Genomic DNA, 141240 nt, shown 5'->3' on the forward strand with positions numbered 1-141240 from the left:
TACCCAATGGGTGTTAGTGTTCAGCTTGTTGTTAATGCACAGGGTGGTCATACTCTGGTGTTCCAGCTCTTTTTTATTTGCCAAAGAATGCTGCTAAGTAAAAAGAAGTCTTTGCTTAGACTGAGCTGAATGTTAATCAGGGTTAAATAAAGACTTTGGCTGAGTGATTCCAACAAATGCTTGAAAGTGAAATCCCCCAAAATCCCTCTGTGTTTGATTTGAAGATTATTTTCCACCGACATTATTATTTATAGGCTATCATTTTCAAATAATTTGTAATTTAAAAATATAAAATCACAAAACACAAAATCACGAACAGTTAAGCAGAGAAATTGTCTCTACTTTGGCTCAAAAATATGTCTTACTACTGGAAATAAATGATCTTGTTTTCTAGATATGAAAGGGGTTTCCCAGTACATGTCACTGTCTGGAACAATAGTATTAAAGTTGTTGAGAGATAGAGTACACCTGAAATGAACTTCAAACAATGACACATATCTTAAAAATGTCCCACCTCTAACCTCTCTGTCCCTTTCTGCAGAAACTGATGACTGAAAAATGAAACATGATAAGCTCATAACATTTGTCGATGTCAGTTGCCAAGGTCATTGTAGATGGTTTAATATAAGAGCAAATAATTTATGATCTGGAAGATCCCATAATTTAAACAAAACATCGACCACATTTTGTACAGTGTTTTCCTATGTTTTCCAAGTAATTAAAACACTGAGTATGCTTGAATGTCCACGTGTGTTTTGGAGCTAATAGGTCATACAGACTGAGATTAACTACTGTTGGTGGTTTACATGTGATATGCAAAATGATACAGTAGTAGAGCATTATAAGAGAGCACCATCCTTAGCATGCACATAGAAACAAACACATTTAACAACAAATTAGTGTTTCATTGTCCTGGTCAGTAATGGAAAGAGTGCAGTTACATTTTTGGAAAAAGAAAGTTGACTGCAAGATACTGTCTAAAATTACGTAATAATAACCTAATAATAATAATTATAATAATATTTTATTTATTACATGCACAGTATCATTCTTCTATTGTCTGTCTTCTGTCAAATTCTTTGAGGCTTTTACCCGTTGATTGATTGATTGATTGAATACTTTTTAGCAGTTTGCATAGGAAAAGCACAGGATAGTACAGTTCAGATACAAGGTCTACTATATAGGATTTAAACCCAAGAAATGGCTTGTTTACATTGTGGGGTCCTTTGTACTCAATTCATTGAGTAGCTCTTTGTGTAATTATCATTGTTATTATATAACAGTCATAGTTGAAAACGGGTACAAATGTCTCTCTTTAAATGCATATTATCAGAGAACTTTTAAGGTGTTTTGTAGTTGGACAGACAGAATGTTAACTTTTAGGCGGTTGGGTCAGAGCTAGGGGATTGCATCCATCAGGTTTAAACTCCAGTCCCAGGCTGTCATATTTGATACAGAAGAATGAAAACAACTTACTTGCCCACTATTCCACTCGTTATAGCTAATTAAACAGATTTACCAGCAGACTGTCTCAATAGGCAGTGTGCTCTGTGTCTGATTGTGGCCTGATAACGTCCCAAGCAGCAGACATGGCCCATTTCCAGCCATGGGCAAACTCACCCTGATGTTTGATCTCTAGGGTCGGCTCCAGGCAGACCAAGCATTGTGTCCCAAACAATGAACCCCAGACCCACTGAACTATAAACATGTCCCTTTGGGGGCGTTTTCCTAGAATTCTGTGTAGGAGACACCCAGAGTCAGGAAACCTGGACCTGGCGTTTCCAAATTTAGAAACACAAATGCCTCCTGCTGCTGACTGGGCATTCAAGACTGTCTGTGTCCTTCTGTAATAGGGAAATAATGCTAATGGAATGTTGATAAAACAACGGACTGCCACTCAAAATCAGGGTGGAGGTCCATGTCTCTCGAGTTCAGGAAGTGTAAAATCCACTGCAGTTTTATCCGAATTGATTGATAGGAGAAAGATTACCCCCTATTCATTATATTCACACAGCTGCTACATACAAATGTTAGTATATTATTCAATGTCTTGTCCATTGAATATAAATATTTTTCTGTCAAAAGTGCCCCATGGCAGTCAGAGCAGTGCTGAGCAGACTGCAGACCAGGCAACTGTGCTTATGTGTGCTGCAATCCCCACCCCCACCAGAGATTGTCGCTATGTGAGATTTTTCCAGTGAGCAAAGCTACAGGCCTTCCTGTCAGTAGTGGGAAAAAAAGCGTGAAAAAAAGTACTCACATTTCTTTCTTACCTAAGTAAAAATATCAACACCGCTAGGTAGAAATACTCTCACAAGTAAAAGTCCAGTAATCAAAATAACTTGAGGGGAAAAAAAGAAGGGGGGAGAGAGAGAGAGAGAGAGAGAGAGAGAGAGAGAGAGAGAGAGAGAGAGAGAGAGAGAGAGAGAGAGAGACACACACACACACACACACACACACACACACACACACACATGTACTTATTGTGTCAAAAGTAAACGTACTTTATATTATGCAGAAATGTCAAGTTTTCAAATTGTATAAATCTTTTGAAAATAGCAGATCTACAAGCTCACGATGCGTCGCATGTATTTCGGCTATTTACCAAAGTAAATTAGGCTACATTTACTATACAATGTTTAGGTACAAATACCTAAACATTGTAAATGTAGCCTAATTTACTTTACACCACTGCTTCCTGTTACTGGCAGATCAGCTGACTGATGATGCTGCTGTCAGTCAGGAGACCTCACTGTACTGAATGGCAACTATGAAAACGATCACACCATAACAAACGGCATAATAATATAATTCCGTGCAGAATTGTCGCAGCAGTGTTTATATCCTGGTAAGTACAAGGTTGTTAAACAACAGTAACCACCCCATGTTAATATTTCTAGCGAAGCTAACAAGCTAACGTCAGCTAATCCTTGATGGCTGTTGTGTTACAATACTGTTTTGCCAGTTCTAGTTGTATTGAGCGCATAAGTGCCGCGTATATCTACCTATGATAGCCTATATAATATCATAACATTACACACGGAGGTATTAGCCAAACCTCATAATGATTTAATGTTACACAGAATGGGTATTGTTATCGATACTGTTGCCAGAAGCATCATGACATATTGTCTCGGGTTCATGCATGATTAACACTATATGAATATTAATCTGCGACCACCACAAGATGGTTAATGGCTTCGCTGATTTTATGGTTACTTCATTTGAACTTTTGAGAGCTCAGCAGTTAGTTAGTTGTACTTGTTTCAAATCCTGCTTTTCTTGTGCCAGTATTTCAATTCGTAGTTGAGAGCTACTGTAACCATGACAGAGTTCTGGTTGATCTCAGCGCCTGGAGAGAAGACCTGCCAGCAGACATGGGACAACATGATGGTGGCCACCACGCGCACCAACAACTTGTCCACCAACAACAAGTTCAACATCCCAGACCTCAAGGTTAACACAAATTTATGTAGCTTATTAGAAAATAGTTTTTTTTCTCACCTAAGATATAGATACTTTCTACTGCTATTACTATGTAATATGAATGATGTAAATGTAATAAACCAAATAGTCCTCATAAAGGTTTTTGAATTAGGGTCCAAATGCTTTATCCAGTTAACCACTCACCTTCACGATTCCACCGTCAAGAGTAGGCTGACTGTGTGAATGGGAAGTCGTTTTTAAAGAAATGTGACGCTTGCATCCTGATATGGTGGTTATGGCGATGCTTTCATCTGTTTAGTTGCTCAGCTAGGCTGTATTGGCCTTTCCCCCTGTGCTGCAAGGTGAAGCAACCCCACTGACCTGTCTGCCACATGGGGCTGTAATGTTCCCCTGGAACTGTTAGCAACGCATGAGGGGCTCCCAACAAAAGAGGCGCCATCCTAAGCACATATGGCCCCTGGATGTCACTGCGGGAGGATTTAAACCCCAGATGTCACTGTTTAAACACCGCCTGAATGAATTCAAAAAGAGCCCAATCTCTGGATTTGTGATCCAAAAGTGCTGATGTGTATGAATTTTGTGCTCAAAACAGGTGGGGACACTAGATGTCTTGGTGGGACTGTCAGATGAGCTGGCCAAGCTAGACTCCTTTGTTGAAAGGTATGCCACAGTTTTAACTAGTTTTATAGTTACCAACGAATGCTAGATTTTAGGGTCTAATGTTGTCCTTGTCCTAGAGACATTCAATATTTTATATTAAAAAGCCCCTCGAAATCAATTGGAAAAACTTAGATTTGATTTAAGTTTCTATTTGAGAACATACATTTTTAATAGATATATAAAAAAATGTATTGGTCTAACAAAAAGATGCCTACTATAATCTGTGTAGCCGTACTGTTCCCTAATCGTTTCCCCTCTACCTTATTACAATGAGGAATTTCACACAGGACTGGGCCTCTTGGCCTTTCTGCAATTTTAGCAATTTACAGTTGGGTGAGACACTAGCATCTCTTTCTTTAGTCATAAGTAAGCCTGATGACTTACGTGCCGCTGGTGTGTTTGAAGAAGTTATTTATAATCTTTTGGAAAAAGCTAACGTCCAAAACTCACACATAGTCACTGACTGGCTATACCCGGCTTTGCTTCCTCTGTGGGCATTTCAGAGACTGTGAGAAAGGCCAATATTACAACATGGTTTCACTTCACAGTTAGCCAAGTTGTTTTTGAAAGTGCCTTGTTCAGAATCTGTGGATGGGCTACAGTAAGTGTCCTAAATTAGATCCACACTTTTTTATTGCCCTTCGTTTGTACACTATTCTGGACTTATTTAATTCCTTCTCGTAAATTAAACACAATCATGTTTAAACTGTGCCAGACTCATGCCTAATATTCACCTAGTCATACTGTTTGCATAAATTGTGGCATGCGGAAAACATCAAATACATATTTCCCTTGCTTTGTCAGTGTAGGTACAGTTCTGCTTTGCTGCGCTGAACAGTGTGCTGTCCTGAAAATGTGGAACTATGAAAGTATGATATATAAATGAATTCCCTCGGCAGCAATGTGCGAGTCCTTTTGATGAGTGCGTGTGAGGGTTCATGTGAGTTGTGCATGTTTGCGAGCCTTTGAGTGTGTGTTTGCTTTGTACTGAGAACGACTGTGTGGCTGCTCAGTGTATGTGTTTGTATTCTTGTGTGTGTGTGTGTGTGTGTGTGTGTGTGTGTGTGTGTGTGTGTGTGTGTGTGTGTGTGTGTGCGTGCGTGTGCGTGTGCGTGTGCGTGTGCGGGGGGGGGGGGGGGTCTTGCAATGATTGGCTACCTTCCTGGCTGTTCAGTGTGTGTGCGTGTGCGTGTGTGTGAGTGCTCGTTTGTGTACTCTTGTATGGTTTGTGCTATGTTGGAGTGTTTTGATGTGCCCTGGCTGTTCACAGTGTGGTGAAGAAGGTTGCTCAGTACATGGCCGACGTGTTGGAGGACAGCCGAGACAAAGTACAGGAGAACCTGCTGGCCAATGGAGGTAGAATGATAGTTAAAAATGTCTTTCCCTTATTCAGTAAAAAAAAAACTATTCAAGATTATCATCAAATATCTTTAAATTAAGTATTGTACTTAAGCAATTTCAACCTGGTGTTCCTATTTTTGGAATGACAGGTGAAAAAAAAAATTAAATCTAAAAACTCAAACTTGTGAGCTTGTGGATCGGCTATTTTCATCATACAACACCTTCATATGGCAATGTTTCATTCTAGTGGATATGACTTTGTCTTTGGTTGTGTATGAATTATAATATGTAATACATGCTTACTATTACAATTATAATATTCAAACACAATATGCAGATTAAAGTGATGTTATTTTGAGGGGGCCAGATAGCAATGTGATATTTTAGTTGTAGATGCAAGCATTGTAGTATGGTATACAGTTTTAACAGTTTGCATGTTTTGTTGTCTTTTCCAGTTGATCTTGTAACCTATATCACAAGGTTCCAGTGGGACATGGCAAAATATCCCATCAAACAGTCACTCAAAAACATCTCTGAAATCATCTCAAAGGTATGCGTGTCATTTAATTGGACCAATATTTAGTACTTTGAAATCTGGGGCCCATCTCAAAATGCAGAATTAAGACATCCAGGACTTAAGTCAGTGCATCCTGCCTTATATGGTTGTACACTTAGGCCAAACCAGGTAGAGGAGGTAGAACGAGGATTCTGAAAAGGAGATGTGCTAAAGGAACTAAAGAAAATATATAACAATAACAAATAATTAGAGTTAGACTGAATGTGTAAAGATAGACTGAATGTTAGATAGCCCAAAACTATACCTTTGGTTGTGTATGGTGAATTATACGCTGGGGCGGCAGTGGCTCCACCCTGGGTTAGTGTATTGCTCCTAGGTGACCAGGTTGGTTTCCTCTGCCATCTGTGTGTGAATGGGTAAATGTACTTCACATTGTAAAGTTGTTTGGAGCTCTTATAGTTTCATAAAAATCTATTTCAATAGATCACACGATGCAGCTACACAGACTATTGGTATCTCCGCACAATCAATTTTGCACCAACAAAATGTAATTCCTCAGGATAGATTTATGGCCTAAAGAATCAACATTGTCTAGTCAATAATTCAACAAAAATATATAGCCACAGTTTAAATAATAACAGTAACCACATTAACATGATAACTGGCTAAGTTAAGCTGGCTGCTAGATCACTTTGATTTCATGAAATCGAGTAATGTATAAACGTAGCCAGGATAAGTGGTAAATCACAGCTTAATCTGCTATCTAGGTTTTGTGAAATGGGGCCCCAGGCCTTGGATAGTTTTGTAAAAGGTTTTAAGTTATGTCAATGTGTTCCTTTAATCAAGTCACCTTATTTTTGGCAGCAAGTAACCCAGATTGACAATGACCTGAAGGCCAGAGCATCAGCTTATAACAACCTTAAAGGAAACCTTCAAAACCTGGAAAGGAAGAATGCGTGAGTACTTTGTATTTTGTCCTGCATCTGTCTGTAGTATGACAAATTAATACAAGCTTGGGACTAGACTAGAGGGCCATGGTCATTTAAAATCTATGGACCAATTGGTAAAATCTATTTGGGAAAGTGAACAGGGGCTTGAATAATTACTGTCTTTTATGCATGGTATGAATTATGAAACCTTGAAAGGCTGGATGTTTCAGGACACTTTCTGTGTGTGTGTGTGTGTGTGTGTGTGTGTGTGTGCGTGTGCGTGTGCGTGTGCGTGTGTGTGTGTGTGTGTGTGTGTGTGTGTGTGTGTGTGTGTGTGTGTGTGTGTGTGTGTCTGCGGCTTGTGTAAAACTAACTACAAAGGATTACAGACAAAACTGGTGTTTCTTAATTTTGATTCAATTTGCCACTCATCTTGAGGCACAGTGACATTTCCTAATCATATTACACTACAGCTTCATGTGCAACATTTGTGATGGAGGACAAACTTTTATTATTTTCCTCAGTCCCTGCTGCAGCTGTTCCATCTATCTGTTGCTCTGAGTGAAACTATAAGGTTGATAAATCTGAACTATTTCTCCCCTTAAAGTGCTAAAGCTTTCGCTCCCTTGCTTTGTTGATGACTAATAAGCGCTACAATAAGAGCATTGATTGATTGTTGGTTGTTAGAATAACAAACTAGTTTAGTAATGAACAACATACTCCAAAATGTTAAGCTGGCCAGTGATGCTGACATGTATTCTTACAATATTGTTTTCTACCGCTAGGGGGAGCCTGTTAACAAGGAGTCTGGCTGACATTGTCAAGAAGGAAGACTTTATACTTGACTCTGAGTACCTCATCACCATGCTGGTTGTTGTTCCAAAGTGAGTGTTGTTGTCAGTGGTGCATGCAAAGGACCGCCAATTGCAACACCTCGAAGCATGTAAATGCTGAGTAGTAAAATCTTCTGCAATCTTCCTTTGTGTTTTTAAGGCCAGGATATGGGGACTGGCAGAAAACATATGAAACACTTGCAGAGATGGTGGTGCCCAGATCCACAAAGTAAGTTCCACAAGGGATTCAATGAATAAACAATCTGGAAAATGGTTTTGGCAAATATTTCACATCAGTCTATTCATTCAGTGATGCCTCGTTCATACTGTACAGGTTGATACTTACTTTTATTTGCGTTGTGTAAGTTGTGTAAGGCAGTGGTTCTCAACCTGTGGGTCGGTCCCCAAATTATTTTGGGGGGTCCCCAGGTGTTTAGCTAAATGTTAACATTGTTTTCTCACTCAACAGTAAACAGACCAACATACAGTATAAGTGTATACAGGGTATCTAAAGTGACCTTTTTGGTACCTCTGGTCAAACATGAGTCAAATTGTCAAATATTAGAGGCAGAAATTGTGAAAATAGCAGATCTACATGCTCACAACGCCTCGCAACGCGAGGCGTTGTGAGCATGTAGATCGGCTATTTTCACAATGGTATAGATCGAGTCAAACTAAATGTAATTCCAACTCCTACAATTCCAAGTGCTTGTGCAGGGTGGGGGTCCCCAGTTCAAATATGATTATTTTGGGGGTCACAGCCAGAAAAGGTTGAGAACCTCTGGTGTAAGGAGTCACCTGTGACCTTTATTGAGAAAATGAAATACACAATTGTCTTTCAAAATGAAAAGCTAATCAAATCTATCAGTTAAATCTCTACCAAATGTTATCATTTGCACCAAATTATATTAATTTGATTTACTTTTTAGTCGTTTATTTATCTGGAATGTTTTTTTTTCTACCCTATAGTATACTATACTCACAATTATTTTAATTCTCAAAACATTTTTTAAGTTCTATTACTGTGTACTAGGGTTCCAGTTAATATATTCCTGGTACTAATGGTACAATTAAGACCCACTACTTGAGACCCCAGAAAGAGTAGCTGCTGTGACTGTACAGTAAGCTAATGGGGATCTAATAAATACATCAAAAAAACATATTAAAAAAACGTTTATAGATGTTTTATTTTCAATATTTTCTTTGTCATCTAACCTCATCTCTGTTGGCCTGGCTGCAACTAATCATTTGAGAGAGATTACCCTTCATTTGTTTGGATCTGTTAGGAGGATACTGAAATATAGGCAACTTTTTGAATGACTAATCAAAGGTGAATGTTACCAGTAACTACTGGTTATTATCTAGTAATTACCTGGTAATTACTGTACTGTAAAGTAAAGCGTTACCCATAAGGGTAATTGGCTATGCCTATGAATTTGACTGTTATGTTTTATCAATAATGCAACTATATTTATGACTATTTTCATCCAGTCTCCTATTTGAGGACAATGATAGTGGACTGTTCAGTGTGACACTCTTCAGAAAGGCCATTGATGACTTCAGACACAAGGCCAGAGAAAACAAGTAAGAGACACCATGCTCCTTGTTGACCTAATGGAAAACTTAACAACACAACATTGTAGAATGTCAATACAATATATCAGAGTTTACATGCATATATAGTATAGTATACTTTACATTATTTTAAAATAATCTATAATAATCCAGCTCCATGGATTTCAGTTTTATATTGCACATTAGATTATTGTAATATGCACTGGGGCCAAAAAACTAATCAGTGTCTAGTAATGGTGTTTAAAACAGAGGGTGCGTTTGGAAATGTTAGTTTACACGTTGATGCGTGTGTAACAATAAACCCCAAAAGATCTATCAAGCCGCAAATGGTTTTGCGATCATTTCCTCCATTGTTCTGAAGCTGAGAAGCGCTCGAGACATGGCCATGAAAACCAACCAATAAAAACACTGCACTGACACACCACACCGCCAAAACCCATCATCTGAGTAGGGTCGTTGAGTGTATGCACTCAGCACACCCGGTGCGCAGTGCACTGGATTTCCAAACGACACCGCACTGAGTGCACCGAATAAACGAACGACAACATGGTACACCAGTGCGTTGAGTGCGCATTTCCGAACGCACCCAGAATAGATGTATTTTCAGATTCTAATAGAAGCTGAACTTTGCTATCTCCATATTATTCCCATTCTCATTTACAGATTCACGGTGAGAGACTTTCAGTACAATGAAGAGGAGATGAAGGCAGACAAGGAGGAGATGACACGGCTTTCTACAGACAAAAAGAAACAGTTTGTAAGTGTGACAGGGTTACATTGTGTGAGGGGTATTTAGTTAATCTTTTTATACAGTTTTAGAGGACAGTTAAAGGATTTTTGGCCAGGCATGTTAAGGCTAAGCTAATTGACTATGACTCATCATGGTATAGTACTTGACATTGTATTAAAATCAGCTTGTAGAGACTTGGGTATTGCTACGTTATGGTTGCATTTTAAAGTGAGGATTGGTTTGAAAAGTCTACCTGAAAATATGCACTGGAGATAATGGCTATGTCTTAACCCTGTAAAGATGTTTAGCCGACTTATTTATTCAGGGATGTTCTGCAACATTTGACTGAAGAAAATGTAAATTAGTAGAATCTTAAAATAAATTAATGAAAAATAACAGATCTATGAAGATACAGTAGGCCTATATGGCAAAAGCTGTGAATAGATAGTGACATGGCCGTAGTTTGGAATGTTGGAATAAAGAGAGGTTCTTTCTAAATAAATCCTAAATGCATTTCCCATCTTTAGGGACCACTTGTCCGATGGCTTAAAGTGAACTTCAGTGAGGCCTTCATCGCATGGATCCACATCAAGGCACTAAGGGTCTTTGTGGAGTCTGTTTTAAGGTAATAACATCTTACTTTACTTTTCATTGCCCATTCATAGCCTTTATATGATTAATGATGAATCATTTACAGTTAAGGCATTTAGCAGACGCTCTTATCCAGTGACTTAGAAATGCAAGATCAGATTATACATAAACCCTAGTCAACAACAAGGTAAAAGGTAAAAGAACAACATAGTGCCCCGAGACACTGGGATACCAGGTAAGCATCAAACCTAGCATCTGTTTAGATGACATGCTAGCTAACAATATTCCTAACATTTGTGGTCATGAAGAAAATACTCAAAACATATCTGCATAGAAAAGGCTAGCATTGGTGGAAAAAAAAGGCTGACAATATATAATTATACATTTGGCATCTAATGAAGAAATGTGATAAGAAGAGATACAAGGATAGAGGAGTACTAAGGGGTGAGGTGGAGTCTTCGACGGTTTAAAGGCAGTTCTCCACTGCACCGACTTCAGCCCGACGCAGCGGTGGAAGAAGTCGGAAAGCGTCTGCTGCCGACTGCTGCCAAAAGACCAAAAGAAGCGACCAGTTTAACCATTTGAGCCTTATTACGGTACATCAGTTATTTTCAATCAATAATCTTGAAAGCAAGCCTAAAAAAGCAACTACACTTCAGAAACAAGCCCAAACAAAAGCAACCCACAACTATAAATATTTACAAGCGACTATACAGGAAAACAAGCCCAAAGTCGCTTATAATTATAAGTAGACCTGGCAACACACTGGCACACAGAGATCAGCGCACACAACAATGTTCTTTTGGCCAACTAGTTTGTGCTTAGTCTGTGCCAACTAAATGCCACAGACTGCCAGACTATTTTCTCAGACGACAAGGCGCGGCGTGCGTGCGTGTGGATTGTGCACAATCGTTTTGGATTTACTTACGATGGATATGCTGTGACGAAAAACAACAAAGCAAGGCAGGGAATGACCAAAGTCAAAAAACAATGTTAGTAGTCATTGAGTTAAACACATACTTAGTTGCCTCTAATAAGAGCAATTGAAATGATTGTGTTGGTAGGGATGCATCAGTGCTTTGTGTAGGTTGTTCCTGTAGATAAGGCTGTGACAAGTGGATTGATGTTTTATGCTGTTCCATCAGGTATGGTTTACCAGTGAACTTCCAGGCCATGCTCCTGCAACCCACAAAGAAGACCATGAAGAAGCTAAGGGAGGTCTTGAATGACCTGTACAAGCATCTGGACAGCAGTGCGGCAGCCATCATTGATGTGAGTGTAGCCTAAATACTACAGTATGTGCAATTTGGAAACCGGTGATAACCTATTCCATCCACCACGGCTTGTCAACTCAGACGATGTACAGCGGCTGCTCTGTGCAAGCCCTTGTTCACAGGACCTCTACGCTCCTCACGAGCATCAACACATCGTTGTTGGCACACCTGCCTTGTCACAGCAATGAGGGCGTTGTTTGCATAGTTTGTTATAGGAATTGTAGTCTTGTGTAGCCGGATGATCAGAGCTGTCCGCTTACTGATACGTCTGGCGACATCTACATTATTGATTGGGCTAAAACTAATGTTTAGGCCCATACATTGAATTTAGAATTCCCCAGATTCCCCATCAGCAGGATGTCTCTGATCATCTGGCTTCACAAGACTAAATGCCCGGATTGTAGAATTTAAATTAGATTCAGAGGAGTATTGTAGAGCTGCAATAAGTGATTTCTGACCAGCAGATAGCAGCAAGATTGAAACATAGTCAAATTGAACTTCTCCAAACAAGACTTAAAGAGGTGGTGCCTTAGTTATGTACTTTTTTGCATGTGTCTATGGAGTTAACATTACTCTAATAGACCACCGGGTGGGGTTATAATGTCATATTTGCCTTCCCTGTGTATCTTTGGTTTCTTCCTGAAAGCTGAAAGCCTCGTCTCGAGTCAAAAGGCCAGATCGAAAAACATTGATTTAACGACATCACAAAATCATCCCCTCCCCTTTTACCATACACCCAACACTGTGGGTGTGGCTAACTTCAGCTGGGTCACCCACAGATATAAAAAGCTAGATGCCGCTGCAGTTGATTGGAGCGACCCGTCCAACTTGATAAGCAGAAAAGCGGAAGTGTCGAGGGCAGGCTGCCACCAGCTGCCACTCAAAAAAAACTACTGGTCAATCACAACGCGTCTTTTCCGGGACTTTTCCATTCAAACCTGCCTCTGATTTGCCTTCCGACCTTCCGTGTCTGTTACGCACACAGAAGAAGTGTGAGGCCTAAATAGATGTGTGGTCACTGGTCAACATAGAAGCAACTTAAATCAAAGAACATATACAAAACACCACAACATTATGAGTTACAGTACAACACTACAATATCAACAGGACTTTCACAATCTTCATGAGTTCCACTTGAGCATTAGCCTGCTTCCAGACCATAGACCCCGCCCACTCTCAGAGTGGACTCTTTCTCTGGTCTGGAGCTGAGTACATGAATCGGGATTATTTTCGGCCCGTCCAACTGGGGGGTGGGGGTGGGTCTAACGAATATCCAATCCGCGCAGCAGTTGAAACGATTCAAACGAAGTTCACACACAGGCAGGCTGAGAAAGGCACACACACACATGCGTGCGCTCACCAAGCTGTTAATGTTGATTACATGTTTCTGGTCGCAGTTCTGTGTGGAAGCAGTCACTGGCACAGACAGAGACACACACACAATCACACACACACTCCGCGACCATGCATCGTGTCCACCATGCGTCTCAATCACCGTGCATCGCGATCACTCGCGCGCGGACGTGCGGCTGCAGCTGCACGCTCGCAAAAAAGTCCCTCCTCCGTAAATCGCTCAGAATAGGGCACAGTTTCAGACTACTGCGTGAGCTGAGTCTGAGATCAGGCTACTTGAGCATTTCTTGGTTATAAACTAGGAGACTCCAAAGTGGCACAGAGGGGTGGCAGTCTTTGATATACAGCAAAACTAGTCTGGGATCACTTCACTTTACGGGGTTTGATCCGGTCGGGAGCGGAAACCACTTTACGTCATGTTGTAGTCTTAGACGGACTACATTTTGGCCGGAACTATCAACCGGATTCAGTTTTAACCCAAAATATTCCCCTGCACCCAAGGATATACTTTTAGGGCCGACCTAATAAACACCTTGATGAGGCGTAGTTTTGCTTTCGAAAAATTCGTTTGGTATGTGCATCTTTTAATCCAACTCGTAGCGACTGGCAAGACTACGTAGGCTACTCCAGCATTTTAAAAGGGATTGGGGAAACAAACGGGGGGAACTAAATCAAAGCGACGCCGCTTCTTCTAGTGGTTTCCGCGCTTTAGGCGGAAACCAAACGGTCTGTTGTGAACGAACACCAGGCTCTCTCCTGGGAGAAAGCCTGGTAGGCGAGGTTACAGCAAAACAATGAGCAGGTGGGTGTACTGTACCTGTATACTGCTGTCACCTGTGTTGCTGATCCTCACTAGAATGGAATAACTTTTCAATACATTATAATGAAATTAATTATTATTAATAAATGTCTTTTCTTTTCTGTTTTCTTTCTTTTCTAGTCGGCGATGGACATCCCAGGCTTAAACCTGAGCCAGCAGGAGTATTATCCTTACGTCTACTACAAGATTGATTGCAACCTGTTGGATTTCAAAGTTTAATACCTTCACAATTTTGTGATTATGTTGAGTGTCGATTAACTTGTGTTTTCCCTGTGAAATGTTCTCTCTCCTCATTTGTGGTGTTCCCCCCCACTCCACTTGTCAGGTCTGGCTCCTCAGATCTGCATGCTCATTCCTTCTGGTGCACATAAACAATAATCTGCCACTTTGACAAACAGGACACAGGACAAGGCACAGCAATTACATTCATGATGTTAATTACTTTGATGTTATTTTTTGTTTACAGTTATTGAAAAATAATAACATCTCCAAAAAGTATTAACTTTTACTATGACCTGAATTGAATTCTGAAACCTTATCAATTTGGATTTACTTTGTTTTGAAAATTGTATTTATAGTCATTCTGCGTATGTGATTGTGCACATTGATAGCTACATCTTCCATAATGGTTTAACGGTACATCTGGTTGTTTTGCCCACACCAACCACATCTGGTATGTGTTTTCTGGGGTAGTGTTTTGCCATGGGAGACATTGTGTAACAAAGATACAAAATGTTTGTGTGAATGTGTTGTTACTTGTTTCATGTTGTGAATATTTTATGTCAAAAAGAGAGATCTATCTGTATGAGTATTGTATAAATGTCATTGATTGACCAAAATAAATAGATGATTATCATGTTTCCCTCTCCAATTCCATGTAAATGTCATCTTTATTTTCATGTCATTAAGTGTTATCTTCTGTGTTGCCTAATTTTGTGTTTGTATACATGACACACTACTACATGTGATATTCTCGTGATAGCGGGAAATGGAGAAAAAATAGGGCAGGGGGCTGTGTTTGTAACAGAGAAAATGATCCACAATCAGGCCTCATGATGAGTCATGGCCACTTGAAAAGCCGGGGGGGTTTCAAAGAAAGTTCCTTTGCATGGAATCCACATTGCTCCAAGGAAAATACTTCCATTTCAACACCCTGTTGACTACATCACAACAGCAGAGGGCATAACACAACCAGAGTTCAAATCGTACAACTCTGGGCTTCAGCCAATAGGTTCAAATGGGTAGTAAATGAATGCTGCAAATGGTTCAGCGCACCTCAGCACAAACTATTTGTCATTAGGTGAATAATGTAATGACCAATAGTTTGTCCAATTTGAAATCCATGACCAATTCAATACCAATCTATTTTAGATTGGTCATGGATTCCCAGGGATAATAATGTACTTGCCTTAATTGGCACTTAATTAAAACGCCACTGAAACTTGGTAACCCTTCTTTACTGCCCCTGTCCATTGTCCGAATATATATTCTCTCAATCTGGGGGCGTTCCTTTGAATTTGCTCTGAATGTGTCTTGAGAGATTAGCATTTTTCTTTAATTATTATTATTATTATTATTATATATCCCGTATTACCAATTTAACAATCATTGACAACATCTGCTAGGGCCATTATCTTTAATCTATGCCTTAACACCTGTGACCGTCATACAATGGTAAAAATCAAGACTGTAAAATATTATTGGAATGCTAAAGAGAGAGAAGGGGCGGGGGGGGGGTCATGTGATGACGAGTGTGGTTGCTCGGCTGGAAGCTGACAGGCTTTCAGACCATGAAAATAGAGTCATATGACGGGGGTACCAAAGGAAAACACTGCAAGGCATCGGACGGGGGAAATGAAATAATCATTGGTCGTTGTGTGGTGGTGCTGTGGCAGCTGCTTGCTGCTGCTGCTGAGCGAGAGCGAGAGAGAGGGAAGAGGAGAGGAGGACAGAGCATCAATGTGCCCAGGTTGCCATAACGGCCTGGAGTTCCTCTCGTCGTCGCCGGGCCTCCTCTGTTGATATAATGAAAGGATGGCGAAACAGCGAGACGCGGCCGACGGAGAGCTGATAGAGGCTGCGGTCCATGAAGACGACGAGGAGCAGCATCATAGCGGGTTGGCAAAAATGGGTGGAACGGAGGCGGAGGACCTCTCGTTGGAGGAGATACTGAAGCTTTACAGCCAGCCGATCAACGAGGAGCAGGCTTGGGCTGTGTGCTACCAGTGCTGCAGGGCGCTCGCAAAGGAGCACCGGAGAAGGAATTCCAGCGCCGCAGCATCAGCGGCGGATCATGCGAGGAGGATAGAAGGACCAGGGGACGTGCGGATCCACAAAGACGGTTCTGTTAGTGTACAATATCAGGGCTTTGCAGGTAAAAACTATTATGTAATACATTTCTACACACATCTAGGTCAGATGTGTGCTGGATTTCAAAGTGATTGTAGGCTATTTGATATTGATCAAGTGTTTGTCTATTTGGGACATTTGATGTTAAACGACAGCACACGTGGAGGCTTGCTGTATTATTAGGCAGTCAATTGCCATTGTCTATTATCTTAATTAACACCTCATATTTTGCAACATGAATAGCCTATGATGATTGTCAGTGGTAGGCTACTGTAAATGCGTTTATAATGTATAGGGGCAGGCTACTCCAAGTCATATTTATAGCCTCGCCATGTGTGGATAATTAATTGCTTGATTGATTGATTGATTGATTGATTGAAGGCTTTATTAGAAGTTTGCATAGGAAAAGGTACAGTTTCATGACGGTACAGTTCACTGGTACAAGGTCTACTAAAAGGAGATCCTGAAAAGACTAAGCTTATTTCAACAGGAAACCATTAAAGTATCTCATATAACATTGAATGACAGACGAATAGAACACAGTACTATGCAGTAGATATGTAAATAAAAGAAAATGAGAGAGGAAAAAAAAAGAGAAAACAGTAAGTCTAAACAAACAGTAAGTAGGCCTATATACAAAGAAGGGGCAGGGGAAATTTAGTCACCCAGAGGCGGCACAGCAGTTAAGGTTACAGGACAGTAAGAAAAAAGAAAAAGGACTGTTGTGTACAGCCGAGCGACAAAAACAAACAAGAAAGAAGAAACAACAATACAGGAGAATCAACCATACAGAGCAATTAACAATTAGTTAATTATATATATATATATATATATAGTGTCGAGAACAGTTTGAAAAAGAAAAAGACACAACACAACAAAAGAATAGTAGTGCTTAACGTTTCTATAATGGATTGCAATTTTAAGTGACTTTTCTAAGCATATTGCAAACTCAAAGAACTTACAATGGTCCATTCATCCAAACATTAGGAACTACTTATCAACACGGTGCCAAAAATATATATACACACAAATATACAGTAGGTCTATACATAGGCGTCTGCACCAAGACATTTGACATTTAGCTGACCAGCCCACTTCCACTGGCCAAGGCTTTGCTACCTAAACAAAGGAATGATTTATCTTCTACCCAGACCCCCATGAAACTCTCACCATGCACGGCCTGAGAGGCATCAACTACTAGCCTAATTTATATCCCAGTGACTGTTAGCTGTTACCTACAGTAGGCCTGGCCTATAGCTATATCTCACATTATTTCAGATTAGAGCATTCATTACATTATTTTTATTTGTTTTAATTCAAGACTTGAAGTCTGATTCAAGCCTGAATTTCAAGCTCTGGTGATCAGACTATCAGACGTGTGTGTGTGTGTGTGTGTGTGTGTGTGTGTGTGTGTGTGTGTGTGTGTGTGTGTGTGTGTGTGTGTGTGTGTGTGTGTGTGTGTGTGTGTGAGTGAGAGAGAGAGACTGTGTGTGTGTGTGTGTGTGTGTGTGTGTGTGTGTGTGTGTGTGTGTGTGTGTGTGTGTGTGTGTGTGTGTGTGTGTGTGTGTGTGAGACAAATAGAGGCACATGGTATCTCAAGACTGACACTGAGGCCCACAGGGCCTAAATGGTATTATCAAGCTCTGGTGCATCACAGTGCATGGTGTAAAAGGAAACAATTGATAACTTGAGCCACACTCTTCTTCAGTTGTAAATGAGCCAGCTAGGTTTTAAACCTATGTAGAGTAGACTACTTCCATAAACAAAGTAGGCTACACTACTAATCATTGTTGTTATCAAGGTATCGGAGCTCACCCTTGCTGCCCAATTGTTCACATCATCTGTGTCAGTGAATGAAAACAAAAACTTAAGTGACTGGTCAAACAGACTATACCTGTTCCTCTCACACAGTGCTACATACTGATAAATAGCCCATTCCATTCTGTAATAGACTATCTAAGAGCTCAAGGGATCCTCTCTTACCTCCTACTACATGATGCACTCATTAAGGAGCACTGCTGAGTCAATATTATGGCTTTTGAATCAATAATGTACTGAACTTGGTGGGTCACAGAGTAAGAGCAAGTGCATAGTCTACCACATAAATATGGCAATAGTCCTCGCAGCTGTGACCAGCTCAAATCCAATCCAAACCAAGCCTCTTTACTGCATGTCATGCCCTCTCTCCCGCCTTTCCTCTCCTTCACTGTCCTAGCAAAAATAAAGGAGAAATGCAACAAAAAAGGGGGAAAAAATAAATAGCTCTATGCTCAGTCACCTTTTGGGAGAAGATATGACAATGTGACAGTAGGGCGTTATCAGTATATGGTTTGAATGAATGGCATATTTTTAGAGGCAAAGAAAGTCAGTGGGGGAGGGGAAGACGTGCAGTGTTGTCCGGAGCTTGGTATAACCTTCTGTGTGATGTTATAGCCATATATAGCACATACTTATACTGTCAGACACAAAATTTTGCAAAGTGACATAAAGAGAAGGAGCATTCTAATCTGACCATTTGTGTAGTTTATTCCAAGTGCCCATCACTCATTTTGTATTTTGACAGGGAGAGACATCACTCTCCATCACATGTTGGCAAGGCCCAAATATTTCAGTGCAAAGATTAAACAGTGTGCAAAGGCAATAATAAATTAATAATAATAATACATCAGAATGATTGTTTAGCAGATTCACCAATATTACAGTGCTATAATGTAAACAAATTAATAAGATATAGATTATCCTCAACTGATTGTGTTTTACTCCTTATATTGTAGCATCACGTTATGATTTGTTCTTGCAAATTAATATGAAGATATTGCACAAGGCTGTTTTGATACCCCATGAGGGTTTGTTGAGAAGATCATCTGTTAAGAGTTTGATTGGTCATATTATTGAAGTAAAAGTTGTTTGTGAAGTTGAAGGAAAGACTGCAGTGAGTCTGGTTTTGAATGAAACGTATTGATACACCACGGCTCCTCTCTGCTTATACCCAAGAGGAGTATAATCACATGTTACATCTTACAATTTTTATACATGTTTTAATTAAACCGTTATTAGCCAGGGAGGCCTCGTTATAGAATCTCTTTTACGAGAGGGACCTGGCCAAGAGGGCAGCACAATAAAAAACAAATGGTCATAGGCCGACAGAATAATTTAATAAATTATACAAACTATATTTACCTGACACTTTCCAACAATTTCATGCTCTAGCCCTTAAAAGAGGAGACAAAAGCATCATAAGTGATAGGTTCTTTCAACTTCTTTCAAAGTCTTTCTGCAAGGTATTCCATGCAGAAGGGGAAGCCTATATTTGAAAGCCTTTTACCCAGCTCAGTATTATGAGCATAATCTGGGCTGGCAGAAAATAGAGTGGTCATTAACACTGACCTAGGTTTTATGATGGAGATCAGTCTCTGGAGGGCAATACAGTTTCTTTAAAGGTTATTTAAGATTGAAGGTCTTAAAGAAAACAGAGTAAGGAACTGATATATGATTAAAACATATAAACCATTCCTAATGGCCAATAAGTGTTGTTGTGTTCCCTTTACAAATGAATTTGAGATGATAACTTTAGGGGGGGGGTCTGTGTTTGTAAATGCATTTGTTGCCATGGAGATGATTATGGTAACATCTCATTCACTGAGAAAGTAATGATTAATTGAACCAAGAGACACAGTTGGCAATCAAAGGAAATCATCGCCCCTATAGCTACAGTAGGTTTATGATATAGTCAGATCAGTTGGTAGAGCACTCGCCTTTGAACCTGGGCACCACCAACTCAGCATATGAGTAGCTTGGCATATACAGTAAGTCTTGAAGTAGGTACTGGGAGCTGGTGGTAGGTCTTGCATTCCACCACAGAAATCCATCGCCCAGGGGTCTAGCGCATTGAAAGGGGATAGACACCCTCATTTGCGGCCGATACCAACAATTAGCCACTCCGACCTACTTATTTGCTTACGTATAACAACATCAGTGACACAGAATGTGATGATACAGTATTATGCTAAAGCTCTAGTCACAGATATCTGTGCTTCCACAACTGAAATGATGGAACTGTATGTTTGTAAGCGGCTTCATATTCAGACATACTGTAGCCTTACTGTTATTCATAACATTGCTCTCTTGTTTCTTTGCAGATAAATACAGTCCATGCACATCAACAGAGGTGAGTGAAGCTACTGTAAAGCCTGAGTTATATTTAGTTCCACACCAGTTTTGTTCATATTAAATAACCAATTTATGCTTTGTAGATAGATAGGGGATTTGGGTGCTGGGTGCTGCTAGGTATAAAAAAAATCAGGCTTAACACTACTACGTTTCATCATCCCTTGCATACTAGTTCTGTACAGTATTTACTATTTACAGCTTACACTGTGACACATGGCTAGGAAATGCATTGTGGTGTGTATGTAGGGGATATTATTGCCTTTTACCTTTTTGCTGAATTTGCTATGGACACCATGCTTTTAGCCTATATGAGGTTCAAGTGGACACAGAGGGTTGTGTCACAAGAACCTGTGCTAGAGTGTAATATATTGTACAATATACACAGTAAAATTAACTGAGTTAAACACGCAAATAGTAATGTGTACCACCCCACCAATGATGCTGTGTAAGTGTGTATAAACTGTAGTATGTATGCACCTAAGCTATTTAACCAAAAAGTATTGCATTTATCCGCAAGAATAACGTTATCCAACTAGAAATACTGTTCCTTCGAAACAGTGTGGGCTCGATTCCAACCCAACAAATAGGATACTTTAAGGTACTGTAAGGTACAGTACCTTACAGTATTGTACTGTACCTTACTATACTGTACTGCACCTTACTGTACTGTACTGTACTGTACTGTACTGTACTGTACTGTACTGTAACTTACTGTACTTTACTGTACTCTACTGTACTGTACTTTACTGTATTCTACTGTAACTTACTGTACTTTACTGTACTCTACTGTACCTTACTGTACTGTACTCTACTGTACCTTACTGTACTGTACTGTACCTTACTGTACTATACTATACTGTACTCTACTGTACCGTACTGTACCTTACTGTACTGTACTCTACTGTACCTTACTGTACTCTACTGTACTTTACTGTACTCCACTGTACCTTACTGTACTTTATTCTACTTTACTGTACTTTATTGTACTTTACTGTACTCTACTGTACCTTACTGTACTGTATTGTACTTTACTGTACCTTACTGTACTGTACTCTACTGTACCTTTCTGTACTGTACCTTTCTGTACCTTACTGTACTTTACTGTACTCTACTGAACCTTACTGTACTTTTACTGTACTCTACTGAACCTTACTGTACTGTACATATTCTATGTGTTCTAGATCTACATTTTTGATTATGTGTTTGGGAACCAGCAACTGTCAAATGGACTCCAACTGTAGTGGAGTATATTGAGTGCATATACTGTAGGCTAACAATCCCAGATCACATATGTCCTCCACTATGTCTATAACCAAGGCGTTCTTCTATGTGGCCACTCCAGACTGAAGAGTGGAGCATGGCTTTTATTGTGTTTGTGGATCTGACTTGGAAATGCATTGGTTTTGATATCTCCCTGACAACCAACAACAACCACTAATATGGCTGACTGTCCCTGCGGGCTCTAGGATATATGGCTATGGGATTTACATCCCATCGCCCGGACTTGATTCTTGATCACAGCTGTGTAATCAGTAGAGTGGAGAGGGACATTTATTTATAGTTTTAACTATAACTATAGTTTTATACATCACACAGCTTAGACATTTGGATCAAATCAGAGAGCAGACCTGTGTGAACGCAATGATATAGATAGCATATCTGAAGTGTGAACACTGCAGCCACAGCGCCTTAACATAAACATGGGTCTATTATCCTTCTCTCCACTCTGTCCCCACTCACTAAACCCATTGGAAATGCATTGGGTGCTTAAAGTTAAACATTTTTATTTTTTTATATTTATACTACAAAACATTTCAAAACCAAAAATACAAGCACACTTGTCCTCAGTAAGCTGAACACATAAAAATTTGAATGGTGTTGAAAGGTGTAAGCGTTTAAGAGATGAAGCGCGCCAAAATATTGAGGAGATACTGACTAGTATATAAACTAGAAATACTGTTCCTTCGAAACAGTGTGGGCTCGATTCCAACCCAACAAATAGGATACTTTAAGGTACTGTAAGGTACAGTACCCTACAGTATTGTACTGTACCTTACTATACTGTACTGCACCTTACTGTACTGTACTGTACTGTACTGTACTGTACTGTACTGTACTGTAACTTACTGTACTTTACTGTACTCTACTGTACTTTACCTTACTGTACTTTACTGTACTCTACTGTAACTTACTGTACTTTACTGTACTCTACTGTACCTTACTGTACTGTACTTTACTGTACTCTACTGTACCTTACTGTACTGTACTGTACCTTACTGTACTGTACCTTACTGTACTGTACTTAACTGTACTCTACTGTACCTTACTGTACTATACTGTACTGTACTCTACTATGCCGTACTGTAACTTACTGTACTGTACTCTACTGTACCTTACTATACTGTACTTTACTGTACTCTACTGTACCTTACTGTACTCTACTGTACTTTACTGTACTCTACTGTACCTTACTGTACTGTATTGTACTTTACTGTACTGTACTTTACTGTACACTACTGTATCTTGCTGTACCTTACTGTGCTGTACGTTACTGTACTTTACTGTACTTTACTGTACACTACTGTACTGTACTGTACCTTACAGTACTGTACTTTACTGTACTCTGCTGTACCTTACTGTACTTTACTGTACTCTACTGTAACTTACTGTACCTTACTGTACTGTACTTTACTCTACTCTACTGTACTGTACCTTACTGTACTTTACTGTACTCTACTGTACCTTACTGTACTGTACCTTACTGTACTGTACTTTACTGTACTCTACTGTGCCGTACTGTACCTTACTGTACTGTACTCTACTGTACCTTACTATACTGTACTTTACTGTACTCTACTGTACCTTACTGTACTCTACTGTACTTTACTGTACTCTACTGTACCTTACTGTACTGTATTGTACTTTACTGTACCTTACTGTACTGTACTCTACTGTACCTTTCTGTACTGTACCTTTCTGTACCTTACTGTACTTTACTGTACTCTACTGAACCTTACTGTACTTTTACTGTACTCTACTGAACCTTACTGTACTGTACATATTCTATGTGTTCTAGATCTACATTTTTGATTCTGTGTTTGGGAACCAGCAACTGTCAAATGGACTCCAACTGTAGTGGAGTATATTGAGTGCATATACTGTAGGCTAACAATCCCAGATCACATCTGTCCTCCACTATGTCTATAACCAAGGCGTTCTTCTATGTGGCCACTCCAGACTGAGGAGTGGAGCATGGCTTTTATTGTGTTTGTGGATCTGACTTGGAAATGCATTGGTTTTGATATCTCCCTGACAACCAACAACAACCACTAATATGGCTGACTGTCCCTGCGGGCTCTAGGATATATGGCTATGGGATTTACATCCCATCGCCCGGACTTGATTCTTGATCACAGCTGTGTAATCAGTAGAGTGGAGAGGGACATTTATTTATAGTTTTAACTATAACTATAGTTTTATACATCACACAGCTTAGATATTTGGATCAAATCAGAGAGCAGACCTGTGTGAACGCATTGATATAAATAGCATATCTGAAGTGTGAATATTGCAGCCACAGCGCCTTAATATAAACATGGGTCCCTTTCCTCACTAAACCCATTGGAAATGCATTGGGTGCTTAAAGTTAAACATTTTTATTTTTTTATAATTATACTACAAAACATTTCAAAAAGAAAAATACACGCACACTTGTCCTCAGTAAGCTGAACACATAAAAATTTGAATGGTGTTGAAAGGTGTAAGCGTTTAAGAGATGAAGCGCGCCAAAGTTTTGAGGATACTGACTAGTATAGTATAGAAATAAATAATGAAGATAACATACGTGTGCTCGCCTTCCAGGCGAGCCCACAATAATGAAGATAACATACGTGTGCTCGCCTTCCAGGCGAGCCCACAACTAGTCCATCACAGTTAACGGAACACAATAAGCTTGAAAAAAATAAAGCATAATAGTGTGTGTGTGTGTGTGTGTGTGTATGTGTGTGTGTGTGTGTGTGTGTGTGTGTGTGTGAGTGTGTGAGTGTGAGTGTGTGTGCGTACGTACGCGTGTGTGCGTGTGTGCGTGTGTGTGTGTGTGTGTGATCTCCAATGTCATAGGGTGGGGTACAATTAGTTGACGCCTAAACCCTAGGTGGTATGAAAACAACAAATAAGCAAAGCTTTAATGCTGTGGTGTGATTAAAAGATTCACAATCAAAGCTCAGGCAAGAGCTGCTTTTCATGTTTCCCTAGCAACTAAAAACATGGCTACTATGTTTTTACTGTGTCTCGCCTCACTCACAGAAGTTGGATCAAACTGTCAAATGACATGTAGGCATTGCGGCAACAAATATGAATCAAATTCATCTGTGTTGCATTTGCATATTCCATCTGGGTGGGGGCCAACAGTCTCAGTACCACTATCTACCTACAGTACAATGCCTTATAGTGACTGCATAGGAAGGAAAATAACAGCTGATTTAAAAGGAGGAGACTGAGGACATAGAGGGATTATGCTACTGTAGGTGTGACCAGTATCGTATTTAGCAACAATGTTTTTGATGATTACTATAACTGTGTATACCTCATAAACATTATCCACTGTAAACAAACACCATGTTGCTGGTTGGCAACCAGTCGGATCAGTATAATAACCAGTAAGACGCTGAGGTCGCGCAGAGGGTGAGGTTGTGCGTCTGACATCATACATACGATCCCTTTTATGCCCATATATGGAGATCCCTGTCTGTAGAACCAACCGTATGCTGTGAGACCCCAGACATGCGTCCGTGCGTGTCAGTGTCTGTCTCTCAGTCCTTGTCCCCTTTTATGGGCATAAAAGGGATTCTATTTGTGTGGTTTCCCTGGGTATCATCTGGGAATCAGATGTAGAGGTCAGCTCCATATATGGAGATCTAGGTGATTAGCCCTATTCACGGCCCGCCCACCTACTTCCGTTTCTCAGCATCCCCCAGGTGCTGACTTCAATTTAGAAGGGGAAACTATACTGGACTTAAAGCCAACAAATCGTTATTTCTAACGGTAAAGTAAATTATAATGCTTTGTGCCGTTTACTATCTTGTGTTCTTGATCATGCTAGCCGTATTTTATACTTTACTATTCAGAAATTGCATAACATTTGTGATTTCTGTGCTAACTCTATAGGCTTATAGTAGGATTTTCCCCTTCAAAACGGGACTTCAGCACCCGGGGGATGCTGAGTGGGCGGGTCGTGAATAGGGCTAATTATCCAGTCGTCTCCACCATGTATGGATATCCAGGGTTTGATCTTTGATGAGGTGATATATCACAACAACGTGATGTCACAATGTCAACAATGTGACAACAGCTATAGACTACCTACCACCATCTTGTTAACACCATGGAACCAGACATAACAAAGATAACTAGAAAAATATTGTTCCTTCGAAACAATTGTGGGCTCGCTTCAAGCCAGAAAACAATGGCTATAAAAGCACAAAATGTCAAGATCGCAGGCATTGCTCTCTTTGACGTTACTGACGTCAAAGATTGGTCCATTTTGTTCCAAAAATGTGTTGTGCAAAGGTTGACCCGCTGGTGGCGCTATAACAGGCCAATGTGAGAAGGTTGGTATCTGTTCCTTGACCTATTGGGAATGTGCTTGCAAGATTTCACGCACATCCCAGGCTGTGTTCATGATTTGAGGTGTTTTTGGCTTTGGACACTTTATCGCTGCTTGCAGCTATATTTATTATTATTATTTTATAATTTTTTTGTGTGCACTTCATAGGCATGTTAGATAAAGGTCCTTAGATTGCGTGTAGAATGTTTCATGCAAATTGCAAAAAAAATCCTAGAATAAAAACGGGTTTAAGCGTTTTACAAACTGCTCAAAATTATATAGCGCCCCCCTTTGGCCATTTGGGGTAAGATTGGTTTCAGTGATATTTGAACTAACCCTCTACACTATTTTGTCATGAAAATGTGACTTTGCATGTATGTTTTAGAGGCAGAAGAATAATTTGCATAAAAATGCAATATTGTTTGAATTATTTAAAAAAGCATGTTTCAATGTTAAAGAAATCCGATCTGACAGATCTTTAGATATCGGTCCAAAGTTCACGTAAAAAAAGTTTTGTGCACGTGACGCGAAAATTCCAGAATAAAAGCGGGTTTACGCGTTTTACAAACTGCTCAAAATGGCGGAAAATTAAAGGGCGGAGCTTACTTAACAACAACACAGATGTCTTCCGCTTGAGTCAAAGCACGCGTGTAACAAGTTGCATGTCTTCAAACGAAACGAGTCAAGACTTATGTCCGTTTGAAGTTTGAATTTTCAAACGCTTCGTATAGCGCCCCCCTTTGGCCAATTGGAATATTTGGACTAACCCTCTACATGTTTGCCAAATGCCATGAAAGTAACACTTTGCATGTTTGATTTAGAGGCAGAATAATAATTTGCATAAAACCGCAATATGAATTGAATTATTAAAAATTAATGGTTTAACGTACAAACTTCTCACCACATAGACTGTATAGGTATTGGTCCAAAGTCCATGTGAAAAAAGTTTTGTGCGCTTAACTCAAAAATCCCAGGAGGAGATAGATTTTTACTGTATTTCATATAATTCAAAATTGTGGGAGACCTAAAGGTCAGAGGTCAAAAGTCAGAGGGTAAAAGTTGTTCGGCATGAGGAGACGCATACGTGTATACAGGTTTCATGGCTGTATGTATAACACAGCATGAGCTATACCTGTTCAAAGATCGTACTTTCGAAGGCTTCCTACAGCGCCACTGTGCACTGTCACACAGTATATGAGGGATGGAAAGTAACTTTAACTGGTGCTTGCATTATAATATGTAAGAGCATCAATGTAAGAAATACCCATTTCGTTTAATGGCTACAGACATACTGTGTACCGATCTGCATGATTTTTGGACAACATCTGTAACAGGGCCAGACAACACCCCCCCTGCCCGCCCGCCCGCCCGCCCGCCCGCCTACACACACACACACACACACACACACACACACACACACACACACACACACACACACACACACACACACACAGAGCTGGTTAAACATGTTGCCTCATGCTAGATGCAGAATAGATCTGCCTCATGCTAGATGCAGAATAGATAGTAGATACACCATAAAAATGCTAATATACAGCATATGATTTGTGAAAGTGACAAACAGGCTTCACAGTTATGTCAGGTGTGTTCATATGCTAATGGTGATGCGATTTCAGATCAATTGCTCCAGCCACTGAGGAGAAACGCTGTGACAGACAGACATTCGGAAAATGATATGTTTGATATAAGAGGAATATCTGTGCTATGGTTCAGGCTATCAGAGGCTATATTGTAGTAGGTTAGTAACCTGACTGCGCCAGATGGTGGCAGTAGTGCGTACCGCCCTACTTTACCATCTGAGATCTCTCGGGGAGAGTTGATAACACTCGTAAAGTCCCGGGGCCGGACGAATCAGGGGCAGCTACGGGCGGGCTCTGAGCGGCTCTGAGCCAATAGAGTCTGATTGCAGACCACGTGGAAACCCAGGAGGCGGATTCTGGGTGTAACGTCATGCAGACAGGCCAATATGAGTGGTTGGAGTTGGCACTCCCAGACTGTGATAGAGAGACGGCCCCATCCAATCACCTGCTAAAGAATTTGAAAAAACTAGTCCTTACCCGTTCAAAGATATGAGCTCCGAAATGATGTGCAGTGTGTGGGTTATGGGGTGTGCACTGTGCACACAGTATATGAGGGATGGAAAGTAACTTTCTGGTGCTTGCATGATAATATGTAGGAGCATCAATGTAAGAAATACCCGTTTCGTTTAAAGGCTACAGAGATACTGTGTACCGATCTACATGACAACATCTGTAACAGGGCCAGCCAACACCCCCCCCCCCCCCCCCCCCCCCCAAACACACACACACACACACACACACACACACACACACATACACACACACACACATGTTGCCCCATGCTAGATGCAGAATAGCTATGCCTCATGCTAGATGCAGAATAGATAGTAGATACACCATAAAAATGCTAATATACAGCATATGATTTGTGAAAGTGACAAACGGGCTTCACAGTTATGTCAGGTGTGTTCATATGCTAATGGTGATGCGATTTCAGATCAATTGCTCCAGCCACTGAGGAGAAACGCTGTGACAGACAGACAGACAGACAGACAGACAGACAGACAGACAGACAGACAGACAGACACTCACTCACTCAGACAGACATTCGCAAAATTATAGTATAGATGGCCCGCCCCTTACATCGGGTCTGCCCGAGCGATCCCAGATGATGGTAAGCAGAGCGGTATGCAGCCAGGCATACGCACTGCTGCCATCATCTGGCGCAGTCAGGTTAGTAGGTTAGATGTCACAGCTGACATGCTGCATCTGCAGGCGATTTTCCTATTGTTTATTGCGACCGTCAGGTCGCAGTTACTATCAAAACCTCCACAGCCTGTCTGTCCGTCAGTCAGTCTGTCTGTCACGTCACACTTTTGCCCTACTCATATCTCCGCCATTGTTGCCCCTATCCATGTGACATTTTCCACACACACTCCTTGTCTGCCAATCCACAACCTCCACCCTTCCAGGGACCCCCGCAGCTCCAGGGACCCCCAGGGACCCCCGCCAAAAAGCTAAAAAACAACCAAATGACGCCCCATAATCGGCTGCTCACCACTTTGCTCTGCCACAGACAAAGAGATGTCGGTAACACTTTCTATGAAGCCCACACTTATAATGCATTATGACGGCATTCATAATGCATTATAATGCACTCATAATGCTTCATAACTACCCTCATAAACACTCATAATGCTTCCTGATGCATTATATCAACAGACATAAGACATTATAATGTAACTTATAATTAATTATAATGACTCAAGTTATGGATGCTCTTGAATACTTATGAAGATCACATCTATAATGTATTATGAGGACACTCATAGTGCATCATAATGCTCTCTAGACTTACTGCTTATACTACATTATGATTACTTATACACACAACTCAAGTCAACTGTAGTAGCGACTCATAGTATGCTATAATAACCCATGCAGTATCATGAGTCTCCATGAGGCGTCATTGTATGTGTTAAGTAAAGTGAAACACATATGGATGCAGCTATAATAAGGCATAAGTCATCATAGCGCGTCATTGTCGGGGCTAAGTAAAGTGTGATGCATTTGGATGCATTTAAAGGTGATACACCATGCATTTAAAAAGTATTTATGTCATATTGTTTGTCCCAAAAACGTTTTTCAAAAGGTTTGAAGCTAAATTACCACTCCTGAATAGAGAGCCTCTCTCATTTTTGAATGGCTCTCAGAGCATTTTCAGCTGCAGTACCACCTTTGGCCTAAACCGGCCGTCGTTGACGTCAGCGACGGCAGCAAATCTGGACAGCCTGTTTTGAGAACCCGTGGGATGCTTTTAACCTCCGTCTTCCCAAAAAGACACAACGGTCAGAAATGGGACTTTGTGAGGATAGAAGGTGCTAGTGGGACCCCAAAAAAAGGTTTTAAAATAGGAAAAGTGAGATTTCATGGTGTATCACCTTTAAAAGAATCTATGCTGCATCCTAAGTTATTGCTTTATAATAACTTAGGATGCAGCATAGATTCTTTTAAATGCATCCAAATGCATCACACTTTACTTAGCCCGACAATGACGCGCTATGATGACTTATGCCTTATTATAGATGCATCCATATGTGTTTCACTTTACTTAACACATACAATGACGCCTCATGGAGACTCATGATACTGCATGGGTTATTATAGCATACTATGAGTCGCTACTACAGTTGACTTGAGTTGTGTGTATAAGTAATCATAAGGTAGTATAAGCAGTCAGTCTAGAGAGCATTATGATGCACTATGAGTGTCCTCATAATGCATTATAGATGTGATCTTCATAAGTATTCAAGAGAATCCATAACTTGAGTCATTATTATTAATTATAAGTTACATTATAATGTCTTATGTCTGTTGATATAATGCATCAGGAAGCATTATGAGTGTTTATGAGGGTAGTTATGAAGCATTATGAGTGCATTATAATGCATTATGAATGCTGTCATAATGCATTATAAGTGTGGGCTTCATAGAAAGTGTTACCGAGATGTCTACACACATCTCATCAACATGGATCTCCTCTTTTCTCACATGCCCCTCTTCTAGCACCACCATGAGGCCGGATCTTGCAAAACACATTTACGGACACAGCTCCTACAGTTTTTGCCCTAAAATCACACAAATCGCTACACAGTATGTCTACACGTGTTAACACATTTTTGGACCTAAAATCACGCTGCGACCGACGGTCGCTTATCTCCCGATTAGGGAGTCTTACTGTTTTTTTATGTTAATCACATCAGCATTATGTTTATCATTGAGGTACCTACACACTATTGATTATTTCATCACACTAATCAAACACCTTTCAGTGTGACTGCTAAGTCTGCTATGTTATCCATCTGTCAACCTGAGCCTCCCTTTACTCCCACCACCACCCTAGAACCACAGTTGCTCTCCCTGACTGACCGAGAGAAAATGTCACCAATCAAAGGAACCTCTTTGACGGTAGTTCTGGATGAAATTTTAGAGCTAATTAAAGGAGGGTGTAAATGTGTTGATTCATCCTGTCAACAGATCTATCAACTAACTTTCATTTGCTGGTTACTCTGTGTGGTAGGCTATTTATTGTAATGAGTCCTGTCTGTTTGTGGGTTTATAAGTTTTGAGACTTGAGATCAGATACAGTTGGTGGATTTTCATGAAACTTGGAGCTGAGGCAATGTTGTTCCAAAGAAGTGATTAACCTTTGGGTCGAAAATAACAAAGGTGAGATGACAGGATTTGTAAAGACAGGTTTAATTGTTTAATCAATTACAATTTACAAATGAATGCGTGTGATTGTAGCTGTCAACCAAACAAGATGAAGACGTTCTACATTCCTTTGTGGTTTATCAATACTGTATTTGTCTGCAGTGGCTATATTAGCATACGTCTTTCTTATGATACTAGTAAGCAAATTATTTAAAATAATATATGTAGATGTGTTCATGTTTTTAAGATTGAACAGGCAGAATTTTGTGTTGGCTGTTTCTTGGTGGGATGTACAGAGACTGGTGAGTGATGATCAGTGCTGAGCTCACTGTTGTTAGGTGGGAGTTTTGGACCTGGATTGCCTCTTGATATTGCAGTGATAACAGATGGAGAGAGGCAATGAAGAGATCAAACACACATCCATGTGCATGCTTTCACGCTCACACACACGCAAACTGTAAAAAATCGTGAATGTGAAAGTTTATAGCTTCTAAGCGGCTTTGCACCAGAGATGATTTCTTACAATTCTTACAGTCTGTTACAGAGTTAAAGGCTGGCTGAAAAATACTGTCTTTCTGTTGTGTTGCCAACATAACACACTGTTCCATGAACAGTACCCTCGCATTGACACAAGTGTCTTGTGTACATGTTGACATACACAACATCCTATACATAATGAGGGGATATAGCCTATAAAACTGCATGAACTCTACCAAATGATCCTCTCGCTAGGCTGTTAGATCATGGACATCACTTGTGATTGTTAGATGAAGCTCTTCTTTAACAGCCACATAGACTATTTTATGGCTTTTGCCGATTTGTTTTTAGTATTTCAACTATTATAGAACCTAACTGAATAATTGAGTCTGTGTTGGCTAAACATCATTGCGCAGTTAATAATTCATAGATGTTTGACTTTCATTCGCAGATCAATCTTTTACTCCAGGGAGTATTTCCGGCTAAATCCATCCATCCATTAAAATGCATTAAAATCACATAACTTTGGCAAAAGAAATGTTACTGATATTGAATGACATTTATTGTTGGATTACCTTTTTCAAGCATGTTTCAAGTCTCTGCATCTTGACTTTCATACTACAGTTGCCATACTGCCAGCATGGTTCTTTAAGCCAAATTCCAGGCTATTGATGGCATGCAGATTCGAATATAGCAGATGGCTCTGTGTCTGTCTACAGAAAACTGGTGATATTTTCAGTCACAGAATACATCTCTGTGCTTCAATAAGAATGTGCTTTAAGGGAAATTAAGTTATCTAAAATATTTCACCCCTAGTGGCCTAGTTCCTGGTAGTCTCCTCTCCTGAGTGTTTGTCCTGCTGTGCTGCTAGATGCTTCTGGTCCCATGATATGACCAAACAGAGGTTATGGATTATGCCTCATTATATTCCTCCCTGTCAAAGTTTAACCCATTCCAGCCCATTTTTCTGTTAATGTCTGTATTTGGAGCTTTGAAGTCTGGAAAGGGATTATACTTTAACATCTAATGGCCAAATTCACTGTTAAATGTAAACAGAACTTTCAGTTAGTAATTAAGGTTTCCTTTAAATTGGGAGCAGAGGTGATCCATTCTGATATTTCTTGGTTTAGATTGTTTAGTTTGTTTTTAACTGAGGTTTGCCTAAATGTGCATGCCATGGGAGAGAGAAAAAGAAACAGAGATATCCCGGAGAAAGAGCTAAAAGCAGAATAAATAGTGTAGATAAAAGGTTATGTGATTTGATTGTAGTGCATTTCTCTGCTCTTTGTTCCACTGTGTGCTATTTGTTGTGATTTCTTTTAACAATAGAGTTAATCTGCTGGACAGTGAAGCACCATATCCCAGTCATATGACAGCATTGTGAGATGAAATCTAAGAATTATCTTCCTTATCTATCTCAGTTCACAGTTTGTTGAGCAGAACATGTTCCAGTTAATATTCAATGAACACATTAGTGACAGCCCAAACTAAAATCAAAGGAATTTCCAACCTAAAATATTTTTCCTTGACTTCTAGTCTCTCTGCTGTGTGAAATAGACTCAGTGATCTTCTAGTGAGTCCAAGCTGAAAATAATCTTGTCAGCACTCAGGAGATAATGTGGGTGATGGGTGCTTGACTTGTCATGACCTGTGATTGTGACATGAATCATGATGTTGGCAAGTTACTTGAACATGAACGGATTTTGAGAGAGTGGGACACTGGGGTAGGGAGACCTAAAAGCCTGTATCTCAACTGTATTTGCAGTACAGGCCAGGTCCTGCTATTCCTTCACTTTTTCTTCTGGACCTTTGTGGCTCTATTGTTGACATGAATGACTTTGTGGTGATAAATGTAAAGAAGCTCTGTTTTAGGGCATTCTAGGGCCCAGGATGGCCTGCTCAGCAATCCATCCATGATTGCGGAATAGCCAATGACAATGATATGACTAGTGAAGTGAAGTAAATTTCCAAATGCCCTGAATCTTTCATATTATGACAATGAGGAATGTAGTATCATACAGTATACACTGTGAGAGCATGGTCACTGACACATGGCTATTTAGTTCAGACTAGGGATTATTATTACATTTGGTAGTAGAAAGTATTATTACACAATCCCTTTTTCAACCCCAAGGCTCTGTTGTTATATCATATCGGTTTAGTGTCCCATCCTTTAGTACCCGAGGTTTCATTCATATAGAGTTACTGTACTTTAGACAGAAATAGCAAAGCTTTACCTTAAGTGGCCTACAATTGATGGCACCTTAACATAACATTGAAGTGTCATAATATGTACATAACATAAGGTTTTTACATAACTTGTTATGTAAAAACCTACATTGATTGTAATTTGTTCCACATAAATAACTGCAAAGTAAAAACCTACATTGATTGTTCCACAGAAATAACTGCAAAGTATACAGATATGTTGGCAGGTGTTAGGTATGTATATGTTGGTTGTCATGGTCGTGGGTGTTGATGAGCTAGGGAAGCAATGGATGACATATTGCCTATGGAGAGAGAAACCTCATGAATGGATATATAGTGCTGTCTTTGTATGCAACCGAACAAGAATCCACTGCCCACAGGCTTCTGACGAGGAAAAGTAGACCTACATTTGTGGAGGCACAAAGGGGGTATCGCGATGACATACTTTTCTGCTGCCCTTACACTTACAGCGTTGCCTGACTGGCTATGGGATTCCTTTGTGGTGAAGTGAAAAACTGTGGAGAAAAATAATATTGGCAAGGCAAATTAAGAGCCATTCATGTAAATCTTTGTAGCAAGCCATTCAAGACAGGTATATTTTGAATTCAACCATTTGATCAATGGTTTTCATAATGATTTATTTACTCTCTTTAGTTTGCCTTTATTTAACCAGGAGTAAAATCCCATAAAGATTACAAATCTATTTTCCAAGGAAGCCCTGGGACACAACAGGCAGCAGTGCACACAAGACAGAAGCCACACAATAAAACTAAGAACATTTAAATTAATACAGTTAAAAGCAGATTTAATTAAAAAATATTACTAAGAACATTGACATTGACAGTTCCTAGAATCTGCCTGATTCAAAAACATCCAACGTGATCAATTTATCTAGTTTCAAGATACTTTGTAGATCATTCTATGCCGAGGGGGCTGAAAATGCCAAAGCCAATTGCAAGAAAACATTCTTATGTGTGTCAGAACAGCTTTCTACCCTGTGGTTAACTGTCTTAAAGGAGTAGTTCACCCCCAAAATGACTTTTTTTCTATTGATTAGTCATGCCATGGAGACTTGAGTTCAATAATATCTTTGGGTTTTTGTCGCATTCCTAAGACAAAAAATTGATTAGAGTAAATTTACCCACATTGCTTCCGGATGGGGACCCGAATGGATTTGGGTCCCCATCCGGAACGAATGGGGGTACATTTATTGTTATCACATGTTTGTCTTAGGAATGCAACAAAAAACTAAAAATATTATTGAACTCAAGTCTCCATGGCATGACTAATCAATAGGGAAAAAAAGTCATTTTGGGGGTGAACTACTCCTTTAATTGCAATATTGAAATGTGACTGAGGGTGTTTACTGATCTTGTTTTTTTTTTTCATCTTGTGTTTACCTGCGCCTCTTCTCTTTCTCCACCCAAGGAAGGAATTAGGAGGCTTCAGTAGAACGGAGACATGCTCGCGTTAGCTCCATTTCATGGTTGAGAGCAGCAGATTACAGAGCCTCTGCTCTGCTCCTTTTTTCCCATTCCCTCCCCCCTCCTTTTTACACTTTGCAGTTATTTATTTCTCAAAAAAATCTACAGTTAACAAATGCCTCCATCTTTGCAACTGTTGATTATCATACGTGACTGACTATGCGGAAACACGTGAAACCTACTGTGCACTGAATTGCTAGCTCACATCATGGGCTGGAGCCTTCATATTGGATTTAATCCCCCTTGACAGTAGCTCTCTTAGCTCTCTGTTCTGTTGAAACCCCTTGACTGAACTCGCATGACCAGCAAAGAGTAACCCAGATGAAAGTAGCGCTTTGATATGAGAGAAAATAAATTCTTCATAACTCACACCTCAAAGCATGATCTGCCTACAGCCTGTCTGCCAATGTACAGTATCTTATATCAGTCGTTCTACTGAGTATCTTATTGGCTGTCAATAAGACAGCATCATTACATATTAATTAGCATGAGATTGTATCGTGTATATCTCTGTGCAAATAGAGAGTGTGTGTGTGTGTGTGTGTGTGTGTGTGTGTGTGTGTGTGTGTGTGTGTGCGTGCGTGCGCGCTGTACGCATGCGCGTGTGTATGTTACAGTCAGTTTGGGTAACTCAGTGAGATTGTGGTAAGAGCGCTGGTTTTGTAGTTCACCACACACCAATCACCACCAGATGGCGACAACAGCCAGTCAGCCATTCACTAGTGCAGGCGCTGACGTCACTCGTTTGCGACTCTCTTTCGTTTATTTACTAGCCCAGCTCGGCTGTGTTTAGCCATTAGCTTACTATGCCTTACTCTAACCCTAACCCTAACCTTAACCTCAGTAAAACTATGCCTAACCCTAACCCTAACCATAACCTCCGTGGGGTGAGGCTATCATTCCTGCCGACGCCACGTTGTTGTTGCTCAAAGCGACCGCTTGTTCCACCCCGCGCCGCACGACGAGCGCTCCGTTTCTCGATCTAACAGTTTCTCTATCTAACCGTGACATGTACATGTGTGTGCCTGCATGTGTGCGTGCACATGTGTGTACTATATGTGTACAGTGATGTCATTACGTGCGCATCCCACATCAAAAACTCATTCAAGTCACCCAGCCAGGGACTCATTCATGGTCCTGGGGTCCCGGGGGATGCGCCTCCATTGGAGTCCATGTTAAAATAATTTACCGCGTCACGGTAAAAGAAAAGAAAATGTCCACAGACACCACCATTGTTCATGGGTGAAAGCATCCTACTTTACCCTACGTTAACACAAATAAAATCCACGTAGAAAGTCTTAAACAGGCGATAGAAACGTCAATGTTTTGATTCCACCGACGTCCGACGCCATTTTGCGCACGTAAACTTTATATTGAGGACTCATAAAACCTTTCTGGGACCCATTTCAATGACCACCTGTGGGTCCCGGGACCCATTACATTGAAAACCTAGTAACATCACTGTGTGTATGTGTTTGCTTTTTAGGAGTGCCAGTGTCTCGTTATCTATGTCTGCCTATTTCTGTGTGTCTGTGTGCAAACTGTGCATGCCTACCTGTGGCATTTGTGCATGTTAAATGTGTTCACGACGTGCACATCCATGCGCCGGCTTGTCCCTCTGCGTGGTGTAGTATATCAGTGGGTGTGGAGTGGACCAAGGTGGTGCTCTGCTGAGATACAAAGACCTCTCATTCACCTCGGCTACAGTGGTCCCCTCAGGTGCCCCCATCAGGGGTGTCACAAGGGGGGGGGGGGGGGGGGGGGAGTAGGACTGAGTTACTAGGGCCCAAGGTGGAGGGGGCCTTAATTATTTTATACTTTAGCTAAGTGCTGCGCTGTGAGCTTGTAGATCTGCTATTTTTGAAAAGTCATGAAAATGCGTGCAAATCATTGAATATATATATTTTTTAAGCGAACATTTGTAACTCAAATTTTGCTTCTGGGGGGTCCCTGGAACTAAATATTTTGAGATGGGGTCTGTGGCCAAATACATATCATTTTGGGGGTCCTTGACATGAAAAGGTTTAAGCACCACTGACATAGAAACATAGGTTTGTAAAAAAAAACTTAGAAGGATTTGAAATATTCAGAGATTTTCACGATTTAAAAAAAATAGTAGATCTACAAGCTCGCAGCACGGCACTTGGTGTCGCGCTGTGAGCTTGTGGCGAAAAAGAGAAAAACTTCTGGGAACCCAGATTATGAGCTTGTATATCTGCTATTTTTCAGTTACATCACAAAATGTGAGTGAATCCTTGTACCCAGGGCCCAGAATTTGGTGTGACACCCCTGGCTCCCATTCTCATGCCCACTGCTGGACAGAGGACTCCTCCTACCATGGACCCTATTGATTCCAGGGGCCATGTAACCTTGCCCTTGATCTGCTGTCTATAATAACATTCCTGATTACCCTAGTCTTAATTACGTCCTTTCTCTTCATATCTTACCCTACTCCTCGCTTCTTGAACTTTCTCTTCCTCTACACAAACAACTGTCTCTACTCTCTTTCTCTTCACCTTCTATCTTCACTCCACCCTTCTCTGTTCTAATTCTCTATCTCTTCTCTCTCTCATCCCTCCAGTCATTCTCTGTCTCGCCGTTTCCTTCCATTACGTTTCTTTTCCTCTCTTCCCTTTCTTGCTTTTCCCCCTTGGTGTTCAGGGCAGCAGAACCCACCCTCCTCCCTCCCGCCCTCATGTGATGTCCCTGTCTTTATCTTTTGTCTTGGCCTTGGCATCCTTCATTTGGCCGTCCCTGCCTTTATACAGTGTTGTCTGGCTGTCTGTCCTGTTTCCAGGACAGACTGGTTTATGTAACAAAGTACCGGTATAGCAACTCCTCATCTGTAAGAAAGGATCTCTGCACCACAATAGAAAAGTCTACAGATAAAATATCACTCGGACACAGTTTAAACACTTGAGCTGTGAGAGAATATCCCATATGATGGCATATGATGATGACATCATCAGGATACTCCATATACATGGGTATTTGGGATTTACAGTTTACATTTATTTTGTATCTCTCCCTCTGGCCCTCCTCTACATGCACGCCGAGTCTCGTGGGCAGCAGAATTACCTTCCCAATGCTAGTGGGGGAGACGCAGGAGGCACCTGGCCTGGAGCCACTGGTGACTGGTGACACATCCACACATACTGTACATACTGTACATACTAGGGATGGGTATCGTTCACCTTTTAATCGATACGATACCGTATATACTGTAGGCAGAGATTTTTGTCATCACTGTGATGTCAGGGGAACAACACTAACAGAATTCCTTTTATGCCCATATATGGAGATGGCATCAATATTAAACCCATCTAACAGGACTTCATATGGGAATGCCCATATATGGAGGCCACATCGGCCACATACCACACTAACATAATCCATATACTGTATGGCCAAGACAGCCCATATCTGTGTGTGGCTGGTTCTACAGACAGGGATCTCCATATATGGGCATGAAAGGGATTGTATGTATGATGTCATAGACGTCATAGGACCTTCACAAGAATAACTGAGTAAGTGTGTTTGGGGTCTCACTCACAGCATTTCTCCATATACAGTACATGGATCTCCATATATGGGTACCAGGGGTCTCCATATATGGTTAACTGGATGCATTATTATTTCCCCTCATGATCTTCCCTTTGTAATCTCCCAGGGTCAGGCTGCTATTTGTGTGTGTGTGTGTGTGTGTGTGTGTGTGTGTGTGTGTGTGTGTGTGTGTGTGTGTGTGTGTGTGTGTGTGTGCGCGTGTGCGCGCGTGCGCGCGTGCGTGCGTGCGTGCGTGCGTGCGTGCGTGCGTGCGTGCGCGTGTGTGAATACTGAATAGCCAACAGGTCTTTCTGTTTCTTAATAGTGTCATGTGGTCAGCATATTACAGCTGTTTTTGCCAGATGTTTCAGCTGGATTGGTACATGAAAGTGGTGGATCATAGGCTATTGCATAACAAAGACACATTTGTTTTTGCTATGGTAGATTAACATAGTAACATATACAGTACATGATACAAATTATTTAATAATCCTTCATGCAACATGAATGCTTTTTTGAGGTGAATGACAGACCATAGAAGCCATTCATTGTAGTATGATCTACACAAACCCAGTAATGCCTTTTAGGGAATGAGGATGAAAACAGGTCATTCTTGTTCATGATCATTCAGGATACTGAATAATCTCAGCTTGCTTCATCTTCCTAATAGTTATACAATTATCCATAAAATCTCTACACAGATGTTTTCCATGGCAGGGTGGAAATGGAAACCCCCTTGAAACAGAAGAAACAATGTGTAAAACAGCACTGTCTGAGACCAATACAAATATTTCTGAAATTCTTTATGATGGGGTGGCAGTACTTCCTGATAGAGCAAACCATCCTGCATATTCAGTGATACAAATAATATTGGCTCAGACTGAGAGGGTATCTCTGTAGTATACCTCAATCCTGTTGTTTCTGGCGGTTTATTACTAATTGATTTTTTTTTCTAATTCTTGTGCATTACTACTTGTGTACTCGTTTGTATTATTATTTTAGATTTTGTCTTTTACTCCTAGCTGTGTCTTTTGTCCTGTGGTTTCCATTCAATTCAATTCAAACTAGCTGTCAAAATATAATACAAATTGTTGAGAAAGGGGAACATATATACAGTATATTACATTGTGTCTTTATATACATGTTATATATACAGGGTATAAAGCATTTTTGTTTCATACATAACTACAGTACTGCCATGTCAAATGAATTTCTGCCATGTCAAATGAATTTCTCTATCTATTTATCTATCTATCTATGGTTTAACAGGTGGTCGAGTCCTTGGGCATCATGATCTACAAGGCTCTGGACTACGGACTGAAGGAGAACGAGGAGAGGGAGCTCAGCCCTCCTCTGGAGCAACTCATCGACCTCATGACCAACATGGCTGAGGATGAGGTGGACGCCTGTCCTGATGAAGGCTATGAGGCCACGGAGGAGGAAGAGGAGGCAGAAGATGACCATGTGAATATCTGTAATGTTCGTGGCTACAGGGACATACTAAAGGTAACTGCAGAAGTGAGCTAATGGTGTGGTCCCATGCACTAAGATTTCATAACTACTGTACTTGCTGCTGTTCTACGAGCGCTTGTACACCCAATGTTATTTATCTATTCTCCCTTCACTGTATGGGTGTTAAAATGTTGACACAAACACAGGGGTTAGCAGTACAGTACAGCACAGTGACCAGACCAGTTCTTATGACTGCTCAGAGCTGTGTTTCCGTTCGTCCTCCAAATAGACACTCTGTCAACCATCAGGAGTAATGTTTACATAATCACAAGCATGCATAGACACACATATACATGCATGCACATACAGTATGCACTCACGCACACACGCACGCAGCCACACACCCACCCACACATAAACGCACGCACGCACGCACGCACGCACGCACGCACGCACGCACGCACGCACACACACACACACACACACACACACACACACACACACACACACACACACACACACACACACAGTTAGTGCCAGAGGCAAAGAATCAGATCTCCACAGAGACACATCTGAGCAGTGTGGCAATGGCTTGCCCAGGAGCTAAGTTTCTGTCTGTCTCTCTTTCTTTTTTTCTCACTAACCCAATGAATACTAATTTCCTCACAGATTCCTTTTTCGTCCTTGGCACACAATATTTTAGACATTTAACATCTAGTTAATCCTGGGATTTCTTAAGTGGCTAAGGCAAATGTTAACGGCAGAGAAATATGTCTGCCATTTACTGTATTTAGTGGAATTCGTCCTCAATAGCTTCATCTGAATTAGGACTGCAGATTGTGCAGAGTCTGGGGGGGTGGATGCCAGGAGCATGCCAACAGGGCCTAGGGCACCGTCTGTTCATCTGAAATAGCCAAGGACGTAGTATTTTGTCATCACTACTGGGGAGTGTCTGTGCCTATATCTGTGCCTGTGTGTGCATGGGGAGCGTGTCGCTGTTACTACATGTCATCTTTTCGACACCTGACTCTAACCCTCACCCTAACCCTAACCTCCGTGGAGTGAGTCGCTAACCCTCCTGTCGAAATCATGGTTGTTCGAAAGAGGGCAATTTTCCCGTGTGCATGCATTATCAGCAGAGCTGTGCAGACAGACAATTGTCTTAAAGCAAGCGTCAACAATTGTTTACACGTTGTCTCATTCCTCTGCCAAGAAATGTATATGAAGTGTCTTTCTCTGGTTAGAACATCAAAGCAACATTTCTATTTACAACCGCTCAAATTGCTCATCATAATCAATCACCCATTTTGCATGAAAGGTTATCAAGTCTTATGAACATCCCAGTGCTAGTGTGCTTATGGCAAGCCATAACCTCTTTATGGCAGCTCATTGTCTGCTTCAAATAAAGTGTGTAAATAACCAGTTCATGTAGTATATTTATTTAATTTGATGTATTTCTTTTTGAGTGGTTGCCTATAGGCAACACACTATAGTTCTCTCCTAACTTTATTAGTGTGGTTGCCTGTAGGGCAATACACTATTGTTCTGTTCTGAGTTAATGGAGTAACATTTAACCAATGAGGAACCAGCATTCTCGGTGACGTCACCTCTACGCAGCCTCCTCATTGGCTAAAAGCAGCTTTTGTTGCTTCCTCAATGGCATACTTTATAAAGTCGGTGACGTATGCCCACGTCACCTTTATGGTGATTCCTCTTCAATAGTAGCCCATTTGACTCGAATGGGATAATGAAAAAAATTAAATGCAACTACACTCACAATTTCCCAGAATTGCATATCTTTCTAGTTTTATTTTATTCTCAAAAATGAACCTATAAAAACATTGTAGAGATAAATTCAGTATTAATGCACACTTACTTTACTTGATTACAGACAATGAAATGTCATAACGTAATGATGTTCATTAGAATACCTTTCATGCTACAGTAAATTGGTAGTGCAATTATGAGCAATTACCAAACCTTATAAACTATTGTGATATATTCCGTTATGGCCTGCCCTAGGCAGCTGGCGTAGCAGTCCAGGCACCTACTGTAGGCTGCCGATCCCGATGTCCTTTGCTGCCAGCATTGCTTGTCACTGCCCTTATCCCCTCTCCCCATATCCTGTAAGCCTACTGTGATCTATTAATAAAGGCAGAAAAAGCCCCCCAAAAATGTAATCTATTATCATCTGTGATAAAGAAGGCTTATGATACATTATGGCTTCTTTATAATGTGTTATGAAGATGTATAATGCATTATACAGTAGATATTGTCTTTGTAGAAATTGTTAACCGTATTATCTTTCTATTGTCTAGCTCTGTATCTCCCACCTACCAAGCCCCAGTGATGCCCCCACTCACTACCAGGCAGTGTGTCGAGCCCTCTACGCAGAGACCAGGGAGCTTAGAACCTTCCTGCAGAAGATCAGAAGTGCCAAAGAGGTTGGTGTCATCTGTGAATTGGTTATAGTGACGTTATAGTATAGGTACAGGAAAATAATGAGCTCACTTCACCCAGTTTAGTATCTGGGTATAAAGTTATTAGGGTAGCCTCAAGCCTGGCATGGCCAGACTAATATCACTGTGTAGATATTAGTCTGGAATCTCTATGTGGAACCTGCATTTCCAAGGGGCGAACTCAAAAAATGCCTCTGGTGATATTTGCAAACTGTGCCCTGATTGGTGCCCCACAACTTCGGGGGCAGTGAAATCCAATCACAACCCGAGCGGGGCCAGACCAAATCCAAGGGAATTATTTATTTTTCCACTGGCAGATTCATCTGATTTCCAGGCTACTTAGGGAACTTTCCTTTAGTGTGAGGCTGTGCAGAATGATTCCTGACATTCACTGGTTATAAACTGAATTACAGAAGCACATACTTGACTGAGTGTAAACTCGTGGATCATAGAGGCCACAGTTGGACATCAACTTTCAAGATCTTATCACCGTGACCTTAAATGTTCCACACGCTTCAGTACTCAACATAACGCTCAACTAGAAGGAAGTGTGTGGTCCGCTGTGATGTTTGCCAGAAGGAACAGCAGAGGTCTTACTGCCTCTGAGGAAAGCAAACTATTTATGTATGAATGTAGAAGACTCATGGCAGCTCAACCTATTCTTTATTTTATATTTACTATACTAAGCAGAATACTATTTCCCTTGATGTTTAGTGCTAACCTGTGAGTCATTGCAAAGAGAACATGAACTTGCGAAGACATCGCTCTGTAAACTCAGTCAATCTGTGTGAATACCGAACCTTTGGGTGTATATTGTTGGTCTGCTCTGTGCCTTTATACTGTACATTTAGAGGATGATAACACTTGAACAATTTTCCTCAGCTCGTATCTCAGTACTCCATCTCCCTTATTTTAGACATAGGTCATTATGTGAGGATGGATTATGGGTAGCATGAAATAGGCATGGACATCTGAGTGGGCCTCTGTGACACTGAGAGATAAAAGTAGTGTGTGCTGTGACCAAACATTGACACGCCATAATCACAAAGAAATACTTTACTTCGTATCTGTTGGGTGGAAAACCTGTTATGTCCAAAACTGTTACTTTTCACTTTCAGTTAGAAAAAATGAAAAGATCTAGGACTATGGTTTGCTTCCTGCCTAGGGTCCTTCTACGTCTCACCAGACTGTTCGTCTGTGGGGTGTGCATGCTTCTGTCTGTGTCCACAATTGGCCTTACTCTGGTGTATTACAAGCACATACTGTAGTGTAGTATATGACAAACTATGGTTACGAGAAAAAACAAACATACACACTACAAAGTTTAAATATAGAGATAGAAGGTTTCTGCCCGACAGCACCGATAAACATACTGAGGAACAGCATGATAATCCAAATGCAATAAAAATAAATAAATCAAAGTAACCTACGTCATTGCTGGGTAGAGGAACAGACACCCACCATCCCGTCGAAGACAATCGTAATGCAGCATTATCTGTTATTGCGTGTGACTGTATAAGACAGACAGACGCCAGAGAGAGTTCTGACTGTCAATGTATTTGTCGAAAAGGCCTATAATAATGTTTTTAGTTAGACTCACAGGTTTAAATCAGTCAGCGTTAAGGACTGGGAAATACATAGATATTGTTATACGAGACTAGATATGGGATGGGATTTTGAATGTTGTAATATATATAAGTGTTGTTTTTTCTTGGTTTTGGTTTTTCGTTGAATACTCTCAACATTTAAAAACAATAGCACATCTATGCAATTGTCTTAATCTTTGTTTGGGAAAAATAAACAAACCATTATGTTATCAATATTTGATTTTGTCGACACTGCGCAGACGTATTTTAATTGCAATGTTATGCCCTGAAAAAATAAATCCAATCTGGATTGAGTATTTCCATAAATATAATTTTGGGGTGGTTGTATTTTGTATCCCTGCTCTTATACTGAGACATTTAGATTGTGTCAAAGGTCATGTCTCACCTAGACACAGGATCTGGGAAATTGTTTTACCTGATGGCCAAGAAATCAATTTATACCCTATGCAGCTCAGCTGTAAAAATGTCACCACTTGAAACCAGTGTTGATTTCGTCGACTAAAACTATGACAAAAAATGTTTGTCGACTGCGTTTTTTTCACTGACGAAAACTAAATAAAAACTAAGATGTGATGACTAAAACTAAGACTAAATATATTGACAATTTCGTCAACAAAATAAAAACTAGACTAAAACGTTAGGGGGGGACTAGTGGAGAAGAGAGTTATTTTATGTTTGGTTGCTCTCAGGTGTTGCATGCTGAAAATAGCCGATCTACAAGCCCACAACGCGTCGCGCTGCGACGCGTTGTGAGCTTGTAGATCTGCTATTTTCAGCACACAACCAAGTGTAAAATCGGTCATTACGACGCCATCAGGGCATGCCAAAATACATTTTAGTTGACTAAATCAACCGTAGATTTAGTCGCCTAAAATCTTATGTTATTTAGTCGACTAAAATCAGACTAAAACTAAAACTTTTCAGGTGACTAAATAATGACTAAAACTAAATGACATTTTATTCAAAAGACTATGACTAAAACTAAATCAAAATTTGCTGTCAAAAACAACACTGCTTGAAACCGGATTCAATGTGAAGGTAGAAGAGGAACGTTACATAGTGCAGCTTGCTTGTGTTAATGCTCAACCATGCAGTCCGTAGATGAAGGTGAAATTGAATTTTACGGTGATTTTGCACGGTAGCCCGGCAGTCGGAGCCGGCGACGGTAAATGGCAGACGGCATGCCGTTCAAAGTAAAAATATGTTATTTTTTTTACCGCAAAACCCGACGGAATCTAGTACCGGAAGTTATGTAGCTCCATCTTGTGAGATAAATCCCAGCAGCACACATGCAAAGTTCCGTCAGATTTGTTTTTCTTTCTACCGTGCCGTGCCGTCCAGGAGGTCGTGCCGTTTGCCGTCTCCCCCTACGCTTGCTTGAGCCCATGTGAATGCCACATTATTAATTTCATAGTTGGTGGGTCTGAATTACTGTTTTCGGTCTGTCTTCATACCATAAAGGATTAATGTTCCTATCAGTCTCTGTTATGGTGTGTAATCCTGGGTCACATGCTGCTCACATTCAACTAGGGAGATTATGGCTAGTTAAACAGACAATTTCCCTTACTCCCCCTTATGTCCGATAACCTGTAGTTAACAAGGGGCACGATGTCTTCGTTTGTGTTAGCGGGAGGTGGGTGGGGGGTGCTTACCATTTCTGATCACCCCCTCCTGCACGCCAAATGCTTGTCAGGAGAAATCATGTTCGATTAATCACTTGGTGCGATGCGTACGCTTTAAAACAAAGTGTCTAAATTGAAGTGCCCAAAATAGGGGCATTTAGTGGTTAATGCATTGTGGTGGTTGGTGGGTAATACAACAAAAAACAAAAAGAATGTACAGAAAGAGTTATAAATGATGTATTTATGTTGTACACCCAGCATTTCCTTAAAGCTTAGTTCATAGTTGTGGTGTGAACAGCCCATAATAACCACTTAAGCTCTATATATTTATAATTGCGACCGAAGGTCGCATATACTCTGAAGAACCGTGTCACTTGAGTGTCCTTCCTTCCTTCCGTAACCTCGTGACCGTCCTTCCGTATCCTCTGTGATGTCAGTGTGATGTCAGCGAGTTGTGACATCACTTCCTGTACAGGGCGGTTGCACGAAATGTGGATAACACTATATATGGAGATCATGTCATATGGGACTACCGTCATATAAGGTAGCCATTGTTAGGCCGGAGTCAATGGCTGTCTAAACATGGAGATGTGGATAACACTATATATGGAGATAGTCTAGTCCAATATGTCATATGGGACTACCGTCACAGACAGTAGCCATTGTTAATCCGGAGTCAATGGCTGACTGTCTGTACAGGAAGTGATGTCACATGACATACTTTTTATGCCCATATATGAGTCCTAACATGGAGATGTGGATAACACTATATATGGAGATAGTCTAGTCCAATACAGTATGTCATATGGAACTACCGTCATAGACAGTAGCCATTGTTAGGTCGGAGTCAATGGCTGTCTGTCTGTCTGACTGTCTGTACAGGAAGTGATGTCACATGACATACTTTTTATGCCCATATATGAGTCCTTCTGTACCACATCTCCATGTTTAGGCAAACTCCACACAGAAAGGCCCTATCGCCAACTCAACCTAGGGTGTGAGCGATAGGGCCTTTCTGTGTGGAGTTTGCATGTTCTCCCCGTGTCTCCTAGGGTTGATACCCTCACAAAAACATGAACAAACTTCCCCCAGAATGACAACAACTAGAATCGTCAGAGAAACGCTGTGGTTGGCCAGATGGTCAAGAATTGGCCGCGACCTCGCCCTTTAGGGCGAGGTCGCATGTCACCCTGAGGTCGCATTCCACCCTCAGGTGTCTTACTAGTACTACATTGTATGATGAATAGCATTAATGGCACAGTGTAAATGGTAAATGGTGCATTTATATAGCGCTTTTAATCCAAAGCGCTTTACATAGATTGTGCATTACATTCACCCATTCACACACACATTCATACACCGGTGGCGGAGGAAGCCATGCAAGGCACCAACCTACTCACCGGAGGCAATTAGGGGTTCAGAGTCATGCCCAAGGACCCTTCGACATTAACTCAGGGGGAGCCCGGATTCGAACTGGGAACCCTTCGGGATTTATACCCTTCGTGCTCTAATACCAGTTTCTCTACCCCTGAGCTATGCTGCCCCCTTACAGTGTGTGCATGTATGCATGTAGAAACGTAAGTGTGCCTGGCTGTGTCTTTGATGTGCGACTGTATGAGAGAGCGATGCCCAGCAGGTGTGAATTCTTGGCATCCTATCTATCAGGGACGTGCTGGGCCCCTGATTCAGCCCGGGAAAAAGAGTTTTAGAGGCCCTCATTGCGCGCTATAGAGAGAGATCTCTCTCTATAACAAGCCAGTGGGCCAATTACTTGAGTTATATTTTGTTGTTGTCGGGTGGAAACCTTGTATGTCCAAAACCGTTTGTTTTGTATTTATCATTTTGAAAATGATTTAAACTAGTGAAAACAGCCGATCTACCGCGAGGCGTTGTGTGCTTGTAGATCTTCTGTTTTCACTACTTTTGTGCGACAGCCTTGTATGATGAAGCAGGGCTTTGCTTTGCAAAAAAAATTACAAATTTGAAACTTGGAGATACAAGGTTTCTGCCCGACAGCGACGATTTACTTTGTTGGCCGCCCAGCCCCCAATCCGAGCATCTCCTTCCGAACAGCCCCTTCCTCTGATCAATAAGGCCTCTCTCTCTCTTGAAAAGCAGCTGAGTTTGTGGTGATTCACAGAAACAGCCTTGCTTGCTACACGCCTAGGGAAGAGTGCCTGGACAGTCAAAAACACAATAAAACACAAGCTTAGCTAACCTGCATCCGTGCATCGCTAAACAGAGAAAGCCTTGTGCAATAAAGCTTTTGAAATGGAAATGTTTGGCTTTGGATGTGGGTTGAAGTCGTGATGGCAATACTAATGAGATAATGGGTGTTAAGCAAATGAACTAAACCTCTCCCTGAAACCCTCTCGGAATAGATTACTAAGGTTGTGATTGTAATAAATAAGTATGTGTTTTTATGATCTATATAAAACTGCTTTGTGTGAGCATGATACTGTGTACTTGGAAATGGACAGGTATTTCATGTTTGTCAAGGTACCGTAATTATAACGCAGCAAAACAAACTGATGTTTATGTTGAGTGATTTATAAAACTTGTGATCTGCTCATGATGTTTTGGGGATTTTTTTGAAGGATGACTGAACTGTTAATTTACTGTCCAGTGAGCGCCTGATCAAGCTCTTATCTGTTACTTAGACAGCTCACCTTAAATATGAGCTGTCTTGGTTTGTCTGTCCCTGTGTGTTTCTCCATCTCCCTCCCTCTCTCACACGCACGCACGCACGCACGCACGCACGCACGCACGCACGCACGCACGCACGCACACACACACACACACACACACACACACACACACACACACACAAACAAACACACACAGATTGTCTGTGTTTGTCTGCTCTCTGTTGAACTTTGAAACCAGAGGCAGAGGAATGCAGTATAGTTCACTGCCTTTCTCTTCCCCACAGAGCAGGGCGATGTGCCAGAGAGTCTGACAATATTTTACCTCAATCTAAAGGCTGGATTATGCACATTCTCTCCTTCAGCAGTACTGTGCAGGATGAAGGAGCGGGCTCTGCGACACGGCACGCACAACCAAAAACGAACTAATCTGATCAAAACTGGCTTCCAATTCCTTTTGAAACATTTCCTCAAAAAATGTGTTTTATTTCTTCTCTCTTGTTTGTGTTGGTCTCTGGCTTTGCTTTTGTCTCTGTCTGTCTGTCTGTCTGTCTGTCTGTCTGTCTGTCTGTCTCTCTACCTCTCTCTATGTCTCTCACTCACAGAACCTTCGGAAGATGGAGGGGGAGCCATCAGAGGACACAGGCAGAGACCTCAACGAGCTCCAGAATGCTGACTGGGTAGGGTGACCTGACAGTTACACACATATTTCACCGGGCTACCCCCTTAATAAGGTTACCATCACCTCCGTTTTAAACCCCCAACTATGAAGAATTAAGAATTAAGTAGAATTCATTTGTGCCCTCACAGATCTGCGCACACAACCCTCCACATGTGTTTTTGGGTTCCATGTTGTGAGTGACGGGTCATGGTGCTGTGTTTCCTTTAGGCCCGGTTCTGGGTTCAGGTGATGCGGGATCTTCGGGATGGAGTCAAACTGAAGAAGGTACAGGAGCGCCAGTACAACCCTCTGCCCATCGAGTACCAGCTCACCCCCTATGAAATGCTTATGGACGACATCCGCTCCAAACGCTACAAGCTACGCAAGGTCATGGTAAGTGTCCAGTTTGACTGAAGCTGTTGATTCATGGCAGGAAACAACATTTTCAGCATCACCGTGCTTCACCTTAGACTTAGAGCATGAACACTAGCATCCCTATTCAGGGCAAGTCATACTAGGTGAACATTCTGTGAAAATAGGCATCTTTTCAAATAGGGGTTGACAGGCAAATGTACATCAATGTAGGGGTCCTTGATTCGAAAATGTTTGAGAACCATCCTTTTGTTTCCTCTGTAGGTGAATGGAGACATCCCTCCCAAGTTAAAGAAGAGTGCCCATGAGGTCATCTTGGACTTCATCAGGTCCAGACCCCCACTTAACCCTGTGAGTTGGACACATCCTCACATGCATATATACGGGGCATGTCATTTTATCTAGGGGAAGCAGGGGATCATTTAACTACCTACCGGTACAACCTGGTGTCCCTAGTTTGGAAATGTCATTATAGGCCAACATTCACAAAAAGCCTTGGCCAATAACCAAGTACTGTTTCATTCAGGCTTAATACTGTATATAGAACTTCATTTCATGTACTCTCCTTTTTGCATCCTTGTTGGTTTTGAATTGCACTGTCAACCCATCTCCTTCCCTGAGTGGAATGGCTTCAGCAAAACAGCTAGACTAACACAACATTCATTTGGGGTGACATCTACTGTAAAATAATTATCGCTGTTTTTAAATTCAGCCCCAGCGTCAAACACCAAGTAAAGGTGTGCATGCTCCTCCATAGCATACAGCAGTGATTCCTAACCAGGGGTGAACAGCTTGCAGAGGGTACATGGAATGATATTAAAATATTCCAATTAATTTCATAACCCCATTGCTAAACTGTTAGGCTATGTGTACGCTGTAACTAGTTTTCGGTGCACCAGGTTTCACCTATGACATGATGTTGAAATCCGCACCCAAAACAATTTATTGCAACAAGGAACGGATAAATGGTGAAAACGTCCAGTTGCTGTCACTCTCATTTTCCCTGCAGCCATAGGTTTAGATGAAACTATGATTGACAAGAAAGCAGTTCCATTATCAAACAACACAGTCAGATCGATGTCCATTAATATTGTTGGATACTATATGGATAGTAATATTATACTACTGTGACCCGTTGTTAGCTTGTAGATCTGGTATTTTCAAAATTGAACATTTCTGGGGATTTAAGAATAGATTTGCACACTGTCTTAATGCTCTCCAAATAATTGTATTAACCAACCGTATAAAAACATAACATTTTGGCCTCTCCGGCCTTCGTCAGGTGTATACAATACACACATTAAAAGAAATTCTATGTTGTAATTTCTTCTTTTTGAATACTTGAGTATTTACTTGAGTATACTTTATCCACCACTGGTTGTAACCAAGGGGCTAGCTTCTTCAGCTGAAGCCTACTTCCGGGTTCTTGTTGAGCCTGTTGTTCCTCTTAAAGGAGTAGTTCACCCCCAAAATGACTTTTTTTTCTATTGATTACTCATGCCATGGAGACTAGAGTTCAATAATATTTTTTGTTTTTTGTCGCATTCCTAAGACAAAAATGTGATAACAATAAAGTTACCCCCATTCGTTCTGGATGGGCACCCGTTTTTCACTTTCGGTGGTGTCAATACATTATAATCTAATTCAGGTTTTGGGTGAACTACACTTGATTTTATTACCTTAGTAAATCTTTTCATGAATACTTTATGTTTTCAATCGCTAGTTTAAAGTATTTTTTAAATCACCATGATATAGGTTTAGTAAATTATGGTTTAGTAATTAACCCATTTAGGCCTAACCTATAGTTAGGCCCAAATCAGAAATTAGCCTACAAAAAAATAATATATATATATATATATATATATATATATATATATATATGTTGATACATACTGTACATGTACTATAAGCCTAAAATGTGTACCCGGCCTGAATGGGTTGATAACGTTTTTATTTTAAGGAGTGAAGACCCGCCCTCGCTGGGTTTGCAGCCAATAGCATTCATTTCCATTTGGACCTGACGCAGACCGGATATAGAAAGAAGGCTGATTTGAAATCGCTGAGAAAATAGGTTTAATTTATGGTCCGTATAGAAACCAGTGTTGTGACACTGTCCATTCATTTTGCAGTCTAAGGTTGTAACCCTGCTGTTGTTACTGTAGGTAGCAGCACGTAAGCTGAAGCCCCAGACTCAGCCTCCTCCCACCCTCCATGAGAGGATCCTGGAGGGGATTAAAGCCGAGCGAAAACTAAGACCAGTGTCTCCTGACGAGATACGCAGGGGCAGGCTGGGTAAGAGAACTCACTGTGACCCTGTCTCTGTCCATCTCTTGCTGTGTCTCTCTCTCACACACACACACACACACACACACACACACACACACACACACACACACACACACACACACACACACACACACACACACACACACACACACACACTTACGCACATACAGTGTGCACACAAACATACTTAACAGAAAGTATGATGTGTGATGACATGCTTGTTGAGTGCTACTGGGAATCATGTGCAAAGAAAAACAACAAAGAGGAACATAGTGTCATTGCTTTGAACTATGCTTATTTGATCAGCTTGGTCATACTCTGATGAGCCACTGCTGTTTGCTGTTATGACTAAGCTTTCAATGGCGACAGTATGTCTTCATATTTTGCTGAAGCTAATGTCGTTATTGTATTGCTAACTATATTGTTTGCAATCTGCATTAAAGAGCCCTGATGCTATGTGTCCACCATTTCATTTAGATTACCAATAATGAACCAATGTTATCATGAATGTTAATGATGTATTACCTTTGGCTGTGACTCCTTTGCTATCAAACATAAATTTAAAGCTGTTATACTTTGTGATTTGAAAGAAAACTATAAGCATGCTATAGACCCATTTTAGCATTATACTAGTTTAATAAAGGCATGCTGCATCCTCTTGTATTTATTAACTATTTTGTCAGTTTGCATCCTAAACCCAGCCAATAACTATCAAATGCCATAACTGTTTCTCTTTGCAGTAATTCGACCACTTAGCATGTCTTTCAGTTTTGATTCGTCAGGTAAAGACTCCCTTCACTTACCTGGCTTGTTAACTCTTTATTTTAACTTTTTTTGTGGTTCATCTGTTCCTCAACATGCATATGTTCAAACAAACACACACACACACACACACACACACACACACACACACACACACGCACACACGCACACACGCACACACGCACACACAAGCACGCGCACACACGCGCACACACACGCGCGCACACGCGCGCACACACGCGCACACACGCACACACACGCACACCCGCACACACACACACACACACACACACACACACACACACACACACACACACACACACACACACACACACACACACACACACACACACACACACACACACACACACAGATAAACACATTCCATGCTTAAATGCTTGTTGGTGGTTTTGTCTATGTGAGTGGTATATCACAACATTGGTCACTGGTCAGTTTAGAATGAGGGTTGTCACACACCATGCACAGCTGTCTGCTGTAAGACTACACCTTAAACTATCAACTTAAACTCAAAGTGCATTACTGCAAAATGTCACAACAGGATTATGTGGGTGCAGAAATTCTTAGGTCCATGTTTTTTTGTCATCAGAGTGAACCCAAACCTCCTGTTATTACAAGATCTCAGTGTTCTACAGGGGCCAAGGTCTTAACGTACATACAGTACAGTAGGACAATACTGCCACCACGTCCAGAAGTCACACTCACTGATGATGTCACAAGTCGTTGACAGGTCCTACAGCTGGTGTTTATTTAATACTGAGAGAACATTATCATCACCTGAATGTGCTTAAAATGTGTCATTTTGAAATCCCTCATTAGAATACTTAAAGGATGATTGTTGAGGAATCCAATGGATTCCATTCATTTCTTCCGTATGGTATGAAAATCTACTTTCAGAGACCTTGGTGTCATTATTCTTTTTTGTTTATTTAGTTTATTATTCTTTGTCAAAATTAAGTTGTCGATTGTTTTATACAGTATATCTATATATTGGAAAGTTTAGTTGAAAGTAGTCCTTGGAGAAATATTACATTTTAAAGGAGCTATAGTCAACCTTTTCTTGAAAAACGGATGCTAAAATAAAAAGAATGTTTCGAAAATATTTTATAAAAAAATAAGCTGCATATATGTGTTTTTATTCAAAAATTATCACAAAAAGCGTAAAATAATGATAAAACAATCATTTTGGCCACTGTCAGACCGACACTTTGTTTACATTCTAGTCTATAGACTAGGATGTAAACAAAGTGTCGGCCCTACAATGAAAAGGTTGACTATAGCTCCTTTAACATTAATTGACTTATTAACCGCACAATGTTGTTTAGCATCAGTTATTCAGGTTATTGGTAATGTTTTAATTAAAGCTAATAATGGAAACATAGTATTTCTTCATGTATGATACTGCATATGGCCAACGCTGTGAATAGACAATGACATGCATTGATAGTCCTTTAATTTGGTGATGAAAGGCCCTGGATGATATAACTGTAACAGAGCGTTCTGCGTTTATAGAGCAGCATTTGCACGCTTTTTACAAGCATTGAACACAGTTCCCTCCCATCAAGTTCCGAGCTTATGTAACTCCTGGAAAACATTCTGTCGTGGCTGCTGCTCTTTAAGCAATCTCAGGAAAAGTGTCACCTTTACTCGATACATCATCTCTCAAACATACTGCTGTAATTGGACTCTCAAGGAAACTCTGAGCGGGAGCATGTGTAGCCAACCACCTAATCAAGGACTGAAAAGGAACAGCCGAGAGCCTAGCACAACCTCAGTTTCTTTGAAAATCACAAACCTTATCCACGATTTTCCTACGCCCCATAGTGCATTGCGCAGACGTTTGCACCGATCTTCCGCCGCCGATTTACAAGCTCACAACGGGTTGCATCTGCGACGCGACGTGAGCTTGTATGTCTGCTGTTAAACCCGGAAGTTTGGTCCTGATAGTCTCCAGTAAACCCCCGGGGAAAATTGTGGATACAAAGGGATCTTTTCATGTGCCAGAATGACTTTGCAGAATTTAATCAGAGGTGCAAATGGATCAGTGTGCGGACAGGATCTGTCATCCCCATGCTCTGTGCAACACTGAACATGGTGCCAAGAGCTGCATTTCCAGCAATGGCTTGTTCTGAGCATTTGAATATAGTAATTCTCACTAATGTGTAGAGGTGTGTGACATCCCTTCCGACTGAGGCCAGTATCCCTCATTACACCGCAGGCTGCAACACTTCACACAAAAGCCTAATTTATACTTTGTTTTACAACTGTGTTGCTCGTATTAAATAAACCGATTTTTCCACTTTGGTTGAGAACTTTTTCTTTTCCTTGAGCAACATGGTCGTGACATGGTTGGGCTTTTCTCATTCATTCTGTCAGATCATTTATGTGTGAGTGTGTGTGTTTGCGTGTGACTCCACTTTTACAATGGATCGTTCTCCGAACTCAAACCGAGTGGGTGGTTCAATTCCCATGTTTTACTCGCACAGGCTAATGTTCCTGTAAACACAAATAATTGTGGGCTCGCCTAAAGGCGAGCACACGTATGTTATCTTCATTATTTATTTCTATACTAGTCAGTATCCTAAAACTTTGGCGCGCTTCATCTCCTAAACGCTTACACCTTTCAACACCATTCAAATTTTTATGTGTTCAGCTTACTGAGGACAAGTGTGCGTGTATTTTTCTTTTTGAAATGTTTTGTAGTTTAATTATAAAAAAATAAAAATGTTTAACTTTAAGCACCCAATGCATTTCCAATGGGTCCCCAGAGTGGAGAGAAGGATAATAGACCCATGTTTATGTTAAGGCGCTGTGGCTGCAGTGTTCACACTTCAGATATGCTATCTATATCATTGCGTTCACACAGGTCTGCTCTCTGATTTGATCCAAATGTCTAAGCTGTGTGATGTATAAAACTATAGTTATAGTTAAAACTATAAATAAATGTCCCTCTCCACTCTACTGATTACACAGCTGTGATCAAGAATCAAGTCCGGGCGATGGGATGTAAATCCCATAGCCATATATCCTAGAGCCCGCAGGGACAGTCAGCCATATTAGTGGTTGTTGTTGGTTGTCAGGGAGATATCAAAACCAATGCATTTCCAAGTCAGATCCACAAACACAATAAAAGCCATGCTCCACTCCTCAGTCTGGAGTGGCCACATAGAAGAACGCCTTGGTTATAGACATAGTGGAGGACAGATGTGATCTGGGATTGTTAGCCTACAGTATATGCACTCAATATACTCCACTACAGTTGGAGTCCATTTGACAGTTGCTGGTTCCCAAACACAGAATCAAAAATGTAGATCTAGAACACATATAATATGTACAGTACAGTAAGGTTCAGTAGAGTACAGTAAAAGTACAGTAAGGTTCAGTAGAGTACAGTAAAGTACAGTAAGGTACAGAAAGGTACAGTACAGAAAGGTACAGTAGAGTACAGTACAGTAAGGTACAGTAAAGTACAATACAGTACAGTAAGGTACAGTAGAGTACAGTAAAGTACAATAAAGTACAGTAAAGTAGAATAAAGTACAGTAAGGTACAGTGGAGTACAGTAAAGTACAGTAGAGTACAGTAAAGTACAGTATAGTAAGGTACAGTAGAGTACAGTACAGTAAGGTACAGTACGGTACAGTAGAGTACAGTATAGTATAGTACAGTAAGGTACAGTACAGTACAGTAAGGTACAGTAGAGTACAGTACAGTAAGGTACAGTAGAGTACAGTAAAGTACAGTAAGTTACAGTAGAATACAGTAAAGTACAGTACAGTAGAGTACAGTAAAGTACAGTAAGTTACAGTACAGTACAGTACAGTACAGTACAGTAAGGTGCAGTACAGTATAGTAAGGTACAGTACAATACTGTAAGGTACTGTACCTTACAGTACCTTAAAGTATCCTATTTGTTGGGTTGGAACCGAGCCCACACTGTTTCGAAGGAACAGTATTTCTAGTTGGTTGAAGTTATCTCTGTCCAATGACAGCCATGGTGATCAAGGCTGTGATCGTAAGATCGATGTTCCCTTTTAGGTTTTGGCAAAACACGCAGCATGCCACAGGACTTGTTCCGTACGGGTGCAGGTAAAGTATATGAGTGCTGCTGGTTTTGAAAAGGCCTTGTTCACCCTAACCCACAACGGCCTTGTCTGTCTGTTTACCCGGCTTTACACTAATATTGCTGGTAATGAGGGAATTGGATTTGGTTAGGAGCAAATTGACTCTAGGGTGCAATGGCTAGAATACGCTATTTACTCTGACTTATAAACCCTTTGGGCTGGTTGTTATGTACTAATTTAGCAGCAGAGCGGTTTCATTGCAATCTCTGAAGTGATAGAAAGACTCTTAGTTCCAGCCCCGCCGAAGCCTTGGAGATCTTTTAGAGCCTGCGAGCTCCTGTGGATCCTTCTGTCTTTTCTCAGAAACAGGGAGAGAAAGAGAGAGAAAGGGCGAAAGAAGAGAAATGAGGGAATCTGGCAAGGTTACAGGTGTCCCACAGATCTTATGTGCCTATGCAGCTCTTTAGTAGCTGCCATTTCCAGAACTAGTATTTTTATTTCCTCTTCTCATGCTGCCTCGCTCCCTCTCCCTTGCAGTATTTCAATCCCCCCCCCCCCCCCCACACACACAAACACGCGCACCCCTCTCTTCTCAATGTATCCCTTGCTGTTGTGCATGTTTAACCACTTCTATCAATTGTAAAAGCCAGGTGGAATTAGACAAGGAGATTGTCAGGTAGCCCAAGCTGGCTTGTATTAGTCTTATGTTTTCAGGTTCAGTGAGCTGCGGTCTTTAAATGGCTTTGTGATTGCTTCACTCTCCGTGGCGTGCTGTTTTGCACAGAGGCCTCGTTAGACGTAGTGGATGCAGGGATTTGCTTGCCAGAGTTACGCTCCTACTGTACAAAGCCGATGTACGTGAAGAGCCAGTTGTCTGCCTCAAGAGCTCAGAGTCTTAATCTTACATGGTTCCATGCTCTGTGTGTAACATCAGCTCCTTCCTTTGTTTCCCCACACATCCCTATTGCTTTGCTTTGGGATGGATCTCTAGCTTTTTCCTTCAATCTTTCATAGCATCCTCTCACCTTACCGTCATTCAAACATACAGCTAATGGGTTAGTGGGTTATTTCTGTCAAAGTGCATAATTGTAGGTTGATGAAACAAATTCGAGATCTATTCAAGATCCATTCTTGTAGTTCGTGGACGCATTTTGAAAAAGGAAAAGAGGATGCGAGAAATTGAGGGCTAAGGACTTTTGAGATTCGTCTCTTTGTGTTTTCCGCTCCTTGATTGTCCCTCATTTGTCTGGTTCTATGCAGATGACTTCAGTCCTAACATGGCCAGGAGGGTGTCCAGCACCCTGTCTCTGCACGGTGGATCTCCATCCCTCGCCTACGGGGCCCCTACTGGATCCCAGTCCGCCCCCCAGAGGAAACGACTCCTGAAGGCTCCCAGCCTGGCTGAACTGGACTCCTCGGACTCTGACGTGAGTGTGTGTGAGTCCGTGCTTGTTTGCAGTGGCGTCACAAGGGGTAGGAAAGTTGGACTGAGTTACCAGGGCCCAAGGTGGAGGGGCCCTATAGTAACTTTAGCTATTGAAAAATAGCAGTTATACAAGCTCACAGCGCGGCACCGAGTGCCGCGCTGCAAGCTTGTAGATCTGCTATTTTTGAAAAGTCGTGAAAATGTGCGCAAATCTTTGAATGTATGTATTTTTTAAGTGAACATTTCTAACACAAAATTTGCTTCAGGGGGGTCCCTGGAACTAAATATTTTGAGATCGGGGTCCGTGGCCAAATATATATCATCTTGGGGGTCCTTGACATAGGTTTCTTGCACACATTTTCACGATTTTTCAAAAATAGCAGATCTACAAGAGTGCCGCGCTGTGAGCTTGTACTGTATATCTGCTATTTTTCAATAGTTAACATTCATGGGGGGCCCGCAGTGAATTCTTGTACCCAGGGCCCAGAATTTGGTCTGACGCCCATGCTTGTTTGTATGTGTTTGTGTGTTTCTTGAATTGGTGTGGGTGTGGGTGTGTGTGTTGTTGGGAAGATTGTGTTTGGTATTGAACAAATAATGATCGATGCGCTCACATCTTTGCTATATTCAGGATGATGAGACTGTGGGGCGCAGGTCGGCCAGCAGCTCCAGTGTCGCAACATCAGTGATGGATGACACGTCTCCAGAGACGGCCCTTGGAAAGAAAAGTGAGTCTCCATCCATCCACTTTCCACCAGCATCATCATCTTTTCCCTTGACTCTCCTTCACAGAGAGACTGCTGATAGCCATTAAGACAGCTATTACTCTAATTACCATTATTAGCATTAGCATCCATCCATCAATCCATCTGCTTATCCGCAGTCAGTCGCAGAGATAACAGTTCCTGCAAAACAAAAAAAAAAATTCCCTTTCCAACACCACATTATATAGCTAACTCTAACTGGGGGTTCCCGAGGCATTCCCAGGCCAGTGTGGAGATTGAACAACCCCATCTGGTCCCTGGTCTTCCCCGTGGTCTCCTCCCAGCTGGGTGTACCTGGAAAACCACCCTGGGGCATCCGTATTAGATGCCAGAATCACCTCAACTGGCTCCTTGGAGCACCATTATTATTATGTATATTATGATGTCATTATTACATATTTATGGCCTCTTTAAGAGAAATATGATCATTGATTTAAACCAAACAAACTCTTCCCTGCCAACTCCAGCTCCACCCATGTTCCTGCCCATCTCCTCCACGCCCCAGCCAGAGCGCCGCCAGCCCCAACAGCACAGGAGACACTCCATCGAGAAGGAAACTCCCACCAATGTCCGACAGTTCCAGCCTCCTTGCAGACAGAGCTCCAAGTCTCTGGTGAGTCAGACACTACCAGCAATACAATAAAACACAAATACAAAAACAATATAACTTGGTTGTGTCCGCAATAATGATAATTATTCATGTCTGAAGAGAATCGGAAGAGAGGTTTTCTAAGGTCATTATGGCCCGGGGAAATTTCTCATGGTGGCCATTTATTAGGAGAGCCGATAAGGAGAGCATAAGGATGGGTACACTGAGTTGAGACAAGGGAGGGATTGAAACCAGACATCCAGTCACTCCCGTCTCAACCTTCTCTTGCCACATTCAGCAGATTGAAAGATCTTCCTCTTTAGCTGCGTACGTCTAAATCATGCGGCCCCAACATGCTCACCTTGTCATTTCCGTGAATAATCGAGACCCTTATTACAGTACCTCCCACCCACACACAACACACTGTAACCTTCTCTCACTCAGGTTGGAATGTTAGCCACACTGCTTGGCTGGAGCCCTCTCCTCTGCTCCTCTCCCTCTACACTCCATCACATACGGAGTTCCCACCCTATTGAGGCATGTGTGTTGGGGTTGGTGTGGGCGGTTTTTGCACTGTGCAGGGGCATCCACATCAGTGGAAGAGAGTCTGCCAAGGTTTGCCAGTCTCCTCCCAGTCCATGCTGGCATAATAATAACAACTGTAGTCAAGCATACTGTACATCTTCTCCTAATACTGCTTTCTGCTTGTTTAGAGATACTTTGCAAAGTGCAGATCTACTGCCATAGTAGTAAATGCATTAAATAACAAGTTATTTCCTTAATGGACAGGTGAGTTTGTGTTATACTGTTTCATACTGTACATTTTAACCAGCAACTCGATCATACTGCAAAGTATAAATTAGCCTAGCCCCTTCCGGCTGATACATCCTTTAAATGCCCTTCATTTCCTTTTATAAGGCTCTGCCTTGGCTAACATCCATGTTAGTGCTCTCAATAACAAAAACAATTAACTAGCCATCACCTAATTTCAGTTGAAACTATAATAGACATAATGTGCTCTTGTTATGCAATAGACATGTGCCATTGCACTTTGACTTTGGCTAAATGTGTAGTTTATGTTCTAGCACATTTATCTAGCAGGATCTGCACAGATTTGTGAGAGTTATGAAAATATATATGAACTACTAATGCTTCTCCATTTCCTTGCCTGTGTTTTAGTTACGGCTCAGCAGGGTGTATCTTACAGTGCATTAATTAGCACCATGGGAATTTTTTACTCATGTTTTCTCACTTTTTCGATCCTCCAAGTAGAAGGTAACATTAATAGAAAGCGTGACACGATGAAAAGTACAATAGCACCAGTATTCTCAGCCAAGTGAAAACCTATTTAGGCATACAGAACATGTTCAGCTCCAATGCAATTTTCACAAGCTGGCATTCCATAGTTTTACACAGACACAGTGCCAGTGCAGTGAGAATTCAGAAGACGCACACTGTTTGCCATTGACATTGATATGCGCAGTGATAGTAGGCCTTAGCTCATTTGCCATTTTCTGAGTGGAAAAGATTTAAATTTAATTTTAAATCTCCTTTGTCCCTTTATCATCCCCAGGATGGTGTTAGTCGCAAACAAAGTTGTCTCATGTCATGACGTACTGTATCTGTAACCATACATAATGTAGAAACAGGCACCAAGTGGAACTCCTCCATAAATGTGGAGATGTGTGAATTACAGTACTGTCCAGTGTCCTATGCCTATGCCTATGCCACCTATTTGTTTCCACAGCAGAGGTGGGCTGTAACTAAGTAAATGTACTTGTGTATGTTATTTTAGTATCTATACATTACTTGAGTATTCATATTTTTGGATACTTTCACTCCACTGCAAAAAAACGTACATTATTATTTCACTATTATTTCTGGAAAGTTCACATTTGGATGGTAAATGTAGATTAAAAAAAAAAAGTTAAATACAGCAATACATTGTTATTTTTTAAGCAAATACTTTAGTACTCTAATCTAATTACACATTTGTCTGAGCAACTTTCACTTGTAGTTGAGTAATATTTGACCAGGAGTATCTATACTTTGACTCAAGTACTTTGATTGGTTGATTGATTTATTGGTCGATTGATTGATTGATTGGTCGATTGATTGGATACTTTATTAACACTATAGAAGCATTACGGCAGTACAGTAACTAAACAATGCGAAAGGGATAACACAAAGTCATGGGGGGGGGGGGGGGGGGGTGTTTCCATTGTGGTACATTGTACTCAATTTATCATGACATACAATACATACAATACTTTCCATAGAGTACTTTATCCACCACTTTTTGTCCAGCAATATTATGGATTCTGTGTAAAATGGTAAATGGTGCATTTATATAGCGCTTTTATCCAAAGCGCTTTACAGAGATTGTGCATTACATTCACCCATTCACGCACACATTCATACACCGGTGGCAGAGGAAACCATGCAAGGCACCAACCTGCTCACCGGGAGCAATGTGGGGTTCAGAGTCTTGCCCAAGGACCCTTCAACATTAACTCAGGGGGAGCCGGGATTCGAACTGGGAACCCTTCGTGCTCTAATAACCGTTTCTCTACCCCTGAGCTATGCCGCCCCATTTCCCGTGGGAAAGGGGCTTAAGTGAGGCAGTTGTTTCTCCTGTACCATTAAATAAAGCACTATGGTGCTGAAGTGGGATAGACTATGGTTTGAATCGGCTCTGCCTATCAATCCAGTCCGTTATACAACCCAGGCCAACTCGGTGTGAACTGTTTTCTTGTCCAGTCAACAATGGGGATGTTTTTAGAGCCCAAATGTACCCTGGCGTGAGACAGAGCGCCAGTATCGGTGTGTGTGTGTGTGTGTGTGTGTGTGTGTGTGTGTGTGTGTGTGTGTGTGTGTGTGAGTGCGTGCGTGTGCGTGTGTGTGTGTAAATGGAATGAGAAATGTGTTAATGTGGTGTTTGGTGTTGCCATGGCAACTAACTGTTTGTGTGTGTGTGTGTGTGTGTGTGTGTGTGTGTGTGTGTGTGTGTGTGTGTGTGTGTGTGTATGTGCGCACACGTTTGTATGCGTGTGTGCAGGAGGAGTTCTGTTTCCCTGTGGAGTGCTTGTCTCTAACAGTGGAAGAAGTTATGCACATCAGACAGGTGCTGGTCAAGGCAGAGCTGGAGAAATTCCAGCAGTACAAAGAAGTCTACAATGCCATGAAGAAGGGAAAGGTACGCCTAAGCACTTATTGTATATCAGTACCAGTACAGTATTTGTTTTCTGATGTGCCTGTTTGAGGGGAAATAATGCAATTTAAAATCTTCAGGTTTCCTGTGGAAGCCAAGTGCTTTTCTATGATCGAGTGAACTGTACCGTCATGAAACTGTACCTTTTCCTATGCAAACTTCTTATAAAGTCTTCAATCAATCAAATCAATCATCATCTGCTTGTGCTTTGGATTGCAGCTTTGCTTCTGCTGTCGAACCAAAAGGTTTTCCTTTTTCACTTGGTCCTACACCTGTCAGTTTTGCAAAAGGTAAGATATTACACTGTTGGATTTCTCCCTGTTAATCCAACCTATTTGAAAGTTTAGTACATGAATCTTTCTCATTAAATGTTCCCTGGTTTCTCCTTTTAGGCCTGTGTGTTCCCAGTGCTGTAAAAAGGTACGTCATCAAACACATCTTACATATAATCTTAAATGTAGTATGTAAAATACAATAATTGTTAAATAACAGGGGTCTCTCCGATTAGTAAACAGAAAATACATTTTCAGGTAGGCATACCAATTTTATCCAATCATGAGAGAGAACTCATACAAGATACAAGATAAACAATTTACATTTGAAGCGATGAAACAAATATATGTGCAGTACAATTTTGAACTGATAAATGATCTTTGTGGGGTTGTCTCTCCTTTGGATAACATATCCTGACCTGGATGTATTTTCTGTTTGTACTTTCTGTTTACTAAAGAGCTGGGCAGATGGGGAGACCCCTGTTACTGAATAAACAATCTGTAGCAATGATTACTATTGGAATATAGAGCTTTAACATTTTAACAATAACCTTTTATAACAAAAACACATCACTTTACACCCCTTTTAAGCCTGATTAGTTCATTGCACACTGCACAAAGTATAGGTCAAGCCTTGTATCCAGAGTGAACAAGACAAGAACCAAAAGAAAGAAAGAAAAACGTCATGTGCATACAGCTTGTACAGCATAATCAATCAACGAGATTCCCATTTGTGCTCTCCCACTCTACCAGATGCGGCTGCCATCCAAACCCTACTCCAGCTTGCCAATCTACTCCATAGGCTCCACTAACACCCTCCCCAGGGAAAGGTTGGCTGCCATGTCTGCTGTAGGAAAGGGATTGTCGGTGGCCAGTGGTGAAGGCTCACCAGGAGTGCCGCGGGCCTCAGGAGCTTCTTTTGTGAGAGGAGCAACTGCAGGGCCATCTAGGGGAGGTGGGGAGCTATCAGGAGATGGAGTAGGTGTTAAACCCTCCACTAGCAAAGAGCGCCCCAGCTTTCAGAAGACCATGTCCAAGTAAGATCTTTAACAACAATACGTACATGCTGTAGGTTGCTGTTCTTCATCTGTATTTGTTCTTAGCAGCGGCTGCATTGTGTGTTTTCTATGTTAATATAGAGAGGATTGCATTTTATTTATTTGTTGTACAAAGCAAATAATGATGTAAGCTGTACTGTACACATACTGTCGTATGTCCATGTGGGTTTGACTTTAAGACCGAAAATAAGCATTTTGTTATTGTCAGATAATTGCAAAGCAAGCAACCATTTTGATACTTAAATAATGGTAGCTAAACAAAATACAACCACCCTTGTGTTATAGTACTCCTTTCACCTCTATCAGGTTGTCGAAGCATGGCTCGCTGAAATCTCATGAGGAAATAGAGCTTCCCTCAGAACTGACAGAGGACTGGGCCACCATGGAGGTGTGTGTGGACTGCAAGAAGTTCATCCACGACATTATCTCTTCCAGCAAGCACAGCCTGTCACTGGCCACCAAGAGAGCACGCTTAAAACGCAAGACACAGTCCTTCTACATGTCCTCTCCTAAAGGGAGAGAGGAGTATCGACCATCAGAGAGAACAATCAAGGAGATCTAGAGCTATCCTAGTCTTCTGTCTTCCTCCATCTTCCTCCATCTTTCTTTTCTATCTCCCAACATTTCTTTCTTTCTTTCTTTCTTTCTTTCTTTCTTTCTTTCTTTCTTTCTTTCTTTCTTTCTTTCATTCATTCATTCTTTGGTCTCTCTCTGTCTCTCTTCCAACTGCCTGCTGCATCTACATTATATGGCACAATTATGAAGACTCAACACTGGAAATTATTTTCCACTATGATCAGGTCTCTGTACCATACTGTACATGTCTAGCTCTTTTAGGATAGACTTATGTGTGGACCGTGGTTGCCAATGGCAAAGTGTGTGGACTGTGTGGTCTTGTTTGTGCGTCCTGATCGCAGTACAGTTCCTCTATTCTAGAAAAATGTATGAATATGGCAATCTTTTTCTACCACATTTTGTTTCCTCTGTAAGATAGATGGTCCCGTAAAGAAAAAAAAAAAAAAGCATATACTTTTCTCAAAAGAGACTGAAATGGCTGTTGAGACAAACAAGGTAGTGTGGCGGCCTCAAAGAGTGGCTTCTCTCCTTTCACAATGTGGCACAATGGAACGGTTCTTCATGAGTATTCATCACACATGGAAAAACAGAAAGAAAAAAAGTAAGGCTGGGACTTTAACTGATTAATTGCGATTAATTAATTACAGAAAATTAACGCGATTAAAAAAATTAACGCATTTTAATCGCACTTCGTTTTTGCACCACAGAACCTTCAGTTTCGGGCATACCGATCATAGCGATGCACCAACCAAGAAGAGACAGCAAACGCAAAGGGAGAAGTAGCCGATCAGAGCGCTTTGCTTGGCCCAGTGGATGCGAAATTTAGATTTAAAAAACTCACTCGTTGACTCACTCGTACAACAAAATGAGTTTTACTTGAAAAAAAATGCTTCTCAGGTCAAATATCGATGTGCGATTAAAATGCGATTAATTGCGATTAATTAATCACAGAGCCTGTAATTAATTAGATTAAAAATGTTAATCGCATCCCAGCCCTAAAAAAAAGAAAAAAAATCAACGAGCACAAAAGAAAAGACTGATGTGTACTTGAATTCCTCAGGCAATGGCACTCTAGCTAAGGGTACAAGGTTTAGATCTTGGAGTCTCCTTAAACACCAGGGGCTGACCATGACAAGGAACTAAGCGATGGCTTAATGAACATACAGTACTGTATATAGAACAACTTATTTTCAAAGCATTTTGGTTTTGTATGATGTATATACAGTTCACGATGCATACATTTTTGGTTGTCCTCTAATTAATTTGTCCTCTAATTACTTTACTTTTTCATTGGTCATATTATTGAGAGGAGTTGTACACACATTTCAGTTTGTCTTTGTGTGTGTGTGTGTGTGTGTGTGTGTGTGTGTGTGTGTGTGTGTGTGTGTGTGTGTGTGTGTGTGTGTGTGTGTGTGCGTGCGTGCGTGCGTGCAGATTTAGTGCCAAAATTACTCATTACTCATTTGTGTGTAACCCAAAGAAGCCTTGTTTTTATTCCTGTAAGTGTTGTACATGCACTGCTCTTGCAATAGAAGAGGCATGCTGCATTGTGTACAATCTTCTGTTATTTGGCTTGTGTAACACTATGCTCCCAGTGGCCAAACAATGATGGGGAAAGCTTAGTCAGTGGAACACTGTATATTGGTGTTGAGGTACAAAGTGAAATGGAAACTTATACTTTCAACTAGAAGCACAACTTGATTTTCATTTCTACTTCAAAATGCCACTCTCATTTTTGTTTCCTTTGCAAATGTTCAAAATAAAATTCAGTCTGCTTGTATAGAAATAGAAGTAGGGATGGATTGTTGTTTGCCTAATAGGCTACAGCATTATTTTGCAGGGTATGAAAAGTAGCCAGGATTTGACTGGGGACTAGTGGAAAATGTAGAGCCAATTAGACCCTCCAGGTCCACGATGAATCATATTATATTTAAGGTTAATTTACCAAATTGCCAAACATATCCATATCCTTCACCTGTTCTAGTTAGTACAGACTCGCTGGTCATTTTAAAGGCATCAAATAATGTTAACTCACTCCCCTGGCTGTTAAAAACATAAAGCTTTGCTCACAATAATGCCTTTTATGATTTTCAGTAAGCTGTGATCACATCTAATTTTCCTCATCTCCCTCGATATTTCTGCCTTAAAAACTGTCTTTTGTAATCACAGTCATAACATGAACACAGTCATCTAACTACTGTAAATACTTTTGTTTACTACCATTTGTATGTAGGTCAGGTCTGTATTGGCTTGATTCAGAGTGAAACTACTGTGGTTTTTGTTCTTTGAGGGAATCTGGCTAATGTACAATGCGTAAACCCTGGACTTCACCCCAAAGAGAGAGAGAGGGGTGGTGGGCTGAGAAATGCATATGAAACCGTGAGATGTAACAGCATCATGCATGTACAGTACTATGATGTAATTGTACCTTCAATCTCTTATCTTCTGGCTGTAACTCCCTACTGAGAATACAACAAATGATAACTAAAACAATAAAATATAATGCAATACCCTACACCTGCAAGCATTTGATTTTTCCCCCCTTTGTTTTAATTGTTTTAAAAATAAAACACTTATTGTCACTTCATACAAAAGAATCTTCTTTTCCTTTTCGTCTTTTCACTTCAGGGGCCGCCACAGTTCCTCTCTCGGAACCCTATCATATGCTTTCTCTAGATAAGGCACAATGCATGCAGCTCCCTCTGAACTTCTCTGTCAACATCCTCAAATATTCCATCTGTAGTACTCTTCCTTGGCACGTGTTCATAAAAATCAGCACTTCTCCAGTCGTCAGGCATCCTCTCACTCAAGATCGTGTTCAACAATCTGGTCAAGATTCTAGACACATATCCTAGAGTCTAGACACTTCCATACTTCTACGGGTATATCTTCAGGACCAACCATCCGCTTCAATGCCTTCCTCACTTCGTCTTCACTAATATTTTTAACTACACTACACCACTACAACTCATCATATGCTGTTTGGCCTATGCCACCTCTCTGTACTCTTGTCACTCCCAAGTCTCCTTATCTACTTTCCTTTCACTCCCTTTCAGCTTCCACCACTTGGTCCTCTGCTCTGCCTTTGCCCTCTTTGTCTTCCTTGCCGCCAGGGCCATCCTACACACCACTATTCTATGTTGTTTGGCAACACTCTCATCTACTTTGCAGTCCTTCACATTACATCGTCGATAAAATATGTAGTCCACTTTTGTGCTCCTATACCAACCCGGTCTCCAGGCAAAAATGTCAGAACCTCTGCTCTTATATGTCACCCTGTGTTCCTGCTTCTTCTGGAAAAAGTATTCAATACAGCAAATTCCTTCCTCTTTGCAAAGTCTACCACCATCTGTCCTTGAGTTCCTATCCTGAATACCAAACTGGCCAATCACTTCCTCATCACTTCTGTTGCCTGCACCAACATGTCCATTGAAGTCTGCGGATACTCTGTATCACTTTTTCATCTAACTAATTCCAGAATTTCTCCTTCTCTTCTAACTCTCATCTTACCCGTGGGGCATATCCACTGACAACATTGAACATCAAACCTTCATTTTCTAACTTCAAGCTCATCCCTCACATTCTTTTCACCTCCAGGACATTCCTAGCAAACTCCTCCTTCAGGATAACTCCTACTCCCTTTCTCTTCCCATCTACACTATGGAAGTTATTGAGTTGATTCGCATTATTGATTTGGCATACCGTAGGTTTTATACGGATGCTCTTCCTGACAAAAGTGTCTGCATTTGCCCGGTCTTGGGACCGGCACAAGTAGGACACTGGCTTGTGCCCCGTTGAGGCTGCATTACCAAATAATATACTTTATTGTAACAATATTCTGCAATAAAATGTAAAATACATAATATACTCCACAATAAAAAACAGAATCTCAACAAAAAACAGAGAAACTGGGTACTAAACAGTTCTGAGGTGAGTTTACATACATTTTTCACAATATCAAAGCTTAGACTTTTTAGTTTTTGTTTATGATTCTTTCCATTGCGAACAGAAGCTCCTCTTATTTTACCCTGAATATCAAGACCATGAAACGTCATTTGAAATAACTTAAGTTGTGTGAAATTAAGAAAATACTCAAGACCTCTTCTAAGTAGGCTATAAATAAATCAAGATTTTGAATCAACACTACAAAGATTACAGTCATTTTTGTACAAACTTAAACAATTTCAAAATGTCTACACATGTATGAAAACACTGTAGATATTTGTATAAAACCATATTATGCATTTCTCTGAGATATGGTTCTGCCAAAGAGCAGCAGAGTAATAACAACAAGAAATAAAACACTGCAACAGTCTTCTATGGAGAAAAGGATGCAATTGCATTGAAATGTCAGTGTTTGCTTGCCCCTAATAAAGTCTATTTTAAGAAGGTCTGTTTGCTGCAGTACTGTTCTCTTTGATTCCATTATTCTGAGAACATCATGCTTTCATCATCATTACAACACTATAGCAAATTCCCTTTAAAGGCATATTGTTTATATTCAAATATTTTATTTGGGGTGCAACTGTGGGGTATATCAATTCATTTAATTATAAATTATCGATTTGAATAATAACAAGATATTTTAATATTTTTTCTCTTTTAACAATAGGAAAATAGCTTAAATAGGTTCTTCAAACTCACAGCACACTATTGTGATAAATCAGAATATTTTTTGGTGTCAATTTCATGATGTATACAAAATATTATATTTAAAAAATGTGATGGTTCAGTTAATCGAATAATAGCTAAGAAAATAATCGATAGTTGCAGCCCTACTTTTTTAACTGATTAGGCCAGCTGCATCACTCAATGAAAGTACATAAAATTCAAGTATGACCAGGAATTTGTCTATTTACTGTACATGATCCTTAATATGAACATTAAATTATGATTAACTTTTTGTAAAAGGGTTAACTATGCAACACCTCCTAGGCTGCTTACGCAATGTCATCAGCAACTGTACTCAAAGTTTGCTCATTCTAAAATGCATATATTATGTCAACTTGAGGAGCAACATTGCAGGGATGTGTATGTGAAAACACATGTCAGTCCAGTGTACTTTGGTCTTCTGATGTAGTTTCTGTCTCCATTTCATATGGCTGATTTACCTCCATGGAGTTGTTGTCTCCTATGATGACACAGTTGAGGTGAGAGCCATAGATGTGAATGCTCTGAGGGTCTGATGGTGGAGCTGGAACAGAGGTCTGGGGTGCCATCTGCTGCCCACAGCTGCACCTCATGGACTCTAGAAAATAAATGAACAAATTAAAAAACTAGTGGGATTTTCCTTTTCTCTATGAGTTCTGAGGTAGTTTTTAATCCTAATCTAAAATAAAATAAAAAACAATGGCATAAATTCATAAACTGAACCCAACTCAGTTATCTGAAGGGAGGAAATTCACTGTGACAGTGTAATAATATACTGTTGTACAGTTGTTGTAGAATGAGTGTATGTGCCCTTTAAGAGGAATGCTGGGAGACGCGGGAGGTGTGGATAGTGGAGGGAGGAAGTAGTTGATCTCTGACCTGTGTAGTGTTTGATGTGGGAAGAGAAGCAGTGTTTGATGTTCACGACACTGAAGAAGTTATAATAAACAAACTTTGCCTGATTAAAAGTAACTGTTAATTCACCACTGTGCAACGGGAAAAGTTACACGTTGGGTTGTACCCCGAAGTTATAACGGATTACGGATTAAGTGTTATAGTGTTAACCTCGGCCGTGGAATTGAATGGAATTCAGTTCCCCTGTGTCTGCCGTTTTTGTGAGGTCCGGAGGCGAAGACAGGAAAGGTTACACAGTGTACAGTATATAACTTTTCACAGATGAGATAATGACAAGTATTCAATATTCATTGTTGTATTACAAATTGACTAATGTTTATTGACTTTTGATTGATTTTCTTTCTTTTTTTTTCAAATCTTTAGGCCACTGCATGTGACTGTCACCTGAAGGGACATTGTTGCAAATTAACATAAAGCTACTGAAAAATAGGAATACCCACCATTCATTTGGAGCCCAGAAGCATGCAACAGAGGCTGACTTTCCACAACTGCAGACTGGTAGTTCTTGTTCCCAATGACGCAACTGGTCATGGTGGTGTTGCTGATGTTAACAATTAAGGTTGTAGGCGGGGGAGAAATGGAAGTCAGAAGACCCGCTGCTTATGTTTATTTTGAAAGTGCAAGAGAAAGGAAATGGGGAAGAGACTATCATAATGGGAAGTTCCTAGTTACACAACTGAATGAGAATATGTTTGTCATTGAAGTTTCTTGTAGTTCCCAAAGATACAGAAATCCTGTACTGTAGTGTAGAGACTATAAACCAACAGCTATGATTTACATGTGTGTAATAGGTGAGATGTGTATGGATTATGAATTATAAAGCTGCAAAGATGTATTGTATACATCTTACATTGTTAAATTTGCAATGTTTCATTTTTAAAAGATATTTCTATATTATCTGGGTATGTTATGCTGATCTGACAACAGCTTTCTATGTAAAGCATGGTGCGGACTAGATGTTGCAATAGAGGTCTTACTTATTTCCATAGTACTGTAGTAGTAGACTAGTGCTCAGAGATGGGCAGTATTTGAAATACATGTATTTGAAATACGTATTTGAAATACTTTTTTGTATTTTGTAATTTGTATTTGGCTGGGACGGAAAAAATTGGATGTAATTTGTATCAAAATACTTCCAGGTCTAGTATTTTCTGTATTTGAAATACAAAATACTTTTTATGTAATTTTATTCTCAAATGGACACATTTTAAACATTCGCAAAGGTTTAAACTGTAGGGGGAAAGACACAATAAGGGACCAGCATTTCTGGCAATGTCATCATTAACAGCCAATGAGGGACCAGCATTCCTGGTGATGTCAGTAATGATATCACTGGCATCGCCAGTGGTGATGCCAGTGGTGAGCGCACCTCATGGCGCGCTCTGCTGGCGTGCAAGCAGGCCATACATGGCCTACTTGTGCACAAGGAGCAAGTTGGCACCTCAACAGAGTGCAGTTTTAGTAATTATAAGGCTGGCAGAGCGGGTTTTGCACTCAATGAAGCAACTGTGCATTCAGTCTCATGCCATAGTTCCTTTAGAAGATAACGGTAAAGTGGGTTCCAGACGATACGCGGTCACCGCCTCCTAGTAATTCATTTTCAATGAGAGGCGGGCGGCTATTTCTGCCGCGCAGCTAAGTTTTGAGGCGGCGAGGCGAGCGGGCGCAGTCCCGTGAAAATCCCTGCGAGCGTGCTCGTTTGTGCATGCGTACATGGGCAGTGAGAGTTGGATTGTGTTCATCTTTGTGAAATACCTTGTGGCGTTTACTCACTGAGCAAGTGTGTTTGTGTCTCACCGCGGTGCGGTAACCCAAGCGGGGTAGCACTTTATAATAACTATACACTATAAAGCATTAGTTAAGCATTAGTAGCTAATGAATTCATCATGAATTCATCATGAGTTCATAGTTTATTAATCACGAATTCATCATTAGTAAGGAATCATTTATACATTAACTGAACATTAGTAAACACAGTAGTTAAGCATTAGTAACTATTGAATTCATCATGAGTTCATACTTTATTAATCATGAATTCATCATTTGTAAGGCATTATCTATACATTTACTGTACATTAGTAAACACAGTAGTAAACACAGTAGTTAAGCATTAGTAACTGCTGAATTCATCATGAGTTCATACTTTATTAATCATAAATTCATCATCAATTAATGATTCATTAAGGTAGTTACTACTTGTTAGTTAAGTATGTTCCGTGAGCCCATCTAAAGTGAGGACTATTCATGCCTTATAAAGCATTTATACATGAGATAGAAGCAGTGATGTAGAAAATGACCGTATTTATTACAAAAGCGGACACCTGAAACATAGTAATAATAAAACAAAACATTCATGATTAATAAGCATTAGTAACTGCTGAATTCATCATGAGTTCATACTTTATTAATCATGAATTCATCATCAATTAATGATTTATTAAGGTAGTTACTACTCGTTAGTTAAGTATGTTCCGTGAGCCCATCTAAAGTGAGGACTATTCATGCCTTATAAAGCATTTATAAATGAGATAGAAGCAGTGATGTAGAAAATGACCGTATTTCTAGGTTCGTGAGGAGGTGACTAAAAGAATAGACCAGAGACAAGAGCTTAAATGTGAATAATAAAGACGTCAAGTTTACTGAATGAAATAATGAAGCAAAAATAGTATGCATACAATAAACTATTTACAATGATGGAGGTAGGTAGACAAAATTCTCAAAAACCATTCAACACCTTTCTTTTTTAGAGCAGGTTCTTAGGTCAGTTTTTCTATTTAGTTTACCAACTAAATATTTAATCCAGTTAATTCAAACTAAAGATAGTTTTCTATTTAGGACCGGTCAATCTTTATTATATTTTCAGCCTATTTAAACAGGTAAGACCTATTTATTTGAGCTATTTTCAGCAGGTTAAGTATGCTTTCAAAATAAAAAGTGCAGGCAAGTACCTTTAAACTCCCCTTTAACCTTAATATGACCTTTAAGTTCAACCTTTACGGAAAATAATAAAATAAAATATCAAAAACAATCAATTATCAAAAATAGTGCAATATCAATTTTAGTAACAAAACAGTGCAATATTGTCAATATCTAACTTCCAAATGAAATGTCACTGTCTTTTCCTCTTCCTTAGATCTGTGTTCAGTTAACTCAGTGGATGATCAAAACAGTTCAGTTGCTCGGTCCAAAGTTTCAGTTCAAAAATATTAGTTAGTCAGAGTTCTGTTCAAAGTCAAGTCTCAGTTCCAAAAAATAGTCAGTCAGAGCTCTGTTCAAGTCACTTGGTCAAACCATGCAGTTGGTCCAATAGATGGTTTCTGTAGATTCAGTTCCTGGGTCTCCAATAGCTTGCCATCCGATGTATTTCCATAAGCAAAATGTAAGATTTACAATAACTACAACATTAATGCCATACAGTAATGAAGCACTTAGTCAGAAACATTTCCTTAGCCCTTAGCTGTTTACATCAAGCCAACAACACAATACTGAAATAACTTCAAATAAAACAACACAAAAACGTCAGAATACAGTACAGTACCTTATTAGCTGCATACATTTACAAGGAGGGAATTATTGTTTAAATTCGCGGACTTTATAGCACTTTAAATAGTTAACTTTTACAGCAACACTGTTTGGCTAGTGTTCAGAACTGACGCTGGTTTTACTGTGTGTGCAACATTGAAATACGGCCGGGTAGAAACGTTGCGTGGCCGCTAATTAGTTCCGCCCCATTCATCTGACTGGAGGAAGGTAGGAACCAAAATTCCTAATGTAAATAGTAACCAAAACGAAAGTACTGACTGACCACCGACACAGAGGCAGTTACAAAGAGACTCTTAAAGGGGCAGTGCTCCTTTTATAATGGAGTGCACTTAAAGGGATTTGTTCAAAGCCCGATTTTTTAACCTCACATATAAAATGTTTTCAACCTTTTTAAGCATATTTACTGTAGATGAACCAACTATTTATTGTTGTTTTTAGGCAAAATCATATGATGCAATGAATTAACCATGAGTTATTTAAACCAGTATGCATAACCAGGTAGTCATTTATTTGACTTTTTATCACCATATAATTGACCCTTATTTGGAACCTGGGTTATATAATGTACAGTAAATGTATAAATAATGCCTTACTAATGACAAATTTATGATTAATAAAGTATGAACTCATGATGAATTCAGTAGTTACTAATGCTTAACTACTGTGTTTACTAATGTTCAGTTAATGTATAAATAATGCCTTACTAATGATGGATTCATGATTAATAAACTATAAACTCATGATGAATTCATCATGAATTCATCATGAATTCATTAGTTACTAATGCTTAACTAATGCTTTATAGTGTATAGTTATTATAAAGTGCTACCCCAAGCGGCAGCCGTAGCGTTGACCGCTTATCGTGTGGAAGGCACTTCTGGCCTGAGCTCTCACACACTGGCACACAGTGGTAAACATTTAGGCAGCCTGCTCAAGACTAACACCATAGTATGGTCAATTTAAGTGCCTTCCACACGATACGCGGTCACCGCTATGGCTGCCGATTGGGTCAGCGGTTACCGCACGCGGTATTTCACAAAGATGAACACAATCCATCTCTCACCGCCCACATATGCATGCACAAACTAGCACACTCGCGGGGAATTCACGGGACCGCGCCCGCTCGCCTCGCCAGTTAATTTAATACTTGGCAGTCAATCTATAAAAGTACTAATCATTGCATCAATTTTTATAAAAAGTATTTATGTATTTTCAAAATACAAAATACGTATTTGAATCTTAAATACATTTCTCTGGCCAGTATTTATATTTCGTATTTTGATACATTTTTTGACCCAGTATTTGTATTTTGTATCAAAATACTTTTCAATGTATTTTCGCCCATCTCAGTCTGCTCACCTTGTGTGAGTGTATTCTCCAGAGGTTGAGGTGTTTGAGCTTAAAGGTGGTAGAAAGCATGATAGATTAAGTTAAATTACAACATATTCACTGTTGACAAATGTTCACAGGCTAAAATAAATCTGGTCAATATAAAACACCTCGATCCATAGACAGACAGACAGACAGACAGACAGACAGACAGACAGACAGACAGACAGACAATTTAGGTATTTAGCAGATTCTCTTAATCCAGACATATAGATACGTAGATAGATAATGTAGTAACTGGGTTGTTCTCTTTACCTGAGCAGCAGTGTATGATCCTTTGACAGAGTGAAGGATGGCACACCTCCAGTGAACTGTAGAATAGCTGACATGCCCTCCTTCCTTTTCTCAGTAACAACTGGACTACCTTCTGCATGTTATAAGAAAACAAAAAGACAGCCTCATAAATATACAGTATAGACCTTCATCTGAGCATTTCCATCGCAACATATCTGCAAAACAGGATTGTACAAATCCGAACACTGCATGAATAATGGTCAATCAAGCATCAGTAGCAGTACCTGACATTCATGCTTGATAGCTCTTGTGTCATTCATAGGGGCCTCATCCATGGTCTCCATTAGGCAGGACGGACCTACTAAGAGTATCTATTTGAAGCTGCAGGTTTTTGTCTGTGCAATGAAAGGAAAATAAATAAATATATACTGTAGTCTTAATTCCTAATGCTGATGGTACTTGACATTATTTGTTGTTGCACAACAGTGGGACACGTGTTTTGGAATTTCAGCCCCTGTAACTTGTTAATAAACATTCTGTCTTGCACTGTGGCTCTTACAATGGAACATGTCTGTCGGCCACCAGATTTGTTTTCTAGCAAGCTACCCATCAGCTCACACACTGGAAGAAGCTGGTGTAGCCTACTGCATGTAATGTACAGCAAACCTACCCGGACATCATCATCGGTTTGCACTTTGAGTGCTATTTCATCATGTAAACTTTCCAGGAAGAGATTATAGGCTACTGGTCTTTATGCATTTCTAGCTTAGAATCCCCTCCATGATGCAATTGTTTGGCAGGTTGTCCACAACTCACACGTGTAGCCTACACAAAGTGAGTACTAGACATTTGAGTGCCATCTCAAAAATGAGTGGTCCAATTATATGAAGATAGATGTTTGAAAATGGTTCATTTTCTCAAGACAAAATCTTTCCTATGTTTGTTTCACTTTTGACACAATGAAAATGTCAATGTGAATTGACATTTTGTAAATACTCTAAATGTTTAATAACTCAATTAAATATTTGCATTTGCTTTATTTAAGCATTTCTATTGTTCTTCTTAAAAATAAAAATAAATAACGGAAAAAGTCTTACCAGATATGACAACATTTTCGTTTAGTAACATAGTTGTTTTTTAGAATCCATCATCAGTGTAATAAATAGGACCTACAGTATTCAGACAAGTTGAGACAACAACACTGCTGCAAAAATAGAAATGTTTGCTTTTATACTGTATGCTATAGCAAGGCGGAGCTTGGGTACGAAAGTGGGGTTTTCCTCCCAGAAATTCAACAACCCAATAGAGAGAAAGGGGCTTTCCTGTATGCTGCATGTGCCTCTGAGGTCTCATATTAGCACAAGCTGCTTCCTGAGAGAGTTCAGAAGCAAGATTTGTGCGCTGCTGTGATAGGAGAAGGATATCAAATGGAACACCCTTGCCCATAAATATACCCCTTGCACCTGTATGTGTCTTGTACTTTGTTGGCTACTTGTCGTGTAACGGTCAGTACCTGTCTGTACCTGTCCTGTAATTGTCTGTACTGTCTTGTGCCTGTTTGTATTGGTCTGTAAGTTTATATACCGGTACATACATGTTGTGGAAATCCGAACATTTCCTCGGTGAGAGAATGAAGAGTTAGACACCGATATGTCTATAACAGATTTATTCAATACAACAGATGACAATAATAATAATATGACAATAATTCCTATGTAATACAATAATGAGAAAATGAGAGTAAAGAATAGAAAGAAGAGAGGAGAAAGGAAAAAGAGATGGAAGAAGGATAGGTGGACAGGGTCCAGTTGTCTCGAAAGGCAACGGGAGTCTGACACCGATCTGGATGTTGAGGCAGCTTAAATACAGATACTGCAAGGATACATACACATTGTTAAGATAATTCTGAGGACTGACATTCCTTCTGTCTGACCAAAAGATTTGTTCTCTCAACACTTGAGTATGGAAGGTCACTTCTGCCTGACTATGAAATGTGCCACTCAACGCTCAGCGACTGAGAGTGGCGACACTACCCTGACCAATGCTGCATGAACATGTGTTCCAGTCCTATCGACTGAGAATGGAAGGCCCTCTGCTCTATGCCGAGGCCGTAGTGTGTAGTCACTACCCTAGCCAGAATACTGACGCCTGATATAAGAAACATTCTCCTTGCGTTCATAACACCTTAACTTGTCGTCTTGCTGTCTGGGTCTGCCGCTTGCCTACAGGGGAATAGCTAGTGAGCTTGACCTTACTGTATGAGCCTGCTGCTGCATAACTATGTGTAGACAGTACACAGAGGCCTAAACTCATAAGACATATTATCATACTCATTTACTTCCCTTGCTTACATATTACACTCATAACATCAGCATACAGTCATATATTAATATAACAGAAGTAAGATGAATATTAAATATATAATCTATATCAATAATCGATAACTCAATAATCGATAGATCAATAGCCTGAAAGGGAATATAAATTGTATTTCCATAACAATTCCCCCTTTGGCCATATAATGGACATAAAATGTAATACAATTTAGCTAATGATGGTTCAAGTAAACACATTAGACAAAAGCAGATGCTGTTCTATAGGATAAAGCTATATCTAGAGCTGCACAATTAATCAATTGTGATCAGAATAATGGTGCAGCTCCAGCTACCCCCCACCGATTGGGGGCAAACCACTGTTGAGGGACGATGTGGTTTGCCATGCGTCTCCATGTTGGCCCTTGGTTGGGCGTTGTTCCGTGTTTGACACTTGCTGACCTGCAGTTAAAATATGCTTCAGAGGTTAGTCCCCCCCAAACCCGAAATCTTCCTCCTTATGGGTACCTATAACATTTCCTATTCACTGTAGTGGTGGGAGAAGTATTCAATGCCAAAATACAGAAGTACTCAATTGGAAGTCCTGCATTAGATTTTACTTGAGTAAAGAGTATTGGCATCATACACGACTAATAGTCCTAAAGGTAAAGTATTCATTCTGTTGCAGCTTGGTAGCTGAACTGGTATCAATCACTTAGGTCCTTTATGTGACAATAAGTTCTATTGATCTAACATCAAGCATCTCCACACCACTTGTTATCACTTGGAGAACATTATATTTCTAATTTCATGACACTTAGCCTGCATGGTAACTCATTTTGGAATAATAAAACAAACCATTGGAATAAAATAAAGTATCTTTTATTGTATTATTTGGATTTGCAAACTTCTAAAATAAGTTATAAAATCATATAAACGTTGCTCTCAATCAGTTATAACTGAAACTGATGTTCTGTTAAGTCTCTCACTATCCGGGATACAAGTCTAAAGACACTGCATTTCAAGTGATTCAAATCACAAATGAAAGAAAGTGAGAACATGCTTTCACTACATAGTGCATGTTATCTTATAATCAATATGAATGTTCCGAATACATTCACAACAAATGTAACATGATAAATTATTACACTTAAGTAGTACAAATAGCAATGTAATTTTAGGGTTAAACAACTCTAAATATCTGTCTTGAGCCCAAAAGGTTTAAGCAACACTGGCTATATGTGCAAAGATACTGTAGTTAAAGCTGAGAATAATGGTAGTGGCACAATGCCCATCATTTACCTATGAAATGTATTGGGGCAGAAGCATAAAATCTCAACACATAGGTGCAATACATGTATCAAAAGTAAGGAGGATAGGGTCACTTAGTTTGAGTGCGTATTTGATTCCCTGTACTTAAGTTACTCTCAGCAACTGATTTGCTATATATCCAATATAACATTAATTAATTTGTTACTTGCCTTTATTAGTAGGAAACCTAAGTTACAAAGACTCTGTTTATTCTGTATGAGAAATAATCTTTCCATTTATATCGACATTATTGTCCTAACAGACATGCAATAGAAGTACGGTACATTTCACATAATTTGCTGTAAGTAAGATCCACTTTAATTAAACAAACAGTCCATACTGAACTCTGCATTATGATGTGAGCTATAAATAACAATGTTCGGCAAGTTACTTTTGAAATGTAATAACTTACATACACATTGAAGTATCTTTAGTAACGACCTTTATTACTCAGTTACGGCTTAAAGTGATAGTACAGTAATTAATAACTTTTAACAATTTACCCCCAACACTGGTTGTTATGTAACACTGAAAGTTGTGGTCCCCAAGAAAAATAGTTACTGCTGCACATATTGAATGTCTCACTGATTACTGATGAATTGACCATGGCCCACAAAGGAAATAAGCCCCTGGGGCATTTGTGTTATCCTTTTAGCATAACCTTTGACTGCACTCTGTACTGTTAACAATCTTATCTATAAAGTATTAATTGTTACTAAAGTATTCAATCAGTCAGTCAATCAGCCAACCAATCAATCAATCAATCAATCAATCAATCAATCAATCAATCAATCAATCAATCAAACAAACACTCAATCAATCAATGCTACAGCTACAGTAACTGTGTGTCCTAAATAAACAATATGCTCACACTTCCATAATAATATATCCACAGCTCGGTTTGGTGGGATGTTGTGTTGTGTATATATCACTTACTTTCAAGTTGCACACTGTTTGTGTGTGTTCAGGGTCTACTGTACATGAATGCTGCTTCCTATCGGAAAGGACATAACAGCATACAACATACAAAACAATCCCCACCCTCGCAGAGAGTTACCTTAAGCATTTCTCTTGCACTCAAAGTTAGCCTGTAGTTAGTGGGTTAGTTAGTTATGTTTCATTCACTCGGTTTCACATACACAAACACTTGGAAACACAACAATAACATTTTCTCTGCACCCCTTGCACAAGTTAATGACACAGAGCTGAGACATAGAGAACGACAGTTGCCCCGCAAAGGAAGTGCAGGGTTTCATCCACAGTTGCCTGTGCAAGATCCTTGCATCTGATGGCCAGACACCATCAGTGAACTCCGGCAGAGGTCAAGCGAGCTGCCCGCATAAGAAGAAATGAAAAAACGTAGTTGGATATGCCACCGCGAAAGCCCGCATGCAAGTGAATCAACATCACCAGACAAGGTCTAGGATGGAATCCGCAGGACAAGAAGGAAAGAGGTCATCCAAGAAACACCAGGTACAGAGACCTGGAGGCAGACATCAAGGCCATGAAAATGACCTGAAGCAAGCTGAAGAAAACAGCCCAAGATCCCTTGTTTACAGCCTATGCCCCCAGTAGGGCTGTAGGCGTAAGTAAGTAGGTATCCTAGGGTTCACAGACATTGGTCTCGTCTGCAATCAACAAATACAAACAATTCCTGTTACAGAGAGAAAGGTTAATAGGCAACAATGCAGCATATCAGAACATACTTGAGACCTTATATGGTGTCCCTGGCCAAAGCGTTGCTTTTTACAGTGACAACCATAAGCTACATGCCATCACTTTTCCTCCATGCTCCTGGCAGCATGATGTCATGCAGTTCCCCCTTTGATCAAGTGATTGGATGTACTGTTGGGCTGATTATGGACCGGGCCATAGGGCCAGTGCGCAGGGCTGTGAGTCCCATGAACCATTCATTAAAATGTAGGTTAATGCTCAACTAAATATGATACCAATACAGATCAGGGCTCCTCCTACAGTACACGGTTGTGTGATTTTTATTTTAAAGATAATTTCATGCAATTAAATATTATGCAAATACTACAGTAATGTGATTTGAACATAATGTAACACACTTGAACTTGGAATTACAAGAGAATTATATAAAGTATTCGTCTATGAATACTTGAATAGCCCCACCTGTTCTGCCTGTCATAGGTAGCGAGTCGGGCATTCATCCAAGGCCTATTTTATCATAAAATGCCTTATTAGTCCAGTCAAGTCCAGTCCCTATAATACTTGGTCCTGTCAGCTTCTTCTACTATTAATACATGTCAGGGAGAGAGGGATTTTGCCCCCTACTGTGATCACATGTCCCCAATAGATTCACTCTTGTTGTACATACTGCAGTTTTGACAAACTAACCATGGCACTTATCAGCGAGGTGCTTCAGGAGCATCACAGTGTCAGGTTCTGCAGGCCTCCTCTGAGGAGCCACACAAACCATAAGTTGTCAAGACCGTCAAAGTGTAGACCCCGCGGATGGGTCCAGACTCCTGGGTTCTTGACTAGCTCACTGTGAAACCCCTGGAGATTCGCCTGATTCTCTGATCTGATCAGATTTATCGGATGCCTCAATTGGAAACGAAAAAACCTCGCATTGGTCAACTTGACCACAGAATAAAAAAGACCGAAAATTGTCGCTGCGGGCGGAATTTGAGTCAAAATAGTGTGGGGGTTTGCAACCTGTGGGGCACACGGTTTGTGACAGACGGCCTGCAAACTCCACACAACCGCAATTCCGTAGGTGCACCTCTGAAAGTTGTGGATTGGTGTCTAGACTGTGTGATCTCACTTCTTTATAGGCCTTTTTAAAATAAAACTGTACCGGTACCAAACCTGTGCCCTGTCATTGGCGACCCAGCATTGTGCCCAAATCCTGCCAGCCTTTGGTGTGTTTCCTCTCCAAGAGAGATAAGCAGCATACTTCCCCTTGAATAACTCGCCTTGAGAATCAGATGGAGAGAGAGAGAGAGAGGCAGCAGCACAATCCACAGACTAGTAAACATTTATTTACTGTATAGTTAATTTGCAGTTTGTGTGTCTGTACCATGTCATGAATTAGGATTTCTGTCATTAATTCCTGTGCTTTTTTTTTTTTTTTTTTTTTTTTAAACACCATTGGAACTAATAACTGACTCGGGCTGTAGCTGGACATATTGTAATCAGTATAAATGAGTGCTTGAGAGTTTCCTGACCTTTATGACTATGCTAGGGGTACTCATATTCTACTACTTGCTCTGAACAGTGAATATGTTGCTCCGGAATGCCCCACTGTAGTAGTCCCCTAATTTGTGTGTGATTGTGCTTGTTGCATTTTCTTCTTATCTTGTAGATAATAGATACAGTAGCTTGCTGCACTAGCTTGTGCATGCCTTGTGTGTGCGTGTGCGTGTGCGTGTGCGTGTGCGTGTACGTGTGCGTGTGCGTGTGCATGTGCATGTGCATGTGCATGTGCATGTGCATGTGCGTTGTGTGTGTGAGGGGTACTTGCTCTGGGGTGGTGCAACCGGCATCTCTCCCTGGGGTCCGCTCCTCCACCTGGCCTCAATCGGAAAGCTGTGTTGTGCACCAGACTGTCCGGCAGCCCAACCTCCCTCAGCTGCATGGTGTTGGGCACAACATGCCAATGTTCACTCACTATCAGGTATATCTACCCCATTGCCATCCCCCCCAGGTCCTTGGCTTCTTCTGCCACAACCGCACCCACTGCATCCTCGCTGGTTTTGCGGCTGAGCTGTCCTTGTCCCATGTTCATGGCAGCGATTCATTTGAACATGGAGCACTTGAGTCCTTGTACGTTTTAGGGTGCATCTCATATAGTGGTCTTGCACCCATCACCTTGGCTTCAACGATACCGAACTAAGTGCGTACTCCCGATTGACATAGTCCACTCCAGCTCAAAACTCCTGAGCTCAAACGATCCAACAGCCTCGGCCTCCCAGTAACTTGGATTACAGGCGCACGAAACTGCACCCGGCTGCATCAGTCCACTGACTCCACTCTAAAAAACGAACACTGTCCACAGACGTTGTAGAAATCGGTGACTCGTCCTTCAGTGTCACAAGTCACCATGGTAACTTTGCCAATGTCTCTTCTGGGCGGGAATGCGGCCTCACACTTGCGGCTGCCGATATCCTCTGCTGCTTCGGCAATGTCTTGTAGGGCCCACGGACGGTAGACCAGAACGATCCTGACGGTTGTCGTGGGTTGGTGCCGGTGGTGCGTATGCTGGGAGAGCCAGTGGGGGGAGCGGAATCCAGGTCGAGGTCCACCCAGTACCCTCAAACAAAAGGATAGAGAAAAATAAAATTAAACAAAAATAATAAACGCGTGTTAGTTGCTGTTCTCTATCTCCCTTTCTCTTTCTTACTGTTATTTTATTAAAGGCAATCAATAATTGGAGCCAAATAGTACTCAGTAAAATAACTGCAATATGGTGATGTAAAATAAAAAATCGTAGACTGAAACAAATAAAACAAACCAAAAATAAGGTGATGATTCATTCACTGAATTCATATCTTATACTTTTACTGGATTGTCATGCATGCTGCTTCTCCTCTGTGATCTTCTTCTCTACAAGTTTTCCCCCAATAATTTGAGTTATTAGGAATTTGAGTTAAAAGGAATTGCCCCCGCTGGGAACCCGCGATTCCCACCGTCTCTCAATTTGACCATCACTTTCAGGACATAATCTGACATGTCCTCGCAAAAAAAAGGCGGCAGTTGTTTGGGCACTGCTGCATCCCTGGCACACTCACTTCTATAACTCTGGTAATTACCCATTTCTTGCTCTTTGGAATTACACCTCACCGAACAACCGATTACGCTATTTGTTCAGAATTATAGCTCCCCAAACAACAGATTGCTCTAGTTATTTGGAATTATATCTCACCGAACAATTACAGCTCTAGTTATTTGGAATTACAGTTCACCAAAAAAGTATAACTCTAGTTATTAGGAATTATAGCTCACCGAACAACTGATTACTCAAGTTATTTGGAATTATAGCTCACCTGAACAACCAAGACGCGTCCGTCAGTGACCTAAGATAAGACTCCCCTGTCTTTAACTACAAACATAGACATTGAGACAGTGATCCGTACTAGTCACGAGTTTGCATGCATAACCTCTGATCATGATCAATAACCTATAAATATACAGTATACATACATATACATATACATACACACGTGCATGTGCATGTGTATATTACCGGTATACATAGACAGTATACGGCACTATTACTCTTTAAAAGACTACTTCATCTGTTGTAAAAATCAATCTCTCACCGCGTGGTTCATCATCCTCAACCCTGGATTGGATCAGCAGCCCTTGCTCCTAACCGGACAGCTTCTCACCCGCAGGGAGGTAACATCCGGCAGGAGCACCAGGCTGCGTGTCCAATCCCATCCTCGTCGCCAATTGTTGTGGAAATCCGAACATTTCCTCGGTGAGAGAATGAAGAGTTAGACACCGATATGTCTATAACAGATTTATTCAATACAACAGATGACAATAATAATAATATGACAATAATTCCTATGTAATACAATAATGAGAAAATGAGAGTAAAGAATAGAAAGAAGAGAGGAGAAAGGAAAAAGAGATGGAAGAAGGATAGGTGGACAGGGTCCAGTTGTCTCGAAAGGCAACGGGAGTCTGACACCGATCTGGATGTTGAGGCAGCTTAAATACAGATACTGCAAGGATACATACACATTGTTAAGATAATTCTGAGGACTGACATTCCTTCTGTCTGACCAAAAGATTTGTTCTCTCAACACTTGAGTATGGAAGGTCACTTCTGCCTGACTATGAAATGTGCCACTCAACGCTCAGCGACTGAGAGTGGCGACACTACCCTGACCAATGCTGCATGAACATGTGTTCCAGTCCTATCGACTGAGAATGGAAGGCCCTCTGCTCTATGCCGAGGCCGTAGTGTGTAGTCACTACCCTAGCCAGAATACTGACGCCTGATATAAGAAACATTCTCCTTGCGTTCATAACACCTTAACTTGTCGTCTTGCTGTCTGGGTCTGCCGCTTGCCTACAGGGGAATAGCTAGTGAGCTTGACCTTACTGTATGAGCCTGCTGCTGCATAACTATGTGTAGACAGTACACAGAGGCCTAAACTCATAAGACATATTATCATACTCATTTACTTCCCTTGCTTACATATTACACTCATAACATCAGCATACAGTCATATATTAATATAACAGAAGTAAGATGAATATTAAATATATAATCTATATCAATAATCGATAACTCAATAATCGATAGATCAATAGCCTGAAAGGGAATATAAATTGTATTTCCATAACAATACAAGCACATACATAAGAAATATAATGAAACTACTGAAACTGTATGCAGGTATAAACAATAAATAACAAAGAAACTCAAACAAAAGAAAAGAAAAAACAAAACAAAAACAAAAGGTCATTACAGGCATTACATGCTACTTGCACGTAGTGAAAAATGGACTTTCGAGTGAGAAAACACCGGATTAATGATTGATTAACGCTCAAAAATGGAATAAATTGCTGCTTTTGACCAAACAACTGCTGGATCACCCTGAAAGCTTCCGAATACATACTTTTAAAGGTAGGAAAGTAGTTTTTCACCTAAATTCTCCTTTAAGCTGAGATCCAACTCAAGGAGGGGAGCAGTATCGGCCTGCAAAGAGGATGCTCATGGAGGGGTTGTGTCGGATGAAGAAGAGGAAGGGATGGTCAGCAAAAAAGCTGTGGATTGGTGTCTCACTGGCCATCCTTATCATACGGGGATCTATGGCGACAGCTGCCTCAGTGCCCTCCTCGTTCACTTCCACAAAGGCCTTGTGCACCACCTTGGAGAGCTTCAGTTGGTTGGCTCGAGAAATGCCGGAGAAGTCACTCAGTTTTTCATCAAAGGCGTCCTTCATGCCCATGTTGATCAAGATGTCTTTTATGTCATATGTCTCCTCCATTTTGAAACAAGGCAGGACCAGCCAAAGCTTTGTCCGATCCATATTGCCTGGATTGGTCCAGTCCACAAACCTTTTATATGTTAGCTCCTTTTCTAGCTTCTCCAGGCCGGTCGTATCATCCTCCATCTTAAGGGGAAGAAAGATGAGCATGCTGAGGTCTTTCCCCGTGTAGGGCAGCTCCAGGACCTGACACCTGACTTCAGGAATGACGGCAAAATGGAACGTAGAATACTGGCGCATCATCTTCACCGGCTTGCTTTCAGTCTTGCTGAGTTTGAAGGGAGCAATTTTGGTGTCGTCTTCATGAAACGACTTGTCCCACTTGGCTTTGAAGTAGATGGCACTGATCAACACCAGTCTGGTATCACTATCCACGGTACCCGGTGCAAGCAAGTCCTTGATTTTATCTTGTGTCTGTTTCTCCACCCAGCTGTTCATGTTCAACCTGGCTCCTTCTGCGTTGCCAATGAAGTCCACAGGCTCCAGCTGTGCATCATTTATTTTTCTAGTTGCACTTAAGAACGCCTTAACAAACTTGCAGGACTTCTCTCCATACAGTCTGTTGACCAGGCTGAGGGCATAGGACTTTCCTGACTTGTTCAGGTCACCCATAAGGTTAGAAAAGTCCACGTGGACGTCGTCCTTAAAGTGCAAGACCCGTGACATCTGTTTGGCTGTGTTGCCGCGGGCTCCAAGCAGCACCATGGCCAGAGCGGAGGAGAGGCTGATAGGAGAGTAGAAAACATTGTCAGTGTTGTTATCTTCTGACAGCTGTTTGAACAGAGATAGGGAAAACCTGTTGCTGGCGACTGCCGGGGTCATTAAAACTTTAGAATTGTTCATGTTTGACAAACAAGTAACCTGTTTGCTGTAGGAGTGTCCAGGAACAAATTTACCAGTGATGAGTATTGTGAAACTAACAGAATAAGGTAATTCTCAGGTTATTCTATGGCTCTTTAGTGTTTACTTCTCTCAATAATGCGGGGTGTTACGGTTTTAAGCTGCTGTTCCCCGACGTCATCCATGCCCAAATATGGAGTTCTGTGTCAGTCTCACATAAAACTGTATTTGTTTTAGTGTTTTAGTTTTTTTTGTCATGGCTATCTTACTGTCTTATCTTACTACTATTATAATTTGAGAGGGGTCCCCCTTTTTTCAAGTGACATCACAATATCTTCATGCTTCATGGTTCATCACAACATTTCGAGGCCAGTATTCCAGCAGATTCAGGTACATTTTAGCCAATCATATTATTACTATTATGATTCGAGATGGGTCCCCCTTTTTGTTGTGCCGGGATGGCAAGCGCAGGAACACTCAAAATAAACTAGGTTTTCGCCACAGAGGTAGGGCCACAGTATAGCTATCGTCCCCACCTTCAACAGACTTACATGAGGTATAACCAGTAAGATGCCAAAGGTTGCGGAGATAAGAGTAGGGCCAAAAGTGTGAGGTGACGTGACAGACAGACATACAGACGGAGGGAGGGAGGGAGGACAGCTGGTAGAGGTTGTGAATTGCGACCGTTAGGTCGCAATTACAGTAATATCTGTCTGAGTACATACAGTGTAATCATTAACGGTCAATGAGGCGTTGGAACATGTGCCATTATGAAAGTGATAATGATCTAAATGTCTACATACTATCTAGGGGAGTCATCTTGTTATGAGGAGACAATTTAGATGTTTCATTCAGTTTACTTATATACACGTATGTATTGAGCTTCTTGTGGTAACAAAATTGTTGAGATGATGATGCTATGTTTATGTTGTCATTGATAAATAGTTTTAAACTTAAACAGGAAGAGATTATAGGCTACTGGTCTTTATGCATTTCTAGCTTAGAATCCCCTCCATGATGCAATTGTTTGGCAGGTTGTCCACAACTCACACGTGTAGCCTACACAAAGTGAGTACTAGACATTTGAGTGCCATCTCAAAAATGAGTGGTCCAATTATATGAAGATAGATGATTGAAAATGGTTCATTTTCTCAAGACAAAATCTTTCCTATGTTTGTTTCACTTTTGACACAATGAAAATGTCAATGTGAATTGACATTTTGTAAATACTCTAAATGTTTAATAACTCAATTAAATATTTGCATTTGCTTTATTTAAGCATTTCTATTGTTCTTCTTAAAAATAAAAATCGAACCTCGGTTCGAAGTGGAGCGGTGAATTTGAGCAGCTGTACCCTATGTGAGTGAGTGAGTGTAAACTGTGCCTGTGAGTGAGTGGTGAGTGTGCCTGGCCTGCACAAAACAGCGCCCCTCCTTTAACTAGTGTGTTGTGTGTGGCCACTCAAGGTATTGCCAGGCTACGGACGGACACGGCCAGCCACCCACCCAGCCAGCCACCCACATACCCACGGACATACCTGTCTATTGGGAGCGCTTTCACCGCTCCAAAAATAAATAACGGAAAAAGGCTTACCAGATATGACAACATTTTCGTTTAGTAACATAGTTGTTTTTTAGAATCCATCATCAGTGTAATAAATAGGACCTACAGTATTCAGACAAGTTGAGACAACAACACTGCTGCAAAAATAGAAATGTTTGCTTTTATACTGTATGCTATAGCAAGGCGGAGCTTGGGTCCGAAAGTGGGGTTTTCCTCCCAGAAATTCAACAACCCAATAGAGAGAAAGGGGCTTTCCTGTATGCTGCATGTGCCTCTGAGGTCTCATATTAGCACAAGCTGCTTCCTGAGAGAGTTCAGCAGCAAGATTTGTGCGCTGCTGTGATAGGAGAAGGATATCAAATGGAACACCCTTGCCCATAAATATACCCCTTGCACCTGTATGTGTCTTGTACTTTGTTGGCTACTTGTCTTGTAAAGGTCAGTACCTGTCTGTACCTGTCCTGTAATTGTCTGTACTGTCTTGTGCCTGTTTGTATTGGTCTGTAAGTTTATATACCGGTACATACAAGCACATACATAAGAAATATAATGAACCTACTGAAACTGTATGCAGGTATAAACAATAAATAACAAAGAAACTCAAACAAAAGAAAAGAAAAAACTCAAACAAAACAAAAACAAAAGGTCATTACAGGCATTACATGCTACTTGCACGTAGTGAAAAATGGACTTTCGAGCGAGAAAACACCGGATTAATGATTGATTAACGTGGTCCTGTATGGAGCCGTGGTCGGGTAGGACAGGCGATCAAAAATGGAAGTGCTGCTTTTGACCAAACAACTGCTGGATCACCCTGGAAGCTTCCAAATACATACTTTTAAAGGTAGGAAAGTAGTATTTCACCTAAATTCTCCTTTAAGCTGAGATCCAACTCAAGGAGGGGAGCAGTATCGGCCTGCAAAGAGGATGCTCATGGTGGGGTTGTGTCGGATGAAGAAGAGGAAGGGATGGTCAGCAGTGAAGCTGGAAGGGGGTGGTCCCATACAGTCCCACGTAGTCACAAGGGGATTTATGGCGGCAGCTGCCTTAGTGCCCTCCTCGTTCACTTCCACAAAGGCCTTGTGCACCACCTTGGAGAGCATCAGTTGGTTGGCTGGAGAAATGCCGGAGAAGTCACTCTGTTCATCAAAAGCGTCCTCCATGCCCATCTTGATCAAGATGTCTTTCATGTCATATGTCTCCTCCATCTTGAAACAAGGCAGGCTGAGGAAAACAACCGTCCAATCCATCATGCCTGGATTGGTCCAGTCCACAAACGTATCATATGTTAGCTCCTTTTCAGAAAGGGCAGAAAGATGAGCATACTGAGGTCTTTCCCCGCGTAGGGCAGCTCCAGGACCTGACACCTGACTTCAGGAATGACTGCAAAATGGAACATAGAATGCTGGCGCATCATCTTCACCGGCTTACTTTCAGTCTTGCTGAGTTTGAATGGAACAATGTTGGTGTCGTCTTCATGAAACGAATGGTCCCACTTGGCTTTGAAGTAGATGGCACTGATCAACACCAGTCTGGTAAGACTATCCACCGTACCCGGTGCAAGCAAGTCCTTGATTTTATCTTGTGTCTGTTTCTCCACCCAGCTGTTTATGTTCAACCTGGCTCCTTCTGCGTTGCCAATAAAGTCCACAGGCTCCAGCTGTGCATCATTTCTTCCCCTAGTGGCACTTAAGAACTCCTCAAAAAACTGGTAGGACTTCTCTCCATACAGTCTGTTGACCAGGTTGAGGGCGTAGGACTTCCCTGACTTATTCAGGTCACCCATAAGGTTAGAAAAATCCATGTGGACGTCGTCCTTAAAGTGCAAGACCTGTGACATCTGTGTGGCTGTGTTTCCATGGGCCCCAAGCAGCACCATGGCCAGAGCAGAGGAGATGCTGATAGGAGAGTAGAAAACATTGTCAGTGTTGTTATCTTCTGACAGCTGTTTGAACAGAGATAGGGAAAACCTGTTGCTGGCGACTACCGGGGTCATTAAAACTTTTGAATTGGCCATGTTTGATAAACAAGTAACCTGTTTGCTATAGGTGTGTCCAGGAACAAATTTACCAGTGATGAGTATTGTGAGATAAACAGAATAAGGTAATTCTCAGGTTATATTCTATAGCTCTTTAGTGTTTACTTCTCTCAATAATGCGGGGTGTTACGGTTTTAAGCTGCTGTTCCCTGACGTCATCCATGCCCAAATATGGAGTTCTGTCAGTCTCACATGACACTGTATTTTTTGTTTTAGTTTTTTTTTGTCATGGCTATCTTACTGTCTTATCTTACTAGTATTATAATTTGACGAGAGGGTCCCCCTTTTTTCATTTGACATCACAATATCTTCATGCTTCATGGTTCATCACAATATTTCCTTATTATAATTGCCACTTGCCTTCGAGGCCAGTATTCCAGCAGATTCTGGTACATTTTAGCCAATCATATTATTATTACTATTATAATTCGAGATGGGTCCCCCTTTTTGTTGTGCCGGGATGGCAAGCACAGGAACACTCAAAATAAACTAGGTTTTCGCCACAGAGGTAGGGCCACAGCATAGCTATCGTTCCCACCTTCAATAGACTTACATGAGGTATAACCAGTAAGATGCCTAAGGGTGAAAGTATGAAGTTGCGGAGATAAGAGTAGGGCCAAAAGTGTGAGGTGACGTGACAGACATACATACAGACGGAGGGAGGGAGGGAGTGACAGCTGGTGGAGGTTGTGAATTGCGACCGTTAGGTCGCAATTACAGTAACTGTCTGAGTACATACAGTGTAATCATTGACGGTCAATGAGGCGTTAGAACGTGCCATTATGAAAGTGATAGTGATCTAATTGTCTACATACTATCTAGGGGAGTCATCTTGTTATGAGGAGACAATTTCGATGTTTCATTAAATTTACTTATATACGCGTATGTATTGAGCTTCTTGTGGTAACAAAATTGTTGAGATGATGATGCTATGTTTATGTTGTCATTGATAAATAGTTTTAAACATGTTTGTATTTCGTTTATATTAATATGCAATCTGCTAAAATCTGTGAGGCTCCTAAACTTAGGCTCTTGTTATACGAGGACGAATCACCACGATTTTGACACACAGAGAAACGGCACTTTTTTGAATTCGGCTCTGGAAGTGGAATATATGAAAGTGTTTAGTGTAAAAATGTTTATACTATTGGAATCCTTCTCCAAAACAATCAATTTCAACTGCCAGCAAAAGAAAAAAGGAGGTCAGATCAATTTAATGCATGGGTCGCTCCAGTTAAAATATGATTATTTTGGGGGTCGCGACCTGAAAAGGTTGAGAATCACTGGACTTAGGTGTGACAGCCCTGCCCATCTCCTTTCCTCTCTGCCTCACTGTAGGCTAGAAGAATAGAGAGGACACCAGATATCCCCGCCCGTCCACTTGCATTGAGTTGCTCACCCAGCGCATGAGGCGTTTTCACCCCTCCTTCCGGGTAGTAAAACCGTGACATAGTGGGGCCTTTGTGACGCATTTTTCGTCATAGTTTGTGTTCATGGACGCACTGGGGCTCGAATTCATGAACGAGCACCGAACTGCAGTACCTCAAAACGGCCACCATGTCCATTAGGTTTCAGGGCGCCCCCAGGGTTCGCAGGTGCCCAGGGTTCTGGGGGCTTGGCTAGGCGCCTGCCTCAGTGACAGAGCTGGGTGGGGCAGGCCGTCAGGCTCATTTGTTACACCTGAGGGGGGGTGTGGTCTGGGGACTATAAAGGGAGGCCTCCTGCCCAGTTCTCACTTTCTCTCTCTCTTCCAAAGGTGCAGGTTGTGCTCGGGGAGCCACCCGGCCTGTTTGGGGCCTAAGCCTTTTGTTCAGTTATCCTTTTTACACTCCTTTTATACAACACGCACCCAGCACATTACACACATGCATACACTGCAGACACCACTGATTACTGATGTGTTCACTCCTCATACCCCTTTATGTTTGATCATTGATTTATTTACTTTAATTTCAGTAATAAATAATCACTTAAAAGTTTGACCTTGTGTGTGACTCCCTCTCTTTTGTTGTGAATTACCCTTATTCATGACAGGTTCCCAAACATTTCAGGCCACAACCCCCCAAAATAATCATATTTTGAACACTTTGTCAAGGAGTATTGTGGAGCAGTAAAATAAAATATGTTTTTTTCTTCTTATTCTTACTTGTTCTATCTGTTTGATCCAGACTTTCATACAGGCCTCTATCTTCTCTATAGGTCTAGATGCTGCCTTGTAGTCTGATGGTGTCTTCAGTGTTTGGAGGTCCAGCGTGTCACACCTTTTCAGGTTCACCTGGATGAAAACAAGCTACTGTAAATATGTTTCCTCTTATCTTTGCATGCATATACAGATGAGAAATATGTTGTAGGTAGAGTATGCTTCACCTCCTCTTGGAGGCTCTCCTGTGCCCCTGCCCGGACAGACACAGCCTGGGGGCTGGCGGGCTCCCCCCAGCCATGGTTGGTCCTCTTCAGTGTGGGGATGAAGATGTCAGACAACAGCTGCTCCACAGTCTTCAACAGACCCATCTCTGCTGTATCCAACATGTTCACTAACTGGAAAATGACAATAGTTTGTGTCATTATCTTGCAGAAGACATTTTACTGAATGCATATAATGGAAAGTCTAATTTGCTCCAAAGTTGGCCCATTGAGAATGTGTTTTTGCATGGACAATGACAATAAAAAATAAATAATAATAGGGGAAAACATGACAAGTACACTCCCACAGCTGCGGAGTGTACAGACTAGAAGTTGTTATACATACAGTATATCCATGGGATAAAGCATGTGATATCAATAAAGTGGAAGATAATAGAGACTTCTATTATCATTTAGATATAATTACATGGCCTAGGCAAGTCAATTCAGACATATTGTACATGGCAAAATGTTATGTTAACTGTTAAATCTAATTTCACATGCACTATTTTGGGGGTAAAGACAAAGGTACTATGATTGTGTCTTCAATCACACAATCATTTGTGTTCTTCTTTCCTGCCTTGCAGTGACTGCTTACTGTGAACATGGCCTCTTATCAGTGATGGTGATTATCTTTATAGCTAACAGCGGGTGATCAGTGAGGATCGATAAGCCACAGCTGCCAGGAGTGTCATCATTTATCATGCATGTCTCCTTGTCTTCACTAAAGGAAAGGCTTTATCATAATGGTAGCATCTATGGAAAAACACCACACAGGAATGGCAATTAGTGTACATGATCAATTTAGTCCGAGTTCTCCCTTATAATGTAGTCCCTTGTTTATGCTGACAAAACTGTTTGGTTCGTTAGCCATGTGTCCCCTCTCATACACATGCCAGTGATCCTCTTCTTCTCACCTGACAGTGAGATTTTCACTGTCTGGGAGGGCATAACGCATGCAGAGGAACACATTGCTCTTGGTTTTGTACCCTGCTTAACAGGCATCACTTCAGCGACAGTTCACCCTTTCCGCCCAACTCCCCACCCGTGAACATGGCCAATTGTGTTTGTTGGAGTGCCCGGGCCAAGCCAGATAAAGAGCATTCAAACCCCTAGTCTCTGCGCTGGTGTACAGTACTGTACATGATCTTTTTTTATCCCGAGGCATATTATTTGTTCACATCTTTTGTCCATTGGTTTGAGAAACAGCACCACCTGGAATTTTATTATGGCTACATGTTTTCTTCATTCTCTGTTGTGAGAAAAATAAATACAGGAAGCTAGGCTTTAGAGTGAAATAGTTAAATAAAACTCTCTCTTATACCAATGTTTTTTAATGGCTCACAACTCACAACCAGCTCAACTTTTGTCTCATCATGGTGTATAGTAACTAAGTAGATTCACTTAAGTACTGTACTTAAGTAATTTTTTTAGGTATTTGTACTTTACTTGAGTATTTCCAATTTCCAATACTTTTACCTCTACTCCACTACCTCTCAGACTCAGAGGCAAATATTGTACTACTACAATTATTTGAACACTTTAGATGTAGTTGGGACAACTAAAGTTCAGGAGCAGGGCCACACCTCCAATTCTGTTATCTCCACCTCCCCATCAAGTCACCTCCAATCTCTTATCTACTCCTCCCATCAAGCTCCTCCAATCAGGTCACTTCCGCCAGTATATAAATACCTCCTAACCCATTATTCTGAGCAGCACCTGGCTGCAGACACTAGGGTCCTGTTGATGTCCACGGGAGACAGGAACATCAACAAGTGGCAGGAAGTGACCTCACAGTGTCAAGTGACTTCATGCCGCTTGCGGAGGTCATGTGACGTCTCTGCCTTGCAGTCCAAGGCACTACAGTCCCTTTGAGCCGCATTGTCGCTATGTGTACATGTTATCTTTTATCTTTTAGACAACCCAACTCTACCCCCTAACCCTAAACAGAACCTCCATGGGGTAGAGCAAGAAAGAGGTGTGAGGTCACTTCCTGCCACTTGTTGATGTTCCTGTCTCCCGTGGACATCAACAGGACCCTAGTGTCTGCAGCCAGGTAGTCTAGATTATTCTCCCTCTGTTCTCGTTTTTTGTCACCCCCCCCCCCCCTACTTCTCTTCTATTCCTATCTTTCTTTTAGGTTCCTGATGGGGGTTTCGCCGTGCCCGGGAGCTACGGCGGGACCCCTGAAGTTTCCCCACCTCGGCTAAAGGTTCGGCCTGGACGGCACGTGATCCATCGTGGATCATCTTTCGTTAATCGTTCTAATGCTTTTGTTAATGCCGTCTAATGCCGTTTGCCTTGTTTCATTTTTGTTAATACATTTGTTGCAATCAAAAAATGGTGTGGTCCTTGGTAGTGAATGACTAGTTACTAGGGACATTCTGCATAATGAGTACATTTTGATACCAATACTGTTTTAGTTTTATTTTGAATTCTGGGCTTCTTGAGTATTTCTATTTACAGTATTGATACTTTTACCTAAGTAAAACATTTTTGTACCTTTTCCCACCGTTGATGAGGTATCTGTTGTTCACTTTATCTACTTACGGCAGCTCAACCTCCTGGTAGTAAAACATCAGGTGAGGAAGGCCATCCATCACAAAGAACTGCTCCATGCGGTTGATCTGGTCCAGCAAAAGAAAACTTGCATCATAATCAGCACATTCATGTCATCACTGTTGGACAGAAACCTTGTATCTCCATTTTTCATCATGCTCTTTCATAAATTCATGCCCTTGTATACTTTGTATACACAAGTAACAATCCCTAAGGTTGAGTAGCACACACACACACACACACACACACACACACACACACACACACACTACCTGATTCCCTACCATTACCGTATGTCATCTTCCACATCCCCAAGCCCCAGGCACGATGCCACGATGCTGAGGACATAGTCTTGTCTTCCATCTAGCTGTGCTCGCTTCGCCTCTCGCTCCTCCTTCAACTTTTGCTAAATAAAATGTACAGACATGCACGGTAAACACCAGGACAGAGGGCAGTCAAAGTGTACATTCGCTGTATTTCCCCATTTTGTCTTTTCTAGGCTGGCATTCTACATGTCCTTGTAGTTCTACTGAACACCTGCATTATTTGTTTTAATGTCCAATTCCTCCTGATCATGTTATGATATAATGGAAGTGTGATGTCACCACAAACGTTACAAGATTACAGTGGAATTCAAAACCGCACAGGCTTTTATTCACATACTTTGTTGCTGTTGCTTTTAGGAATGCCTGGTGAAAGCTCTCCTATATTCCTTGTAGCTTTGGGCTCTGATATCACTTATAAAAGGGTCAATCCAAAGAACTATAACCAATTGTAGCAATTTCAGCAGCAATTTATCAAACAACAGGGGTTAAAATATTAATCCTGAGTGATTCAATCATTCAAAAACTCCACAAGTCCAGTTTAGGGCCGAAGTCATCAACCAGATTTGCACCTGCAGCTTTCTGCCTCTCATATAACTATTCTAGACAAACAATGAGCCTCAATTTATTCAGATAGAGAACCCCGCCAGTCTAGCATCTACACAGTACATGGTGTCATAGACCATGCTTGTGTTTAAGATACAGGGGGCAGTAAAATAAATCACAATAGATGTTGCCAGGTTCCGCTGCTTGGTAAGGCTAGACAATAAAAGGACAGGATAGTTGGTGTTGGCTTTGGTGTGGTAGAGGCACAATGCATTCAAAGCTCTCACGTTTATCCTCACTTATACTCTAAAGTGAGTCATTTAAACAGCAGACAACGGGGGAAGGAAGAGCTAAGAATAACCTTTGATGTCACTTTGGCCAGCATATTTCTGAAAAGGTTTAGATGAAAATAACAAAGAAATAACAAATATTTTCGCAACAATGCCAGAAGCGTCTACCAGCATTTCTAAAACGATTCGATTTGTTTCATTAGGCAGGGCTAGAGGGAGATAATATCAAACTTGTTTGAAATATGAATATGATTTTTCAGGTTTTACTTTCATGATGGATGAAACATGGATGAAACACCATGAAATTAATAAATTAGCAACAAGCAAGAATGTGCGCAGGATTTTAAAGCAATGATTCCAACATAAAGGAAGAGAGATGGATGGCGCCAATATGATATTAGACAGAAAGAGTCAGAAACAATTAAGGATTTCATGAGAGAAAGAGCTGAGAAGATATACAAAGTAGCTGTATTAAATACAAAGATGAAGTCAGATAAGCACTGATAAAAGGAGAGCATGGTACATATCCTTTTTCTACTCAGCGTTAAATGAACACTCTGGCTTCAGTGGCTTGTATATTTCATGGGGTAAGAGTGACGGATGTGAGGGAAAAGGTTGCTATTGTTCAGGCAGCACAGACTACTGGCACTATGGCTGTCACAATCATTACATAATCGTCTAATTGTGATTATTTGACCTTATCGCAATTATTTTGTCATAATCGTGAATGTTGAAAAATGTCCGAAATAGTGGAAATAGCAGATCTACAAGCTCACAACGCGTCGCATCGTGACGCGAGCTTGTAGATCGGCTTGAAATGAGGTATTGGTATATGTGTCAAATTAATTAACATTTAGAAAAAAATCAAACCTCAGTTCGAAGTGGAGCGGTGAATTTGAGCAGCTGTACCCTATGTGAGTGAGTGAGTGAGTGTAAACTGTGCCTGTGAGTGAGTGGTGAGTGTGCCTGGCCTGCACAAAACAGCGCCCCTCCTTTAACTAGTGTGTTGTGTGTGGCCACTCAAGGTATTGCCAGGCTACGGACAGGGCCAGCCAGCCACCCAGCCAGCCAGTCACCCACATACCCACGGACATACCTGTCTATTGGGAGCGCTTTCACCGCTCCAAAAATAACGCACATCCTCCTTTCTTTGGTGCTGAGCTATAACTGACTGTGCAGTAATACTAGAAACAAAGAAGGTAGTTCGCACTCACTTTCTTCCTTCTTTGTTTCAAATTAATTAACAGACACACTATGCATGCACGTAGCACATGTAAAAAAGCAGTCCATCTGTAACCAGGTGTGGTTATTTCAATAAAACCTATCTAACCCTTCTGTGTGCAGTGTGCATGCATGGCTATGCTATTCATTATCTGGGTTAGGCAGGCAGTGGACCTAAAGCAGTAGACATTAGATTGTCATATACAAAGTGTTGAAAATATACAAAGTGTTTAAAATGTGGTGCAAGGGCACAGTGCCTCAAATAAATAAACGCCGACAGGTTTTTAGGCCATATAAATTCAAATCAAAATATTGAAGTAAATAAAGTCTGGCATTCACACCCAGACTTGTCATTGTGCAGTAGATGACATTATGGCAGCACAGGAGGGAAAGGATTGATCAAACATAATGCATTGGTTAATAACGACAACACCAACAGGACAAACAATGACATAATGTATATGACTTCTCTTACCTGGGTGACCTCTTAACCATTTGCTTCCAGAGCTGTTTGCTGAACGTTCGGTATATGAAGCCATGCCTGCTTCATGTTTAATGGTTGTTCTCCTAGCATCTACACAATGACAAAAGAAATGATATAGAGTTACAGACAACACAGGGATCAAGAATCCCAGACCAGGTTAGAGTAAACAGAAGCATTAGTCCCTTGTGAAATTGTGAATGTACCAAGTGTTATCCACCCTCTGTTTCTAAGTGGCCAATGAATAATAAAGAAATAATAATAACTATTACCTAATATAACTAATTGTTGTTATATTGTGTGTGTGTGTGTGTGTGTGTGTGTGTGTGTGTGTGTGTGTGTGTGTGTGTGTGTGTGTGTGTGTGTGTGTGTGTGCGTGCGTGCGTGCGCGGACCTGACTGTCAAGAACGCATTGATTGCAGATCCTACAGTATATTCCAGTGGTCCAATTCTGTAAGGGTGCTACTTTGTGTTTCTGGGTTATCATTTCCCAAGGTCCCATCTATAATTTTTTCCCCTATGGAAATAAAAAAACGATAGAACTTGCACAAAAATGAATTTCACTCACTTTTCTTTACTTCTGTAAATCTGCAATGTTACAATAAATTCTGATGTTCCCCAGCTTTATGTTGCACTTACTGTAATGGAACATAACAAAGGCTCCTATGGTATGTTCCCAGTGTACTAATAGCTTAGCGTATGCTCTCCTAGGGTCCTATTTTCCCAGGGTTCTATATTATCCTGTCTAATAAAGCATAATACCACCACATAATGGAAAATATGTTCCACACATCTTAATACAGTATATCACATGGGATATTATAGGAACTCAACGGTGGGTTCTCTGTGTCCATCCATTTACTTCAACAGAGAGACAGATAAAGAAAATATTTAGAACATTTGGAACTGCTCCAATGCTGCAGGGGTGTTATAGCTTTAGTTTACAATATTAGCTCTGCAAGCCTGTGAGGTTTGATGATATAACATCAGTGGTTTCTGACTACAGGTCAACTGTTTTGTGTTAACATACTTGCTCTTTCTTTGTCTGCTTCTTATGTTTTCTTCAATTACACAGAATATTTCATTCCACAGCTTATTGTAATACTTCATACATCTGAATTTGCTCTGGTCCATCGCGTCAGCTGCACTGACGCTCTGACAGACCTGTCGGCAAATGACTAGACCGGAATTTCTCAGCCCCTATGAGCGCTCAACATGAGTCAAAATAAACTAAACTACTTCACTACCGGTACTCACCAAACCAAAGCTAGTTTTGCGTTGTTGAAAGTCTATTCTCCGCCGTGGTGAACCCCTCAGCACCCCACTCACTCTATAAAATACATTATTTTTGTCATGAAATAAAACGCACCCACCTCGAGCCACCCAGCGGCCACCGCAGACACAATGGTTCACAACCCGGAAATAAGCGGAGGTCAAGTTGGATGAACTTTATTTCATGCCAAAAATAGTGTATTTTGCAGATTGGGTGGGGTGCTGAGGGGTTCACCACCGCAGAGAATAGACTTTCAACAACTCAAAACGACCTTTGGTTTGAAGGTCTCTTATACTTTTATAGTTTACATGTCTGCTGATTAGACTTGCACGAGACGACTCTGGTTTCTCCAGCAGGTCCCAGAGATACTCGGAGGGCCGGGCAGGCGGCGCCCAAGAAGTCTTCATCGCCACCGTCATCAACCTCAGCATCGCGATGCACGTCCAGGCTCTGCTTCAGGTCCTTATGGTGGTAGTAACGTTCACGGCGGCAAGGGTTGATCCGGAGCTCGTCGATGCCCCAGTACTCAATCTCCTGCTTATAGGAGATCACACAAAGCTCCTCCCTCATATGCAGGTGGCCCGTCCAGTAGAAGTTCATTATATCTATTATTAAAAGAAATAAGAAATAGTCAATTAAATCATCTCATGTAATTTAGCAAGGAAAGCTTGTCATTGCCCTCCTCTCTTCAGCATCTAATGTTGATGTACGTAGGCCTACCACCGAGTACGTCCCTTTAACCTCAACATCTGTAACTGAGGTGAATATCGAATAAACTGCAATCACTGCTCAACGTACTGAAAGGTTTGCGAGCTGCGGTCAAAGAAGAACTCATTCTCCAGGAAGTCGACATCGTCACACAACTCCAGGGCCATGTCGTGACTGGAACAGACCAGCCTCCCAAGCCGGGTCTCTGGGTAGGACGCTAAGAGCTCCTGGGAGATAGCGAGAGAGAGAATGAATGAATGAATGAAACTTTATTTGTATAGCACCCTTCATACAAAAATGCAGCCCAGAGTGCTTCACACAACAAAATATAAAAGACAAATAGCAATAATTACAATACAGCAAAACAAAAGTAAATAAAATGTTAACACAGAAGATAACAGCAATAAAAATAGAATAGCAACAAGCAAAGACATTTAGGCTAGGGTATGATTATCTAAAAGCAATAGAAAAGAGATGAGTCTTAAGTTGAGACTTAAAGCTGTCCACTGAGGTAGACTGCCTTAAATATAATGGGAGGCGGTTCCAGGCCGTCGGCCCATAGAAACAAAAAGCAGCTTCACCGTATTTTCTAATTTTCATTTCGACGCTCGGAATTGCAAGTAGGTCAGCTGTAGCGGACCTAAGGGGACGGCCAGGAACATATCTATTCAGACAGTCATCAAGATAGGCAGGTGCCAGGCCGTTAAGGGCTTTGAAAACAAATCTATTCTAAAGGGAACCGGAAGCCAGTGTAGCGAAGCCAAAACTGGGCTGATATGCTCCCTCATCTTAGTTTTCGTTAACACTCGGGCAGCCGCATTCTGGATGACTTGTAGTCTGTCCGTAGTTTTTTTAGGCAAGCCAGAAAAAAGGGCGTTGCAGTAATCGAGTCTAGAAAAGACAAAGGCATGAATTAATGTTTTAGCGTCATCCAGTGACAGAAAAGCTCTAATTCGGGCGATATTCCTAAGATGGAAGAAAGCAGTCTTGGCTATGTGACTGATATGTGTATTAAAACTCAGTTCAGAATCGATGAGAACCCCAAGGTTTTTTTACAGTGTTTTTGCTGTTTACAGCCAGGTTTGTAAGTCTACCCATCATTGAATCCCTCTGATCACTAGAACCAACAATGAGAACCTCAGTCTTGTCCTCATTTAATTTGAGGAAGTTCGCAGACATCCAGCGTGTGATGCTGGACAGACAGGACAGCAAAGGTTCGAGGGCAGAGAGAGAGAGAGAGAGAGAGAGAGAGAGAGAGAGAGAGAGAGTTGCTCCCATTCCAGTGATGCCATAAATTAGATAGATAGATAGATAGATAGATAGATAGATAGATAGATAGATAGATACCCTGCTAGAAAAACCAGCACAGAGCAGCACAATTGTCATGCTGGTCTGTGCTGGTCTGTGCTGGTTTATGCTGGTCTGTGCTGGTCTATGCTGGTTCATGTTGGTCTGTGCTGGTGCTGGTCTGTGCTGGTTCATGCTGGTTTAGATGGTGGGACCAGCACAGACAAGCACCAGCACAGACCAGCAGTAAAACACAACATGCGCTGGTTTGTGCTGGTGGTCTTACTGCTGGTCTTGAGCTGGTTTTTCTAGCAGGGTAGATAGATAGATACCTAGAGAGTGCTTCTGTCAGAAAAGCACAATATTTTATTTTGCAACTAAATTCAAATGTGTCATTGTGTGCTGTTATGTAGGCCTACTTAAGGAATATTTAACCTTACCTAATCTTAAGTGGTCACATTTTTTACACCATATGAATCACAAATCACATGCAAGAATTGAAGATGTCCAAAAGTGTGCAAACAGCTGGTCTATGATCTCCCGAGTGAATGTCACTGAAATTAAATGAGCGATGCTGAGCTGAGCTGCAGCTAAATCACATAAATTGATGAACCAATGAAGGCAAAAAAAGATCGTTACCTCGACTATATGACGAATACCATTTCAATAAGTTCGTTCAGACGATGTGTGGAGTGGACCATCCATTTGTAGAACAAAAACATTTAGTGTGACAGACACATTCTCAAGGTGTGTGCCTGCAGCAGATCTTTCTGGAAACGCACCGTATTCAGTCCAATGCTTCAAAGCTACCATGATAAGGGTCCAATTGGTTTCCAACCCTCCATCGTCTAGCTGCTGGGGACCACCACAGCTGGAACCCCCTCACGGAGCACTGGTGTGGTGCCCGGACCACTGGCACTCCACCATGGCGTGTTTAATACACCTACCGTGAGCAGAGCACACGAGCGTATGATCGGGGTTTGATTTATTTTAACTTTCCCCATTCTTTCTTTCCCTTTGACTGAGTAAAACTATGCCTAACCCTAACCCTACTCAGTAAAACTACGGAATGCCTAAACCTAACCATAACCCCTACCCTAATCACACCCGGTGCGCATATACGAACGCACCCTTTGACACACTCTATGACTGAATCACCAGCTTCGCTATAATGACTCATGAGGTCTGTGAAGTGATAGTACTTGGGTTTCTGGTCTGGGAGATAGCAGCAATAAGCCAGGCTCCAGCCTTCAAAATAAAATCGATATTATAGGTCTATATAATACTGTATAGGTCTATATATATATATATATATATATATATATATATATATATATATATATATATATATATATATATATATATATATATAGGCTATATATATATATATATATATATATATATATATATATATATATATATATATATATATACATACATACATACATACATACATACACACACACACACACACACACACACACACACACACACACACACACACACACACAATGTATTTAAAAATACATGTTATGATGTAGGCTGTCTCATACTAGTGTATAGCCTACTTCTAGACCTAACAAACATTAAAAAAAACATATAAAGCCAAATTAATTGAAAAATATATAGAAACTGGATAATTAAAAGTGTTAATGTATATATTGATTGATAAAATGTTCTTTTGTTTGATCTACTTTTCTTTTGTTTGATTCAAATTGTAATCTTTGAAGCTTTAAGATGGTTAAAATTCCTTTGTTTTGCTTTTTTAAATTATTATTACCATTATTGTTATTATAATTTTTTTCTCTGTGCGATTTTGATCATTTATTTGTATATGAAAAAAGGTGGGCATTATAAGCTTCAGCTTCAGCCCATACCTTTTCGGACAATTTGCATTTTGACAAAACTGCACTGTATTTGTTTTTAAAATGATTAACCGAAATAAACTATACTAAACTAACACATTTCCCAGTTTCTTTCAGATGAAATTCGTGGAATGCGAAGGACACTTAACATAATTAATTCCTACTATATTAATGTAATTAATGAAAACACACACACACACTCTCTCTCTGTGTGTGTGTGTGTGTGTGTGTGTGTGTGTGTGTGTGTGTGTGTGTGTGTGTGTGTGTGTGTGTGTGTGTGCGTGTGTGTGTGTGTGTGTGTGTGTGTGTGTGTGTGTGTGTGTTTGATTGATTGATTGAAGAATTTATTAGAAGTTTGCAATAGAAAAAAGTACAGTTTCATGACAGTACAAATCACTGGTACAAGGTCAACTAAAAGGAGATCCTAGAAAGCCGAGGCTTATTTCCACAGGAACCACACTTTAAGTATCTCATTGAAGACAGACGGATAGAACATAGTACTTTATCTAGGATCATATCAGTTTCAAAAGCATAACATCAAATACAAAAAGGCAGAATACAAAGAAAAAGGGGGGGGGAGCATGGGGGCTTAGTCTATTTACAAGTCACGGGTAGCTGCTGACTGAAGGTGACTTTTCATACCAATTTTGAAGGAGGCTAGGGATTGTGTGTGTGTGTGTGTGTGTGTGTGTGTGTGTGTGTGTGTGTGTGTGTGTGTGTGTGTGTGTGTGTGCGTGTGCGTGCGTACGTGCGTGCGTGCGTGAGTGGTAAACTAAAACTCACCATAAAACTGCAATGTAAAAATACTCTTTGGCAAGTAAAAGTTCCAAAATATACTTGAGTAGGCCTACAAGTAGCCTACACAAGTATTGGCATTAAAATGTAGGCTACTAGTGTAGTATCAAAAGTAAAAGTAAGCCTAGCCTACGCATTGTGCAGAATCTGCCATTTCAAGTTTTCAAATGTATAAATAGACCTAAATATATTTTGAAAATAGAAGATCTACAAGCTCACACATGCATAATGCAAATGTATTAACCTGTATGTGGATATAGGAGGTTTATATAGCCTAGTGTATTTATTTCTACATTAATGTAAAACTTTTCTTTTTTATACTGAAACATAGTTTGAGTTGTAGCTGCGTTTAACTGCTTAATTTATATTCTAAATGTGCATATCAAGTACAACTTAATCATATTTTCAATGGCTTCAGGGATAGTCTACTATTCGTCTGTCATTCAATGTTATATGAGATAGGCCTACTTAAATGGTTTCCTGTGGAAATAAGCTTAGTCCTTTTCTAGGATCTCCTTTTAGTAGACCTTGTACCAGTGAACTGTACCGTCATGAAACTGTACCTTTTTCTATACAAACTTCTAATAAAGTCTTCGATCAATCAAAAACTGTTATTCTGAAGAGATCGGCCACCGGAAGTCTTATTGCCGATAGCTCGGTACTTACTAATCAGATCACTTCACACTCAGGTCAGGTCAGGAGGCGACCGAGTATTTCCCGGTGAATCTGTGCGCAAAGGTGGGGGCCGATGGGCAAGGAGGGTTGCGAGCTTATGAGAAACAACTAAAATAAGACCTTAAAACGTGGCGAAAACAGTTGCGTGCATTAGCGGAAGATGACGATAAAGGAAATCATTAAATGGAAAACATTAAATTAACTTCTGAAAAGCATACACGGCCTTAAAACATGGCAAAAACAGTTGCGTGCATTAGCGCAAGATTAGATGAGGATAAAGGAAATCATTAAATGGAAAACATTAAATTAACTTCTGAAAAGGCTTCACCCACCTCGAGTCTATAGCCTACTAAAAACTAGTGAACCGCGATCTTGCCACACGTGAATAATTGTGGTTGTAAACAATAACACAGACAATATAAATCCTTGTTGTGGGAAGAAAGGATATCATCATGGGCCCAAATAACTTTTAAATATCTTGCAATTGGCGACGAGTCTCTTACTAAATCGGCAAGATTACATTACATAACATAATACATAAAAGCTAAGCTATATAACCTCTCCATCATCAGCAATAGTCAGTGGTTCGTGTCCCCCACACTCCCAAGCCCCCACCGTTGCGCACAGATTCACCGGGAAATACTCGGTCGCGGTCAGGAGGCCGTGCAGAGGAGAAGAGCACGAGGAGACTGGAGAGCAATTCGTCGCCGAAGAGGCCGAGAAAGAAAGCGAGTGACTGTGAGTTGGCTGACTATAAATCTATTTTTATGTCTGCTGGCGTATTTGTCGATAACAAATACGATAACAAGTTATGGAGGTTGTTCTGTAAACTGTAAAATATTTTGTTGACCCGAGCTCATGTTTTTCGGATTTCCTCCATTAAGTTAGACATCTAATCAACGTCTTCTACTAGTCTTAAAGTTAAGAAGTCTAAAACAAATCTAATCCCCTTTCAAATCTAAACCTGTGTTAGGACAAAAAACATGCTGACATTGCGACACTTCATCTGTTCTACGGTTCGACTTGGGTGCATTTTAACCTGGTGTAGTGGTGAAAAGATACCTGCGGACGCTAGCTAGTAGCTACATGCTAACCTGAACCAGGGCACACAAGCCGACGAGCGGAGTGGCGCGGGAACAAAACACAAAAGCCCGTGGTAACATGAGCCTCGCTTGATGGTCTGGCATTCAATGTTACAAAAGACACCATCTAAGGCATTATAGGCTATATAGGCTTTTTTTAAATATATATTTTTTAAAGACGGGCAATATTAAATCCTGTTGGTTATTGATTAATCACCTCAACTGAGAGAGGGAGGCGACTGGTGGCGTGTGTTTTTAATTGGGACCGTACCTATGTTCCCCAGGTTCTATGTTCCCCACTTTCTTACCACCTAACCCTAACCATAACCTCACTAACTGAGGTGGGGAACATAGAACCTGGGGAACATAGGTTGGACCCCCTAACAATTAGCCAAGTGGCTATGTGTGGGTGTCCATTCTTCCGGATTTACGCCTGACAGTCCGGTTTTTGAACGTGCCATCCTCCGCCCAGCGCAGCCTCTGGCCGGACACCTTTTCAGAGGGATTTAGGTTTAGGCTACAGTGCATGTTTGCTTAATGGTTACATTTAGCCTACATATCTCCTCAAATCTCCCATTTAGCAGATATACAAGCTCACAGCGCGACACCGCACCGCTGCTTGTCGCGTGCTATGTGTGTGTATTTCGTTTACACACACCAAGCACAAGTTGCACGTTTTACTGTTACTCACACCGAACGCTGCAGTCGCTCCGGCGAGTAGTTGTTAGAAAGCCTGGTGAGGCGAGGTTAAGTAGTTGTAGAAGATGAACTGCAGCTCAGATTTGCCCAAAAGACGCCGAAACGAAACGTCATTTAGCCAACATGGAGCAAGGTAAATTAGTTAAAAAAGAAGCGCAGAATTCACGAGTATCATGCACTTTGCAGCACTGTGTGTAACGGCTTGATGTCATCATGTCAGCAAAGGAAAGATGCATGCTTTGACTGACAGGCAATATGTTCTGCAGCTATAGGGTTTCCTCTAGTCTCTAGTAACAAAATAAGTACAGCTACAGCTGAGCTATCTAGTAGGCTACCCATATGTCCACAGGTCTCTCCTTCTCTTCCCCTCTCTCTATTTTATTAATTCTGATGCCAGTCATGATGTGGAATAGATTTCAAATGGGAAAATATAACTCCAGAATTGCAAAAAAAGATAGTGTACTGTAGGCCCATCATAAAATAAAATAATTCATGAGGGGTCTTTGGGTGCATAAATAAAGGAGGTTGGCTACCCAGTCTTAGTTTAAACCACTTTAAACCTATTTTACACAATATTTGTAAATAGCCGATCTACAAGCTATGAACTTTTTTTTTTTTTATCAAAAAGTGTACACATTTGGAATAATATGTGGGTCCCTGGCTGGCACACAATATTTTGGGAGGGGGGTCCGCGACTACTTATATCAATTTGGGGGACCCATGCGGCGCGCCCCGGAAAAGTGTCCTCCTTTCCGGGGTCCTGCTGGTGGCCACCCTTGTGTGTGTCATAGGCGCCGGAGCCGGGTCTTTTTGGACCGTACTGCCACCCCACTTTTCATGCTATCGACCTATTCTTCTGTATTTTTGTCTCTATTTTTTCCCCCAAACGGCGCTATATAGTCCCAACGTTCCCAATGACTTGCTGGAGGTCGCCGCAACCCCCTTACACATGCTAATTGCTTCTAATCTAATACACAAGTTTGTCTGTGCTAAACATGTTCAACGGTTCTAATGTCTGACGGCATGCAGGCTTCAGTGGTGTGAACTTACTGTAAGTAACTGATTACATTTAGCCTACTCAAGTAGCCTACTGTAGGCCTACTTTATTTTTCTTTATGGCGTAGGCTTATTTCCAAGTTTCAATAGCCTACTTTTACTTCTACTCCACCACATCTCAGAGGCAAATATTGTGGGCTACAATTACTCCACTACAAATATTTGAAAACGGTTAGTTACTTTGCAAATTCGATTGTTATAAAGGCATAACCACTTCAGCCCTCATTTGGGCTATTTGAAGATACAAGCTCACAATGTGACGCATATTGTGAGCTTAGATCTGCTAAAATATTTTATACAAACAATTGTGAAAACCTGTCAAATCAAATGGGACATTCTGCATAATGACTACTAGGCTACGTTTTATTACAGCCTACATTTTGATTACCCAAAACGTAATTACTCCAGGAGGCCTACATTTTGGACTTTTAACAGAGTATTTCTACTTTTACTTAAGTAAAATATGTGAGTATTTTTTTTAATCACTGACGGCCTTTCTGATCGGTTGGCTCACTCTCATCAGTGTGATGCAGCAGCAGAGCAGTTCATTTATGAGTTCTAACTTATTCTAACTTTCACCATACAGTAAGCTTGAATTTTCCTTACTTTATTAATTTAAACTGAATTTATTTTCTCGAAAAGAAGTGTGTGTGTGTGTGTGAGAGAGAGAGAGATAGAGAGAATGAGAGAGAGAGAGAGAGAGAGAGAGAGAGAGAGAGAGAGAGAGAGAGAGAGAGAGATTGTTTAAATGATGTAGATGTAGTATGTTTGAACTGAATAAATAGGCCTACATTAGCCTGTACCAGTAAGACTCCCTAATCGGGAGATAAGCGACCGTCAGGTCGGCCCCGGCTCTCCCGGTCGCTCCTAGCCCGAGTTACGGCCTTTTATGTGCGCTGCAGTGGCAGGGGGTCCTCCACTGGGGCGCCACCACTTTTGCATCCGTTCTGGAGCACCAGGAGTCGGTGGTCCCCGGGAATTCCCCGTGAGCAGCCCCGTTGGGGTGGTCATTTGGTCATTTTTGCGCATTTGGTAATTTTTTACATCTGGGGGTCCCCCACCTGGAGCTGTAGTTTGGCAGGCAAGGAGTGTGTGTGCAAAATCTGGCATGGATCGGGGCAACGGTTGCGGAGATATGAGCAGGGCAAAAGTGTGACATGTTACGTGTGACAGACAGACAGACTGACGGACGGACTGACGGACTGACTGACGGACGGACTCACAGTTTGTGCAGGTTTTGATAGCTGAATAAATAGGCCTACATTAGCCTGTATTAAAAAGAGTGAAAGAGAACAGATCTGCAAACTATCAAGGCTGTGTTGAGAAGGATTGACAGGCACCACATTGACTTTGTAAATGGAAATGCAGCTCAATGCAGTAAGAGTAAAACAAGTACTTGCTTTTAAGTGTACTATGTAGTGTAGTATTCAAGAAAACATGCTTTTACATTTGCTTAAAGGGATATTTCACTTTAAAAAACTTTTGGTAATTTTATAATCTATAAATCAGGCTTTTATGAATACCCTGAACAGTTTTTAATTAGCTTGATTGAATATTTAGATATTTTATGTAAATGTTACCAGGCCCTCCAGGCCCAGGGCCTCTCCCCACACACACCCATTGTAACTTCAAACTAAATTTTAACCATGATAGATTCATTAAAAACACCCATTATTTTTTCTTTATTTACACTAATGGTCTATCCCCCAAGAATGTTTATAATGCTTAAAGATTGTCAATCTATGGGTGCACAAAGTGCTCTAAAATCGCCAGGTAGATGGCTGTGTTGATTCTGAACTTGATAAAATACAGTGGAGCAACACCAGCAATACAATGCAATGCTGGTTCAGCTCCACACTGTGTTTTATCGAGTTCAGATAATGCATTGTGAGCTTGTAGATTTGCTATTTTCAAAAGATTTTAAAACATGTAAAAAGTGAAATTCTGCATAGAGAGTACTTTTGGTACTTTTAAGCACATTTTGATATTCCAGACTTTTAATTGTACCAGAGTTTTTCTACATTTAGTATTGATACTTCTACTTGAGTAAGACATGTGAGTACTTCATATCATAACCATTGTCCTTTTCACCCAGGACATCCCAGAGTTCCTCAGCACCATCCGGCAGGACCCGGCAGCAGAGATGGACGAGAACGGTGTGCGCGGCGGCTTCCTGGACATGGTGAATATATGACTTTGAAAATATATACCCTAAACTATACCCTGATATAGATAAGCCACGTCACGCCAAACGAATGGAATGCAGAGAGCAACATATTTAGTGTCGCGAAATATTTATTTTCTACCCAAAAACTAAAAGTTAACACTCGCTTCTTTCATGCTATGGCCTCTAATTTGAGGGCAGTGAAACTGTCTCACTTTGCCCAAAGCTACCCAGCAAAGTGCTTTCTCTGATTCACATGCTGGTTGTTAAGACATTTAGGATTAGGACACTTGCTCAGGGCTTAAAGTTCTCCGTCCTGGGGACAGATTTCCGTCCTGAGGAATCCCTAGGGGCTATTTATGAGATCAGTGCAGATTCGCAAGTCGAGCCGTCGGCGCTGATTATTTTTTATGTGCACGCATGCCTGCCGCTAGGTGCTAATAACACAACATTTTTTATCTAATTATATTTCTTAGTTACATTGTTAATATGTTGTTTTTATTTTAGTTTCAATTCATGTATTTTCCTTTAGGTTTTATATAAAATAACTTTACATAGACTTACTCACCCACACACAGTAAAGTCTGCTAGATCCTTTCGGAACCTCTCCCGAGTCCCTCCGCTATGCAGCTCTGATAAAATGAGTGATTTAAACTCATGACATGAAGAGTGAGGAGCTGCATAGCGGAGGGAGAGGTTCCAAAAGGAGCTAAAAGTCTGCAAAGAATGCTAGGCGAACATATATGCTGGCCGCATATAAGTGTAAATGAGCCAGAGCCTGCCTACCAGAGTATTGTTATGCAAAGCAGACAGGTAGGAGATTGAAGTGTTGACTGAGCCGGCACACAACTTGACAACGTGCGTGCGTGCAAGTCGGGCACGCGTGCGTAGGTTACAGCTTGATAAGTGTGAGCTCTCCGAGCCCAACCGAGCCCACAGCATCTCACCCCTGCCTGTGGCTTTAACGATGTACACCGTTTGGAAGTGTGTTAAACTTTTGGGACCTCCGCTGAATTACAGTACGTGAGTGGTGGTGTTATTATTTAATTCTGCAAAGTAATGGTTGAATTGAGACATCCCCACAGCCACCGCTCTTATAAAGTTGTCAGGTACACAACATTTAGTTATTTTCTGTTTAGTGTTATATTTTATTTATGTTGTCTTGTACCAGGGACGATCTGGTCTGCAACTGCAACACGTTGTGCTCCGATGAGACATCGGACTTTCATAATCCTCCCAATTGAAATAAGCAGTCTGCCGTCATACTTAACGGATTCATTGCTTTTAACACAGCGAGGATGCCACAAATCAATAACATGACAGAACCTGTGTGTTATCATTTAAGCAGGGGTCTTCAAAGTTTTTCAGGCCAAGGACCCCTTAGCTGAGTGAGCCTTAGAGTTATAAGGGACCCCCTCTCCATATTGTATAACATTGTGTTGTAGATCAGTGGTTCTCAACCTGTGGGTCGGGACCCCAGTGGGGTCCCCAAATTATTTTGGGGGTCCCCAGAAGATTAACTTAATGTGGATCATTGTTTTCTCTCTCAACAGTAAACAAACCAACATTACATAAAGTTTAAGTGTATAGAGGGTACATGCACATCTCTAAAGTGTCAAATTAAGGACTTTTTAATACCTCTAAAATGACAAAACATTGGACAAACTGTCAAATGTTTGAGGCAGAAATTATGAAAATAGACAATCTACATGCTCACAGGCATTGTGAGCATGTAGATCTCCTATTTTCACAATAGAACCGTGTAATACAAAAAGTAATGCCTCAACACTTAGTGCTTGTCAGGGTGGGGGGTTCCCCAGTTAAAGGTTTGGCTTTTGTCCCCCCTATAGCCTAGAATATAGTAGCTGTGGGTTTATATTTATAATGTATATCAAATGGTTTATAATCAGACTCAGATTGTATCTCATCCCCAATGCATGCGTCAAAGTTGCACATAGTAGGGTCTCAACCTGAGGTTCTGTGACCATCCTCTGGGAAGGATGGTTTGATGATTGATTTGACCTCTATGGACCCTTTATAAAAGATTTAGACCCCATGTCCCTCGCAAAAATGCCAGCAAAATGTTTGACAGCTAGGGTAATTTTCAGTCTCATTCACTTACTATACACTACACTATAAAGGCAAAAATGACTCCCAAAAAATCTGCTTTAAGTGGGATGGGAGGGGTAAAAATAGGGGTGTTTAATTATTCTGAATCCATTGGAAGCATTTGTTTTGCATGAAAAACATTCCTTGGACCAAGAACGGCCAACAAAACTATGGTTTAGTGATGAGTCATCAATTTTCACAGTCTTTTGGGGTCCATTCCTTGGGCTTTTGGGGCCCAAGGAATGTTTTTCATGCAAAACAAATGCTTCCAATGGATTCAGAATAATTAAACACCCCTATTTTGACCCCTCACATCCCACTTAAAGCAGATTTTTTGGGAGTCATTTTTGCCTTTATAGTGTAGTGTATAGTAAGTGAATGAGACTGAAAATTACCCTAGCTGTCAAACATTTTGCTAGCATTTCTGCGAGGGACATGGGGTCTAAATCTTTTATAAAGGGTCCATAGAGGTCAAATCAATCATCAAACCATCCTTCCCAGAGGATGGTCACAGATCCTCTGATTGAGACCCTACTAACAAGCAAGCACCACTGAAATCGGAGACCTCTCTCCCCCACTCCCCTCCATGTTACAAAACATGTTTACATGATGCTGTCTTTAATTGCCTGGTAGAGACACGATTACAAGATATGACCAATTAAACTTACCATAATATTAAAAACCAACAGTCATTAAGTCATCAATGATGTTTATAGAACATGTCATGGTGAATTCAAGTAGTTTAGAGACAGTAGAACAGACTACATGATTTGTTTTGCTAGTTATTATTGCATTGTGTAATTTCGAATATATTGTGAGAGTGTTTTTATTTTCCTTATAGGCTCTATTCACGGCCCGCCCACTCAGCAACTTTCTCAGCAACTTCCTGGTACTTTGAAGGGGAAACCCTTCTAAAAGCCCATAGAGTTAACACAGAAATCGCAAATTTAATGCAATATCCGAATAGTAAAGTATAAAATACGGTTATCATGATCAAGAACACAAGATAGTAAAAGGCACAAAGCATTATAATTTACTTTACCGTTCGAAATAATGATTTGTTGGCTTTAAGTCCAGCGATTTGTGTGTTAACTCTATGGGCTTTTAGCAGAGTTTCCCCCTCAAAGCACCAGGAAGTTGCTGAGAAATTTGCTGAGTGGCGGGCCGTGAATAGTCCATTTTCAGGTTTATGACCTGTGTATCTTTGTGGTCAGTTTGTTTAATAAATAATGACAACAACTAAACAGGAGTTGTAAACAAGTGTGATAACTGTCAAGCACTTTCCGAGGGCGAAGTTTCAAAATTTCGGAAACAGTGGTAACGAGTGAGATGTCTGTGTCAGTGATCTTTCCTCTGACAATGTGCAGTATTTATTGGTGGCAATCATATCTAACACATGTTACATCCCTCTGTTCCCCTGAATGAATGAAATTCATAAATAGCACTACTCACTTTACACTAATGGTCTATCCCCCAAAAATGTTTATAATGTGTAAAGATTGTCAATCTATGGATGCACAAAGTGCTCTAAAATCGCCAGGTAGATGGCTGTGTTGATTCTGAACTTGATAAAATACAGTGGAGCAACACCAGCAATACAATGCAATGCTGGTTTAGCTCCACACTGTGTTTTATCGAGTTCAGATAACGCATTGTGAGCTTGTAGATTTGCTATTTTCAAAAGATTTTAAAACATGTAAAAAGTGAAATTCTGCATAGTGAGTACTTTCTACTTGGTACTTTAAAGCACATTTTGATATTCCTTTAATTGTAACAGAGTTTTTCTACATGTAGTATCGATACTTCTACTTGAGTAAGACATGTGAGTACTTCATATCATAATCATTGTCCTTTTCACCCAGGACATCCCAGAGTCCCTCAGCACCATCCGGCAGGACCCGGCCGCCGCCGCCGAGATGATGGACGAGGACGGTGGATGGCGCTTCCTGGACATGGTGAATATATGACTTTGAAAATATATACTCTAAACCAGGGGTGCCCAACCTTTTTTGAACCAAGATCTACTTTAAAAATGTGCCACCTAGCTGCGGTCTACCAGCCCCCCAAAAAATGTACCGTAACACCCATTCAATACACACGTGAAAAACTGAAAATATTAATAGGGATTATAACAGTGTACTCACTGTACTGTACTGTACTCATACTGTATAGTAGGAATTGTAATTGAATGGAACGATTGCAACTTCTCACATTGGGCATACAGACAGCATGACCATTTATTGCACACTCTGCATACACACTGACAACACACTCACACAAAACATGTGGATTATGTCAAAAGTCACTGATAGTTCTCTTTTCTTTATATATCTTTTTCTTTTATATATATATATATATATATATATATATATATATATATATATATATATATATATATACTAGGTCCTTAACCGTCCTTCTTACCCGTTATCATTTTGAAATAGTTATTTATGTTGTCTTGTACCAGGGACGATCTGGTCTGCAACTGCAACACGTTGTGCTCCGATGAGACATCGGACTTTCATAATCCTCCCAATTGAAATAAGCAGTCTGCCGTCATACTTAACGGATTCATTGCTTTTAACACAGCGAGGATGCCACAAATCAATAACATGACAGAACCTGTGTGTTATCATTTAAGCAGGGGTCTTCAAAGTTTTTCAGGCCAAGGACCCCTTAGCTGAGTGAGCCTTAGAGTTATAAGGGACCCCCTCTCCATATTGTATAACATTGTGTTGTAGATCAGTGGTTCTCAACCTGTGGGTCGGGACCCCAGTGGGGTCCCCAAATTATTTTGGGGGTCCCCAGAAGATTAACTTAATGTGGATCATTGTTTTCTCTCTCAACAGTGAACAAACCAACATTACATAAAGTTTAAGTGTATAGAGGGTACATGCACATCTCTAAAGTGTCAAATTAAGGACTTTTTAATACCTCTAAAATGACAAAACATTGGACAAACTGTCAAATGTTTGAGGCAGAAATTATGAAAATAGACAATCTACATGCTCACAGGCATTGTGAGCATGTATATCTCCTATTTTCACAATAGAACCGTGTAATACAAAAAGTAATGCCTCAACACTTAGTGCTTGTCAGGGTGGGGGGTTCCCCAGTTAAAATATGATCAGGACCCAAATTTGTAATTTGACCGCCTTTTCAGTGTACAGAATTCTCTTTGACAAAGAATTACAAAAATGAAGCGATCTTGTAGACTACTTGAGGTTTGGCTTTTGTCCCCCCTATAGCCTAGAATATAGTAGCTGTGGGTTTATATTTATAATGTATATCAAATGGTTTATAATCAGACTCAGATTGTATCTCATCCCCAATGCATGCGTCAAAGTTGCACAAGCAAGCACCACTGAAATCGGAGACCTCTCTCCCCCACTCCCCTCCATGTTACAAAACATGTTTACATGATGCTGTCTTTAATTGCCTGGTAGAGACACGATTACAAGATATGACCAATTAAACTTACCATAATATTAAAAACCAACAGTCATTAAGTCATCAATGATGTTTATAGAACATGTCATGGTGAATTCAAGTAGTTTAGAGACAGTAGAACAGACTACATGATTTGTTTTGCTAGTTATTATTGCATTGTGTAATTTCGAATATATTGTGAGAGTGTTTTTATTTTCCTTATAGGCTCTATTCACGGCCCGCCCACTCAGCAACTTTCTCAGCAACTTCCTGGTACTTTGAAGGGGAAACCCTTCTAAAAGCCCATAGAGTTAACACAGAAATCGCAAATTTAATGCAATTTCCGAATAGTAAAGTATAAAATACGGCTATCATGATCAAGGCACAAAGCATTATTATTTAGTTTACCGTTCGAAATAATGATTTGTTGGCTTTAAGTCCAGCGATTTGTGTGTTAACTCTATGGGCTTTTAGCAGAGTTTCCCCCTCAAAGCACCAGGAAGTTGCTGAGGAATTTGCTGAGTGGGCGGGCTGTGAAAAGTCCATTTTCAGGTTTATGACATGTGTATCTTTGTGGTCAGTTTGTTTAATAAATAAACAGGAGTTGTAAACAAGTGTGATAACTGTCAAGCACTTTCCGAGGGCGAAGTTAAAAAAATTCGGAAACAGTGGTAACGAGTGAGATGTCTGTGTCAGTGATCTTTCCTCTGACAATGTGCAGTATTTATTGGTGGCAATCATATCTAACACATGTTACATCCCTCTGTTCCCCTGAATGAATGAAATTCATAAATAGCACTACTCACTTTACACTAATGGTCTATCCCCCAAAAATGTTTATAATGTGTAAAGATTGTCAATCTATGGATGCACAAAGTGCTCTAAAATCGCCAGGTAGATGGCTGTGTTGATTCTGAACTTGATAAAATACAGTGGAGCAACACCAGCAATACAATGCAATGCTGGTTTTGCTCCACACTGTGTTTTATCGAGTTCAGATAACGCATTGTGAGCTTGTAGATTTGCTATTTTCAAAAGATTTTAAAACATGTAAAAAGTGAAATTCTGCATAGTGAGTAATTTCTACTTTTGGTACTTTTAAGCACATTTTTATATTCCAGACTTTTAATTGTAACAGAGTTTTTCTACATGTAGTATCGATACTTCTACTTGAGTAAGACATGTGAGTACTTCATATCATAATCATTGTCCTTTTCACCCAGGACGACGGCCAGTTCCTCAGCACCATCCGGCAGGACCCGGCCGCAGAGATGATGGACGAGGATGGTGGATGGCGCTTCCTGGACATGGTGAATATATGACTTTGAAAATATATACCCTAAACCAGGGGTGCCCAACCTTTTTTGAACCAAGATCTACTTTAAAAATGTGCCACCTAGCTGCGGTCTACCAGCCCAAAATGTACCGTAACACCCATTCAATACACACGTGAAAAACAGAAAATATTAATAGGGATTATAACAGTGTACTCACTGTACTGTACTGTACTCATACTGTATAGTAGGAATTGTAATTGAATGGAACGATTGCAACTTCTCACATTGGGCATACAAACAGCATGACCATTTATTGCACACTCTGCATACACACTGACAACACACTCACACAAAACATGTGGATTATGTCAAAAGTCACTGATAGTTCTCTTTTCTTTATATTTTCTTTTCTTTTTCTTTTATATATATATATATATATATATATATATATATATATATATATATTTATTTATTTATTTATTTTTCTTTGTCCTTTATTCCATGTCAGTCTCTACCTTAGTGGGAAACCTGGCACTGGGAAGAGGAGGCTAGCTTGTCAAAGTCAGGGTTGTATGGTTGCAAGTTTTAGGCAGGCCACAAGGTGCTCATCTGTCATTGTGGCTCTGTACTTTGACTTGATGAACTTCATGTGAGAAAAAGCAGACTCACACAGGTAGGTTGATCCAAAAAAAGCAGTTATGATCATGGCACATCTCCTGAGGTTAGGATACTTTTCAGGCATCAATAGCTCCCAGAACTCTCCCTTAGTCCCTAGCTGTGTTGCCCTGGATTTAATTTCGATGTCATTGTCTCCACCAGCCGAAGGCATGGGGGAGAATATGTTTTCCCCTCCGTCCGTCCGTGTGTCCGTCCGTGTGTCCGTCCGTCCGTCCGTGCGTGCGTGCGTGTGTCCTCGCAGTTTGTGTGCAGCTAATCTCAGTCGCCGTTGGCCCGGTCGCTGCCAAAGTGAGCACACACATTCCCTGGATGCCAATCTAGAACCTCTGCCTTAAATATTTCAAATGGGCTTTTTCTAGCGCCACCTAGTGGCCGATGTTCGCAAGACACATTTCTGTGCACTACTCTATTATGTCCAAAAATACAAATCGGTAGGCAGTATCTCGACAGTCATGTGATCGACACGGATTTGTCCGATTTTTCATATTCCATCCTGATTGGCTAAGATTGGCTTCCAAAGTTTGTAGGATTGAGCCATTTGGAACAAAATGCCTCAAATCCCAAACGCAAAGTGCAATTATCATGAAATCGCGCACACACGTTCCCACTAGGTCGAAGAAGAAATGCCACTTCAAATTTTTGAAATCAGCCTCATGGTGGCGCTATAACAGGCCGATTTGTGGTTTTACCTATAACTCCATTGATCAGTTTCAAACTTTGTAAGCGCATTCCCTAGAGGCCAAGGAAAAACCCTTTCCCTGCATTTTTCACATCAGCCTTTTATAGCGCCACCAGGAGGCCGACTTATGTAAAACACAATTTTTCCTATTATTCCTTGAGATTTTATCCAAAAATCATGCAAATCGGTACACAGTATCTCTATAGTCATGTGATCAAGTCCGATCCGTCTGATATTTCATATTCCATCCTAATTGGCTAATATTGGCTTCCAAAGTTTGCAGGATTGCTCCATTTTTGAACAAAATGCCTCAAATCATCAACGCAGCTTGCAATTACCGTGAAATTTGCCACACATATTCCCACTATGTCAAGGAAAAAATGCTACCATTTTCACATTAGACTGTTATAGCGCCACCAGCAGGTAGACTTTAGCAAAATACATTTTTGGAACACAATGCTTCAAATCATGCATGCAGCGTCCGATTGCCATGAAAGGTCTAAGGTGAAGAACATATGCCACCCTTTTTACATTGGCCTATTATACAGTAGCACCACCAGGACGCAAGGCCTGGTGGAGACCTGTGCTCGGAAGAGCACTGCTTCTAGTTTTGAAGTTTGATGATCTCGTCCTCCACAGCAGCGCTGTCCAGGTTACACAGTGAGGCCACTTTGGATGTGATGTCATCCACATCCACATTTCCAAATGGAAAACACATGTAGCTTGCAACAGGTTCTATAGCTGCAAAGTCTGTGAAGCGCCTATCAAACTCTGATATGATGCTTTCAACTTGCTCCGCATAACGTGTGCAATCAGGCTGTGCGTTGTCCCCAGCCTGACGTTGAACTTCAGCTTGCATGTGAGGAAAGTTGCGCAGGTCACTGCGCCGCAGCCGTCTTGCCCACATTTCTATTCTGCTTTTAAAACCGTTCACTGAGCTGATCATGTTTATCACACATTTATTCTTTCCCTGCAATTCTAAATTCAGGTCATTTAGCCCGCCAGTGAGATCGGTTAAAAATGCCAAATCCAAAAGCCATGTGTTGTCCTCTAGCTGTGTATATTCCACATGTTTACCAAGCTTGAGAAACTCTTTAATTTCAGGCAGCAACTCGCTGAATCTGTCAAGAAATTTACCTCTGCTCAGCCACCTTACATCCGTGTGCAGCAGCAGGTCTGTAAGCGGCAGGTCTGTAAGCCCCGTGCCCTCACAGAGCACACGATCTTCATAGCGATCTCCATCACTTCCTTCATGTTTAGAATTTTACCACACAGCGCTTGTTGGTGTATTATGCAATGGTAATTATGGAAGTCCGGTAAAGCGTAGCTTTTTTTGCACAGTGAAATGAACCCGTTATTACGGCCAACCATAGAAGTGGCCCCATCTGTTGTAATGGAGATGAGTTTATGGAGGGGCAATTGGCTCTCATTAGCTAACTTCATGAAGGTGTTAAAGATATCCTCACCTCTGGTGGTTCCTTTGAGAGGCAGGATGGTGAGCAGCTCTTCTTTTGCACTCATGTCTTCAAAGACCATTCTAATGAAAATGCATAGCTGTGCCACATCAATCATATCAGTAGATTCATCGAACTGAAGGGAAAAACACTCACAACTGTTGACGTCCTTCTTGAGTTGTGAATGAAGATCTTCGGACATGTCCTCACAGCGCCGGGTAGGCCTGGGGCGGTATCGACATTTTGTTACCGCGATTACCGTCTTCCCATTTACCGCTGGTATTGCGGTAATTACCGCACCCCTGTATCTATTAATTAAGGTTCTGCGATAAGCCAAAATATTGCAATCATCTTCCCAAAAGTCGCCTCTCCACAGCCTGACTGCCCGAGTTATACTTCTCCGTACAGCACAGCTGTAAAAAGGAGCTGGCTTTGAAAGGAGCAGATCTACAAGCTCACAACACATCGCATCCGCGACGCGTTCTGAGCTTTTAGATCTGCACTGTCGGGTTTCCATAGTAACGTAGGCTAGCTACTTAGGCTTTTCAGACACAAACAGCTGTGTGAACAAACCAGAAGAGGACGGGTAGTCAGATCGTGTACAGTGATTCTGTAAACTCACGTCACGTCTCAACTCTCAAATCGCAGTGATTGAGTGCTGCTATATACAGGTTTTAGTTACAAGACTTGACAGAAAAGGTTATAAAATCGCCAACGCGCCGCCAGACGGGGCTCATCGCGCAACGCGGTGGAAAAAGTAAAATAGTTTAATTTTCGGTTTTAGTCCACGCGGCCCGCGCTCCGCCAGTAATCCGTATGAATAAAAAAGAAACTTCCATGACACAAGGTATGTATTAACATCCTTGTGTCGTGTGGATCACAGTGAAAGTTTACGCTGCTCTGTACTCCTGCCCTGTGTAAGTCTGACTGTCTGTGTCTCTGAACATGTGGTACACGGCCCAGAGCAGAGCGGCATGGAGCGCATGCAGTCCTCGCTTCTCCCGTTTTAAAACTCGCTTGTTTTCCAATAAAATAATAGACTTTTTTATTATTTTTTTTTTACCGCGGTAAGCACACTGACACCGCGGTAGACCTCGGTATAGCGCGGTACGGCGGTACGGCGGTTACCGCCCCCAACCCTAGCGCCGGGTGACAATATTCCGTGACAGTTGCATGTCTTTGATGGCATTCATAATCTCACGTTTATTCTCGAAACCAGCGAAGAGTGACTCGGCAGCCACAGTAAACGCCTCTTTTACAAATTCACCGTCTATGAAGGATTTTTTCTTTTTAGCGAGAACATGGCTGACACGATAAGATGCGACTGTAGCAGCTTGTGCCTTGGTGGTGGGCCTCGTAAATCCATCCTTCAGCTTCTGTAATTGTGTCCTTCGTAGGGCTGTTTTGGGGGGGAATTTTTCCTCGTACTTCAAGTTCTTGTGTGTCGCATAGTGGCGCTCCAAATTGCCTTTTTTCGGCAGAGCCACGCTTGCCTTGCAGATCAGACAGATTGTTTTTTCTTTGAAATAAACATAAAAGTAATCCTCCTCCCATTCTTTGTGGAAATGGTACGTTTTGGGTCTCTTGGCTTGCGCTTGTGCCATTTTTGTGTTTCTCAAAAACAGCTGTCTTCCTTATCGCTCACCACACAACAACTACTTTCCACAACAAAAAGCACCGGGCCGGTGACCTGTGAGTGAACCTGTGATCGACCAATGATAGCTCCCAATTCTTAATTTATTCACGTGCAGTAGCCCACCCCCCCCCCCTCCCTCCCCAATGTACAAGCAAACAACATGATGGAATCAATGCATAGTGAACTTGTAGAGAGCTTGTAGATCTGCTATTTTCGGTACAGTACAGAACCTGTGATCGACCAATGATAGCTCCCAATTCTTAATTTATTCACGTGCAGTAGCCCCCCCCCCCCTCCCTCCCCGATGTACAAGCAAACAACATGATGGAATCAGTGCATAGTGAACTTGTAGAGAGCTTGTAGATCTGCTATTTTCGGTACAGTGCAGACACACTACTACACGTTGAGTTGGGTTCAGTCAAAATTATCCACTCGCTCGGAGTCGTTTCACTGGAACGCCCAATATATGTCCTCCCCCCGAATTAATAAATTATTTATTTGAAATCATCTCGCGGTCCACTGGTAACCAGCCCGCAATCTACCGGTCGACCGCGATCGACTGGTTGGGCGCCCCTGCCCTAAACTATACCCTGAAGTCCGACTTGTGAGAGAAAACCAGGAAACAGACAGTCACTACTACTACAGAGTGTGACTGTTTGCCCACAACTCATGTGCGTTTCCAAATAACGCGACTGCGGGTGTTTCTCTCTGGTCACTACAATGAAACCACGACCCCTTGATACAAATCTATTTAAAACAAACGTTAATATTAACTGACTTGACTGTTGACTTGATCAGATTACGGTAGGCTCTTATTTTGAAATGAGAGGAAATGCGCCTGTTCCCAGAAGATTAACTTAATGTGGATCATTGTTTTCTCTCTCAACAGTAAACAAACCAACATTACATACAGTTTAAGTGTATAGAGGGTATATGCACATCTCTAAAGTGACAAATTAAGGACTTTTTACCTCAGTAAATGACAAATTAAACATTAGACAAACTGTCAAATATTTGAGGCAGAAATTGTGAAAATAGCCAATCTATTTTCACAATAGAACCGTGTAATACAAAAAGAAATGCCTCAACACTTTGTGCTTGTCAGGGTGGGGGGTTCCCCAGTTAAAATATGATCAGGACCCAAATTTGGGATGTAATTTGACCGCTTCTTCAGTGTACACAAATCTCTTTGACAAAAAATGACAAAACACGTCAGAACGTGAAGCGATCTTGTAGACCAGGGGTTCCCAAACTGTTTAGTCTCAGGGCACCCCATAAATATATTTTTTAATCCGAGGCACCCCTACATTATAATTATAATAGTGAAAACAGCCGATCTACAAGCACACAACGCCTCGCATCGCGAAGGCATTGTGTGCTTGTAGATCGGCTGTTTTCACTAGTTTTGTGCGACAGTCTTGTATGATGAAGCAGGGCTTTGCTTTACCAAAAGACCTACACATTTGAAACTTGGAGATACAAGGTTTCTGCGCAACAGTGACGATATTTTAGTGATTATGTTGTGAGGAAAATGTTGAGATAACAGCCATTTTGGTTAGAACTGACTGAAAATAACTTTGTACTATGATACTAAATATTTTTTCAAGTGTCCAAATAAATTCTAAACATTATCAAATGATCTTGCGGCACCCCTGGACTGCCGTCACGGCACCCCAGGGTGCCCCGTCACCCACTTTGAAAACCCCTGTTGTAGACTACTAGAGGTTTGGCTTATGTCCCCACTATTGCCTAGAATATAGAAGCTGTGGGTTTATATTTATAATGTATATCAAGTGGTTTATAATCAGACTCAGATTGTATCCCATCCCCAATGCATGCGTCAAAGTTGCACAAGCAAGCACCACTGAAATCGGAGACCTCTCTCCCCCACTCCCCTCCATGTTACAAAACATGTTTACATGATGCTGTCTTTAATTGCCTGGTAGAGACACGATTACAAGATATGACCAATTAAACTTACCATAATATTAAAAACCAACAGTAGTCTAGTGGTTTTTCTGAAAAATGTGATTGTTAGAGGCATTTTGGGGTAAAAGTTGGGAACCAGTCTATTTAACACAATTCAAGGGTGCTGAATCTGAAAAAAATGGTTCCCAAGCACAAATTTGAGTTTTTGACCTTCTAATTTGCATAACAAAATAGCTGCCAAATTGTCAATTTTAAACTATTTCTTCAAGAGATTTTTCACTTTCAAAAAACCCTTAGTAATTTTAACGTCTAATCAAGCTTTTGGGAACACCCAGGACAGTTTTTGAGTTGTTTTATTCAGTTTAGATTTAGATATTTGATATTCATTTTATCAGACACGCCCCCTTCCTATACAAACCCATTGTAACTTCAAACTCCATTTTAACCATGATTGATTTAATGAAAACACCCGTCCTTTTTTCTGGTGACTCCTGACATCCTCCTAATACGTGAGCAGGTTGTGTTTTGTCAATAACATTTTTCATTTATTTTTAATAATTTCTTAATTGTATTTAATTTTTTTCATTATCCCAAATAATTATAAAAAATAAACTAAAAAGGTTATCGAAAGAACACTGCCTGTTCGTATATTAGAAGGGCATCAGGAGTCACCAGAAAAAAGGATGGGTGTTTTAATTGAATCTATCATGGTTAAAATGTTTTATTTTTATTTAAAAGCGATATTTCACTTAAATACAAATACATCTTAACCATGATAGATTCAATGAAAACACCCATCCTTTTTTCTGGTGACTCCTGATGCCCTCCTAATACACGAACAGGCAATGTTTTTTCGATAACTTTTTTAGTTTCTTTTTAATAATTATTTGGAAAAATGAAAAATAAATAAATACAAAAAATATATTTTTAAAATAAATGAAAGGAGATATCGAAAGAACAAGACCTGCTCACGTATTAGGAGGGCGTCAGGAGTCACCAGAAAAAAGAATGGAGTTTGAAGTTACAATGGGTTTGTATAGGAAAGGGGCGTGTCTGATAAAAATGAATATGAAATATCTAAATCTACTTTTTTTCCACATAGTTGTCCACACCTTTTTTACCCCTTTTTCTGCCCAATTAAGTCATTATGCCAATTGCTTCTCGCCCTTAGGGCATCTTACTGGTATTGTAGTTTGGACAAACTCTGCTCTAAAAGTGGAGTACGCATCGGCCCAAAGACTGGTTATGAATTATGATGGTGACAACCGCCATATACTGTACCTAGGCTCGTCCCTGACAGCTGGGCTTCACCAGAAAACGCGCATGCACGCGTGCGCTGTCTGTGCGTGTGCGAAAAGCCCCTGGCTACACCAAGGAGGGAGTATTTGTGCGGGAGACCAGATAGTCTGTCTACAAAATGCATACGCGTGCGTAAAAAATAGAACCGATCCTATTTTTAGGGAATGAGTATCTGTGGTTTGGGCTATCCGTGAGCCTGGTGTAGCCGACTGAATTGATATACCGGTACATTGGTTCTTTACAAAACGTGCATACGCGCGCACGCCCCGCATACGCACTGTCGCGTGCGCACATTCATTCTCGTTATTTTTTTTTTTTATGCTTTATTGTGTCAACATATGCAGTCACTGCATTTTCATTAAATTATTACAATCATTACATGTTGTGTCCCTTTTTTTGAGACATTTTGAAATTATTATTATTTTTTTTGTGCAAACCCTCACCCCCACACAAAAACTGAAAGCAAAAACATTACAAAGAAAAACAGAGCTACATACCGGTACACCAAACTGATATAAGAAAAAAAAAAAATGAAAAAGGGGAGGCTTTGTTATGTAATTGTTGTCATTTCATTAAAAAGAAAAAACTGCTATTATTTAAATACAAGGAATACTTTAGGTTTGAATAAAAAACAAAAACAAAAGTTAAAATTAAATAGACATGTCATCCTTATTTAAAAGATAAAAGACCCACCTTTTTTCGAAGACATTTTCCTTGCCATTAATTTTATAGGTCACCTTCTCCATAAGGTACATGTCCTCCATTTTCTTCCACCATTTTCATTCTCGTTATTAATCACATGAAGCCTAGCGTCCCTTTTCCAGGCATGGTATATTAGGCGAACATTCAGTGAAAATTACAGAAGTAAAAATAGCAGCTGTAACATGTAGATCATCTATTTTCATCAAGAGATTTTGTGTCGATGTTAATTAGGAGAGGACAAAAGCATAAACAACGTATTTAGGGTTTAAGTGGTTAACCACTTTTCAAATTCTAACAACCTGTTCATTCTCTCCATCGCTTTTCTACTCACCTTCTTGTTTCCCCTCTATTCAGGTTCCAGACCAGGGGGAAGCGCAGTCCAATGGCCTCCTATCCATATACCGCATCACTGACGGGTCAGTGTCTGCACCACTTATTTTCTCCTCACTACTGTTTATCTTTCTGTCAAATAATAATAGATTTTCGTTCCTGCATATCCACCACAGAAGGACAGAGTTACTGTAACTTAGGAAATGGATTGCCGCTTTCCCATGCTACTTCTGTTATCCATTTAGATATCCAGTGATCAAACATAGTTGTTCCCGGAAACAGGCAACTTGTGATGTATAGACTAGCTAGTGTCTACAGGGCATAACATTAACTCTTATACCGCTACGGACGTTCCCGTTCGCCCCAATTCTTTGGGTCGCGCCGCACCAATACGGCCGTTCGTTCGTTTACCTTGTTGATGTGACACTCGCTGATGAGGGGTCGCGCCGCCGTGTACTGTAATCACATCGCCCGCAGTGATGGTCTTAAAAATCCATTATGTGTTAACATCAACGGAGACCAATTCTCTTCCGTGTTGATTTCTCTGGCCCAGTGGCTCTGTGGCCAGTGACTGCTCTGAATGTATGGCAACACATAATGGCCAAATTCACATTAATTCTTGCATGACGCCGCCCTCTGCTGCCTAGTCTGCCAAAGTGCATGTTGCACTGTAAAAATAAATAAATAAATGTCTATCTATCTACTATAACGTCGCAAAGGTAAGCCGCTTTTTGATGGCACCAGACCCAATAAATAAATAAATAATCTGGCAGTGAAAAAGTTAAGGCTGTTGCCCGGGACAACTAATACATCTTTATTGACAAGTTCATTATAATGTACTTCTCTGTTGAATGAGTACACTTTGTCTGTGACTAGGGACACTATTTCTCTGACATAGTATGGAGTGGAGGGTGAAAGGGGGGTTTTATTTATTGACCAAATAATAAAAAACAGAAAGAAATGGCAAATTTTCATCCGGACAAGAGACTTTTGTGCCTGTGCAAGTGAATGGGAAATGTACTTGTACAAAGGACAAGTGCCTCAAAAGGTTAATGTCAAGCCCTGCTTAGGGTGATTAGCAGGGCCTGCGCAGTGCTGGTCACCTCCATTCTGGCTGCTGGTATCATTAATTTCCCTGTGCAGTGAGTGAATCTAGCATAGTAGCTACACAAGACACTTGTCGGTTTGAAAAAAGAGCAAAGTTTGTGAGTATTTTGATTGTTGAGTGCTATGTTGGGGGGGGGGGGGGGGGATTATTTGAAATGCTCACGTTAAAGGGATATTCCACTTTCAACAGGGAAACACCTTATGGGCTTTTCTCCACATACACACCCATTGTAACTTCAAACTTTTTCTGGTGACTCATACTACCCTCCTAATACATGAGCAGGCGGTGTTTTATACATAACTTTTTTCATTTCTTTTTAACTCTCTTACTGCCACAGAATTTAACAAAAAGCTCCATCCACTGCCAGCTAAATTTGAGAATTGTCGCTCATCTTTGAAGGCCTACTGGAGAAAATTGGCTTTGACTATAAAGACAACAATTATATGGCAACGAAGAATAGAATGTCTACTTTGCAACAGAAAAAGATTTCGTGTTTTTATCATGTTCTATTCATTAGCTAGAAGCTGCTGAATATGGCCTAAAAAACAGCTCTTTGAGAACATAAAGCTGAGAAAAATGCATTTTTGTGAAGAAGACATTTTCAGGCAGAAATCTCTCTTTAGCCTTTTATTGTTGGCTTCAATAACATCACACCTATGATCAGTGGTTGTTTACAAACAAATTCAAAAAAATAAAAACAAGAAAAAGTGTTTTTTTACACACTTTTAGTGTGTAAGAGCAGTAAGAGCAGTGCAGAACATTGACACAGTGACATGAGATTCAGCCTGAATCCTGCTTCAGCTTTCAGGGTTCTCTTTATCTCACACTTTTTAGGTTGAAGTACAGTACAAATGATTGTCTAGTTTTACGGGGGGTGGGCTGTAAGGTCGCAAGTGAATGACCTAGCTTTTCATTCAGCCTGCACAGGGCCTGGGGCTCCATTCTGTTTCACTACAGCCAGGCTCCTCCGGAAGGGCTACACCGAGTCTGCTGAACTCTGCACCCCTACCACGTACACAAGCCTATGGTCGATCTGTAAATTATACAAATACATAATTACTATAAAATACATGAAAAATAGTACACCTCCAAGCTCACAACGCGTCACAGCAGAATGGGTGGAGGTTGGGGGCCTAATATTTTCATCAAAAGGCTGTTTTAGAAATTCTCTAACATTCTATGCACTTCACTGCTTAACACACAAATATATATATAAACTATATATATAGTAATTATGTAAAAACAGCATTCATGGTCTGGAGAGGGCACTTTTTACAGATGGATAAAAGGGCAGGGGCTCCAGCCCCCTTTGATGTCTATGTGAGCATGTGTCTGGTGCCAAGTCTGCTTTACAGAAAAAAGGTTTTTGTTCTTTACCTATCCTTGTCCTTGGACGACTACGATGTGGCAATGAAGAAGTAGGCTCATCATCGTCGACTCATCATCTAAAATCATAGCCAGGAAATTATCAAAAGGTTTATATGTAAACAAATCAATTTACAATTTTGACATTTAGCAAATGACTTACAATAAGTTCATATGTAATACATAAAATGCAGATATAGTAAATAGTTACCATGCATTTACTGTCACAGTGAAATGCCCTTTATACCCTGTATGTATAATATATAAAATGTCACAATGCAACATAGCTCTGTTTACACAAAGCTGTACTCCCTCCTACTGTATATATGTTCCCCATTTTCAACAGTTTTTATTTGTAACACTTGCTTTGGCAATGTAAACGTATGTTTTCTCATGCCAATAAAGCTCCTTTGAATTGAACTGAAAAGCTACATCATGATGATGATGACGATAAAAAGAAACCTCTCCCTCTCTCACACACACACGCATCGTACGCACGCACACACAAACTAAGCCAATAAATCCTAAATTCCCATCAAATAATCCTAGTAGCTGTGCAGTGCACGTACACTACACGTGGTACGTGCACGCGCGTGATAGGAACTCCACGTGTGTCCTGTGTAGCGACAAAAACAAACGCATGTACGTGGATCCTAACTGCTTGGATCAAGTTACTGATCCGGTCCGGATACGGAAACATTTCTTGCATGTATGTGTACGTGTAAATAGCCGGATGCAGTAGGCGGGCTCTAGACCGGATCCCACTGGTTTATTCGCAATAGAGATCACTCAGACTAGGCTCGAGGCTTGTCACTCAAACCAGGCTTCCTCACGGATGCGATGGAAAGAAAGCCTGAAGAAGCGATGTTTCACATACAGTATACATGCATGCACTGGATTTATGTCTTACCAATTTGGACAGTAGAATCATGGCCTCTGTTCTCCAAGGGGTCTCTACGCGGAAGCCATTCTTTATTGGCCAAATCGTCCAGTTCGTCTGTCTCTTCGCGGCGGTGGCGGATGGTCTCTGCTGCTGCGGCGATGTGAGCCCCCGGGCGGGGGGATCCATCCTACACGGGGGTCGAGCTCCGTCGGGATCGGTTTCCACAATATCACGAGGCTCTTGATCCACTTTGGACCCCGGTTCTTCGCGACTGGCACCATCTTCAATCTTTTTATCTTCAATACCAACGGCTACAGTGGACTGGCACCATCTTCAATCTTTTTATCTTCAATACCAACGGCTACAGTGATCTTTTTCTCTTCTTCTTCTTCATCATCATCATCATCATCATCATCATCACGACCACCACCACCATGGGCGCTGGTCCTGGGTCACCAACACGGGTAGGTTGTGTAATCCTAATTCTAACAAAGTTTATTTCTATCGGTGGATCTGCTGCTGCTGCTGCTCCAGGGGGGGGGGGGGTTGGGTCGCGCTTCGGCGGAATGATACCAGGCAGCAAGTTGAGGCTGAGTTGGCCTAATACATCTCAATATTCTAGTACTGCTAAATACTACTACCTACTACAATTACTATACTACTAATATTATAAAACAACTGATTTCCGACAAAATGATCGCTTTTACCAACGTGTCTCTCTCTCTTTCTCTACTAACAGCCCGATGCATAAAACAATATAGTCCCTCAAGGCTAGCAGCTAGGCAGGCGGAGCCAGGCAGGGGCGTCAATTGGGTATGGCAGGGGTATGCAGCTGCCATACCTTGGCTACAGGAGGAAATAATAAAAATGTACTTTTCATCGTGCCTGTTGCTAAGGTATGGCAACATGCCTGGTGACACCAGTCATGTTGCCATACCTTAGCTTGTTCTGAACTGACGCCACTGGAGCCAGTACAGTCTGTTTACTTTTTTTTTTATGACGCGGTTTCCGGCTGTCCTCAAAACGACCCGACGACCAATTATACATTGAAAAGTTGCGCAAGGACGTCTTTTATCATAATCCATAAAAAACATCAATCGAACGAACGGCCGTATTGGCGCGGAGGTCTCTTGAGGATTGGGGCGAACAGGAACGTTCAAAGCAGTATAAGAGTTAATAATTATTTGGGAAAATGGAAAAAATGAAATACAAAAAATAGGCCTGGAGGGCCTGGTAACATTTACATAAAATATCTAAATTGAATCAAGCAAATTAAAATCTGTTCAGGGTGTTCATAAAAGCCTGATTAGATAAAATTACCAAAAGTTTTTTTTTAAAGTGAAATATCCCTTTAACCCTGCTGCATCTGTGATCCATTCGATTTGAAGAAATAATAACGTTTGAGTTAGGGCGGAACATTTGACAAAAAACAAAGAAAAAAAAAGCCGATCTACAAGCTCCCAATGCGTCACAGGCAACTTGTAGATTGGCAAAAGAGATTTGCTAGTGAAAAAAGTATATAGAGTAACGTATAGAGTACATTATTTCCATGTCCGTTTCACCAATTACAGAGGGTTTAAATGGTACTGGATATGCAGCTTGCTTGCCTGGTTAATAAACCAGACTCTATCACACACTTCGTTTTGGGAAGAGAGTCTGGAATCTCGGGGAGAGATTCTTTTTCTGGGGGGCGGGGCTAAAGCCTATTGACGTAATGTTAGGGCCGGTTAAAAAAATGTCAAGTGACTTGCTCTTAATTGCTCCCTTTGAACTTCAAAGGGGTTGTAAACTGCAGTAATTGATTGAGCCATACAAGTGTCAATAGCTTGTTAGTGTTCTCTCTAATCAATGAAACATCAAAGACAACTACCTCTTTGATGCCTGTTATAGAGGGGAGGGGAAGGGGGGAATGTTTTTGTGTCCACACAGCCTACAGCCCTGATTGGCTAACCCTTTCTGGTGGCTGGTGGAAATGGATTCTCAATTGTGAGGCTCCAGACCACACTACACCACGGGGTGGTGTTGTGCGGTCTGGTTTATTAACCAGGCTAAGCTGGAGTAGCTCTAGATGTTTTTTGATAACTTTTTTTCTTTTATTTTTAATAATTTATTTGGGAAGATTAAAAACACACTGAGTGCCCGGATGTATGACGTGTGTGTGTTGCTGGTGCCCATGGCAACGCGTCATTTACGTACCTTTGCGTCGTGGGAAAAGTATCCGTAATACGTTGAGTAAATGTAATCCAAGTATATCCAGTTTATTTTCACGATGATCTTTTCTTTCAGTCAGGACAGCTTTTTACCAATCTTGGGCCACAGCGTGTGTATCACGGGCGGTAGAAAGGGTCGCGTTTTGAACATGGTGACTGAAAAAGCTAGACCAGGAGAGGAATCCGCCATTACGTTACCTCCGGTCCTCCGCAGTGTCACTGGGAAAATAGTATCCATGATACGAGTAAATGTAATCCACGGATGTCCGGTTTACTTTTACGATAAAGTTTTCTTTCAGTCAGGACATCTTTTTATCCAACCTGGGCCACAGCGTTTGTGTCACGGTAGGTAGAAAGGACCGCGCATTGAACATGGTGATTGAAAAAGCTAGACTTGGAGAAGAATCCGGCATGTTACGTGTATCTCCGCCGAGACTCCGTTACTGGAAAATACTAGTATCCAGATACATACGGGTCGTGCGAGCCTGCGGCTGCGAGGGCAGGACGATAGAGTGCAGTGCAGGATGCGTGCAGGATAGGAACAGAAGCTTGTGGCTGCAGGGAGACTGCACATCGTGGTCACATGTACCGCGCTGCATTTTGGGAAATGTAGTGTTTTTCCCATATTGTTGGCGTTTGATCACCGTGGTAGAGCCTTCATTGCGGTAGGCGATATGTACAGTAACTACAGTATTGTAAAAACGCGTCAAACACGTCGTGGGCACTGGGGCAGGGCATCCAGAGACATCAAAGAGATTTGCGTGTAGACACCTCGTGGGCACCCGATGTGTTAAGAAGAAATAGTGGGGCGGCGTAGCTCTTGAAACATGACAAATCGTTCAATTTTGTGATACAAGCGCCAAACTTGGTAGATATGTTGATTGATATATTAGAAACAAATCTGGATATCGGGCCATCAAAAATTCTCATCCTGGGTGGGCGTGGCAGCCATTTTTCAAAATGGCCACTAGCGGTTTGTTAAACCTTCCTAAATCACCCTCTAGGAGTGACAGTTTTAGTGATAGGAAGCTGAAATGTAGCATGCTGTGTGTGCATGTTCATGTCAATCGGTTAAAAGGGGGTGTGGCAATGGGAGTGGCCTATCATAAAAAGGTGCATAACTTTGATATAGATGCACAGATTTGCACAAAATATTGTGGAAAGGTTGGTCATGACCCAAATAACAGCTGAGTAACTGTTCACACCATCTTCCAAAAAGGGGGTTTGTCATTGAATGAATGAATGAATGAATGAAATGAAATACCTACTCATCCCGCGAGGGAAATTCAGATATCGCAGCCCAACCCAGCTGCTTTTTTTCTTCAACTAACCCAGCTGAACCCAGTGCTGCTCACAAGGAGCGTGTGGGAGAGAGGAGCAGTGTTAGCTGGAGCGGGGAATCGTACCTGCGACCTCTGGGGCCTCCGGAGTCCTAGGTATGGACACTAACCACTCAGAGCAATCACTGCTCTTAGGATCAGTGTAATAGCAGTGTAGTACCAGTATAATATTTCAAACAATTATATGAACCCATCAGTGGCGGAACAAGTCAGAACCGGGCCGGTATGCGAGCCACAATGCTCGGGCCCCCTTACCCGTCTCACGCCAACCTCCCCCCTCCCCCACCCTCCCCCCACCCCCTCCCGCCGCCTTCACCACGCTATGTCAAGCTCTTTATGCCTTCATGCCATATATTTTTATACATTAATACAGCTACACAAAAACAGTTAGGCTGCAGACCTATCTGACTGGCACACATAGCCACAATAGTATGCACACAAGCACACAGCAATTGTGCATCACATCTTATGCAACCAAAACGCACATTATTCTGTTGATACAGGCTTTCAGCTGCAGTGCTGCACGATAGAGAAGAGAGAAGTCCTAACAGTTGACCTGCAGGCAATAATACTCACAGATTAGTTGTTCCAGTTCCAGAATCAGAAAGTATCCTTGATGATAATCATTGTATAGTTTCCTCGCTGGCATAATTGTTCAATATCCACCGTCATGATTAATTTCTTAATTGCTTGCTTGTGTTGTGCATTGCTGCCTGTCTCGTTTGAAAGTGTCTGTGGTATATTTTAATTGATACAAATTACAAAAGGTTTTGAAAGTGCGCGGTTCCACTGCAGCCACTACTTCTCACTGAACATAAACAACATATTGTCTGTCTGTGAATAGAAGCCAATCAAGCCATGACATCTGTCTGCTCTTCCTGTTGTCCTTCACAATAAAGTGTGTGTCCCCCTTTACTTCCCAATGTGCGACATTTTACCCAGGTTAATATAAACAGGAAATAGGTGTAACAGAGGCAGCGCGATACAGAAAGGGGACCCAATTGCGAGGGAGGGGGACAGTCAGGCTCAGCAGATTGACGGTCATTTGGACTGAGACTGACAGTCAGTCGGAGGCTGACGGCCGGGCCCCCCGCGGTTCGCGGGCCTATATGCGGCCGCTTACCCAGCTTACCCGGACGCTCCGCCCCTGGAACCCATCTTTATCTGAGGAGGTGGAGAAGTTCTATTAGGACCTCACAACAGCGGTCCAAGATGTCCCAGCTCACAACTTCCTGACAATCCTGGTTGACTTCAACACAAGGATTGGACCAGAGGACGCTCCCTTCCCTTAACACAACTCTACCAACCGCAATGGCTCACACCTCACTGCCTGCGGTCATTAATGAAATTACAGGATGGAAGAGGACCAAGGAGGGACAGGTCGAGGGACACAACAGTGAGGAGAGGGTAGCGACCTGGTTCAACCACTTTCGAGGGCTGCTGGGCACAACATCAGATGGAGAGGAGGAAGAGATACCATCATTCCTCCAGGACCTCAACATCAAGGATGATCCCTTCACGGTCACTGAGTTTGCCATGGTGAAAAAATCTCTGAGAGAGGGTAAGAGTGCTGTACCGGACGGCATACCTCCAGAGGTCGTAAAAAACTGCGGTCTTGACAACATCATCTTACAGTTCTGTAACCTTGCCCTGCTAGGCAACAAGCTGCCTGACATGTGGTCTCTCTCCAACATCATCCTGGTGCCTAAAGCTGGGAAGCCAGACAACTACTCTCGAAGCCAGACAACTACCGAGGCATCAGCCTGACCTGTATTGCAGCAAAGGTCTACAACCGGATGATACTATATATATCGATAAATACCGATACTGAAAAAATCCATTCGGTACAATACGACTTTTCCGTAGTATCGGTAGTATCGATACTACGTTTTACAGTTCGGTACGGCCATGCAAGCTGGAGCGTTCCCAAGCTGTGGCAGCTTATTTTCTCTTTCTTTTCTTTAACTCTCGACAACAACAGGTCCGCTCGCTCAAATAAATAACTCCATCTCATTACAGTTCATCTGAACAAAAACAACGATGCGAGCTGAACGGGGCTATAGTGTTCCGTCTATCTCTCTCACTCTCTCTCTCTCCCCGTCCGTCCGTCCGTCCGTCCGTCCGTCCCTCCCTCCCTCATCCCTACACACACACTCTGACTCTCTCACACACACACACACACACACGACACACACAACAAACTGCAGCTAGTGGTGGCTGCGTGAGCTAATCTAAGAGGCATACAAACTCACATCATGCCAAAGAATGGCCAGATTAATGCACACGCTTCACATGCTGAAGGACAGGGCACCATGCTATTCCCGCTAAAGTGCTAAAATCAAAGGCTGCTGAAGAAGCGCTAAAAAATGTCCGCGAACGCGTCTATTTTGCGTGCTATCAACAGTGTTTTCCGATGTATCCTCCCTGTTGGTAGCCAGCCACACATATCCACTACATAATGCATGTAATCATGAGCAGCATGTGTGTCCACTGCAGCCTGCTTGTTTAGCGTCCTGTGCTAAGATAAACACATCTCTGAGTCTGATCACCCTATGTTGCCAGGTTTTGTTTTTGAGAGAGAAACAAGCAACCAGGGGGGTTGCTTGTTGATACTGATGACAGTATAAAAACAGAAAGGATTGCCAAGCCAATTTCACCAGCATATTAATAACAATAATAATGATAATAATAATAGTTAAAGCTCTACTGTGGAAGCTGCTCAACTAGTGGTCAGTAGCGGTATTGCTTTTTTCGGCCGGAGTCGCCGCGGACCACCAGAACGGGGGTCCGCGGACCCCCGCGGCCGTCGCGAGCACCTCCGCCTCGCCGATACGATTCCGTAGAGCTGTCTCCCATCATTTTTAGACCAGGATTGAGGGAGTAGCAAGCAAGATTCCTTCACCAATGTAAACACAGTTGCTGAGGAAAGCTACTTCCTTTAGAGACAGCAAGACTCGCTGTGATTGGCCGGTGGTGTATGATCGGCGCTGTGATTGGCCGGTAGTGTATCATGTGGGAGATGACATCATTTTGCCGGGAAATTCTCCCCCCCTCACAACTCATAGAAAACATATAAAGAGAAGGCTTCAGAAGCTGAAAATAACAGAGTGGGGGTTCTAAAACTTTAGCGATTTAACAGTTAGGACAATTTTAAGATTTGTTTTATAAAAAAAGTTACATGGTATAACTTTAAATAATAATAATAACAATAGTTAAGCCGTACACGATAGGGAGTTCCAATAGAAAAATATAAGCCTCGTGTACAATATAGGCTCGAAGTACACGCGAGCGTACACGCCCCCATAGTTATAATGGGGCGTGTACGCTTGCAACAGGGTGTCGTGTACGGCACCTGTGCCGACTACAATTTCCCAATGTAGGGCAGCAGAGAGCCATATGGTCCGTGGTGGTTCTCAAAGTGAGGTCGGGGGACCCTCAGAGGGACACTGTGGGCTTATCAAGTGGTCCGTGGTGGTTCTCAAAGTGAGGTCGGGGGACCCTCAGAGGGACACTGTGGGCTTATCAAGTGGTCCATGGTCGGTTCTCAAAGTGAGGTCGGGGGACCCTCAGAGGGACACTGTGGGCTTATCAAGTGGTCCATGGTCGGTTCTCAAAGTGAGGTCGGGGGACCCTCAGAGGGACACTGTGGGCTTATCAAGTGGTCCGTGGTGGTTCTCAAAGTGAGGTCGAGGGACCCTCAGAGGGACACTGTGGGTTTATCAAGTGGTCCATGGTCGGTTCTCAAAGTGAGGTCGAGGGACCCTCAGAGGGACACTGTGGGCTTATCAAGTGGTCCTTGGTGGTTCTCAAAGTGAGGTCGAGGGACCCTCAGAGGGACACTGTGGGTTTATCAAGTGGTCCATGGTCGGTTCTCAAAGTGAGGTCGGGGGACCCTCAGAGGGACACTGTGGGCTTATCAAGTGGTCAGTGGTGGTTCTCAAAGTGAGGTCGGGGGACCCTCAGAGGGACACTGTGGGCTTATCAAGTGGTCCGTGGTGGTTCTCAAAGTGAGGTCGGGGGACCCTCAGAGGGACACTGTGGGCTTATCAAGTGGTCCATGGTCGGTTCTCAAAGTGAGGTCGGGGGACCCTCAGAGGGACACTGTGGGCTTATCAAGTGGTCCGTGGTGGTTCTCAAAGTGAGGTCGAGGGACCCTCAGAGGGACACTGTGGGCTTATCAAGTGGTCCATGGTCGGTTCTCAAAGTGAGGTCGGGGGACCCTCAGAGGGACACTGTGGGCTTATCAAGTGGTCCGTGGTGGTTCTCAAAGTGAGGTCGAGGGACCCTCAGAGGGACACTGTGGGTTTATCAAGTGGTCCATGGTCGGTTCTCAAAGTGAGGTCGGGGGACCCTCAGAGGGACACTGTGGGCTTATCAAGTGGTCAGTGGTGGTTCTCAAAGTGAGGTCGGGGGACCCTCAGAGGGACACTGTGGGCTTATCAAGTGGTCCGTGGTGGTTCTCAAAGTGAGGTCGGGGGACCCTCAGAGGGACACTGTGGGCTTATCAAGTGGTCCATGGTCGGTTCTCAAAGTGAGGTCGGGGGACCCTCAGAGGGACACTGGGCTTATCAAGTGGTCCATGGTCGGTTCTCAAAGTGAGGTCGGGGGACCCTCAGAGGGACACTGTGGGCTTATCAAGTGGTCCGTGGTGGTTCTCAAAGTGAGTTCGAGGGACCCTCAGAGGGACACTGTGGGCTTATCAAGTGGTCCATGGTCGGTTCTCAAAGTGAGGTCGGGGGACCCTCAGAGGGACACTGTGGGCTTATCAAGTGGTCCGTGGTGGTTCTCAAAGTGAGGTCGAGGGACCCTCAGAGGGACACTGTGGGTTTATCAAGTGGTCCATGGTCAGTTCTCAAAGTGAGGTCGGGGGACCCTCAGAGGGACACTGTGGGCTTATCAAGTGGTCCATGGTCGGTTCTCAAAGTGAGGTACATCCTCAAAGTCCCTCCTTCCCAAACAAAGACGAACCAACCAAGGGTGCACAAGGTGGCTGTGTGCGATGGACTAGAAATATCCATTTAAAACTATCGGTCATGTACACACAAACTAAGGCTCCTGTACACAGTGTTTGGTCTCAATTGTGTGAGCAGCTAAAGGGCAGACAATGGCCTAGAACAACCTAATGGTGCCTATTAAGACTCTAGTACACCCTTTGGCCTCGACAAGCCTGATCATCCTACTATAGCTAGTACCCCCCTCACCAACTTTGTGCTCCCACTTGATAAGCCCAGTGTCCCTCTGAGGGTCCCCCGACCTCACTTTGAGAACCGACCATGGACCACTTGATAAGCCCACAGTGTCCCTCTGAGGGTCCCCTGACCTCACTTTGAGAACCGACCATGGACCACTTGATAAGCCCAAAGTGTCCCTCTGAGGGTCCCCGACCTCACTTTGAGAACCGACCATGGACCACTTGATAAGCCCACAGTGTCCCTCTGAGGGTTCCCCGACCTCACTTTGAGAACCGACCATGGACCACTTGATAAGCCCACAGTGTCCCTCTGAGGGTTCATGTAAAACTACTGACTTTGTACACGCCTGTGTACATTTCCCATAGATTCTATGGGACTTGAACACTTGCTCCTGCCCTTCGTGTACACGGTCTGTGCCATGTCCCCTCAGAGGGACACTGTGGGCCCCCCGACCTCACTTTGAGAACCGGCCATGGACCACTTGATAAGCCCACAGTGTCCCTCTGAGGGTTCATGTAAAACTTAAAACTATTGCCCGTGTACACAGTGGTTAATCGCATGTGCAAGGATCTACAGAGCTGGCTGGAGCATGGAGCAGCCTGGTGGAGTCTGGTGCAGTCTACCCTGGTCTGGCCTATTCAAGCCAGATCTGGACAGTAATGGCCTGGTGGAGTCATCTAACTACCCCCTTTCCCCGGTCTATACTCCTACTCGGCAGGACTGGGCTGGACTTAGGTTTGCTGGACTCTATTGGGCTCTGGGGGGCTGTATTGGGCTCTGGTGGGCTGTGCTGTTCTGTGCTGGGCTCTGTTGGGCTATACGAGGCAGTACAATACTAAAGCCTAGACATGTTCATGTAAAACTATTGGCCGTGTACACAAAGTCATGTAAAACTTGCCCGTGTACACAGTGGCTTTTTCCTTGACCTTGCGAGTTAGGAGTGTCGTAGAGACACGAGACCGGGTTTGTTGGATTCAGCGTCAAAAAGTAAGTCAGAATATGTGTCTTTTATCCGAAAGAATGTGTAATCGTGTTGGTGGCGTGCAAATTTCGTGTCTTTTTCGCAATCATAAAGGGTTAAAATTGTCGGAGAGACACGAAACCCATTCCATCGGATCAGGCATCCTTCAAATATGAAAAGTGTTTCCTACGTAAAACAAACTGATTTCTTTAGATTTTTTTATTGATTTTAAGGACAAAGGGCCCGTTTTGACGCCTAAAACGACCCTTTCCCTTGACCGTTCGAGTTAGGAGTGCCGTGTACACAGGATCTACAGAGCTGGCTGGAGTATGGAGCAGCCTGGTGGAGTCTGGTGCAGTCCTGTGCACCCTGGTCTGGCCTATTCAAGCCGGATCCAGCCTACTGTAGGCTAGTGAAGCCATCCAACCTCTCCACTTCCCTAATCTATTCTCCCACTGTGCTGGACTTGGATGTGCTGGGCTGTGCTGGACTGGACTCTATCAGGCTCTGGTGGGCTGTTTTGGGCTCTGGTGGGCTGTTTTGGGCTCTGGTGGGCTGGGCTGGGCTCTGGTAGGCTATACAGGGCAGTACTGTAGTATAGCCTAGGCATGTTCATGTAAAACTATTGGCCGTGTACACTAAGGCATGACTTCTATGTAAACCATACTATATGGACAGTTTTTTTCTGCATGTCACTATGATGGAAAGCATCTTCAGCCTCACAATAACCATATGAGTTACCACATGATTTTGTGTGCACGCCACAGCCAATAGTTTTACATGAATATTTCTAAGCTATAGTACAGTACTGCCCCATACAGCCTAACAGAGCCCAGCAAAGCACAGCACAGCCCACCAGAGCCCAATACAGCCCACAGGAGCCCAATAGAGCTCCAGCACACCTAAGTCCAGCCCAGTCCTGCCAAGTAGGAGTATAGACCAGGGAAGGGGGGTAGTTAGATGTCTCCACCAGGCCATTACAGGCTGGACCTGGCTTGAATAGGCCAGACCAGGGTGCACAGCACTACACCAGACACATCACTGTGACATCACAGGTGATATCATAGGTGACATCACCTATGTAAAAGTCCATATATGGGTATTCCCAGAATCCCTTTTATGCCCATGTATGAAGATCCCTGATGTCATTGATATACACTATATCACCGGCCAGATGGCCAAGACATGGCCCATATCTGTGTGGCTGGTTCAGACAGGGATCTCCATGTATGGGCATAAAAGGGATGTACTATATACAGTACATGGATCTCCATATATGGGTAACTGGTCCGATATACATCACTAGCCAAATGGCCAAGAATTGGCGCGACCTTGGCAAGGTCGCATGTCGCCCTGAGGCGTCTTACTAGTAATTATTTGTAGAGCACCTTTCATGACATGAAATGCTTAACAAGGCTGTACTTGGTCTCCACTTATGTTTTACTTCTACATCAAACCTCTTTGCCTAAAATAGCCGGACTGCAAGCTCAAGCTTGTAGATCTGCTATTTCCCTCAGAATAGGGGTGTAATGTACACCGTTCCCGTCACACAAAGATTCTGTTACAACAGAACTAAAGACGTTCCTATCACACATTCTGTTACAACAGGGCCCCCTGCAGTAGCTCTGAGGACCCCCTAGGGGTGCCGGACCCCCTATTGAAGACCCCTGACCTATCCCATAAATGGTAAATGGTGCATTTATATAGCACTTTTATCCAAGGCACTTTACATAGATTGTGCACTACATTCACCCATTCACACACACATTCATTATATTCACCCATTCACACACACACATTCATACAGCGATGGCAGAGGAAACCATGCTTGGCACCAACCTGCTCATCAGGAGCAGTTAGGGGTTCAGAGTCTTGCTCAAGGACTCTTCGGAACTCCAGGGGGTCCCTGGCTACTCTGCAGTCCCAGGCCGAGGCCCCAAAGTCGGACAGGAGCGGAGGTGGTCCCTGATCGGTAGTCCCCGGACTCTGCAGTCCGAGGCCAAGGCCCCAGAAACCCCTCAGGGACCCAGAGAGGTCCCCGAACCACACTTTGGGAACCAGCCAAGGACCCCTTTGAAACCCTGTAGGGCCCCCCAGAGGTCCCCGAACCACACTTTGGGAACCAGCCATGAATGTACTAGGCTGTTGTGAACCAGCCATGGAAACCCTGGGGGTCCCCAAACCACACTTTGGGAACCAGCCAGGGACCCCCTGGAAACCCGGGGTCCCCACCAGGCTGCTCAAGGCTCCCGCCAGTCCTGTAGCTCCTCGTTGATGGGATTATCCACTGTGTACACGGGCCCTAGTTTCTACATGCCTTAGTGTACACGGCCAATAGTTTTACATGAACATGCCTAGGCTATACTACAGTACTGCCCTGTAAGTTAGGCGATGTGCATATGCTATTCCTTTGGTCTTGGTTGCAAACACACCAACAAAACACAGTAAGTCCAAATGGAAA

At 41.5% G+C, this 141240-nt stretch overlaps 3 protein-coding genes and 1 pseudogene across 5 annotated transcripts; 2 read left to right on the forward strand and 2 right to left on the reverse strand.

The window, feature by feature from the left end:
* Positions 1-2727: 2727 nt before the first annotated feature.
* On the forward strand, positions 2728-14885 carry atp6v1c1a (ATPase H+ transporting V1 subunit C1a). Of its 2 annotated transcripts, none has more exons than XM_080752785.1 (13): positions 2728-2848; positions 3292-3456; positions 4040-4107; positions 5378-5463; positions 5904-5998; positions 6830-6921; positions 7680-7778; positions 7888-7956; positions 9219-9311; positions 9966-10059; positions 10560-10657; positions 11769-11895; positions 14191-14885. In XM_080752785.1, exons 2-13 carry the CDS (start codon positions 3325-3327, stop codon positions 14287-14289), a joined length of 1152 nt encoding a protein of 383 aa, XP_080608911.1. In that variant the 5' UTR covers positions 2728-2848; positions 3292-3324; the 3' UTR covers positions 14290-14885. The 2 variants fall into 2 exon arrangements, with proteins under 2 accessions (XP_080608911.1, XP_080608912.1); XM_080752786.1 differs by having other exon boundaries at positions 2786-2848; positions 3332-3456.
* Positions 14886-16104: 1219 nt separating this feature from the next.
* Positions 16105-65623, forward strand: spire1b (spire-type actin nucleation factor 1b; the record flags this gene model as incomplete). The annotated part of the gene is made up of 17 exons (XM_080742611.1): positions 16105-16444; positions 20559-20587; positions 40428-40664; positions 42929-43054; positions 49549-49623; positions 49833-49997; positions 50241-50327; positions 52139-52268; positions 57081-57131; positions 58367-58533; positions 59164-59260; positions 59764-59909; positions 62944-63081; positions 63316-63386; positions 63489-63516; positions 64122-64405; positions 64733-65623. The coding sequence occupies 17 exons, from the start codon at positions 16105-16107 to the stop codon at positions 64986-64988; spliced, it is 2427 nt and encodes an 808-aa protein (XP_080598737.1). The 3' UTR covers positions 64989-65623.
* A 20392-nt stretch (positions 65624-86015) lies between these two features.
* Positions 86016-87152, reverse strand: LOC308298925 (leukocyte elastase inhibitor-like; the record flags this gene model as incomplete). Its single annotated transcript, XM_080742623.1, has 1 exon — positions 86016-87152. The coding sequence occupies one exon, from the start codon at positions 87150-87152 to the stop codon at positions 86016-86018; it is 1137 nt and encodes a 378-aa protein (XP_080598749.1).
* Positions 87153-89626: 2474 nt separating this feature from the next.
* On the reverse strand, positions 89627-90729 carry LOC308298936 (leukocyte elastase inhibitor-like; annotated as a pseudogene). The gene has a single exon. The product of its transcript is annotated as a leukocyte elastase inhibitor-like (transcript).
* Between the last annotated feature and the right edge of the window lie 50511 nt (positions 90730-141240).

Source organism: Nannobrachium achirus (genome assembly GCF_963921795.1).
Source record: "Nannobrachium achirus genome assembly, chromosome: 2".
Taxonomy (NCBI): domain Eukaryota; kingdom Metazoa; phylum Chordata; class Actinopteri; order Myctophiformes; family Myctophidae; genus Nannobrachium; species Nannobrachium achirus.

Bases quoted from the DNA above. Each gene is read 5' to 3' on its own strand.
- atp6v1c1a (XM_080752785.1), top strand. From the start codon at position 3,325: ATGACAGAGTTCTGGTTGATCTCAGCGCCTGGAGAGAAGACCTGCCAG. The intron at 9,312-9,965 runs GTAAGAGACACC...TCTCATTTACAG, and splicing joins CACAAGGCCAGAGAAAACAA to ATTCACGGTGAGAGACTTTC. The intron at 10,060-10,559 runs GTAAGTGTGACA...TCCCATCTTTAG, and splicing joins CAGACAAAAAGAAACAGTTT to GGACCACTTGTCCGATGGCT.